The following is a 144,179-nucleotide window of genomic DNA, read 5'->3' as shown; positions in this document are numbered from 1 at the left end:
GTCTCTGGACTGGTGCTAGACCATTCCCTCCATGGCTGTAAGCAGGCCTTACAGCATGTTCCCTGCCCACTTCCAAACACAAGCCTGAGGGAAAGGCGTATTTGCTGGCCTGTCAGTCTCTGGCCAACAAACAGGTTGCTCCTAATGAGAAAGTCACTAAAATATTCTGTTTGGTTGCTGTATCTTATGATTTGGATACTGTTTTGAAGCAACTGATTTTTCAGAAGGTTAATTTAGAAGTTCTGATACAGGGATTGTTTTAAGTCTTTTTCTTCAATTGGAATAGGAAACTGGAAGCTTGCTGTAGCATACAGTTTATCAAAATTACTCTGTTTGATCCACTAACATTTTCATTTCAATCATGTCAGAACTTCACACCTCTATGGATTTTAAATAGCCACCTTATCAAATCTGTTTGATAACAACAACCAGCATGACTAATTCCTAATATTCAACCAAAAATATGTTTAATATTTCAATACAAGGGAAAATGGGTTCATGTAGACTCCACTTGTGCTAGATTGCAGCTATAGTTCCTCCAGAATTCTGGAAGCAGTCATCCCCTTTTCCTATTCTTGGTATCCTCCCTGTCTGCAGCCTCACCTCCTTCTCTTCAGAGCAGCTCTTTGCCAGCTTCCTCATGGGGCAGAGAAGGAGGGCATTCAGGTTTTTATTTCCTGATGAGGGGAAAATAACAGTAGAAACAGCTGCCATACAAAGGCCAAGTGTTTAAGATCTGGTACTTGTCTCATCCATCCTCCAAACACCTCTACTCAGGAACCAGAGATATTTTCCAAGTATTGAGTAATTTAAACTCTATTTGATGCCCTCTACTTCTCATACTGCAAATAAAAGTGAACAATCACTCCCTCTTCAGCTTCTTCACTCCAGTAACTCCTAGTGTGTCATTGTCCAGTGATGTTTTTTTCCATGCTAAAGGACTTTGGACAATTAATTTTGGTCAAAGACTATCACAGTCACATTTCTTTGTCTGCCACTGGTGCAACCCATCCAAACTTTCTCACATTCATCTGAGGAAGAAAGAGTAACCAAACAAATCCACATGCACTAAAGAGACCTGAAGATGCTGGCCCCCATGAACTCAACCATTCCTACATCAACAGGTATCAGAGACAGAAAGTTTAGTAAAAACACAATCATCACCTGTCCCTCAGACTGATCCTGGGCTGATCTTTGAATATTTCCTCACTGCTGTAATTCTCTGTGGTTTTCTGATAACCTAAGGCAGATGCATGTGGTGACAGAAGAAACACTTTGAACCTGATACAGTGCTGGGTTATGGTTTTGTGCAGTCCTCTTGCTGTGACTGCGAAGCAGGCAGAGAGTTCTTACTGTAGTATCTGCTAAGAACCAGAGGCATTCACAGTCCCACCCGGCTCTGGCTGAAGACCCAACTCCTTTCTTCTACACAGAGCAATCCTCCTGGGTCAGATTCTTTAACACTTAGCTGCCAGTGCAAGGGCAATAAATACTCAGTGTTTTTGAGGCAAAGAAAATCTAGTCACATCTAGATGTTCCTGCACCCAGGGGCAGGAACTGGCACACAGAGGAAATGTATCTCCCAAGAGGAAAAGATGGATTTATGGAATGGGATGTTTTCAAAGGGGCTCCCACAGTCCAAAGGGACACCTACTAGCAGACCTGGCAATGACTCTTGGTGTATTTGTCTCCTCTTTGCTCTCACACCAGGGCTGTGTCTGCAGGCACAGTCCCTGTGAGCATTACAGATCCACAACAGCAGAGCTCTTGCAACAGAGGTCCAACATTTGCCAGCTGAAAGAGATTTTATGTCATTGTAGTTACACCAGGCTCTAAACCCAACAGGATAAACTGGCAGCAGCCTTTTCCTGGCAGCACAGCTGTGTCCACACCAGGAACTTTTCTGGCTGAGCTCCACTGGGCAGGTGGGATTTATTTCATTTTCAGAACCAGGCTAACATCAGCATGTGAGGAGAAGTTTCTAATGTAGGCCTGTAAGAAACAACTCTGATCTAAAAGCTCCATTACCTCTGCACATAGCAATGAGCTGTCTTGTCCCTCAACTCCAACTACAAAAAAACTTCATTTGTGTCCTCCAAAAAAGGAGGTGGGAAAACTGATGCTGATGGATCACAGGAATGTCAGAAATGTTTCTGAGTTTTCCTGTGAAAGAAGCATTTGATTTCTGCACTAACAAGGCAATTGGTGAATCTTCTTGTTACTGCTAGTATGTGAGAGACATGGCATTGGGATACACATTAGAGCAGAATCAACTTCAGCTTTGGAAAACAGAAGTAGGACCACAGCCATGCAAAGTTGTTTTCATTTTTTTTTTAAATAAAGGTTTAATTACTGGGCTTACAGATGTCATAGTTTCAATTCCAGTACAGGGATGGGAAGTTTGCACAAATTAATACACATTTAAAAAGGAATCAAGACATCAAGCATTTATGCCAGATTAGCTGTTTACTTGTTAATATTGTGTATGTTGTTGCTATAGGACCTCATTAGCCTTGCTAAAGAAAAAAAACCTCTGTATGAAGATCCAGTGCAAGATGAAGGTCTTACTGCATATGAACTGTTGTCAGCCAGTGCATCTTCCACTATCCTTAAGAACCTTTTAGCCTTTTACAGGTAAGTTTTTTCTCATTCACTTGATTTAAAACAAAGCATCTTTATGGAGAGACATTCTGTCCCTCATATTACAGATAGCTTGAATCAAGATCAGTCCAATATCCTCAGTCTTGTGTCAAACATAAAAACTCCCAATACAATGTTAAGAATATGCCAGTGCAATATGAACACTGGGCATTTTATAAATGTGTAGAATGCAAAAGATCTTGAAACATAAAATGAGATTCTGTATTCAGATGGTGTAATAGATATCTTTGATTACTAGATACTTGCATTGACCTGATTTGTATTTTAAATGGAATGTAATGAACTGTACAGGATATGTAGAGCATAAAGTCACACGCCTGTAAAAAGCCTGTTGCATTTCCTGACTTAAAAAACCTCCAACATTTGAAAACTTGATTACTTCATAAAAGCTGCAATAGGATACAATAATAACAACTCAGTGTTATGTAAAGCTAAAATCTGCTGCCAAACCATGAAGGTTGCCAAGTTAACATTGACTTGCAGATAACTGTTATCACGATGGAGGGCTTTTCCTGAATAAGAAGATATTCACCAAAAATGCAGTTTTCACAAATCAAAGCAGCCCTTAACTCATGTAAAATCTGGCAAACACATCTGAACATTTTTTTTCAGTGATGAAAATCCTTTGGCTTTATTAATCAAATAGATGAAGAGCATTCAAGAGCATGACCCCACAGGCCAAAGGTTAAGTCATAAGTTGGGATATCTATTTTGCAGTTTCTGTTCCAAATTCTCTTAAGAGGAGTTTTTGTCTTTTAGTTCTCCCTCACTGAGATGCTAGTAAAAGCAAGGAAAAGGAAGAATGATGAAAATTACCATCTGCTCCTATTTATCCAGATATATCAGTGTCTTTTTACTTTCATGAAAAGTAGCCAGAAATATTTTGCCAAAGACAGTTATGTTAATGTGCCATTATTAAAATGTTTGGGTTTAATTCTACCTGAACCAATATGCAAAACCTTATCTTGGCTGCCAAAACCAAAACACCATTTATTCACCTGTTTTTTTAGATCAGTACCTTTAGAAATATATTTTCCAGGACTCTCTTCCTTTAGGAAAACCTATGTTGCAGAACCCTGCCACATTCAGAAAAACAGAAAGGGATGAAATACAGCAGGATGTAAAAATCTCCCTGCTGTACAGGGACAGGAAAAAGAAACTATATTAATGATCAGTAACTAAGAGAAATATAACAGATCCTTGCTTTTACCAAAAAGAACAGGCTGAAGGTGCTGAAGTCAACATAATCATTGCATAAAAATGCAGATTTTTATCCCTTAGAAGGTTCACTTCCATGTGTAATACCAAAAACCACAGTCAGCATCTGAACCACCTGCACCAGGCGATAGAATGGACCTTGAGCAGCCACTTTTGCCACAATCAGCATCCCTCAGTGCTGATTCCTCAACTGCATTTAGCATTAATCCCACCTGATCCAGATTAAAGGGAGCTGAAACCCAGAGTGGATACCACTCCCACTTAAAATATAAACCAAAGCAAATGATATTCACATATTTCAGAGACTTAAATGAACTCCAAATTCATTTAACTAAATGTTCATCGAGAAATCACAACAAGTAACAAAGAAGGGACCTAGATGGAAACCAGTTTTTCCAGAGCTATAGATACCTTATTCATTTCACTATTTTCTTTTCTTTCACGAGTTTCCTGTTTCAGACTTCTTAAGAAAAAGCTGTATTTAGGATGTCAAAAAGTCTTCTTAAGAACCAGCAATACTCTCTCTAGGGATTGTTTTAGGCAATTATAGTTTTACAGTTTCCTCTTCACATTGGATAAGGATCTTGGATACTGTCATATATTTGGTATGTGGACATGATCTTGGCCCCTGGATATGAAGTTGTCATAGCTACTCTGAATGGTTTCTAAACATGACCAAATCCTCCACAGGATCCTTCCCAAGTTTTATGGTCTGCAAAGAGCTTCCCTTCAAAAAACAACAGTGTGCAAGCCTGTGTGTGTAATACAGTTTTTCAGGTAGAGTTTGGCATTTTCTTTTGAAAAGAAACATTTTTTTAAATTATAAAATAGGTAAAGGGTGAGAAAGAGATACTATAGACCAAGTAAGAGAAAGCTCATCATCTAAGATCACAGAAAGAAAGTCCAATTCTTTCATGCAAACTATACAATAAATTCTGGTTTGGTCACAGCAGTGTAGAACTGGAATAAATTCATCAACACTGGAGAAGCTGAGTTCAAATTACACCAGAACAGCTGAGAGTAAAGCCAAGCCTTTAGGTTTCATATTTTGTTCAGCTCTCCTATAACTTAAGAAGAATCATAAATCAGCAGCTCATCATCTCTGGAAATATATAGAAAACAATTTTCTTTTGGGCCTAAAAATTTAAGAATGGTTTAATTACCTTTAGATTCATGGAATCAACCTTGAAGTATGGTCATATTTCAGAATATGGTTTTATAATCTTTTTAACATGGAAGAAGGAACATTTCCAAACTGTATTTCACCCTAGATACTCAGATTAGTCTATGTTCTTTTCCAGTGCAAGAGGCAAGAGCAGAATAAGCCATGAACAGGGACTGCTGATTCCAAAGGTAACTACAGGGTATGTTCATAGCAGAGCAGACAAAAAGGGAAATTTAGTAAATGGAAAGTGGTTTAGAACAAGCTCTTCAGCAAGAACTACTGCCACAAAATAATACCACTGAAGTTATTACCAAAAAAAAAAAAAAAAAAAAAAGGAAGGAAGAAAGAAAACCAACTCATCTTAATAGGTTAGGTATGCTTTGAGTAGGAGGTTGGACCAGATGACCTCCAAAGCCCCTTGCAATCTAAATCATTGCATGATTCTAAACAAACTGGACTTTTCTTGTAAACATATTTGTTCAAGAGACTAAAAGAGATTAAAAAAATCAAGATTGATTGGATAGGTACTTATTACAGCAAAAATTACAAACAGTCACTTACAAGTAGCAAAAATATTACTTCCTCATAAATACAAAAAATAATGACCCTATCATTTGAGCATTCAAGTAATGTCTGGTCAGAAAAAAATATAATGTAAAACACTTTTTTTCATTTTCCCTAAGCTTTTCCTCTGATGGAACACAACCTTTTGGTCATGTATATCACTGCTTCTCTCTCAACCACAGCCCTCTTATTGGATTCTAAAAAACTCAAGGAAATGATGCTGTTGAATACAAAATTTTATGAATGTCCTAATGGAAAATGTTTTACTGTATAACTTCTAGGAAATTTAGCCTTACTATGGGATCACTTATAAACTGGGCACTTAATTTTTATTGCCTTGTTGGTTAAGTTAATTACATTATGACTGCTAGCAATTTTTCATCAAAACAAGAGGCTGTTTTACCATATCTTTTACGTTTTGCTTCTCTAGAGTGCACTGGAAAGTATCACAAATGTAGACAGAGGACCATTGTTAAGTGGTGGCATTTGTGCTTGTCAGTTTAATCCAAAATAAATTTGCCATAAACCAACAATAAAATGAAATATAAGACTGACATTAAATAAGTGGGCTTTGCCATGGTGAACTAGTGAAAAGAGGAATCTTAGAGGTATATTGGGTGAAAAACAGGTAATATGTAAAGTTTATTGTATTGAGTTTCCTATTGCATGTGCTACTTGACAGTGCTTTGGGGTTCTTGCAAACACAAACATGGTCAGACAGGCAAATAAACAAAAGTAACAACAAAATAGGCACAGAGACTCTGCTGATGCCAGGGTGTGTGTACAGACCTCCCTACCCAAAAATCCCACTGAGGTCTCTACTTTCATCCTACTCACTCTAACCACAGAGAGAATCCCTTGTTATTTCAAGGAAGATATTAGAGTCAAAACAGGGCATATTGCACTAATTTGAAGAATAACTACAAGAATTCTTCCTAGTGCAGTTAGAATATGCCCAGTGAGCTCTGCTGCTTTATGTGTCGGCACTTTCATGCTTGCATTTCTGTGCAGAGCTGTAACCCTGGGAGCTGTTCTGGTATTCACCATGCCCATCTCTGTGTTTTCCCAGTGTTTTGATGTGAAGCTGTTTTTAGATCTGCTTGCAAGTCTCTGAATCAGCAGCACAAGGGAATGAACTGCTTTCAGTGATTAAAGGTAAATATCACTAAACACTTTCAGGACATAATTACAGAGCATTTTCACTCCTCTGCTGCTATTGGCTTAAAGGAGTTTGAGTTTCTGCTGATAGTTATCCTATCAGCACTATGTCTTCTCATTCAGGAATACAACTTCCATGGATTAGTTATTTGTTTTCCCTCAGCATTAGCTTGGCTGGGTAAGTACAACTGAGCAGCATTCATGTAGTCATACACACCTTAGCAGTGACCTCCTATCAGGGGGGTATTGTCCAAGTGAAAATTTACCTGATTTTTTTTGCCAAATACCACTACCACTAAAGTCTCAGTTTTCTTTCTTTTTCTGAGTGTGTTGTGTCCAACTGTGATGTCTTACAGTAAGCTTTTCAAGGGAAGAACTGTCCTTGTAACTTGTGTCTTTATAGCATCTTGTGTAGTGGCCCAGGCTTACAATTACTGAGTGATAAGATGCCCTCATCTAAAGAAAGACAGACTGATCTTTTAAATTCATGTTTTGAAGTAGATGATGATTAACAGAGAGAAAAAAAAAAAAAAAAGAAGGGTGAGGATGCATATACACTGTGGTGAGAAGGGAGATTTTTGTTGTCTCTGCACTTTCCTTATCTCAGGAAATACCTGTGGCTCCTTGTAAGATGCACACAGCATAAAAATATTTTAATGTTTAAAGATGTACTACAAGGGGAATAAAAGCCAAAAATGTCAAGGTATAAACACATTGGAAGGAAATATATCTTTGAGGGAGAACTATAAACTGTGGTCTTTTCAGAGGGGGAGAAATTAGAAATACTACCAACAAAGTCATATAAAAGTAGAGAGAACAGAAAACAGTTCTACAATGAAGAACTTGTACATTTCATAACGGTTGAGTGACCTTTCCTTCATGCTTTGGGCCTGAGCTTGAAGAACACCTTAACCAAACATCTCTGAGGAGCATGGTGGTACCACATAGATCAGATCCGTGTGTTTGGGTCAAAAGTGGCCCCAGCTTTGTGTTATGCACCCAAAGAGTTAAAATTATTGTCAGAAATACCATAATGTATAAAAGCTGCAAACACCCAACTGTAATGTCAGACTGCCAAATCGTACAAAAGGATTTGCCTCTCTTATTTGTAAATGTTATTTGAACAGAAATGGCACATTGTGACCACCTAACAAGAAGCAGTCTTTCTGATGACGTTTGAGACTTCTTTGCTCCACTGTATGGAAATATTTAAGACTTAAAAGATTTATATAACAAAATAGCATTTTAAATGGCTCAGCCCCATTCCCAGTAAAGTCAAAGAGGGGGTTACTGTCAGCTTCAATGAAAGTGGCATAAGGGCCAAGATGAATTTAACATGATTTTTTTTCTGTTTTGTTCCAAAAGTCAAGAAGTCTCTCCAAGAAGTCCACTCCTTAAAAAAAAGAAGGAAAAAAAAAAAATCAAGCATGTTATCAAGCATCCATCAGTGCCATGGCTAGACATGAACATCGAGACCTCTGAATGTCAGAGTTCCCCCACACACATGGTAAGTTGGGCACAGAGAAACACCATGTATTTCCAAGTTTAGGATTGGAAGGCATCTCTTGCCTTTTAAAATATTTTCTCACAGTATCCAGCTCACCTCCCATTTGTTCTGAGATAAAGATTCTCACCTTATGCACACACTTCAAAGATAAAAATCAACACTAACAAGTAAGCAATACAGTCTGATCCTATAAAGGGATTAGAGTTTGAGTAAAGTCAGCAACCTTTGATTCGTTTTCTTTTTTTATGATTGACAGATGCTAAATTAAATTATATAAATGAACAAACAGGCCCATAAATTTTTATATCAATATTTCAATTTAAATAGCACAAGGACAAACATTTATCTTCAACTGAGATTTCCCACCAGCCTCCAGAATGAAAATGTTTTTCTTTGTTGGTTTTTATGTTTTATGCTCAGATTTATTTTTTTTTATAATTATTTGGATCATGCATTTTGCATTTCTGCTGATCCTCAAATGTGAACAGCAAAATCATATCTAGCTTCTTGATAAAAGTTTACATGAAACGTGGAAATGACATATCCTAATATTTAGATTATTCTTTCTTCTTCTCTTATTATTTCACTTCCTTTTTAGTAATTTATTTAGAATTATAAGCTCTGTTGGAGACCTTATACTATGCATATGTAGGCTGGGACATCCTTCACTAGTCCAGGCTGCTCTAAGTTCTGCCCCACAGGGCTTTGAACACTTCCAGGGATGGGGCAGCCACAACTTCTCTGGGCAACCTGTGCCAGGGCCTCACCACGCTGTTTCCCCTCCGGTGCCACGCTTTGCTTGAAGAGCCCTAAGTGACCCTTTAAGCTCAAACATAGCCAAACAAGTTTCATCCCAGAAGTTTATGAGTGACAGCATGGTAATGTCACACAAAGGTATAATTAGGATCACAGTATAATTAGTCACACAGTAACTAATTAGGATCAAGTTAGCAGAGACAGAGTAAAGCTGTACATCTCATGAGAGTCCTGGGTGACTGCTGCAGTGAAGGCCTGCAAGAGCTGGGAAAGGGTACTACAAGGATGGGGGAAAAAACCTTACAAACCCAAACCAGAACAAACCAACACGCATTTTATAAGGAAAAAAAGAAAAAAAAGTTGGAATCCAGCTGTATATTTTAAAAGGGAAAGGTTAGAAAAACATTCAGGGAGAGCGCCCAAAAAGTTAATTTCCAGCAGCACTTGAGGCAGCAAAGCCTGGGAAGGCTCCTGGCGCCCTCTGATGTGAGGCAGCAGCAGGAGTGGAAATTTCCTCTGGAAAATACCTTTGTCCTAAAGTTCAGGCAGATAAAATGACTCTTAAGCGTCCCGATGGGAAGAGGGGTAATTTGATCCCCGAAGCGAAGCATGGCTTAGGGCGCAGCTTAGTTTTGGGGTGACGGGGAGGAAAGGAGAGAAGTTGCTTTCTATTTTTATTCTTATTAATTTTTACTCGGTTTTCATTTCTTCTCCGGAGTCTCAAATTGGGCCGGCTGCAATATGAAGAAAGGAGTCCTGAAAGCCGGTGAATAAAAAGCTCGCAGGATGCTCGGAATAACGGCTGCAGCAGGACAAACATTTTTAAAAAACAGCAAAACCTCCCAAATCATGCACGACTGTTTCCCTCCCGTCTGGAGTTTCCAAGGGAGGGATAGCCAAAACGAGCACGGAGGAGAGATGTCTTCTTCAACAAGATTTAAATACTAAAAGGGAAAAGCCTTCGGGGAAGAAAAAAAAAAAAAAAAAAAAAAAAAAAAGCAAACAAACAACAACAAAACCGAAAAGGCATTGACTTCAAGCACTTCTCCCTTAAAATTGAAGGATGCTCCCTAACCCAAATCAACACCCTTAATTTAACTGCCAGGAGAGTGAGGAGCACTCTCTGCTAGCAGGCTATGAATTCGCATTTTTTAACATCTTTTTTTTACATTTTTACAATCATTAACAGCGATAATAACTTCTTGTGAGAAACAAATGCACAAAAGCCCACTTCTAAATGCAAAGGGACCGACGGAGCAAAGCGGCAGAGCAAACATCAGGGTTCTTCCTTTAGGTACCTGCTGAGGAAATACACTCTGGTTTTAACCCCTAAAATTAAAGGGGGGGTGAGGCGCAGTGTTTATGCTGATTGGAGACAAATACACAGAGCTTTCCAGCTTATCTTCACCAGCTGTTCTTCCTTGATTCCTAGCATCTTCCAGCAAATGTATCTTCCAGCCCCTCCCAGGAGACGGGATTCTTGGCAGGAGCCGCTTTTTGAGAGGGGGTGGTCCTGCAGTCCGGCCGCGGTGCGGGGCCTCTGCCGCAGGTCCGGCCCCCGGGGTGCCCAGGTGGAAGAAGGTCCCTGTCGCGGGATGGTGGCAGGGTTTCAGCTGGCCTTGCACTGCAGCTCTTCCTCTCGGCACCCTTTCCATGCGGGCAGCAGCTGCTGGGCTTCTCCCTCAGCTGAGGACAAATTTACCTTAAAAATAAATCATAGGTTTGTTTTATTACTTTTTTTCCTTAATTACATTTTTTAAAAAAATTATTTTGTTCGTTTGTTTTGGCCCGTTTATTTGGTGGGGTTTTTTTCTCTTTTAAAAAGGAAGCTTTTTATGCAAGCGCTTTCATGTCCTGATCTGACAACCCTTGACAAAGTTCGGGGCTATTAGCGGCAAGTCCCTGACTGCCGCTCTGCTTCTTGCATAGCAACCAAAACACTCTTCCTTGGGATAAAAAATGCTAAACTAAACATAATTTATTTAGTAAAAGCCAGCAGATATCTGTCAAGGCAAGGCTCGGCACCTATCTTGGTTTGTAGGTATATACGCGTGGTGCTCTTCCACTCCAAGCTCCCCATCGAAGTGCTGTGGAAGACAAAAGATATTAGTTTTGTTTTGGTTTTTTTTTTCTTAATTAAAGGACACATTTTACAGGCAGCGATAAGTCAAACCAAACTGTAGCCGAATTCTTGTAGGAAGGGTCATGCGCGGGCGGATTTGTCCTATTAATAGGACACAGGAAGAGCCGGGAGAGCAAACGCCTGCCCTGAACACAGCGTGGGATGTTATTTGAGGTAATAGATTGAGAGCAGACACGAAATCAGTGCTTTGTGGACGTTCACACGCGTCGTTATTTCGCGTTAAATAACATCTTAGAAGACGCTCCCCCGGTTTTTCTGCTGGAAGGATGCGGGATTATTTGGAAGCAATTAAAATGGAGAATAAAAAAAAACCTGTATCCAGACGACAGCTCCCCGTGGGAAGCTAATCAACATTATAGACAGTAAACATTCCACTATTAAGGGCTACTCTGCCGCAATTGGTTTTAAATCATAAACATATAAATACGGGAAATAATTCTGAGACCACATCGGAGTTTACGTGGAAATGACGGGAAAGTAACAGAGTATTCCCGAAACTGTCGGTACCTTTCTGGGAAGCCTGTTGATGCTGAAGGACTGATGGTGAGCAGAAAAAAACCAACCAAACAAAACCTCGAAACAAACAAACTTACAAAAAACCCACACACAACAAACAAACAAAATCTAGTACACCCCCCGAGCCCCAGGGTCGCCGCACTTAGGAGAAAACGTACAATACGCTTCTAAAAATCCCGCTCCCTTAATTGTTACTATTGTAGTTAAAATATTGGCTGACACCGCATTAAAGATCTCAGTAAATTACAGAAGATCTCAGCGGTTACAGCCGTACGGAACATTTAAAACATGACCCTGCCAGTTTAAGAACTAAGCATTTTAGGTAAAAAAGACTCTGATAGCTATTCATTTTCCCTAATTAGGAATTAATGGGTTTTAAAAAGGAATTTTTTTTACAACAGAGACTTCACAAAAGATTTCAGTATTTTTGCTTGTATTGACCTTCCTCTTCACAAGCAGTAAAAAATGTAGAGTTCAGGAGGTGCCGGATTTTTGGCTGGTTGTATCTTATTTTATTACTTTATTTTTATGTTGAGATGTTATTTTTGGTTGGTTGGTTGTCTTTCAGTATCCACTTTGTATCCATGCTTATTACATTAGTCCATTACTAAAAATTTCCAGAAGAAAAAAAAAAAAAAAAAAAAAAAAAAAAAAAAAAAAAAAACCAAAAAAAAACCAAAAAAAACCACCCCGAACTATGGATGCGACAAGGAGGGCCTTACTGTACTTTTTTTAATTAACGGAAAGACAAAATTTCTATTGATTTAGGGTGGAAGGGAACGGGGCCCTATGAGAATCACTAAAGGAGTCAGGTGTATTTTCCTTTCTCTCCTCAGCCTTGAGAGACGAGGGGACAATGCCGCACACCGGCCCCGGCGGCTGCACCATCCCGGGGCCGGACTGCTCCGGCCCAAGTGGCACGGAGCCGCTCCCAAAACTCTCCGGGATCGCTCCCCACGTCCCCACCGATCCCTTCCTTTGCGGAGGGAGGGCACACGAGTGGCCCGCGGCTGCTGCCCTGCTCGAGCAGCGGCACCGAAGGATCGGCGAGGCAGCGGGAGCCAGAACCAAGCCAGGAGCTTTGCAACTATTCCCTTTCAAAGCACAGCGAAAAGGGATTACACTGAATTATCAAGTACAGTATTTTGCTTCTATTCACACTTCAAAAAAATTACTTTTCTAATAATCCATTAACTGCTTTAATGACCAGTGTTACTTATTCATCACTGCTCTGTGAAAGTTATTATTTATTTGAAAACTCTTCGCGATTTCCAGTTGTTCTCCACATAACATGCACTACTCGAAGAAAGCAAGAAGGCTCTCAAACAGGAAAATGCAGAGTTAGTCCCTCATTTTGCAAGACGGAGATGCCACTGGGGCTCCTAGATTCATTTTTAATACAAAGAAAATTATTTTCCTCCTTGCTAAGCACTTACTATTCCCGTAGATCTCCCTGGCAGGCGCTGGGTGCTGAAGCCTTAGGAGAAAACGGGCTACCTTTTGACAAAGGCCTAATTATGGACTTTAACAGTTTCACTTGAAGCGTCCACATTAACAAGCAATAAACCCTACGATGTCGTTTCAATCCCAAATTCACTGTACCACGCTCAAAGGATGCCGTAAACAATGCGAGCAGTAAAGAAACATTGTGCGAAACGGGAATTAAAAAAAAAAAAAAAAAAAGGGAATTATTTTTTTTTTTTTTAAAAGGGCTCTCATAACCGAAAAATACTTTTAGGATATGTGGAGTCTGGAGCAGGACCTGCAGACTCGTCCGCTCCCTGAGAAAGCACAGCCAGCGCGCTCCGACCGCCGTCCCACGGACACCGCAGCGTTACGGGGGCTGTACACGCCGCTGCCCCGGCACCCACCCGCGGGGGATGCTCAGCTCAAGGGCCGCCGGCTGAGAACCAAAACCGCCGGGGAGGAGAGCCGAGCGTGCCCCCGACTCCCACCAGTTATTTTTATCCGCGTCCGGCCTTTCCAACCCATCAGATATTCGCTGCGAGGCGGGGCGATAGAAAAGCACCCTTAGAACTCAGCCGAGCTCGCAGGGACACACAGAGCCCGCCGCCGAAAGAGAGCAGCCCGCGGCAGGGCTGTGACATCGGGCCGCACGCTGCCTTCCCTGACCGTAAATTAGCAACAGAAAGAGTTAGCTACCTAAACCCAAAATATTGCAGAGATCTCAGTAAAGCAAAGAGAGAAAATTTAAAAGTAACAAAAATACACCCCCAAATACCAGTTTAGGACAGGCTGGCAGCAGCACAGCACTGCTGGCTCCCGGAGATCGATCTGCTGCTCGGATTCTCCTCCACGACATTCCAACCACGGAGGGAAGGAACCTTCCATTTTTTGCTGTTGGATTGGTTGACGTTTGTTTGTGTTGGTTTGGTTTTTTAGTTTGTTGTTTATTTGATTGTTTTCCTCCCTTCAATGTCTCTTTTCTGAATGAAGCAGCAACCCCGTCCCTGTGCACTAGGCCTTGCAGAATCTCCCAAAACAGTTTAATAAACGGTAAACTCGGGATTGAGATATTCTGACTGGCATTTATATATAAAATATATAAAGTACATATTATGTATTTATATGCACATGTATAAATATATATCTAAGCTCCCCCTGGTCTTTTTCAATACATGGGGAAAAACTCAGACTCGAGGTAATGCAAAACGAGCAGCTTTTCTCCGGCTCTGTCTGACAGGCTTTGTCTCTATGTCTGCGTCAGACAGCGCTCAGTCGAAACCAACCGGATTAATCAGGACGATCCCCGGGTGATCCTGAGCAGCGTGACAAACCGCAGTGCTAAAATATGCCCGTGCCACCCTCTGCAGACACCTCGGGATTGTTTTACAGCGGCACATCCCCGGTTATCCCTCTGCTGGTGACTGCCGGCCGCGGCGCTGGGCTGCGGGAATTAAAATCCACCATCGCACCCGGAGAAAGTTTTAAATCCCAGGATTCACTGTCCTCTTCACGAATAGTTTAAAAAAAAAAAAAAAATCAGGTGTAGTGATACGCTCTCATGTTAAAATCGTGACACGGGGGCAACGCTTTTTTTTTTTTTAAGTTATTTTAAAATAATGATATTTTTTAATAAAAAACGTAGTGCTCAGGAGTAGCGATAAACTCATGTGTAATCGTGACACGGGTGTTATGGGTTTCTTAAAGGGGCTAGTATGATTTCAGCAACCTTGTCTTTGGAATACACTCCGGGGGCCCGGACTATTACGTACTCGCTTACTCGGGAGGGAAAGGACAGACCGGGACGCTGTGGATGTTCTATTTAGGGGAATTTTTGTTAGATCCAAGGACAGGAGCCCCGGGGGGAGGGAGCAGGCGGTCCCTGCACACAGCACCACGCAGACACTCTCGCCATTTTACACAGCCACCGCTCCTGCGCATTAAACGAGACAGCGGAGGACGGGCTGGGATCACATCCAGGAGCGGCACAAGCGTTAATCCGGGGCCGCGGAGGAGCCAAGAAACCCCCAGAGGGGCATGCGAGCAGACGGAGCTCTGCGCCCACTGCGCCCCTTCAGCGCTGCTTCCAGAGAGCCCAAGATTTAAAATAATACTGGTGGTAACAAGGGAGGAGAGCCGCGAACTCTTCCAGTTTGTGTTTCCACGCACGGCCCTCCAAGCGAACACGAAGGGGCGATCGAAATGAAGATGTCTGAGGGTCCTGCCCCTCACGGCGAAGAGAGCTCTGCGCCTCGCCAGCAGGGGTCCCGCTGCCCGGCACACATCCCGCGCCCTCCCAACCGTGCCAGCCCGATCGGCCCGCAGGGAAGGGCGGGCTGAGGGCGGCGGGGGCGGTGGCTGAGGACGGCTGCCTGCGGGGAGAGCCAAGAGAAAATGGAGGCAGGCGGGATCGTAGCGCTGAGTGGTTGCATGGCGGCAGGGGGGCGGTACGAGCTTCATGCTGAGGGGGGAGCGAGTGATCTTCCCCCCGTCCTGGGCTTGGCCGGAACATGGCAGTGACACGCCGCCCGATCCTCCCCGGGCTCCGGACACGGCTCGGCCCCTCACGGCTCGGCCCCTCCAAGCGGCCCTGGGGCCTTTCCAGAACGTTCCCCGCGCGCAGGCTCTGCCAGCCCGGCATGGCGGGCGGAGGCCGCCCCCTGCTGCCCTCACGCTGCGGTCGTGGCCCTCAGGGGCGCCGGGACAGTTAAACATGTAAAAATTAGTAATTCTGTGGGGAAGACGTCATCTTTTAACGCTGGCTGGGCATCCTGCAGCATATACGCCTCCCCCCGCCTCCTCCCCCTCCCGCCCACCTGCTGAGTGTATAATTTGTATCAGGATTTTGTCAATTTTTTAATTTAGCAGTGTAAATTGAAAGTGAGGAGTTGCCAAGTATAATGAATGTAGAGTTAAACTCAGCTGACCAGTGCAATGTAGTTTCTTTTCCAATTTTTTTTCCCTTTAAAGGCACGTGCACATTTTATCACCCCTTTATGGGGGTTTATGGTTCCTTTAAATGGCCCTGAATATCAGATCGCAAATACTGAAAATGTAAATCCGGTTTGTCTAATCTGGAGTTTAAAATATTCTTGTGATGTCAGAAAGTGATGGCTTATAAAATATTTTCATTTAATTAGGAAGTGCTAAGAGGATTTCTGCAAGGGAAAAAAATAAAGGCAAGGAAGCTCAGTTTGAATTATTTATGTGCTATGAACTATCATGATTGCTGCTGCAGCTTTTCAAGTACAAAAATGCAGGATTTGCTCGCTTTTCATTTTTAGAACATAATTCTTTAATTATTCAGGCATGCAAATTACTGTGAACAGGGATTAATTATGCAGGTAATCAAGGTTTTGTTCTACATTTACTTTTGAAAAGCAGATTGGCTGGTACTATGTACAGTGTTGCTGACAGTGGGCTTGTGCACTGAAATACTCCTGTAAAGTATGATAGCAGTTTGGGATTTCATAGAAGTAAAAGGGGTAGGGATGAATTTGTGCCTTGCATAGGCTGGGTAACACAATTCTTGCCATATGTCTTGCTATCCTGTGAGAGAGAATGATATTCTTCCTCAGGACCAAGTGTTCATCATCCCCTTTCTTCTCACAGAAACACAGAATATCCTCAGTTAGAAGGGACCCACAAGGATTATTGAGTCTAACCTCTGGCCCTGCACAGACACCCCAACAATCCCTGTACAGACACCCCAACAATCCCACCCTGTGCACCCCTGAGAGCGGTGTCCAAATGCTCCTGGAGCTCTGACAGCCCTGGGGCCGTGACCATTCCCTGGGGAGCCTGGGCAGTGCCCGGCACCCTCTGGGGGAAGAACCTTTCCCTGCCATCCAGTCTGACCCTCCCCTGACCCAGCTCCAGCCGTTCCCTCGGCTCCTGTCCCTGGTCCCAGAGAGCAGAGCTCAGAGCTGTTCCTCTGTTGCCCCTTGGGAGGAAGCTGCAGACCGTGGTGAGGTCTGGCCTCAGTCCCCTCCAGCTAAAGAACAAGAACTCTTCCCCCAGTGGTGTGTACAAAAAGACATTCTGCAGAGCATGCCATGAAGCGAGGAGGTCACAGGATGTTTCAGATTGGAAAGAAGTGTAAGTAAGAGCAAAAGGGAAGACCATTAATGCCACCATTTTGTCAAGCCCCCTGGCCTCTGTCAGGGGTGGGATTTGGTGCCCTCAGGGGTCTGCCTCCTCCAAGAAGGTGCTGCATCCACAGCATCATGGCCGTTTAGTTCACCTGTGCTCAGACTCTTGGCATTGGCTATCTTGGTTTGCCTGCCATAACACAGAAATCCAACATTTGCAGACCATAAGATGGAGAAGTTAAACTTCTGTGGGTGAACACTGCTCTGCATCATTTAATAAATGTTGCTGTCAAAAGTAAATGTAAAAGTGAGCAATCAGTGAGGACTAGTTACACTTCTAAATGTTTTTGTACCTGTAATCACCCTTAGATGCTTCAATTATCAATCCCTTATTTTAAGCTGATGGGTAAACTTGTATACTTTCCAGATATACTGTATCTTCACTAGGACTGATTTCAGTGGGATTATAATTTGTTATGAAAGACCTTCTCCCCGCTCTTCAGACTCATATATTCCATTGTGAAACTGAGCATAAATCCCTGGATATAGTGAGGCTTAGGGTAGGGAGTGATGGGAGGGGGCCACTACCTGTTTCAAGGGTTTCTTACAAGCTGTCGATCACTTCAGTGCTTCTGGCTTTAGGGCATGTCAAGTTAGAAAGGCAAGATTTGAGGATTGGCCTGCTTTGGATGCTGCTTAATTACGAGTCCCTTTTGATCAGTTATGGAAATAAAGCCATACCCTACACAAGGCTTTTTTGGTGTTGGAGAAAGGAGGATGCTGTATACCTCTGTCAAAACAGCTGGATCTGTAGAAGTAAGGAGTAATATTATCTTATTCATTGCCCAAGGAGAATTATCTTATTCAGAAAATGAGATGGTTTTTTTTACATCGGAGGAATATTTTAAAATGTTAGGACAAGAGTTAAAGGTCTGTGGAATGGGGCAGCCTGAGTCTTTTGGAGGCCTCATGACTCATTTCATCTTCCTCCCTCCCCATTCCATTGCAGTTGTTTGAGGCACCTTTTGGGCAGCAGGGAGGAGGCCACACCATTAAAAAGGCTATTTTATTTCAGACTGACAAAAATACGCTACAGTGTACACCTCATGCACACACAGCAACTAACAAAACCTTTTAGCTACTCCCTGCAAAGTAGTTTCCTCTAGCTTTCAATAGCCACTCCTTAAAGCAACAGGAAAAAAAACCTCAAACACTAAGCCTCACCAACTACACTTCTGGCAGATAGCCAAAAGGAGAAATGGATGTCTTACTTGCTTTGAAGTTTTACTTTTTTGACTCACTGATGAGAGTGGTAGCTAAGCAGCAGCAGTGTAGTGGCTGTGACAATGTCAGGAGAAGATGGGGTGGGGGATGCTGATACCGCAGAGGAAAAGTCTGTATGCTTGATAACCACTGACATCCAGTTAGATGAATATCACAATGCAATTAATTACATGGAAAATGCTACAGAAGATATTTATAGCAAATATAAATTTACTCCTTGCAAATATGAGTAACCTTCTCAAAGAATGGAAATAGTAGTGCTCATTCTGATCACTATTGGCATTAGCATTGGGATAGTGGGGTTTAGCCAGCTTGAAGGAAGACATCCTGTTATGAACAAAACATACAAGTCCAAGCTCCTTCTTTGTTCTGAAGATAAGTTCTGCAATGTAAGGAAAAAAATGCTGAGCAAAGGAACATGAATAAAAGAAGTTATGACTGTAGAATGTGCAAACTTGCATGTTCTGGTGACATGTAGTTAAGGAAGAAAAAGGTGGGCAGAGAGAAAGAGACAAACTCACAAAAAAAAGTCTGATTCACTCCCTGATTTTGTCCCATGATTAAATGTGAACATGGAGAAAAAGCTGATGCACACAAAGGACACAAGCATCAGCACTTAATAATTGGATTACAATGCTCAATTTACTTCTCTGTAACAGTAAGGTGTCATATAATGTCCAGCTTTCAGGGCAGTTTATGGGTGGTTTACAGAGTGCTCACCCTCAGGACACACCAGCCATGGGGTTGGATGCTTCACTCTACTGACATAGATGGACCCATCATAGTGCAAACCCTCTGTAGGTACCATAGTGTTGGTGGGACTGCTGCAGAAACTTCCTGCCTAGGAACAGGAGTGGGTGGGGGGATCAGATATCTCATCATTGCCCTTAGTTCAGTTTCTCAAAGCATTGTTTGCCACTTCCAGCTTTGGGTGGATGGAAGAAGAAAGGGCAAGGAGCTGATCCTCAATTGTATAGAGTGAACAGCAACAGATGGAAAAGTAGGAGGCAAATTAATTTTCCCTTCCCTTTCTGGATATCTGTCTGTATTTAATTATCCTGGGATTTTATAGCTGTCAACTGATGGATGCGCAGCCTACCAGTGCCTGCTGGCTAATCCACTTTGGGGCTATATTAGATTGGTTGAAAATGACTGGATTAGAATAATATTCTGCTGTAACATTAAACAATAATGGGATAATGAGGAAGTTTACGGCAAAAGTATTATTGGTGTCAAGAGAAGAAACAGTCTCAATTTCTAAGAGGTAGATCTGAGTTTCGGTAACATTAGTGCAAGAACAGAGGGAGTTGGGCTTGATCATATGAGACTGAGAATTACATTAAAGGGGAAAAAAACCCCTGAAAAATGAGAAAATAAATAGGATATATGGTCTGGTGGTTTGTTAGGAAACCAAAGACAGGATATTAAATTATGTGTGGTCAGTAGCATTTTGTAAACCCAGATACAGGACATAAAGAGTGGTAAAACAATAAGAATTGGAAGAAGAGAAATAGAAATTTGTAGACCTGTCAAAAGAAATACAAGGGAGCTCCTTTAAAGGAGTCCATGAGGTTTGCATAGGTGAAGATATGCCTTAAGCCATGAGAATTCTTACTGTGTATGAAGTTATTTAATGATTCATGTTCAAACAACCCACCACCAAAACCCAGAATGGTCCATAAAACTGAGTGTGTTTTGACACTGTGTGTCTAGTTCCTTTCTGTTACTTGTCAATAAAGGTTTACTCTTAAAGCACTGATTTGGAATGGAGTAAAATACAAGATTCTCTGTGTATGTTAAGGTTTAAGGAAGTTTTTATATGTATGATTTTTTACTTTTTTGTGCTTAGTGCAACAAACATACAGTGGGTCTTTTGGCAGAAATGTGAAAATTGTTTCTGCACCAACACTATGCTTTTATCATCCTGAATTCTTTCCTTCAATATATGTCTACAGGCCAGTATCACCATTATCTTCTTTGAATTGAGCATGATGCATTTTCTCTGAGTATTTGGGAAAGAAAAGTGTTTTTTTATCCAAACTGTTTGCAAACTGAGAAATAGAATAGAATAGAATAGAATAGAATAGAATAGAATAGAATAGAATATTTTTATTTGGAAAGGAGCCACAACAATCATCTGGTCTAACTACCTGACCACCTCAGGGCTGGCTGAAAGTTAAAACATGTTATCATTGTCCAAATGTCTTAAGGTCTGACTTTGATCATCTCTCTAGGAAGGGTTTTCCAGTGTCTTTGGAAACTTCAATGCTTTCAGGAATGATAGGTAAATATTTTTTTTAGTATCTTAAGGGAGCAGAAGTAGCCACAGAAATCAGAGTCCTTGTACTTCCAAAAAGCTCCCTGAACAAACCAAGAGTGAGCCAGGGAGTATCAGGAGATGTCATAAAATACATGTGATGTAAGGTAAGCCTGATCTCCTGACTGGTTTCTCCCCGTGCGAGGAAGTGGTAATTTTCCCTTGTTTCATCCATATTAGTAATTAAACAGATAATTTATGGAAGACCTCTTAGGTGAGAATATCAACAGCTTAATTGCCTGTAAGGAGCAACAACTGATGCAGTCACTGGCATTCACAGATGCTTTCTGTAGCAGTGCCTTCGTTACAAATTGTGCTAAAGTGACCAATACCCTGCCCTTTATGTAGAAAAATGTTAACAATTTCCTCAGTAATAGCATCAAAACATTGATGCTGGTTTTTGCAAGACATGAATGCAAAGGCCTAGGTCACTGTTTTGATGTTTGGCAAAACTAGCTCACACATCCAAAGACTGGAATATTTATATCCTCTGTCTAATTTATCACTTCTTTCATATCAGCCAAACCTACTGTCTACGTGTTTAGCTTTCCCCCACTATTGATACCCCTGCTGCCTTTTCTAGCTCTGATTCTGGGTAGATGGTAAAGCCTGTAGAGAGGGAACTGGCAGGAAAGTCCCTGTCTCCTTGCTGAGGCAGGAGGCACAGTGCTGGAAGTGACTTGCAGTCATTTAGTAAGGCAGTGATTCAGTGCAGACTGTGACTCAGGCATGTCAAATTCAGCATCCTCAGACTTCCTGCAGTCATGACAAACCAGAGGAACAATGATGAGCTGAAGTAATCTGTGACAAAGAATCAAAAGGCAGAAGGCACCCGCTTGCCTGTTGTTTGATTTCTATGATTGTATTATTTTACTGCATAATCAGCAGTATGACTTGACAGACTAACAATGTAATACACATAAAATGGCTGAGCTGGAGCTGAAATGCACTGGTCTGTCAATATCTAAAAGGAAGACCAGAAAAGCCAGTTGAAGGAGAGATAGCATTCTAATTTCAAAAAGGGAGCTCTAGCCATGGAAATTGTAAAAGAAACAGCTTCTTCTGGATTCTAGAAATACTACATTTTCTGTCAGATTACACTCTTGAACCCAAATTTCATTTTTATTTTCAAAATATAGTTGTTGATTTACAACAAATTCTTAGAAATGCCGAAGAAATGCTGTATTTCCTGTATGATTTTAATACACCAATTCATTTTATCAAAGTGCTTGATTTTTTTTTTGTTCCAGAATCTTTTTTTCCTTTACTCCTATTTCAGTTAACTCCTGTTTCCTTCAGTCCTCTTTACTTTATTTGCTGATTCTCTTCTGCACACCATTTTTCTCTTATATCACCATTCTTCAATTCTACATTCCATTTTCTGTTTTCTTGCGGACTCTGTTTTTTGGTCAATATGTAAGCAGAAATAATCTCTACCCTTAAAGCCCTCTAAATATTTATTGTCCTAAATTGGATTCTTCCAAAACATATATTTATGCTACATATTGAAAATAGATTGCTCTGTGTACAGGAATAAAAGTAAGATTTTTTTAAAAGGGCAAGCTTTGCAAGACTTGACACTGTGCAGTTCTAAAAAAGACAAGTTTTGATTTTCACATTACAAAGGAAAAGTACCCATACAGCAATATGGTAATCAAAAGGAAACTTCTAGGAAATTGCTTTTCTTTCTTCTTAATTGCCAAAAGTCAGGGGATGGCTTAAGCCAAAAGAGAAGTTTTTATCCCTACATTTGTGCCTCATGATTATGGAAGATGCTGCCCATGGGCCATTGCCTTTAGAATCAATCCAAGTCAAGACTTTAAAAGAAGAAGAAATGTAGTGAAAAGATATGATAAAAAGACAGCCAAGAGGCTGTATTCAATCAAGGCAATAAATATGTTCTTACTTTATGGCTCATGGAGGCTCAGTAGACAATTCATAACAATCAACTGGAGTTTGAAAAGTCCCAAATAGCAAAGAGCAAAAGACTGTATTAGCTGTGGCATGCACATGAGCAAGTCCAGAATGATTCCATGAATAAAGCTTTTGGTTACTTTAGAGGGAATAATTAACTCAGTATAAAATAATTTGTTCAGTATAAAGTTCCCCCACATCCAGAGACTCTATGGATGATGTGAGGAACATTCCCAAGAGCGATACTGGGTTGGAGCGATGCTCTGGATTTGGAAGGATGTTGGGGATTAATCATTTACATTCAGTAATCAGAAATTTTGTGTTCAGTTATATGAAGGTCACAAAGCTAGTTGTTAACCCTCATACGAACTTGTAGCAAAAAGTCATTGTCTGCACACAAAGAATGAAAGAATTTAATTAATACCCTGGGGTGAAAGATGTTCATCCTACAGGAACTGTTTGTACTTCCTCAAAGATTCTTCAATTCTTCCCTTTTCTGAAAGCACAGGTAGGGGTGTGCAAGTACAAGCTATTCTCAGTTCCCCCCTTTTAAAAAAGCAGAAAGATAAATTGATTCTAGAAGCCATAGAGAACTGAAGACTTGCTATGGCAAGGCCGTGGCTGAAGACACTGAATAACTGGTTTCAGCTCTGTGATTGACTTGTTTTGCTCTCAGGAGTGGTGGGCATGGCAGGAGCCAGCACCTGCCAGCCCAGTGTCTCACAGGGTTGGTTTGGGATGCTTCCTGAGGTGACTGTCCACATCCTGGCAGCTCTCAGGGAGATACTCAGTGGGGGGAGAGGCAGGCACAATGGTGGCACAGTGATTTCAGATAAACATGGGATTGTGGAATAGTTTGGATTAGAAAGAACCTTTAAAGGTGACTTAGCCCAACCTCAGAGCAGGAGTGCAGGTTTCATGCCAGAAAGGCTTAATGGGGAATCTCATACTCTTTTGGACCCTTGCTCAGGGAGCCTATGTGTGAAATCCCACCTGTGCTTGGTTTGGAAAGAATTTTTAAATGATTTTTATAATGCATGTGAGGCATGTTAGGGCTGCATCCAAACAATCTGCAGAGAACCTCCCGCTTCAAAAGAGGTGATGAAAGAGTAGAGGCTGTCAACACCACGTGAGGTTTAAACCCTGGTCTCTACAGATGTCTTGTACTGAGTGTAAGGAGACACTGGAGTCAAGCAAAGAGTTAAATCTGTAAAGTGAAGTGTGCCCTTTAAAACATTTCATAAATGGCTTGCAACTGCACAAAATACCGCAGGGTGCATGTGAGCACCCCCACATGAAGCTGAGTTGCAGCCAGATAAAATATCCTGCAGCTTTTGCTGATAATCCTGATGAAAGAGAGGCTTATTGTGATAGAAAGAAAATGTAGGAAAGATTTGTAGATAAGTGACCATTCTAAGTCAATGACCTGGGGGAGGACATGATGCGAACAACATTATTTGATGAGTCATTGAAAGCTGTAAAGGGAAGAGTGGCAACCTTTTTAGATAATTTGCAAAGTCTGGCCATTGCATATATATAAATATATATAAATAAAGTTAATATCTGATTCTGCTTTGTCATAGAACTGCATCATGACAACACAGCTAGGTGAGCCAAACCCTGATACACAGAGGCAATGATTAAAATATCCATGTAAAAGTGGCAAATGTTCTAGAAGACAAATGAAGGATGAATGAAGAGAAAACTTCATTGGGTACATCCTTATAAAACTACTCACTAGAAGTCATCTTCACCTGAAAACCTCTTTAATGGGGCATTTATTTTTGATTTAATACACTAGAAATATTTCTAACTCCTAAGTAGCCTATGAATGGACATTCATTTCCATTGACTTTACCCTAGCTGTAAATAAATTGCAGACTCTACGCAGTAAGAGCAGTAGATGTTTTTAAATAATGGCTGGTGGAAAAGACAGTAAGCTAAACAAACCAATGTTCTCATGTTTAGGTTGGCAGCATTAATATCATCAATCCTGTGCTTTCAAAAATAATGTCTGGACTCTCCCTCCCCCCACTTCCATTATTAGATTTACTTTAAAAATCAGGATAATTTTAAATATTGCAATTCTAGCTATGCTTGTTTTTCTTAGAAGGCCATAGTTTCTGTGAGCAGGGGAAAAAAAATCACATTTAGGAGTTTTTCTTGGCATCTGGCATGTATGGAATAAAATAATCCAGAGGTTTTCGTTTGTCATTTTAAAACATCAAGCATTGGAAGGCATGTGATTAGCTTTTGAAATCTAGAAATAATGTACTGTCAAATGTATATAAATACAGATCATCAGAGTAATTTTTAAGAACAACCATGAACAAAATTGAGAGATGGTATTTTTATTCCAAACAGGAGGGTTCATAGTCACACAGATTTATCTCAAAATAGTCAGCAGTATACAATAAAACAAATTAATAATTTCAATATGAATAAAGCCCATAAAGTCCTGTATTTTTATGAAGAGATGGTTATCAAGTCTGTTAATGAGTTATTCTTAGGAGAAAAATGAATGTTTAAAGGCTCAATTACAAGATAACGAATATGACCTAAACATAGGTCTGCAATTACGGAGTTTCTTACTGGTTGCTGAAATAAATTGAATATTTTCTTTATATGAGAGGGAAAAAAAATACACTCTTACATCTGCACTATTTGCCTTTCAGGATGTTTCCTTGACAGGAGACTGCACCGGGTAGCAAGACACAAATAGGCGCTTTGACTCTAGACCTGAGATTTCTGGGAAGTGTAGCTTAGAATTCAGAAAAAAAAAAAAGGGGGGGGGGAACCCAAAAAAACCCAACCAAACAAAAAATCAAAACAAAAAAACAAGCGTTTTTTTTTTTCTCTTTTATAGATGGTTATTTGCAATTATTGGAATGACAAGGGTTTTGGTTTTGCAATTAATGAAGCTACAAGATTTTGTATTTGCATTTAGTGAAAATGCAAGATTTTTCTGTGGTTACATGCAGTGATGCTGTTCTGGTCTGGGGGCAATCACATTTCTTCTGATGACAGAAATGCATTTCAGCATTTATCTGAGAGATTATAAGCAATACCTATGAAAGCAGTAAGATGAGTTGCTAAAGGAGATTCACATGATGAAGCTGTCTCACCAGTGATGTAATGACAAATGAAAAAAGAGGTAAGCTCATCCATGTTGTGGTCAAGCCAGTGGGAAGTGAGTAATTTCCACACTGCTCAAATTAGAAACAAGTACAATTTCTCTCAGTGTGTGGCAATGAAGCCAGCACATGGATGGATGGAGGCAGGGTATATGGAAACTTCATGATACCTTAGAGCTCCAAATGTTGTGTCTGGCTCAATTGGAAGAGAGAACCATTGTCACATTTTATTTGTCAGTTAATGCTCTTCCCCCTTATATTTCTCTTGCTTACTCTTCCTGAGGCACCCTATCTTACAATGAAAAGTACATCTCTGGAGGCTTACCTGAGGAAGGACTCCAAAGGACCCTGCAACTCTAGACTCACAATCTCTCCAAATACAATAGGGATAAAACCAATATCTGGTAAGAGACAGCTTGACAGCTGCAGTGGTGAAAAACCTACAGCAGGACCTGGTAGACTTTTCTCTTTGGCAATTAAAGAGTAGGAAGGTTTCTGTCATAATTCTGCTAGGAAGCAATCTTCCCTTGATAGAAACATTGATAGAAGAGTGCCATGCTCCCTATCTGCAAGCTCATCTCCAAATTTGACACTGGCCACTTTGGCCTTACACTGGGATGCTGCCCTGGTGACAAACACTCTGTGGGTCTCACTGTGTCTGAGCCATGGGGAATATGTTGCTTGCCTCAATGAGATTTCAAGGTCTAAATAGGAATAAAGGAATAAAAGAATAAACATGCCTGTTTATTCATAGTATTTATCTTTTTTTGCAGCAATATGTTATTGCTCACATTCCTTTTTAACTGCCCAGCCTTCTTCTGCAGAGAATTTTTCAAAGTAATACAGTCAACAAAGATCCCTGTGATGCAAACTGTAGTTCTTAGATATGTTTGAAATCCTCAGTGATGCAATTTCACTGGGACAGAACATCAGGCCAAACACATAGAAGAGGTGGAGCTTTAGTCTTCTCAGGCTGAGTATAATGCTTATTGGTTTGCAACTCAGAAGGTAAAAGGCATTTTGCACTAGGGGGAGTAAGGTTACAATAGAGAAGATCAGTTAGGAAGAAAAAACTGTTTAACAATGCAGCTTCCCTTGTAATATTTACAAAAATTGCAGCACTCAATAAGCAGGCAAAACAATATTGGTGTATCACATAAAACTATTCAGTCCCTTAGCTTTTGAAAGATGATTTTAAAGGTTAAGCGTAATCTAACCCCACTGTGGTATCTTTTGTAGTCATCTTTCAAAACCACAGATAACTAAAAATGTGTTTGCCAACCTAGACATGTCTGAGAATATAATAAGAAAATAGGAATGAGCATGTAAATCTCAGCAAAAATCACTTCTGAGTCCTGATTTTTCCTTTTGTTGCATCATATGTAGTTGTAGGGCTTAGAGACTTGCTGATTATAGATTAAATCACTAATCTAAAATTATTTTATTGTGATTCCAGTAGAAATCTTGCTAAACTCAGTATTTAGTTTGCATTCATTTGGTATAGTGCTTCTTTAGTAGGGCTACCTCAGACAAACCATTGGGTTCAATGATGATGTCTCACTGTATTATCTAAAGCATGGAATTAAAGTTGTTCACAGAACTTCAGAATCTAGAGTCTCAAACCTTAATTCTCTGAATTGCTCCACTGATTAGAAATGTGCAAAGGCTCCTTTCTTTAGACATTTGCTTCATGAGGACTGGGGAGAACGTTTGTTTCTGCAAGATAGGATGAAAGGACTTGCTTCATGAAATACAGCCTAGAGATAACTGCTCTGGGTGCTCCTCTAAACTCCTGGATGCAAACTCCATCTCCTCTGGTCAAGCTAGATGCTTTCTGAAATACTTTCAGAAGAAGTCAGGAAGCCTCTCACCATGCTTTTTGAAGGTGAAAGGAATTTTGACAGCACAGTGATTGAAAGCAGAGTCACAGAATCAAAGGCCTCATGTCTAAAAGGAACCTGGATGTTTGTAGCCTGTGGTAGGGTCCTGTGCTACTAAATTTCTGTAGATGATTATTTAACTTGATCTTAAATCTTGGCAATATTTGCCATTGAACTTATTTTGTCTAAATGCTGCTCAAGTCCATTTATCACAAAGACAACAATTCCTTACCTTGCTGTCTTTGCAACGTATTTTTGCACATTTGAGGACTATTACACTCTCCCTGCTCAGTTTGTGTTTCTGTAAAATAAAGCAACACAACTTTTCCTCATGGATTATGTATTTCATTGTGGTAGTGGATCATCTTCCTATTGTTTACCTCTGGGTCATCTCTAGCTGGTCTATGTACTTACTGAAGTTCACTGGCCAGGAGACAATTTTATACATGAGTCTGGACTTCCTACTGCTGCAGAGTAATAGAACATGTCATGTTCATTCCCATGCAACATGCCTGTTTATACATAGTATTTCTCTTTTTTTGCAAATGTATGTTATTGCTGACTCACATTCCTTTTTAACTGCCCAAACTTCTTCTGCAGAGTATTTTTAAAAGTAATAGAGTCAGCAAAGTAAGAAATCAGTTCATGAAGGACAAAAGAAACACTTTAAAAGTATATTAAGTCCAGTGCAACAAAGTCAGAAAAGCTTCAGTTATCAAGGGAGGAGTTTGTGAGAAAGTCTGTAAATTCCCTTTCATGCTGCTATTAAGACATGTACTGTACCTCTGCTTGAACACTGATTCTCAGCTTGAATGAGACAAGTAAACAGAAATTTTCAAGCCAACATTTACCTGTAAATATGAAACACCTGAAACTGAGCATGGACAACTCTGTTACTTATTAATCACATTAGCTGTCTGCTAAACTGGTGGAGCCTTAACAGGCTCAGGAAGACTGATAGCTTGAGAAAGTGAGACATATACCAGGTAATGAGATGTAAAAGAGAGGAAAGAAAAAGAGGGAGAGAAACAGGGAAGGAGCTGAGACAAAAGGCAGTGGTGATCAAAGATGTGACCAGATGCTGTTTTGCATAATAACAAGTGAGAGAAGAACTAAGAGAGCAGTGAACAGGTCAGTTACTATGTAAGACCAGATTCAAACCTCGACTATGGTGCAGGTTTTATTGCCATTAAATCATGCTATTGCCATTAAGTCATTACCATGCCAGATGCACATGCCAAAGGCATAGTCTCTTACCAGTTTGGTACCCTTCTTCTGAATCAAAGCTCAAAGACCAGATGATTGAGAACACGTCTCAGCATCAGAAGCTCACTGAAGGACATCCCAAGCCTGAAAAAAACTCTGGCATCCAAGAGTGGGTTTGGTAGTCTTTTAGAAAGAAGGGACATCTTAGACATAGGAAGCAGGTGGGTAAATGCAGTAGTGTGATTTAAGAAAAGACTTCATGTACAAAAGCATGGTAACACAAGAACAAAATATTAAAGGCTACTAGTATGTGCATATGCTTAACGTGTACATTTGTTAAGAACATGCAAAAAATTGTGTGTAAGATCCTGATCAGATGCAAGATACCTATCTTTGTGTGCTTCTTTTTGTTCATTTTTCTTCTCTTAGTTCTTCTCCTCTCTTTCCTTTTTAGCTCCATATGCTCCGGGTGTTTCCCTTAAGGAATGTTTTTGTGCAATTGTTTTGTTAGTGATAGATGGGGCCTTAATCTACAACTGCAACAGTGGAGCAACAGTGCCAGAGAGTGGCTGGCTGGGATAAATGCAGCTGGATTTGCCTTGTAGTTAAGCCTTTGGGGCTTACAAGGAGCCCACACAGAATCACAGGATATGCTGAAGGGAAGGGAAGGGAACCACAAGGATCATTGAAGTCCAGCTCCTGATCCAGTGGTTGATCTGAGCAGTACAGAAAGAAGAGAAAAGCATGTAAGGTGGCCTGTCACAGAATAATTATCTCTGTTGTTTGCATTCCCTAGAAATTTCATGTGATTTACTCTGATTTTGAACACTATTCTTGGGAAAATGCTAGGGAAGATTATGTGAATTCTGACCAACAGCTCCTTTCCCCTTTGGTTCTGCTTGTTCATACTTCCGTTTACAGAGCTGTACAGGCTGAAAGCTGTTCCCATACTGTGGAGATTGCTCCTCCTGCTTGGGCAGAGTTCCCTGTTCATGAAACCCTATTAAGCCCCAGGTCAGACAAACAGCACTGTGTCTCTTGTGGCATCCTGGAATAAATGGGACCTGTGCCTGGGCCAGTGACTCTGCTTCCCATCATCTTCATTTTCTAAAGAGATGCACACCTAAGTTGCCCTTGAGTGCCTGCAGCCAATAGTTACCTCCTGTTGATTAAGCTTTCACAGCCTGACAGGAGGCTTCTGAAGGTCACTTGTAATTCTCCTCCCAAGGTAAAGGAAAAGGCTCTTCAGTTGGAGTGGGAGTAAATGCATTTGTGATGGATTGGGAAAGCTGAAGCTCAATACAGCTTTGAAATATTTTACCACAGGAGCCACTTTATCAGAAGGCTGTGGGGTGGTGTGGGAGAGATGTAGGGACCAGCAGCAGTGTGTGTAGGTGACCTTTCCTTTGGCAGGTTTTGGAGGTGTGAATGTTGAACTTTGTCAGCAGAAAGTCAGTGCAGGAGAAACTAAATTAGTGATTTTTTTTTTATTGACTATATTCCCTGCTATGCCAGTTGTTTTGGATGAGTAATGAATAAGAATTGTGTACTAGAAGACCATTCAGCAAATTATTTCAACCCACATCTACCAATGCTTTTCTATTTAGGAATATTACCTTGCATCCAGAAAGTCTTTTAGCATTATTAAGGTGGTATTTGTTTAAAGTAGATAAACGGGCTTTATATATTTTGCATATAAAGTAATCAGATGTAACTCTGAATACTAATGTGAGAATTAAGCATTTTAATATTCTACCGAGTTTTCTTTCTTAAATCACAGAATTATTAAGCTTCAATAAATCTTCTTAACCTCAGCCTAAGTTTTCAGGAATAGTCAAACTGATATTTGAAGGCAAGAAAATATATAATTTTCCCCCAGTTCAGGATCTTCAAATCAATTAGCTGAAGATAACAGCAGAGTAAGGGTTAAAAATACAGAATTTTTTTGCCCTCTAAACGATGATACAACCTAGGCTAGTTTCTGTAGTTGAAACTTCTTGGGTTTCATGAAGAATACTCACTAGTTTGCAGAAGTGAGTGGGATGTGCTAGCCTGACAGTCGATGAGGAGATGGAGACAAAGTGAGTTGTATTCCCATATCCATGGGGTTTGTGACAAAACAGGCACGAGGGGTCTGTAGAGGAGACCAGTGACAACAAATAGCTGTGATGCAGAGCCTCTCGCTCCTCCTAATCTCCCTTGCCTGTGAATGCCCAGTTCCTGCTCATGGCCTCACACGCGGGGGAGGCAGCCTGCCCCTCCAGGCCCGTTCCGCACCCACACCCGGGTTTGTGCTCGGGTGCGGCGACAGAAGGAGGTAGCGCACGGGCAGCTCCCAGACACGGCGCTCCTACAGCCAGCGGCCGCGGGGGGACCGCACTACAGGTCTCGGGCAGTGCCGGGGCTCCTGAGCGCATCCCAGCCCCACGGGACGGGGCCGCCGCGCACTCTCCGCCCTCCGAGCCCCGCGGCACCCCGGGCCCGCCGCGCCGCCGCAGGGTGGCGCTGTGACCCCGCGGGACCGGCCCGAGCCGCCCGGTGCCGGGGCCGCGCCGCCTCCACCGGGCCGGGGCAGCGCTCCGCACTGACCGCCGGGGCACATCCCCGGGGCAGCGCTCCGGACAGGGATAGATCTCCGGGGCACATCCCCGGGGCAGCGCTCCGCACTGACCGCCGGGGCACATCCCCGGGGCAGCGCTCCGCACAGATCTCCGGGGCACATCCCCGGGCAGCGCTCCGCACAGATCTCCGGGGCACATCCCCGGGGCAGCGCTCCGGACAGGGATAGATCTCCGGGGCACATCCCCGGGGCCGCGCTCCGGACAGGGATAGATCTCCGGGGCACATCCCCGGGGCAGCGCTCCGCACAGATCTCCGGGGCACATCTCCGGGGCAGCGCTCCGCACAGATCTCCGGGGCACATCCCCGGGACAGTGCTCCGGACAGATCTCCGGGGCACATCTCCGGGGCAGCGCTCCGCACAGATCTTCGGGACACATCCCCGGGGCGCATCCCCGCCCGCTGCCGCGGTTCGGGTCTGCCGCCGCCCTCGGCATCGCCCGGCCCTGCCGCCAGCCTCGTCTTGCCCCGCAGGGAAGATCTTTATGTACCCCGCTCCTCCCGCCACCGCATCCCCGCGACTCTCGTGAGGGACACATGACACTTCTTTTCCAAAAAGTTTCAAAAACCGGAAAAAAGATTCACGGTGGCAGGTGGTGGTGGGACTGTATCGTGAATGACTTTTTGGTGTTGGTCGAAGAGTTTGGGAGGCAGCTGTGGGTAAAGTTGTGAGGCTGTTGGAGACATGGTTCTGCAAAAGCGAAACATAGAGTCAAAATGTCATGGAATATTCTGACTTCGAAGGGCCCCACAAGGTTCCTCAAAGTCCAACCCACGGACCTGCACAGGACAGTCCCAAGAATCGCACCATGTGCCTGGGATTCCTGTGATTCTGTGAAACACGGCCTCATATTACAAAAACAATTGCTTAAAAAATAATGGGGATGAAGAACAAAATAATCCTTACATTGGGTCAGGGGAAAAAAAAGAGAATAAAAATGACACTTAAATACAAGGAAATGAGTGTGAAGGGAAGACTCGGCATTTTTTAAGGACAAATTGTCTGTAGTAGAGTATTGATGACAGTGTAGCCGAGTGGACTGGAAGAGAGCTGGCTGCCTCCGAGAGCCGGAGTGCTGATTAATAAAGAATGAAACTGAGGAATGCGGGGGAAAAGAGCCAAACCCGTCCGCAGCAGAGGAATCGGAGCTGGCGGTGGAGTGGGAAGTCTCGGCCGCCTTGGTCGCTACTGGGGGACTTGCTCTGAGCCCCCCTTCCCCAGCACGGCCCTTCTCTGTCCCTCTTCGCTTCCCCTTCCCCTCACAGGGACTGGCTTGGGATCTCTGCATGATGCCTGGAGAGGACCCTGTTCCTGTGGGCTGAGTGGGTGATGACAAGGTGCGGGCAGCCTTTGCTGTGGGAGTCTGAACATGACCTGCGATTTCACACTGCACCTCTTCAACCACGGCAGCCTGGCTGGCCTTTAAAAAATCCTTTGTTTTCTCCGTCAGGATAGATACTTTACGATGAAGTTCTATGTTCAGCCTCTTTTGCTTGCTTGTCACTGCCTGCTTTCCTTTCAGGCTTTCCTGGTGTGTGTTTAGCCGATTCTCTTTGAGAGATGCCTAGAGCCATCTGTGCTGACTGTTGCTACACGTATATGAATGTATGTGTAGGAGAGGGCAGAGGTGCACGAGTTTTTCCGTATCTGTGTAACTCCCGGCAGCCCACAGACTTGTATCGGAGTGCTATTTAAGCGTGCATATGCATGCAGATCTGTGCCTCCGGACAGGCACACATTGTGTAGTAGACTGGAACAGATAATTCCACAGAATGCAGGAATAAACGGAGCGGCTCAGAAATCAGTGAAGAAGAAAAATAGAAAAAGCAGAGAGAAAGAAATGAAAGGGAAAAACCCACAAAAATCAGAAAAGAAAAGGAAGCTTTGCTTCATTGTTGTGTCTGAACACAAAGTGAGGTTTTGTCCCACCGATTAATCTCTCTAGGAGCAGCAAACTGACTATCCTAAGCTAGTGTTACAAGCTAAGTGTATCTGCTTCTCAAAGGAGGAAGCATATTCTCTTACTGCGGAAAATGATATCAAATTTGGTGTCAGACATTGGTGTCCAGCAGGGTCAAATGGCCGAAGAAGTAGTCTGGACACATGTTGCTTTTTAGGATACAGCTGCCAGCAAGTGGGGATTAACGCCTGCCTCTGTTTGTTTAGAGAGAAAAAAAGAAAGAAAAAAAAAGAAAAAAGAAAAAAGAAGAAAAAAAATAGAAAAGTTTAACAGTTTCTTTTGTGAAGTCCGTACATTGCAAATCCAGCCGCGTTACCATACTAAAGGAAATGAAAAAATGCTTCGGTTTGAGAGGACGAGTCCTTTATTTCCCTTATTGGATACGTTTCATGTGTTTTCCCCAACACTCCGGCTTAAGGACGTGCCTTTTGAAACACAAACACACGCACAGCTCGCACACGCACACACAGATAAGATATGTATTAGATCCTGACACATGCGGGGTGGAGGGAAGAGCGGGAGAGAGAGAGAGAGAGAGGGAGAGAGAGAGAGAGAGAGAGAGAGAGAGAGAGAGAGAGAGAGAAAGAGAAAGAGAGATCCTCCTACCTGGAGCCATAGATTGCAAGATACGTAGTGTTACCTGAGGAAGTCAGAACAAGTAAAAACAGATTGAACTTCAGGGCTCTATGAGGCAGTTGATCAAGATCAGTGCTTGCTCATTCTCTCCCTCAGACTGTCTGTCTTGGGGTTTTGTTTTACTGTTTTGAGCAGCCCTTTCCGTTTTTTCTTCCTCTTTAACTTTAATATCGGAGCCGGTTTCGGTCACCATGGCTCTGGGAAGAGCTGCCTATCTGCGCGGAGTTGACTTTTTACAGCTCGGCCGGCTTTGCTCCTGGGTAGCTTCAGCAATGCTCTTGACTGGGATTTAATCGACAAGATCAGTTCGGCTTTTTGTGCAATTTTTATGGCTCAGTCCATTTTCTAGATCATGCACAGAAACTTTCGGAAGTGGATTTTCTACGTGTTTCTATGCTTTGGAGTCATCTATGTCAAATTAGGGTAAGTCCTTCTGCACGACAAATCTCCTTGGCTTTTGGGTCACGTTAGTGCAGAGTTGGGAGCAAAATACTGCAGAGGAGGGAAAAAAAAAAAAAAAAAAAGAAAAAAGAAAAAGAAAAGATGTGATTATTTCTCTCTCCGCCTCCGGGTGTCCAAGCGCCGGCAGCTCCCCGAAGCCCGAGCCTGCAGGGAGCCGGTCGCGGGTGATGACGGATCCTTTTATTTTGTACTGCTTAAGCGAACTTAAATATTATCTCTGGCTTACAGTACCCTCAGAGGAAAAAAAAAAAAAAAAAAAAGAAAAGAAAAAGAAAAGGCAGCCTGACAGAGTTAACTCAGGCGCTGCTGCTGGGACAATAGAGCAGAGCTGAGGTATTAGGCGAAAGGGGCGGGAGGAGGGGAATCCCTGCTCTGAACCTGCGCTCAGGGATTTGGTTTATGCAGGCCTAGACACAATTTGCGTTTCTATCCATCACACGGACGTGTTGAAATTAACTTGACAACTGGTCCGGCTACCTCTGCTCTGGTGCTCCCGGGAAGCCAGGCGGGCTCAGGCGAAGGGACCGGCCCGGGGCCCTGGAGGGTGCGGCGGGGGCTCCCGGGGAGCCCGCTGTTTGCTCCTCGGTGTTTGATCACCGCAATCGAGTGCACGCGGTTATTTTGGTTGCCAAGTTTCGCCCTCTTTCCCTCTGTCTCTCCCCCCAGTGCCTGTATGCCCTTATTAATATTGCTCGTCGCAGTAGGCTGACTTGAGTTGAATTTCCACATTCCTGAGCCCCAGCCGAGTCCTTACCTGTCGAACTACAAACTCCTTAAAGATCCTGTCTTTGCGGGATTTTTTATGCCTTTTTTTTTTTTTTTAATGATCAAGAATACGTAAGGTGAGTTGCAATCCAAAAACGCTCACTTCCCACCTTGAAATCAATACGTGGAAGAGAACAGGAAAGCCAAAGGGCAGCTCCCAAAGGCAGGAGAACGAGCAAGTTCCCCAGAGCGACGGGCAGGCTGGAGCCCGGCCGGGGCAGCAGAGCGGGAGGGCCGCGGGCAGCGAGGAGCGGCCCGGCCCTGCCCGCCGGGAGCCGCCGCCGCGGGCGCTGCTCCGCGCACGATGCGCGGCGAGAGCAGCCACGTCCCCGCTGTCAGCAGCCCAGGCAGCGCTGGGAGGAGGGGGAGAAGAGAGAGAGGGAATCTGCAAGAGGGAGCGCGCCAGAGCCGAGGATTAAGGTTAAACAGCGGGGGGAAGGAATTAAACTGGGCTCATCGGGAATGAGAAAGGGAGCGGCAGGCTCTGTATAGCCCACCAGGAGCTCCCGCAGCTGCGGGCAGCAGGGGCAGAGCTGTCCCGTTTTCGGGGTGTCGGCCACACCCTGTAAAGAAGCCGGCTGCTTCCCGGAGGGTTCCCAGCGAGTTGCTCGGCGGGCACCAGGCGGATCGCATCCCTTTGTGTTTGCTCATTTAGGTATTTTTGGCACGGCTCTCGGCCCGCCCCTGCAGCCGCAGGTGCCGCCGCGGTGGCCGGCGGAGCAGGGCGCTGCCCCGCAGGCGACCCGCGGAGGATGCGCGGGTGCGGAAGGGGCACGGCCTGCCCGCTGTCCCCTGCCCCGTGCCGGTGGGGAGCCCTCGTCCGCCCCTGTCCCGGCTGAGCCACATGCCCGGGGGTAGCTCCAAATCCTGCCTGCTGCAGACAGGTCCTTTCAGTGCTCTGACCTTTGCGGGGCCGAGAACCTGCGCCGCCCTTTGTCGTTGCCGGGGTCGGCAGCGATGGGCTCTGTCCCCCTCTAGGCTCGGATTGCCGGGAGTTTAGGTGTGTAGTGAATTTGTTGACGCTGTGTATCCATAAATGAAGTGATGACAGGGTACCCAATCTACTTCAATAGTGTGAGGACTTTGTAGAGCACACCCCTCACAGAGAGACAGGCGAGCTCAAGGAAAACGCTTTGCAAAATGAGGGCAGTGGTACAGCTATTGCTTTCTCTGCTGCCGAAGGGAACAGAGGGTTGGGCACATGTTGCAGCCTGAAAGGCAGACCTCTCTTCGAAATTGGTTTTGGCTGTTTTAGAAGGGGATTCAGAGCAAAAATCACAAGAATGCTGTCGGACTGAGCCTGGAAGTGAAACTGAGCAGACATCAGGAACAGTAAAAACCTTTGCGGAAACCCTATCAGATCCATCACCATGCCTGTAAGGCGATGAGGATACTTCACTTTCTCTGAACAATAGGAGAGAAATTTGTTCTGAGATCCAGGGCTACTTCTAGGCTAGGCATGTGGGATGCAATTATTTCCTCTTTCATCAGCCACTGGAACTACCATTTTGTTGAAACCATATCCTTTGGGTGTAATGATGCCTTTTCTGGTGAGCTCTTTGCTTTGAAAAGGGGGAGGTGAAGGTGGATAAAATGTCTTCCAGGACATTCGGTTGATTTTCAGAGGGAAGGAGAGAGCCGTCGTGTCAACCCCGGCAAGGAGGGGAGTCTTGGCAGGTTTCTTGGGGGTTTTTTTGTTTGCTTTTTTTTTTTTTTTTTTTTTCTGCTGAGCACATCTTCGCGTCTTAATAAAAGGTGCTAAAGGCTCCATTTTCGGTGGCAAACATGACGCCGAGGGGAGAGAAAGTAACGCAATACATAAGGTGTTGGACGGGCCGGGGTGTTGCATGGGGTGACATGGCGTGATCCCATAAAGAAGCCCCTGCCTCCTCCAGTTAGGAGAAGAGAGCAGGTCCCACTCAAGTAGTCCTTCCTCTAGGGCATCTTCCGTCGTTCCCGTTTCTATTTCCGGTCCCCCAGATTGCTGGAGAAAGAGGGGTGAGGCGAAACATCCCTTAATATTTCTGTCGATGACGTTTCCAGGCACCGAAGCATTAAGAATCTGCAGCCTTGCTGACTTCATGATAGCAGGTCACATCAAATATTGACCTCAGGCAGGATTGAAACAGAAATATTTCCTGACAAGATCACAGAGCATTCGGATACCGTTTAATTCGGATACCGTTTTAATTATTAAATACGTCAGAAATTAAGAATTACAGCAGTAAAAATTTACAGTACTACAGATGCAAATGACAGCGGAAGCTCTGGGGATGAGTCGTGTGTGTTTTGGAAGGATGAAGTCGTGGACAATACCCAGATCAGAGATCTGGGGGCAAACCCCACCCTTTTTCTCTTTATTCTGGAGGAAAAGAAAGGTAACAGCCGGGCAACTCCAAAGGGAGCGGGGAAGACCCCCCTTGTCTCGCGGAGAGAGGGTCTCTATGACGTTAGAGGGATGCTGGCGGCGGGAGCTGGCGCTGCCCAAGGGAGCAACGAAATGTGTCGGCACCCCTTTGAGGGGCGGTAGGGACGCTTCTTTCGTGCCCATCCGAGTTGAGGGTGCACAGGGCTACGGACATCGGGGACCCCGGCCCGTTCTGGGAAGGCCGGAGCACTCCGCTTCCCGGGACTTCCAGGGATGCTGCGGCGGGGAACGTGAGAGCCGGTCCCGCTCGCCTCCCCTACGGCGAAGTTCGCCTTGGCTTTGCGACGTCTGTGGTAAAGGCCAACGAAATCCTGCTGCCCTCGCCATCCCCGGGTCTGTCCGGCCGCGGGGAGCCCGCCCGGGCCGGCCCTGTCCCCCCAGCCCTCGGCAGGCATTGACGGGAGCTCAGCCTCGACGGCGGCAGCACGTGGAGCGCCGGGAGCCGCGGCGAGGCCCCGGGAGGAGACCCGCGCGATTCCCGCCGGGAGCGCCACTGCCTGGCGCCGTCCGGCCGGCGGGACCATCGCTCCCCGGCCCCTCCACGGGCACCTGCCGTTGTGCTGCCGCCACCCCCTTCCCTGCTGTCCCATCGGCCAGACACCGCTCATTCTGAGACTCATTGTTGCCTTCTTCCCCCTGCACTGGATTTGCAGCTCGATGAGGTACAACAAACGCCCGGTTCCGCCCAGAAAGGACACGGTGTGTTGTCCGCCTGGCTCATCTTCCCGGCTTCCGACGTGCCCTTCTGCCGGACTCTCCCCACGCTTGGGGTAAAAAAGGATCCGCGGCTGGGAATAGATATATAATAGGGGAGTAATAAAAAGCAAATAGTTTATTAGTGCCCGCCCGACTATAGTGTCGGCAACTATTTCAGTGTAATTCTGCCCCATTTTGTCCAAAACACAGCTGTTTGTGGAAAAAGAAGCGACAGATGCTGAAGTGCCCATATTAGACGTTACCGACAATACCTCCTTTCCAGTGTGACGTTTTATTGAAGGGAATGTTACCGTCATCAATCAACAAAATAAGTGTGGTTCTCACTGCCCCAGCTGATATATGTATAAAAACCATTTGGATGGTATGTGCAAGGTTATTCTCAACATCTTCGTAATAATCTTCATCCTCCTCATCATTATTATTCATCATCAATAATTTTTTCCTATAATAACCGGCCCGTGGTTTTACAATAAAAATTAACTCCTCAAAAAAACCCTGCATGGTTTGATTTCTTTATACGACTTTTCTTCCCCTACACAACACATCTGTGGATAAAGTCAGTTTCGACCTGAAAATTATGGAAATTGGCAAACCGTCTTCGTTTCGGGTGGAGTGGCTCAAACTTTGCCAGCACAAGTCCGAAGTTTTCCAGTGCCAACTTTTATTTGCATTATTACAGTTCGCTGTCCCCCTCCTTCCCCCCCCACCCCCCAAGACACATGTTTAAAAGCAGACGCACATTTCAAGCATCTATCTGAAGCGGAACAAATGCTAGAAATACAACGTTCTAAGTGGCTTCTCGTTCTCCTGGTTTCACGCTCAGCAGAGTTGCCCCAGCCACATGTCTGGCAGGGAAAAGGGACTAAGGAGATATACATCTCTAACTCTTTCCCTATATATAGACTTGCATACACACTTACAGAAGTATAAATACGTCCATTTAAGAATCTTAAATAATTATAAAATAGACGGTTTTGGGATATAAATAATCGTTGAAAGGCTTCAGCTTCCGTCTCTTGTTAATCGAGATCAGCGTTTCTCGAAAGGACCTTGACTGCCCCAACGTCTGTGCTGAACTTGCAGATTAAAGTGGTTAAAGCAACCAAACCCCGAGAAGATTTTTATCTCATATTGAGCGGCATACAACGTTTTTGCACCAGTTCTGCAATTCCCAGTCCATCTGAGGGCATATTTCGTTGTGTCGCTGAGACAGCTGCACCCATGTTCTGGGACTGGTTAACTGGAGGAGGTGTTACCAGGGCGTTCGGTAGAGCTCTTAGCCAAGACATCTTCTTCGGTCAATAGCCAATTAACCTGAGACGAGCATTTACAGACCGAGGACACTTCGGAGCCTGGTTCTTGTTCGTTTCAGCTGCATTTCGGTTCAAGTGTCTTCGGTGGCCGTTTATTTTTCGGGGTTCGTTTTCAACCCCCAGCCCCGGTATCCGCAGCGCCCGTATTTCACCATCGCTCTCAGCACTTCCGAAGTCAAGGACAGACGCCCAACAATGCAGAGGAAGAGCGATGGTCTCCTGCACGTCTGGGGTGCGAAGGGCGGAGGGCTCGGGCCCGCCGGAGCGGGAAGGGTCGAGCATCTCTTTGCCGCGGGGCGCGGCTGTGCCAAGGGGCAGGAGTCGCTCGGCTCAGGGGGAAGGCGAGGGAGAGGCAAACCTGCCGGGAAACGCCTCTTCGGACTTGCATCTTCTCGGAAACGAGAGAAGCAGAGGGAAGAGCGGAGACGAAAGCTCTTCCTGCGGGGGTGGCGAGAGGTGTGGGGAGCTCGGAGCCGCCGGCAGCCGCCCCCTGCTCGCTCCCTACAGCTGCTGTTCCACACTAGTCCTTTCCCTTCGGTGCTCTCACGCGAAATCCAATCTCGCCAGGAAGCTACGTGTGTGCATGCCTTTATTTCTCACTCAATAAGGCTATGACTATATATGTGTTCCTTTTTTCTTGACGTTGCTCCTGAAATCGAAGCCTAATTTTTAACATCGGGGGGACAACAACAGCCAAACCCCCGCCGAGGCTGGAGGGAAGGCGGAACCCTTCGGTGGAACCGGGACAGCTCGCCACAATAAAGAAATTAGCCGGAGTGGGGTTGGAAGCCGCCAGCTCGTTCAGCCTCTCCCAAGGAGAGCTAAGGGTGCCACGGCAGAAGCAGGGAGCTCTCAGCCCACCGAGCGCTGGTGGGGGGGAGTTAAAAATGCCCCACGGAGCGCGAAATGAGCCCTTGCCGGGCGAGGCGTAGGAGAGGGCTCAGCCAGGGAGCACGGATTCATTGCAGCCCGGGCTAGATCAGTGTCTTTCCATTGTCATCCTCCCCCTAGGAAAAAAAAAAAAAAAAAAAAAAAAAAAAAAAAAAAAAAAAAAAAAAAAAAAAAAAAAAAAGGGAGAGGGAGAGAAAAAGTAGGCGGATTGCAGTGACTGACTGCCCAATGGCAGCCCCGGGCCTCAGGAGAGTTACAGAGAGAGAGGGAGAGAGAGAGAGAGAGGCACTTTCTGCCATCCAAATCCCTTAAACCATCCTCATTCCGACACGAGAACCCACTGTAACAACTTCCAACCACTGAGACATGACAGGCAGGAGCCCAGAGGCAGCAGCAGCGAGAGCAGCAACAGCAGCAGCACACACTCTGCACAGGGAGCAGCATTAGCACCAGGGGAATACTGCACACAACAATACAAACAAACAAACAAACAAACAAACAGACAAAGCCCCCCCAAGCCCAAGGGACTGGATTCCAACTCAGATTCAAGCCACAGCTGACACCAAAAAGGGTGGGGAATTACGACCAGGGGGGGCCAGAAAGGAATAACCAAGGAAGCGAACTCAAGAGTGTAAACGGGATTCAGCCATGATCCTTTTTTCATCTCGCAGTGTGTTACTCTCAGTGTATTACCCTCAGATTTTCCTCATCCTTACCAGTGGGAGTTACCTGTAAGTGATCCAGATTTTTTTTTTTTTTTCCAAATACTGTTTGCAATGCCCCCGCTCGCAGCTACCTAGGGGCAATGCGCAGAGCGAGCAGAGGGAGCCGGGAGAAGCCAGCACGGGCGGCAGCTCCGTGCGGTGCGTGGTGGTGAGGATGGTGGTGGTGGTGGCGGCGGAGGAGGAGGAGATGCTGTGCTGGTGGCGGTGCTGGCGCTGCTGGTCGGACCCCGCCGGGGGAAGGGACGCACCGCCAGGTAACTCCCGGGGCTGCCCCGCCGGCGAGGCCGGGGCCCGGCGTGCCCGCAGCGGGGGCGGCGCACCTGGGAGGGCGGCGGGGCAACGGGACGCGGAGCGGCCGGCGTCTCCCCTGGGGACTCCGACCCCGACTCCTCCTCCTGCCAAACCGGAGATGGGCATCGCTTCGCGCCCGTCGGGGGAAGGCTGTTTGTGTGCCGAGGTCCAGGGGAGCTCGGGGCTGCCGCAGCCGGCGGCGAGCGCCCAGCCCGGGCCGCCCGCGGAGAGTCCCCGCCGCCGAGGCGCTCGCCGGCCGGCTGCTTTCGCTCCGGAGGGATCTCCAGTCCCGCAGTTAGAGCTGGCTCCAGGACTTTTTCCTTGTGAGGAAGGGGGTGGAGGTAGGGGTGGGGGAAATGAGAGTCGGTGGGTGGGACTGCGAGGAATTTCGGTCTCTTTTTTTAATATCTATATCTGTATCTATCGTTGTGGTGGATAAGAAGCGGCTGGGCTAGTCCGTGAGGGCTGCGGAGAGAGTGTCCGCCGTGCGTTCTCCTGCAGGTCCCCGGGCAGGTCTCTGTGCCCGCCGGCCGCCGCGTTAGGGTGGCGGGGGTGGTGGGCCGGGGTCCCCGCGCCGGCCGTGGCGGTGCCGGGCCCGTCCGCGACCGCAGCCGGAGTCCGGAGGGGCTGCCGGGGACCTGCCAAGGGCTTCTGTTCTCCTGCGCTCCGGAGGAGAGCTGACCGCGCCGCGGGGCAGCCGTGCGGAGAGGAGGGCGCTGCGGCGGCAGGTACCCGGCGGAGGGAGCCGCTTTAAAATCGGGGAGCCTTCTCCCTCCCTTGAGCATCCCCCCAGCCCCGGGACAAGAGTTTCCGTGCCGGAACGCGGGGGTCGGGCCCGGGGGAGCTGTGGGGCGGTTCGGATCCTGCCCAGGCTGCCGGGGCTGCGGCAGAGGGGTTCACTCCTCTCGGTGATGGGGAACCCCGTCTCGGCATCCCCGGCCCCGCATTTATCTCGGCTGCCGGGGCCGGACGGATTTCCCTACTCTCCTACCCCGAAGCCGACCTCAGTCTTTTGTGCCCCGACGGATGCGAATTTGAGGTCCTGTCCCTGAACTGTGCGTTGGTTTATATCTATTTGGGGTTTTTTTCCTCTGTATGCGCACACAGGAGCACATGCACATGAACAAGCACGTGTGCGTGTGTTCCTCCGTGTGTGTGTCCGTCTGTTTTCTGTGGGCTATGGAAAAAACATATCCCACTGTTAGGGAAGAAAAGTAGGAATAAACACGTCCATAAAAAGAAACTAAAAGCCTATTTCTGCATTCTTAATTCTTAATGAAATGCACATGTCTTGGCCACCGATTTTTAAAAGCGCTTAGATTTATGGAAGCACGTTAGATTAATTCAACCAGAGCTGCCTGTTTCTGTTCACAGGAGGGAAATGTCTGCTGCGTAGGTGACCGATAGCTTGTAAAAAAGCTTGCCGTGCTATCTTTGGTTGGTTGGGGTTTTTTTGTGGTTATTATTTTTTTTATACAGGAGGAAGGAGTCGTAATAAATAAATAAGTACACCCTTTTAATATAAGCGTAGCCATATTTTTCTCAAAACCGTAGGAAATTACTATCCTACAAAGTTTTCCTTCTATAAATAGTTCAAATCTTAAAACAAAAGTTTGCAACCGCACACCAGATGCTGGGATGCTGGCGGTTTCCCTTGCTGTGTGACATAATTATAAGGTCCGAAAGCAAAAGCTATAGAAGTATAATAATAATACTAAGGCGACTGCTGAGGGGAAATACAAGGGAAGCAATGCCTGCTTTATTTAAAGCCAACTGCTTGTGGATCTTTTGAGCACGGCCCCGCGACAATGAGAAGTTGTGGTGGATAAATAATGCTCTCTCGCCTTTCCCTGGGCCGTCCCCAGTTCATCCCCTCCGCGGCAGGTCACTCGGAGCTGGACCCGCGGAGCTGGAGCCGAGGTGGCTATTGCAGCCCAGCAGAGCAGAAGCGAAAGGGATCAGGAGGTGAAACCCAACAAAGCGGAGCCCCAAAGCGACGCCCACCTCCCTCCATCCATCACTCCGGTGGGACGGAGCCGGCTGCTTTCCCGGGGAGAAAGCAGCACGCATGGGGCCGCTGGGGAGAGGGTGCCCGGGACCCGACCCCCCCCACTTCTCCCCCGTGCCACCCCCGGCACCAGTCCCCGGTCACATTTGCTCCTTTTCCAGTGTGTCCCCCCCATCCCTCCCAGAGAGCGGGGGCAGCGGCGGGCGAGCTGCGGTGCTTTGCCTCACTCTCCGTAGGAAGTGAAAAGAAAGAGGAGTTATTTCAGTGCTCAATGGAGAGTAGCCTACTGAACTTGTGGTGTTTGTCTGGTGGGTAAATATACTTCTCTAGCTTACTAATGGTAGCTTTTGAAGATTAAAGCAAAGTAGAGTCTGTTGGAGCATTATCTGCCGGTGTCTGTTTCTGCTACCCTCGCTCTCCGGAGGGGAGGATGCTTCCCAAGCTGCTATTTAGTGAGGTCTCAGGGACTGTCAATGGTTATGTTAATTTTCCCCGAGATCTCTATCATCTTTTAGCTAGGGGAACGACTCCTTGGCTTCTGCATTGCTGCTCCTTCAGAGACGGAGGGGGTGAGTTTCAGCGGGCAAGCAAAAGGAGTGTGGGGTGTCTGTGCTCAGTCTCTCTTGGTGCAGGGAATGCAGGCTGGAGGAGATGGGATGCTGCCCTCTTATTCTGTGGGAAAACCTGTCAAGCAAAAATCCCATCAGATTTTTCTGAATGGAAAAGGCAATGGTGAATTGAAATGGACACCACACCTCAGTGGTTTTTGTGCAATAGCTGTGAAGAAAGTTAAATTATGGTCAACTACATCCAAAATTAATTTAAAACCTGACTCCTTTATAAAATTGATTTCTATATTGCAAGTGTGCTATCTGATAAAGTCATCTTCAGTGTGCTTGCCTGGTAACCTTTGGCCTGCTGAGGCACTGTGAACATTTTTACAACCAGAAGAAATTAGTGTCTGCCTCTCTGAAAAAGAAAACTGACTATGGCTCCAATATCTGATGCATTTTAATGGTGGACATATTTTGATAATCCAATTAAATATTTAAAGTATAAAGCTCCCATTAAATAATATCAGTGTAATTAGCATAAATGTCTAAACACCAGTATTATGCAGAACACTGGCACTGTTTCTTGCAGTGCATGTGAGAGTGTGCATGTGGTTGTACAATGCACATATTCAGCTGCTTCTAAAGAAGATGGTGCTCCTCAGTTTTCCATTGGTGCACCCCTTTCACTGTTCATCTTATTTAGTGCAGGATGCATTCACCAGCAACATGAGAGCTGGTTCTGAAGAAGCTTATTTGGGGATTATCTGCTGGCACATAGATACAGTTAATTCAGTTATTTGCTATAAAGTGATTTGGAATAACTCTTAAGAGAGTGTGTGCATATGTAGTAATAGCAGCACAAATGTTCAAAGCAGATACATTTTCTAACACCACAGCACAGCAAATAATTTATATTGGTGAGTAGATATCACTGCTTGGTTAGGAAATGTAGAGGAAGAGAAATCCTCTGCATGTTTTGCATTTGTTCTGCTGGTGCTTTCACATTTTCCACATCCTTACAATTCTGTATCCTTAATAACAGGGCTTCTCAACACTTGTGGAAAGCAGATTAGAAGGAATGCAGATTGTTCATATGCCTACAGGAAAGTGGTCATGCCTAATCCCTAAAGATTAGAACTGCTGAAGAGAGTCCCTGGAGTTTGCTTCTTAATCCATCAGTGCTGGAGGGAGCTGCACAGGCAGAGAACAGCACGGCTGCTCTATGAGGCAGAGCCTTCAAGGGGATAGTGGGCACAGCTTCACCAGCAATGCCAACCAGCCTGAGTGATGCTCCCACTTTAGCTGGTGCAGTCAGAGTTACACAGGCTGGCCCACTCTTCCCATCCTGGTTAGATCAGGGCAGGATCCACCTCTGTGATTAAGCTGGCTGTTATGGGGCTGGGATTGCCTCTGACTCAGTCACTGAGCTGCAGTGAAAATCCATAATTTCCCTGCTTTTACACCTTGTTCATTTTATAACTGTGACTTTAAGGGAAGCTTGCTCTCTCAGCCTCTAGTTATGCAGTGTACAATGCCCAAGGAGAGCTCTGCTGTTATAGTCTCCTTTTATGTGATACTGTAATAATGATTGTCTATAAGAGGATTTGTAGTAGGACTTCCTTCCACTTTGCCATCACTCAAAGATGTGTTCGCTTATAGACAGAACAGGTCAATCTTCAAAGAGTATCAAATATTTTCAGGCTCATCTAAAGCTAATGCTTTTGCTCAGCTGAAAAGAGAAAGATAAAATATATTTTTATGCTGGACTGCCATAAACTTGGCTTATGTGCCTGGCACAGGAAATTTCCATGTATTGAAGCAGCTACACAAAGATAGGAGAATGATTGTGATATGATTTCGTGGTAGCTCTAGGAGGTAAAGTCCAGCATTTCACTGTGAGACCCAGAATAAAATTCCCTGTCTAAAATCAAAGAGCTCTGGTAAATCTGGCATTGTCCACTCCTCTCCCACCAAGGTCTAGATCAAGCACTGAAGTCCTGAATATCCTTGAATCCAAATGCATTTGTATGAAGGAAACTCTCTCAGTCCTTTGCAACCATCAGGTTCCAGGAATCGGATGTTGAGTACACCTTGAAATTGCAAAAAAAAAAAAAAAATTACTTTAGAAATTATAAGGAAAGGTGGCAGCCTCCAGAATGTGTAGGATGACAGCATGGAATTACTACATATGTTGTATTACTAACATAAAATAAAAAGTGGGTAAAAAGCAATATGAAATATTCAGATGAATAGGTAAGGATGAGTACAGATGTGTTTGCATATGAAACACCCAACAAGGCTAATCCCTCAGGAGGGAGTCTTTCAAAGAAGATGTTAAAGAGCTAAACAAAATGACCAGCAGTGATACAGTCAGACTGACAAACCCTTTTTATTCAATGGGAAAAGCACCATGTGTACCTGGCAATGTAGCATGCTGAGGGTAGAATGGTGGCATCGGCTCTGTCAGTGCATGAGACTGTGCAATCGGGGCTGAAATGCAGTGAGAGATCCTCCTGACCCCAAAATATAGTTTAACCCTCTAGTCCTCCCAAGTTACCCCAAGCAACAAAAAACTAGGACCAGCTGTAGATCAAAGGAGTACTACAGATGTGCTGACACTATGAGCTACCAGAATGAGTTAACTATGAGTTAATCAGAATTTGTTAATGTTGCAAGCCCAGTTTTTTCAGCCCACAACTTTTGCATGTTGCTCTACCCTCAGTGGACTCTCACCAGTGCCTTTCATGGCTGCTGGCAAAGCATGTCTACCTGTTAATTACTTGACAGATGAAGTTTTGCAATACTGGTTCACCTGTCTGTTTGGTTCTTCTCATGATTTTTGCTCTTTCCCCCTTGATGCTCCACTGTCCTTCTGTAGAGCATCTCTCCAACCTCCCAAGTATGTAACTTGCATAGTGGTACAGTAAAACTCTACATGGAAGGGCTCTATGAGAACCAGACAGGCCTCTCTCTGTGAGAACCATGACAGAAAAGCAAAACCTTCATGACTTTTTTGTTCTGGAATTGTGTCATGTACATGTGAACACCCCACCAATGAGCTGAAGAAACTTGTCACCGAAAGCTTCAGGTTTACAAGCCCAGAATTATGTAGAGGGATAAGAAGGCCCAGGAGTGTAGGCACAGGAGTACTCTGGAAGAAAAGCCAAGGAAGTTGTGTTTCTGAAGAATGTCTTTCAGTCTTGTAAGGGTTGTTAGAACCCTCTCCTCCTTTTCTGTCCCTTCAATCCTCCCCCAAATGTAGATCTGTTTTCTCTCCATTGTGGATAGCTGCTCACGACTTGCTGTAAACTTCTTGCTAAGACAATTCCATTTGCTACAACACATGCCTAAGGAACATTGCAAATTCTGCATTAGCAGAAATGGAAAGAAATTCTAGAGACAGAGACTTAAATATTTGACCAGTATGTTTTTCTGTCTGTATGCATTTCTATGACTTCTTCCTTCCATTACTGCCAAAATGTTTTTAGGACAAACCTTTAAATAACATGCTGAGTTTTTTGTTTTTGTTTTTTTTTCTATGCTTACCTCTTGGGCTATCTTTCTAAAAGTCAGTTTTCTGGATATAGCTGAAAGTTTGCTGCCTTATTCAGTTCTAATAGAGTATGGGCAGTTTTACTGAAGTTAAGATAGTTATGGCCAAATAGTTGCTCTCATCATAAAAACATCTTTCTGCCACTAGGATCTGATAATAAGATGATTATCACCTACTAATTATTTTTCAGCAAATCATACATTCTCTGGAAAAATCTCAAGACAGAGTAAATCAGAGAGTTATTGTATCTTTCTTTTCTGGAAATAATTTTAATGGCACATGTAGTTTGTACCCATATCACTGTTACAGTTTTGATCATTTATTTTTGTTTCAGCCTATGCTTTTGGGTCAGATTTCCCTTGAAAAAGGAAAAACTTCATGTTTATGCAAAAAATCCTACTTAATCATCATGGTGACAGTCTTTGTTCCAGCTCTTTGTCCAAGGTCAGATTTCACCCTGAGTTCCTAATAAGGAGAAAAAAGACATCCAGTGGTATAGCAAGTGTGCAAGTGAGGGAAGAAGTGAGGGCTAGGAGTTTGATGGGTGGCAGAAGAATTTCCCCTGTGTGGTGGCACCAAGTCCACTGGTCCTTGCACATCCCAAATGTTTTACCTGAAGTAGAGCCACACTGTTACAGGCAGTGGCATCACTTTCAAAGCTGATGGAACTCTATGGACTTTACTGGCAGATTTGTGATGCAAAAAGTAATGCTGGTGAGCTGGGTCTCCACCAGCATGTACTTGGAATGCACAACAGAGGCATTCAAAATAATTTCCTTCTGCATGGCCATCGCTGTATAGAATTTTGGGAAGATCTTACCTTTTGTCTTTGAAGCTTTATGGGCCAAAGGCTTCCCTCCCCTGAAGCCATATCCACAGCTCAGCAAGCTAATAAAGCAGGAGTAACTCTGCTGCAGTCAAAGGAGTGACTCCAGTGCAATCAAAAAGAGTACCAAACAGAAAGTCAGCATCAGCCTTATCCTTACAGTATCCATTTAAATGCAGCCTTGACATGGGCTGCTGTTTTATGCAATTATAGGGAATCTGGCCATAGTTTGCAAGAACATACAGTGAAGACAATATTAGTCTGGCCATGCCAGACAAACCCCAAAATCTGTTCCATGGGCTACTGAAAGAATTATGGCCTTTGGAATCAGCAAGACCAGACATAAATCCAAAACCTTATTTAATTTTTTGATGGGAGAAATAAATTAAAAGCCTTGAAGCATTTGCTGTTGCATGTGAAGTATTGCAGAGAAGCCCAAAGCTGGAAGTAAGCATAAGGCAGAAAGATATAAACCACTGTCTGCATGCAGGCAGGACCTGGGAAATGTTTTGACTTGTATCCAATTAAAAATTTTGAAGTGCTGCAATACTGGGACTGGATGTAATATGCACCTTACTAGTCTGGTTGAAGTGAGACATAATTATCAAATGTGACTACTATTTAATAATAATTTCTTTCATCAGGGATTGTAAGTGAATTAATCCTACCAGTATTCAAGTGAATTGGGCAAGGATCATTTCCCTCACTGCTGGGGTGGAGTGCAGCAGTTGCTGTGCAGCACCCAGCCAAGCTGTATGGACGTGCAGGACCAGCACTAGTCCTGATATTCCTGGCAGCTAGGCAGGAAAGCATCTGTAAAAGCCCAAGCACATCTCTGATTGATCTGGACCCTGGCCAGGGCCAGTCCCTCAAATACTGCACTTTCCCATGGTGGGTTTCACTCTGTGGTGAAGATAGGAGCGGTCTGAGAGTGGCCAAGGTCTGAGATGCTGAATAGCAGTATCGTGACTTCTGCCTGCCTCAGTTTCCCACAGTTTTAATAGGGCAATAACAGCACTGGCAAGGCTTGAAAGTAGGGGAGGGGCAGGAGAGCAAGAGCTGCCACAGCACTTTGGAAAGAGAAAACGCAGCGTAAGTGCTGCGTCATTACTTTCAGTGACTCTCTCTCTGACCACAAGCACAAAGGCGATGCGATTGCGCTCATCTAGAGCACAGCGTCACCATCGCCCTCTTCACCACCGTGCCCAGCGTGGCCTTGGGGAGAGCTCAGGGGAAAGGGCTGCTCACCCAGGTCATGAGCATCACTTCTGACAGGGCTTTCTCCTCCTGTGGGAGCCAGAGGGCCACTGTGGGCGGTGTGGAGCAAGCCCTGGCCTCGGAGAGCTGCTGGCCTCGGGGTACCAGGCGGCCGCTGGAGTGCTGGGCACAGACAGGACATGGTTAAGGGAGTGCTGAGGGGAATGGCTGCATCTCTCATGACTCCTTTGGCTGCTCGCCAAGGAGCCATGTGACTCCTTGGTCAAAAGAGTCCTCTCAACCATGAGAGGACTCTTTTTCCCCCTCTGGTTGTACCTTTTCTTTTCTGAAGTTAAAAGAAAACAAAACGTACCCACAAAACTTTCCACATTAAAGTTATATTGTAGTCCGATGACTCAGGGTGAGAAATTCAAGGGGAATGAAGAGGAAGGGAAACATTCCTGAATCAGATCTGTTGTGCTGGACCTTAAAGAAGAAGATGATTTTGCTGGATGGAGAACAGCTCTGCTGCAGCACAGTGAGCAAGAAGTAAAGGATGAGACTTAAATCCCTTCCCTGCTGCTGTGGACTACTGCTAAATCTCTCAGGGTAGCTTCAAACCCAGTGGACTTTGACGCTATCAAGAGGGCAGAGGGTGGAAGCACAAATAAATATGGCTTCTGATTCACAGTGAATTCCTTTTTCTCCACTCCCATGGCCTAAAGGGTATATCAACTAGCGCTACAGTTTTTGGTTAGCTTTTTTTCATTGGCACTGCCCACAATAATTAGATTGGCACATCCCTAGTAGACTCCCTGGAGTCTTTTGTTCCTCTGCCTGCTCTGTCTCTGGGGAGTTCTGCCCAGGGTAGGTGCTTCTGAGGGGAGAGATGGGGTCAGGTTACTGTTGTTAATGTCACTCTGGTTATGTTGTAAAAGACATATCAAAGAGGAAGTTCTTGCACTATGACCTAAAGGTCACCAGACTCTGGCTTAGGCTAATCTCTAAAAATTTGTCCCCTAGACAGATCCTTTCGACCGAGAGTAACTTACCTCTAGGCACAGAGCTTTGTAATGTGTTTTGCGATCTCCATTGTTCCAGAGAAGCTCTGCAGCTGAGGCAGAGGTTTGTTCTGCCTTCTCTTGCTGGGCCATGATCCACTAATTGTTGTGTAGAGGTCAGACTTCACACCTTGAACTAAGGATGAAAGAGAGCAGGGGAGATGAGAGGGCCCTGCATGCAGAGGTGACGTGTGTGGCACCGCCTCACCTGGACACTGACTTTGAAGTCAGTATGCTGTGTTCATGGTCAGAACACTTTGGAGGTCATAAAGTCTGCATCTCACTGTGGCTTTGTGCTCACTTTGGAGAAAAAGGGCAAAACATTTTGAAAATTGCCAGCCAATGAGTTTTCCAGGCTTGCCTGTCTCTTTGGGACTCTTGTAGGCTGAACTGAGTGGTTGGAAAAGCTGTGGATGGAGAGTTGCAAGTTCAGGGATGTCCATTAACCAGTAACACAGAATGTAAGCTGTGCCAAGGGTGTGGAGGTGCAGGACAGGATTCAGAAACAACAGCTTGCTCCTTTGTTTGTAACCCCCAAATGCAGACATGCTTCTGAGCAGAGCCAAGGTCTCCCCTTGGTGTAAATACTCACTTTTAAGGAATGCACTTAAAACAAGCATGTGTGCCTGGCCCTGTATGCTCTTCTCCTTTCCCCACCCCAGTTATGCAGTGTGCCAAAGCCAGTTCCTCAGCAACAAGACTTGGCAGGTGGCACCTGATGAGATAATTGTGCCCCTGGGCCATTAGGAGTCATGAGGTGCAGCCAGGTGCTCCTGATCCTTCCATGGGTGTGATTTTCTGTCATAACCACACCCTCAAGTGTTGTCCTACTGCAATTAGGAAATTTGTTCAGTTTGGGTCTAGTACTTCTCTTAGGGTGATCTTCACATCTAACATGAGTTGGCATGGAGAAACGTGGATGTCCAGGGCCAGGAGACGCACTAGGCTGAGGGGTGTTCTTCCAAAGAACAGGCAAGAGATCCTACTTCTCACCACTTTGATCTCTGCTTATTTCCAAATCTGAAGAGCCACTAATCTGAGCGTTGATTCAGGTGCAAATAGTGAAATGGCTCCCTTGGACAAGATGCTGCTCCATTTTGTGTGCAACAGATGAGGAACCTTTAAACAGTTTGTCACTTTTGCTTCCTGGGATTTCCATTTTGCAAGAAGGTCTTTTAAATCTTAGACATATGAGGGCCATGCAGCAGGAGAGATCAAATGACAGTTCCTTTTTGTAATGTTTGAAAATGCCTTGCTATCCCAGGCTGGCTTGCCTTGATGTCTTACTCCTGGTGTGGAAGCTAGAGGTTGAATCAGTCACACCTTCTTATTAAGGATTTGGTGTAGCAAAATCCAACAGAAAAGGAAGTGCTCTGGCTGTCATGGAGGTGAATAGGAAAGGGGTGTCTCCAGTGAATTGCAGTGTTCCTTCTCTGGGTCTTTCCTCAGGCAGAGCTGTCACTGCTTGCCATGTTTGCTGCAGTACTGTAGGAGGCAAGAAATGAGACAGCCAAGAAGTGGCTTGAAGTGCTGCCAAGTCTTGCTCCAGCTTTGGGGAAGCCTTTCCTGACAGTGCACAGAAAAGTTCTCCCAGCATCGCCTGCTTGACCTGCAAGCAGGGAGGATGGCTCTGTGCCTTCATGCAGGGAAGCACATGCAAGGCTTCTGCAGTTTGTCCTTCTCACAGCCATCTGGGTACTGCCTAAAGTTGAAGTTTAAACTTTGGTTCCACACAAACATTGCCTGGATAACTTCAGGATTTAGGTCACAGTAGTTTGTTGGGAGAGTGCTGTTTTTTGGAAAGAGAGACTGCTGCATTTTACCTCTCTAAAATTGAAAACCTCTTTCAGCACTAATCAAAGCCCTGCTTTTCTTTGTTATGCCCAGATAGGATTATTTGAGGTGTATCAGATCTTTTTTTACATGATAGTTGCCATTGTATACCTAATTAGAAATCAGCTTTAGCTTTCTGACAATAGCTGGCACAGATTATGTACACTCTAAGACATCTTGTGAGATAATTAAAGCGTTGACTGAAAACAGAGCACAGCAAAAGGAATGTTTCTTGAAGTGGAGCCACTTTACAGGTTGGTTGTGTGTGTTTTGTTAAATGCAGCCCAGGCATAACTCCCCTGACTTGGATGAATTCCCCAGAATTCAGCACCTTATTTTTTGAGAAAAAAAAAATATCTTGAAAGTCTCTCAGTTTCTGGCTCCTTTTAAAATTAAACAGATGTATATGAACATAGTGCTTGTGAAGGGTGCCTGAATCACAGTCCTGGAAAATGAATTCCTCTTCTTACCCACAAAACCAGGACAGCACAAGCAGAGGGTGTGTGAACTTCCCCACTCCACCCCATCCTCATGTCTCATCCATGACCTAGAGGGGCAACCTCTAGCTAGGCATAAGCGGGTGGCTCAGTCTCTGTACTTATTTAATCCTTGGCCAACCTGCCAAGGCTGCTGAAGAGGGTGCCAATTGTGGTGGTGGTTTCTGTGATGTGGAGAGTCATCCACTGGGAACTGGATTAAGACCATCAACTCATTTCAAATACTCTAGGCCACAAAGCTTCTGCCAAACAGTACCCATTTTTTTGGTCACTACTGACTTGGGTCATGTTTGGATCAGCGATGAAAGGCTCCATATCCCAGTACCAAGCCCCTGAGCCATACAGTTTCCCGAAATAATTTTTTTAAAGAAGGAAAACATTATTTTTTGTCCTAGATTCTACTTTGATCTGCTGATTTTTAATGTGCATATTGGCACTTTAAGATACATAATTTTCATTACTTGATTGTAGAGGGCTCAGATGATGGGAAGTATTTTGGAAGATGGCAGGTGGCAGACCCATGTGGTGTGATCCGAAAAAAGCTCTCAGAGATAGTGGTTACACACTGCACCCCAGCTTACATTATATTTTGATTTAAGAGTGATTTTACACCTTGAAATTTATCTCACAATCCCTCAGGAGAAAAATTGCCATTAAAATTGACGATCAGATTCTCTGTTGCTCTTGTTCTTTCAGAGCTACCCCTAGTTGTGTGTCAGATCTGGTAGCATTTCCAGCTGCTGTTCATACTGTCAGTGGCCCCTGCTGGTCTCTGTGCGTGCCCTCTAGCACTCTGAGCTGTTGGGAGGTGATTTATTTCTCAGAGATAGAGACTAAATCTTTTTGCTGAATGCTACAAAATCCAAGGTTTCTATTGGATTGCATGGCCCAGCAGGGCACAGAAATGGAGTAGAGTTCCAGCTTAACCCCCAGACCATAAGTTCTTCTCTTCAGCACACCTGAGAGAGGAATTAGGGCCAGCTGAAATAGTTTTGTTGGCAATAAATTATATTGCTTCCTGGGGCTGCAGCTCCTGCCCAGAAGAGACCCAGCCCCTGAGAGCTCTGAAGGTGAGCAGCATATTTTCAGCATGCCAAATGAAATATTCTGGCCTTTCTCAGGTAATATATAACCATGCAGTGCTGCCACCATCTCTCCCTTGAGCTGAAGCATTTCCTGAGGGGTAACTGGTTTTGTTTTTCTGGGGCTAATTTACATTGAAGCTGCCATGAGGGCACTCCTTTAGTTCCTTGGAACAGTGAGTCACCTGTCTCCCCTGTTACACATGGAAGTGATGCTGCTGGGATAACAAAGGAGTGGCTGTAAAGATGACAGAAAATTCTGAGCAGAATCCATTTGCAGCTTTGGATATTCAGAGGCAACAAATAGAGGAAGAAATGGTTTTTATTGCTGGGGTTGTGGGGCTGTGGTAGAACCTGCTTTCTTGCACACAGGTGAAGTGTCAGAGGCACTTACCTGTGCTTTATTAGTCTTGGAGTGTGAAGCATATATCTTGGATTTCCTTTTATTTTGTTAAAAAGAAAATGAAAATATTTTATTTTATGTATCCATCTGCTGTGAAAAGTTATCCCTGTTAAGAGTAATAGAGGAAGATGAAGAGTATTGAAGAAACTGTGCTTGAAAGATTATATGTAGCCATATAGATACATATAGAAATAATAATTCTTTAATTTTTTCTTTAAAATAAGTGTGTCTCTTCTCTTTTAGAAGTTTCTCTGCTTATTTGGAGCCCTTTATTTATAATTTGTCTTTCCAGAGTAGAAGCTTCCCTTTTAGTGACAACTGAGGCGTAAGTTCCTGGAGAGCTGGAAGCATACAGGCTTTGGAGAGTTTGTAGTTACAGCACATATTTAAACAGACCATGTCACACATGTAGGATATGCACAGTGCCCAGCACCCTTGTATGTCCCCTGAGTACAAAGGGATTCTAAGACATGCTTAACTCTTTCCTCAAACAAGCTCTAAATTTGAGTGGCATCTCAATTTTACTTTTTCCCTTCCAAACCCATGAAAAGAGAACTGAAAATTTACTTTGTCAGAGAAATCTCCGTTTGGGACACACAAGTTTATATAAGTAAGTCAGATTTTTCCTTTCATCTTGTTGGCTATGAGTGAAGACCAAGCTCACCATCCTAGAAGTTTTGACATGAGAGGTGATGAGGAGTGATGGTAGCATGGGAGGGACAGCCAGGGAAGGACCTGCATGTTCCCCAGGGAGAAGGGAATGGAGAGAAGGGTGGGGTAGAAAAACCCAACTGAAAGGAAGAAAGTAAGAAGTCCAAGAAGCCTGGAAAAGGTGGACCTGGAGGATGAAAGAGGCTTTAGGAGACCTGCCAGAGAGGGAGCCACTTCTTGGCAGGTTCAGCATTTGGCTAAATCATTGCCCAACCTGTCCTGTGGGTCCAAGTCATGACCCCATCAGCTGGTCTGAAATTTAACCACATCACAGCAGCTTTTTTGCCCCTCAGCATGAGGATCATATCCTGGAACCAGAATGCAAGTGAGGCATTGGGAAGTGTGCTCAGGAGGTGTGAGCAGAGTGGCTCAGGAAACCAAGCTCAGCCCAGAGACACCCACTGTGCTGCTGTGGCTTGTTTATCCCCAGACAGGATGTGAGTGACCATTGCTGGCCAGGGAAAGAGCACAGGACAGAGTGCAGGTCACAGCTGGGGAGAAGTACAGGAGAGGGAATGTAAAAGAGAGAAGAGACAAAGCACAGTTTACATCAATAAGAGGATCTGGTATTTGAAGAAGACTTTCTGCATGGCTGCTCCACATAAATTGTGCTCAGCTCTACAGCTGCAGGATTTTGGGATCTCTATGAGGCTCTTGAATTGTCCAAAGGACAGTTTTGCAATTTAACATTTGAGAAACATAAGGCTTTTACATGGGTGCACTTTTAAACTTAGAGATTCAGAAATGCTCTAATTCTAATGGTCAAAAGAGATGTGGAATAAGGGCTGTCCTTACAGGTTTTAGTTTGTGGGCATGGGGTAAAAATACTGTTTGGCCTGAGAGTCTGCAACTGCAGTGTGTACTGGGAACACATAATATTGCAAATCTTTGGTGTGACACTGGTGTGTGAGGTGGAACTCACACAGTCACTGCTGAGTGGATGCTCAGCTTTGCCTTCCTCTAGAGCATGCATTAATTTCAAAAGCCAGCTTTTAGGGAGTATAGCATTGCTTGTGAGCAGCCAAACCATAAAGGATTTTTTTTCCCCCCAAATTAAATTCAGCTCTTTCCTTGCCATCTTTAGAACTATTTTCAATATTTCAGCTGACTGGGATCCAGTTTTTAAAACATACATATAGGAGCCTTTGCTTGGCACAGAATAGAGACCTTGGATTTTATAGCATTCATGCACTACAAGGGTCTAGTTTATTACTTTGTAAAGTGTTTTTGGGATATATCTTTTTTATATAAAACTAAGTTCAGAACAATTAATATTTCACATGTCTCTTCTCTGTTGTTTTCTTCATGGATACAAATATTTATAAAATATTTAGAAGGTATAGAAAGACTCCAGAGAAGGTCTGAGTGGTTCTGAGATATTATTTTTAGCTTTTCTTAGATTCCTCTTTTCAAAGTTACACACCATTTAAGTTGAAATTAGTGCCTCATGCATACATGTATGATTTTGGTGTGTGTCCAAGCCTGATCCTCAGGGTTTCACTCAGCAGTTTTCATCAAGGGCATGTATGTGTATACCTGAGACCAGGCTGATGTCAACATAAGGTGGCTCTTGTATCTCATCCTTCTCAGTAACTCAAACTCCTTGAGATGAAGATTGGTATCTGAAGTAAGTTATCAAGGCTTGTCTCAGTGTAGCTATGCCATTTCAGTCTTGCCATACAGTTGGAGAGCTGTATTTTCTTTTTCTCCCCCTCCTCTCTTCCCTCTATTGCTGTTGCTAAAATAAAATGCTAAAGGAAGGAGATAACTGATAGAGAAGCACATGAAACTCAAAGGAGGCTCAGAAACCACCTATGATTCCCTTTGGTGTATTCTCCTATTTGGAATAAACCTCAAGTCACTCACTTTCTTGAAGATGTGAACCCCAAAATAGACTTCCCAGGGACCAGGAAGCACCTGACAAATACCTGGAGAGAGACTTGCTCCCATGTTCAGCAGCACATGCAGGCACACACGTGCAGTTGCCCAGGCAGAAGAGTAAATGCTGGCTCCAGTGTTTCCAAGTTGAGAACACATATCTGGGCAAGCATAGGTTATTATAACTCTGGACAGCAAACCACAAAGGCATTCAAAGAATCACCACCACAACATTTTGCAGAATATTATTACAACTGTCACTAGGAGTTCTCTCAGAAATCTGGAAGTTGCAAAGGACAAAAATTTAACCACTGAGGAGCAGGGAATTCTCAAAAATTGTCTGGCAGTATGTTGGCGTGTTTGACCAGACAGAAAGGTGCTGGACTTTGCTGCTAATGATCCTAGAGTGTAAAGAGGGAAAGTAATGTCAAAATGATACTCATATGCCCCTCTTCCTTCAAGATCCTAATGCATTATCCTTAGTGTTTTCATATCTGCTTGCTCTCCTCCTCTATATTGCACCACCTCAAGCTGGACTGGCTCCAAGGACTAACTTAAATACTCTTCAAAATCTCCCATCTCATTAGAGCTGAGCTTTTGGAAACAAGTTTGAGTTTTAAGAGAGAGAAAGGGAACAGAGCTGTTCTCATACAACCTACGCCAGCAGAATATGTCACATCAGGATTGCATTTAAATGATATCTGGGTGGGCATGACCTCTTGCCTGTTAAAAGCCTTATTTTGTGCTTTTCTATATTCTGATAAGATGCATGGCATTTTGTGTTGCTCCAAATTTTAATTTTACAATGTGAATCCTTTCCCTTGGTTTCCTTGATGCAAGAGGCTATCAGAAGAGAAGTGGGGATTTGGACACAAGGATCTGAAAGCTGGCACCTTTGAAACCTGGGAAGTTTGCACACGAAGGGGTTTTGGTAGTTTTGAGTCCTTGGGATATCTTTTAGACAGGAGGTGGAGCAGGGCTGTGTGCAAAGGTGCAGAGCTTGAATACCTTCATTAAATCCCACATCAGCAATGACTGAGGAATCTTCTTCATGCTGCATCCTTTTTAGATGCCACTTCAACCCAAAGTGATCCATGAGCACATTGCCTAAAAGCTTTTGGTTGCATTACTAGGAGTGAAATGATTAAGCACACTAATCGCCATTTCTGCCAGATTTCAGGAAAAGCAGATTTGTGGCATGAACAAGCCAGCTGATGTTTCACTTGGACTTAAGGTTTCAGGCTCCTTGAAGAAACACTCGTGACCAAAAAGGGGCTGCAGCTCCAGCAGTGAGTGAGGACGTGTTCATGTAGCTGGCCCTGGTTCCTGCCTAGGAGAGCCTGCCAGCATGTGTGCACAGTGCTGCTCGGGGTGTGTAGCTGCTGGCAGCAAAGCCTTGCAGTCTCTGTCATCATGTGTCCCAGGGATGGCTTTCTTGGACCCCACACGTGGCACAAGGAGACCCTGAGGGTGCTCCTGTTTGCTGGGATGGGATTGCTGCACCTGGAGCAATTCTGTACCTGCCTTCTGTGTTCTTCTGTGATGCTCTGTGCAGAAAAAAGGTTTATCCTGGAAATACGTGGGAGAGCTGTGAAACATTATTTTTACTGCTGGTCATGCTCACCTCCCTCCAAAGCCAGGTGTCTCTAATACTGACAGTTCAGGTTCTTCTCTGTAACACAGTACTGGCACTGTGGAGGTGAGAAAGTGCCCAGTTGTGCAAAATCCTTTTGGCTGGCACTGCTCTGATGACTTGGCCTTTGGTGAAGATCTGGAAATTGAAGTTCAACTTCAGTTTGACAGGACAAGAGGGCATCAGCTTAAGCTGTGCCAGGGGAGGTTCAGGTTGGAAGTCAGAAAGAACTTTTTCATGGAAAGAGTTGTAGGCATTTACTGCCTAGAGAGGTGGTAGAGTCCCCATCCCTGAAGGCGTCCAAGGAACATGTTGGTAGATATGGTAGGAATTTGTAACAGGCTGGACTTGATGATCTGGGAGGTTTTTTACAACCTTAATGGTTCAATTATTATATCAATTATTATATCCTCTCACTTCATCCCATTCAACTCTGGGACCATTTTGTTGTCTAGTGTAGCAATTTGCAACCAGGAGAAAACACAATTGTATTTTTGAAAGTATAAAAAAACCTCATAAGCTGTAGACCACAGGGTGAATGAGAATGTGTCGGACCAGGGGTGCTTTTTAGGCAACCTGAGTCCATGAGCTATGTAAAATTGTGGATTGCCTTGGAGTCATATGATCCTGTAAGGCCTAGAAATGGACAGAAGACAATTCCTAGCTCCTCAGGGGTCCAGCATGCTCATTTCCAGGCAGAATGACTTATGGGATATTACACATGAAGCCTGTCGGTCACCCAAGGCTGACCATTGTGCCTGACGTAGGAAATACTGATTCTGGGGAGAAATATGTTTACGTATGTGCTGGTGGTTTTATAACTGCTGCTTAGGTTTGGGGCTTCTGAAGTGGCTCCAGGGAGCCTGGATTAATGGGTACAAGAGGTGCAGGGTAAGTACTGTAGGAGGATTTCCACAGCTTAGCAGCTGATATCACCACAATGTAAGTGATATCAGTGTCTTGCTGAACAAAGCAATCTGCTGTACTGGGTTCCCGTCTAGGGTCACTTCTGGCATTTTGTGGCCTAATTTCACCAAAACAACTGAAGTTGGGGAGTATCCCACTGGCTCTGGTTTGAGCTCAGTGGGAGCATATGTTAGTTTAAAACTTTCCACACACACTTCAGAGTGTGTCAAAAGCCCATGCCTGGTGTGCTCCATGGGGCCAGCACCAAGAGGCTGAGTGTCATCAGCAGCCGCCAGTGACGTGTGTGCTTCAGTCACAGCCTGGTCCCCCGGGTGGGTGGTTGCTTTACCAGACTGTTTTCAGTCACATTTTTTTCCCTGACCAGGAATGTTTTGTTTGTCCCTTTCCTCTTTGCTTTCACAGTTGTGTTGCTCTTTTTAAGAGCTGCCTTGAGCACAGGAGCTCAGATCTCTAGGGAATCTGCCTGCAATCAGCAGGATCGGAAGTGACAAATCTGCATACGGAATGTGCTGAACGTGTAACGTCATGCACTGTCCAAAGGAGATATGAGCTCTTCAGGAAATCAGGCTGCTCCTGTGCTGGAGATGTGGCTTTCAACTCCCTGGAAAATTTGGCTGCTATGCAGATTGCCTTTTAATTATCGCTCTCTGAAGCCATTCCTAGCACTGCTAAAAGCTTTGTGAAGGTAGTCACCTTCTCCGAAGGCCTGAAGAACGTGCATTCCCTTGCATGCCTGTGCTATTGCCAGTACTCTCAGCCAAAGATGCACATATTCCCTGGCTCTGGCTATAGCCTGGATCCCGTCCCAGTGCCTCTTTTCACAGGGGTGCCCTCAGGGCTGCCTCACCACCCCATCCATACACAAAGATGGGGTGTGACCCTTTATTCCTGGTCTTCTCCATCTCTGCTCTAGGGGTGGTGACCCCATCATTGTCCTTTCCCATTCTCTGCCATTCTAATTTTTGCTATTTATTTTAAGTTGGGCTCTACAGCTGCCCAAACTCCTATCTTCTAGCAGGTTCAATCATCAGCACCCATGGGGTCATCATCCACCCCATGTTCCCTGGTCTAGCAGGGAAGGAAAGGGAGAACATGCACTGGCAAGGTCCTGCACAAGACAGGAATGCTAAGGCAACAATCATGAGCATGGATACTAATCCTGGCTTCCTAGTATACTCCTTGCCAGTGAGAACAGTAATTTCTTTGAAATCCCCAGAGACTTGTAAACTTAAATGGACTTTGGCTCAGGTTACCTTTTTTGATACAATAATTTGCTTTAATGATGAGAGTGAAATTACTCCAGTTCCCTTCCAGTTTGAGACCCAGGTGATTGAAGGGGAGAGTGTGGAGTTGCAGTAAGAAGGAGGAAGAGAGAATAGTCTCCTTTGAAAGCAGCTAAATGTTACCACTTCTTCTAATTGCATAAAAATGAAAAGCTAAGCCATAAACTGGAGTGCAAGTCTGAGATTACTTGACACCCTGTTATTCAAATGCAGAATGCTGGATGGAGCAGATAGAGAGGAGCTTAGTGTAGGAAAAGGCACTTATCTTCACTTGTAAACCCCCTGTGTGTATGAGAAGTCATCCCCAGCCTGGCAAAGGAAGATTAGTGCACACCCATCAGGATTAAAAGGCATGGACACAAGAGACTGTGACACCAGACCCACATGGCCCCTGATCTATGGGGAGCTGACACCTCAATCTGGCCATAGCTCAGGCCCCTGTATCATGAAAAATTCAAAACCTACCCATCTGTTATGTACTGATGAATGTGTGAAGGAATCATTTTGCTATGAGAACTGACTTCCCAGTCCAATTAACCCAGTGAAAGGACTCCTGCTGTTTTCAATGAGCTTTAGATCAGGCCCAGGAGTGGCTGATAACACACACTGTGTGCTCCTGCGTGGCCCAGAAGGACAGCAGATATTGCTGCCTATGTTTGGCAGCTCCTGTTAAAGCCAAAGTGTACCAGAGTGGCTCCTCAGAGATGACTCACTATGGAGTGACAGAAAATTGGCCTCAAAATTAAAATCCAGAGTTGTTTTCAAAGTCAACATATTTGTGTGTCGGATTTTTACTTTGAAAAATTCAATCTGCGGAAACCACAATTGCTCTGTGATAAGAGAGGGGTAAACAAAGAGGAGAACAAAGGGAGCTGTGAAAGGCAGTGGCATGTTGCAATCTATTTGAATGTTTGTCTGCAGCAACATGCAGAGGTGGATTCATACAGCCAAATTTAGGCAATGAGGAGAGGTTCTCAAGTTAGGAGTCCAGTCTCTCTGGTGTCTTCTGCAGTTAATGGAGGGGCAGGCAGGTCCATGGGGTAATTCAATCCACCTCTGCTCTGAATCATCCTGGGAGGTGTCTGGCTCTTTCCTTGATGGCAGAGGGAACCTGGTGCACCTGGTTACTTCCCTCAGGTGCATCTAGTGGTACTGGGAATGGACAGAAAACATGACCCAGTGAAAAAGTCTACCAAAACTCAGGATGTTTTACAATTCTGTAAAAAAATCTCTTTTTAATTACCATTAAAATTAATTAGACCTAGCCTGGTTGCCTGAATGCTGAGTTGAAAGAGAATTAAAAGGGAATGAATGGGATGCTAAAGAGGCAGAGGACCAAACTCTGCTCTGTGCCTGTGATGTACCACATCCAAGGAACCCAAGCAGTGTTGGGGGAAATTCAGCAATGGCAGTCTTTGTGCTGCATGGATTTTTAGGCTGCTAAACTGGAGCTGTAATGGCCCCTCAGAAATTGAAATAGTCCTGAGGTGCTACTCCAGTGGCATCCTTCTTTGGGCTGCTGGACTGAGGAGGGTGACAACATTGACAGATGGCTACAGTTCTTTGAAAGTGGCATAGTGAATCATCCTGAGCTGGAAGGAACAGACAAAGATCATTGAGTCCAACCCCTGGCCCTGCACAGACACCCCAACAATCCCTGCACAGACACCCCAACAATCCCACCCTGTGCACCCCTGAGAGTGGTGTCCAAACGCTCCCGGAGCTCTGGCAGCCCTGGGGCCGTGACCATTCCCTGGGGAGCCTGGGCAGTGCCCGACACCCTCTGGGGGAAGAACCTTTCCCTGCTATCCAGCCTGAACCTCCCCTGATACAGCTTCCACTCATACCAACCCACTCCTGTTCCTGAGGCAAAACAGCTTCTCCAGCTTTGTTTTGGTTTATCAGTGTCCAAGTGAGAAGGAAGCAGAGCAAAGGTTTCTCAAACAGGTTAGGAGCTCGGCAGCCCTTTGGGCAGAGGGAACACAATCTCTAGAGCTGCCAGCATGTGCTTGGGACTTCCAGGCAGTGAGGGTGAGTCACAGGGAGGGACAGAGAGAGAAAGAAAGAGAAGGGAGCTCAGATCTGGGAAGGTAGAGAGTGTGGGTGGAAGGCAATTACCATGAAAGAGCAAAGGGCTGCTGTGTGCGTCAATTGAACCCTATAGATACTAATAGTTATCATAAATACCAAAGAGGTTTTAGCAGCCACAATTTTCAGAAAGTAATAAAAGCAAACTGTTTCCTGTGGTTAGAAGGACCAGAGAAGATGATGTGAGTGGAGGAAGAGGAGATCCTGAAAAATCAGGACTGTGAAGGCAAGGGAAGGAGCATTGCGGGGGATGACATAATGGAGCACGGATTAGCAGCAATTATGTGGCATGGGCACAAGATTGGATGATTAGCTTTTCCAGAAAGATGTTGTGCTGTTTTTCCCAGTAATCTCTTATTAAATGGGTGCTAGAATGCATGAACAATATGAGAAAACCCCCTTTTATTCTAGTGGTTTTCTTTCCATAACTAAGTTTTGCCCATACAGCATTGCAGGACAGTATTTTTTTCCTAGTGCTGCTTCATTTCAGTGCTATGTGTCTTTCTTGCTTTGGTTTTCAGGTGGCACTAAATGTGAGGCAGTCTGCAGAAACATTTTTAACTCTTGAAGTTTCTTCTTGGGAGTTCTGTCAATGCAGAGATCACTGTTTACTGCTGGCAACACTATCCCTTACAAAGGCCTGCACTGTGGAGTGCAATAGCCTATCAGTGATTCATTTATCTTCTTTCTTTAGAAAATGCACTGAGAGGTGAATAAGCATTATAACAATATTTTTACTCAGGTTTTAGATTTTAATAACAAAACAGACATTGTGAAATAAAAAAGATAAAAGTGCATCTTTGAAGCTAAGACAGCAAAACAATGTCTAGGACAATGCAGAGTTTTCTCTAACCCTTTTACAATTTTATAAAGCCTAAATTTTGGGCACTTCCAAAATGAAGAAGTGAATTTTTCCCCATTTTCTGAAGGATAGAATGCAGTGATTTTCAAATTAAATTGTCAATAATGCACCTAAGCCATTTCAACTGTATCAATTTGCAGGTGAAGTAAACCACTACTCAGAATGGATATAAGCTTGGGAAACTTGGCCACAGATGTAAGTGAGGGCTATGCATGCAAACCAGAGCAGGGAGAGAGAATTTTCATCTGAAATAATAGGGGGGATTGTTATGCATTTGATATGGTATCAAGACTTTTCCTGTTCTGTGGCATGAAATTTCTGCCTCAGTGATTTCAGATGAGATGGTGCAGAGGATGCTTAAAAAAGAGGCTACAGAGAGTGAGGCTACCCTGACCTTCATGTTTCTGTCATAATGTGCTTTTGAACAGAGATGTGCAGATGGTATACAAGTTGTGTCCAGGTTTGGTATTTGAAAGTTTCCATTTGGGTTAAAATTTCACTCTAGCAGTTTTTTGGGTTTTTTTTTTCTGGCAACTGCCAATGGATCCGGAATGTGGCTCCCACCTATGAGTGTGTTAGTGTCTAATCTCTAGTTCAGTCACATATTTCTACAGCATTTCTGCCTCAGAGCATTTACTTCAAGTTGCTTTGGGCTGTAGGCTTTCCTCCAGGGGCTGTGCAGGGGGAGCAGAAGTCTCCTCTGAGTCAAATATTTGAGTGTTGCTATATGAATGTTTTTTGTTTCTTTAAGTGAGAAGCAGCTATTAGTTGTATTTGGTTGCTTGGTTCCCAGAATGTGACTTGATGAAACGGGGAATGATCCCAGCTGCAGAAGTAGTCAGAAGGATAAAGCAACAAAAAATGTTTTAAAGGCTGAAGCCCTAAGAGTTGTCAAACTCAACTCCTTGGACCAGTGAATACTTCATAGCTGAATCTGACTGAATTTCTAAGGTGGGAGGATCCATGTCTCCTGTCCTCAAAGAGGTATTATGGGATAATTTTTCTGTCATGCTCTCACACATTGTATTGATCATCACCATACGGAAGGTAAGGTCAAGCTCAGACTCTTTCAATAAAATGGAGTTTGAAATGCTTTTAAAGCCTGGGCCTGCACAGTGAACAAGGAGGAAGCAAGACAACACAATTCCTCATCAAGAGACTGCATCCACCCTGTGCACCAAGTGGATGAGAGGCTCCTGTGGAAAAAAAAATTGTGTTGCTGTAGAACTGCAGGCTGCATTCCTGTGCATGCACAGGAGACAGGTGAATTCAAGCTTCACTGTCAATCCTTGTCCTGGCATTTTCTGACTTGCAAGTGCTTGACCTCATGACCTGAAAATGTTAGTGTAGAGTCGCTTTCTATCACTTGGAATTATGTATGCTTAGAGAGGTTTGAATGGAAAGACTGGCAGAATGAGCTAGGACATAAAACCCTGATGTAAACTTTATTTTTCATTTTAAGTAACAGTTCTTTTCATATTTAATTTTCTGAGGCTTTAGCTATATCGTAATACATTGGCTCACTCGTTTTTAAATTACCAAGTTAATTGAAGCCTGTTAAATCCTAGAGTTTAACAGTTTGGCATCATAGAGGCATTGCTCAAATTCATCCATCATATTGCTCTAATGATATTGGTATTTGGCTTGTTGCACTCCTTTCATTTTGGAAGGCTGATCCTGCTAGTCCTACTCACAGTGAAGGGATGCATCGACTTGGCCTATTACACTGGACTCCTTTGTGTCAACAACTCAGTAAACAAAGAGACATATCTGGATGCTTTTGTAGGGAACAGAAGCATCAAAAAAAAAAAAAAAGAACTATTTTGTGTATTGTCAAAGAAACAGAAGCATTCACAGGGCAAAAGAAAACTTCGCTATATGGGTGATGGAAAACCGCTAAGTGATAATTTCAGTAAGTTTGCTAATGGTTGCACCCTTCATACAAACTCTTTATTAAATCCATCCTAGCTTCTAAACTCTTGATCTAATTAAAACAAGATGTATTTTTAGATAAAGATGTTGGAACACTCTGTGATTTCTATGGCTGATTGCACCCTGCAGGAGCAGGGGAGGCAGGTGAATGGCTGGGTGTGTATGAGCACAGGTACGTGTGTACGTGTGTCCCAGTGTCTGAAACAAGGTGGAGCTGAGTCTTAGTTGAAAGAAGAAAATCAACCTCAGCAATTTGTGGATTTGCTTTGAATTTTTTTTTTTTCTTTGGGAAAAAAACCCTTGTAAAAGGTACAGCCTGCAAAGCAGCTTGGCTGTGTTTCCCAGGGTAAGTGAAGACAGGTGGTAGGTAGCAGAAGCTGGATATTGAGGCACGCATCTGGATAGAAGAGTGGTTGACCAAAGTCCACTGAACAGAGATCTCCCAGCTGCACAATGAACTGCCCAAATTCTGTCTAGAGCAGTATTAGTTGGGAGACAACACCACACCACAGCTGCTGGGTGGCTGAGGAGAAAATAGATGTTGTGGCTTCTCAGCAGCTCCCCCATGGGACCCACCAGGCCACTTCTGCAACCAGTAGTAATTAACACCCCTATTTCCAGTGTTAGCTCCATGGCCATGAGGCAGGCCTGGAAAGGTGAGAGCTTTCCCTCTGAGAGGCCCCTGGGCTGTGGCTAAACTTGTAGAGTGAGCACTGTAGTATCCTTTGAGCACACAAAGGGAGCCGGCAGCTGGGAAGAACCTAAGATGGGCAAAGAGATGGGTTAAACTTGCTCTCTTGCTATTTAACTAGCCCAGGGAAAAGCAGTGAGATTGGTTAGTGAAGAATGAGAAAGCATCTATATTTTAGGATGCCATTGTCAGAGTCACAGAGCAGAACTGAATTTTGTACTGCAGATGTTTCAGTTTTGGTTTTGGCTGTCTTTTGCTCTTCTGTGGCAAATATATGTGTCTGAATCAATGACTGGAGGCAGAAAACAAAAATTCATAATTTTATGTTTCATTTGGAATTGCTAGAGCAAACTGCTATGGGAAGTGATGGGCTGTTCATCTTGGCAAGCGCTCATGAAAAATCAAAATCCATTCCAGCATGTGCTTTAAAGCTGGGTTTCTCAGATGAGTGGTTTGTGACCTCTTTAGGGGCAAAAAGAGGATTTGGGTGATGCTACAAAGTGTTATATGGCACTGTGCAGCCCCTTGGCTCCTGAGAGAGAGGCAGTGCAAATATGGGTGTCCTGTAGTTGCACCAGCCAAGGCACAGCACCATGGCTTCAGTGTGCTGTAGGAACTCAGCTCCTCCAGACCTGTGGAATGTGCAGTAGGCAAGGACAGTGGAGCAGAGGAGGTGTGTTATTGCCAAGCGTGGAGTCAGGACATAAAATTCACAAAACTTGTGCTCGGTTTATCCTTGGTTCATCTGTGTTAAGAATTTGAGATTTAATATATTCAGGATGTCCTCCTTGTCCTTAGTGGGAGCTATTTGATCCACAAACTAATATTAGTATCCTAGGTATGTAACTAGCATGCTAGTTAGTGTTTGTCTGTTTAACATGGCTGAATTTGAAAATTGTCCTTTAGATGGTACTCCTGAGCAGCCTGAAGGAGATATTTCAGATTTGCTGTGCCCACACTCATGTACCTTCTCTGGAGCTGGAAAGCACAGACACATGCTTGGCAGGAGTGAGGAGGATGGTTTGTTTTAGAATTACTACTTTGGCAACAACACCAGCTCAGCTAGGCAAAACCTATGGGCGGCTGGAGAGGTAAGACCAGATTCCAACCCAATGTCTTTCTTCTATGCAAATGAATAACAGCAGCTGCAGCAAAATAGATCATTTAATAGAGTTTGAAAAGGATAGTTTGGATGGCAGAGGGAAGCACTAAAACTGATGGTACGCTAATTTTTTAATGCCTCTCCTTTTTGTTGTAAGTCTGCTTGTTACTGGTGGTACCTATGTGAGAGTCAGTCTATATATATATGTATATATATAAATATATATATATATATATATATATATTCTAATTAATTTTTCCAAATAAATTAATGCTTAGCACTCAGTCTGTAGAGTGGAAGAGATTGCAAGTATGGGCAAGTCACTCTCCTGGCTCACACTCTGTCTACAAGGTAAAACTGCAAAGAAGCAGGAAAGCAGCACACTACAAGGAGGTGGCTCACTCAAACCAACACAGCAAATCAGAACCAGGAATAGCACCAGATCTTGCTACTTTGATCCACTATTGGAGCTCCTGGAGAAGTGGCTCTCCACTTCTCATCTGTGGATCTTCTGGAAGAATATGTGAACAAGGAGAGCAAGTTTAGGCTGCTCTTCAGGACCAGAAGACTCTCAATATCCGGCACCTACTGGATTCATCCTTCCCACAACCTGCCTTAGCTTGCAAACGTGGGAAGTGAGCTGATGTTCTAGGTATGAACAGAGCAGTGTAAGACCTGAGTCAGGTTGCCTGATTTTTCTGAGTCTGTGATTCAAGAGGACAATCTCAGATTTTCATTTCCAATTCTAACCTATGGGATGAACTGGCCTATCATTCCCATGATCTGACATTATAGTCCTAAGGTTGACATTATAGTCCTTTCATTTAGAAAGACAAGAGGAATGTAAATGTTGTGAAATACTGCCCTCAATGTGTGCCATGGAGACCTCCCATGCCATTTAGAAGCAGCAAGCCTCTGAAATGTGGGAAATACTGGTGCAGACAACTAAAAGCATCAATCCCATGTCCAGTAACTGCTTGGGTTTGATCCTGTAAAGATGTACATCTGCTGGAAACTCTAACTAACAATTTTCTACAAGCTCCTGTGTGGGTTTTCAATCCCTTCCTTTTATATTGTGCTATAATGGTTGCAATTGTCTCCAAAACTGGATGGTTGATTCTTTAAGTTTCAGTAATCACCAAGGAGCTGAGCAAAAGGTTGGTTGACAAAGATATTGCATGTGGAAGATGTCACTAATTTAAGATGGTAGGGAGCCAATTAAGATACTTTTTGCCAGCTTTTTCATTAAAATTCAGTAAAAAACTTTGTGAACCAGAAGATGTTTTGGATTAACTGCCACGTTCAAATTCCTAAAACCAGCTTTTTGCATAGTTTTGTGTTTCAGTATTCACATCTTAGGGTGCCACTTATTGCTATTGCTGGGAATTTCAGTCTGATTTTTTAAGACTCCAGGCTTTTCTTTCACACAAGATAGGTTTGAAGATTATTTTGTTTGCCTGTACAGCGTCTCACCATGCTCAAAGGAAGTTTGGAATGTTTTGGATCCCACCATCAGCTGATGCCAATTAAGAAGAAATGATGGAAACTAACACATTGTAGCCAGGATAGGAGTTCCTGCAGCACCCCTTAATTCCTTGCCGTACACAAATTGTGGAGCCCAGCTTTGATTCCTGGCTTCAGTAACTCAAAAGATCTTCTCAGGGACCTATTTCTCCATGTTTTCTTTTTAGTCAGTGTCAGGTTTCAATTTGGCAGCTTTCTACACAGCTTTCCTTATAACTATATCCAGGCCAGGACAGCTGTAAGCTTGCAAGTCAACAGCTTGCAATCAAACCCAAGGATCTCAGCCACCAGGAGCACAGTCTGTCAATAAGACAAAAATAAAAGCTGCCCACCAGTTTACCATGCGTATTCAGGGATATTTAATTCCACCCCCTCTAGCTTGGAGTAACAGCAGTTTGAAAGTATTAGCTTACTTCTGTGTGAGTTCACCAAATTTAGCGAAGCTTGTGGAATGTGGGTGGAATTTTGGTATTTTGTGCAGAATTTGAAACTCATGAAGGTGCAAAGAATTGGTGGCCGCTGAGATAAGTTATTATAGGCAAATATAACACAGCTTTTTATTTTCACATTTTTGATTCAGGTCATGATGAAACTAGTAGTTTGGAATGATGTGAGTTTGGCCAGCTTTGGGATAATTTCCAGAACCCAGAACACCACAGCTGTTACCTGCCATTGCCTCATTGGTAGTCTCTACATAGAATTCAAGGATTTATTGGTTGTAGAACAGGAACTCTCTCTTCATCCTCAGAGAAGATGGTTCCAGTTCAGCAGTGAATCCAGCAATCATTGCATGTGGGTAGGGAAATAAGGCAGGGAGAATATCAGTTTCTAGAAACTTACCAGAAGAAGTGTGCCAGAATTTTTTTTCTCTCCCTTCATTCTTGCATAAAAAAGAATACTTCAGCTATATCTAGTAAAAGCTGAACAAGAAGCTTTTTATAACTGGAAAAAAAGCCATCAAGCAAACACTGAATTATCACTTTTTTTTTTTAATGTTGGCTATGCAGAGTTTTATTTTTCTCTGCAAGCCCTGTATTTGTCACATGGAGTCATCTGAGGTCAAGCAGCTCAATCCCTTCTGCCATAGTGCCCAACTTTTCTGGGATCAGTCTTGGCATGCTGGCACAGGGCAGCTGTTGGCATTCCCAGGCCCAGCTTGGCTTGGGTGCCCCTGGCAGTGCAGTCAGTGGTGCCTGGCATGGACCAGCAGCTCCTTCAGGCCACACCACGTCACCATCCCCCTTCTTGTGCAGAGATTCTCCTGGTGCTGTCACAGCTGGGACCACATCATGGACAAAGTGACACTGACACTGGGGAGCAGAAGGTTCACTCTATGAGACTTCTTTCTTCCAGTATTTCCAGTTCTATCTGGTCTGTCCTGTTTTATTCCTGGAATCCATTGCCATTTCAGCCTTGCTGCAGACTTCAGTCAGTAAAAGTGACTTTAGGTGGCTGTAGTCTGTTAGGACCTCATACTACAAGCTATTTGATCTCTCTTTTGGGTTTACATTTTCCTTCTGAGTGAGTGATTTTTTGGCATGGGAAACATTTTTATGAATTATGAACTTTTCTTTGTGTTAGAGTTTCATGCAGTGATGTCTTTTGGACACGCATGATGATACACTGCTGAATATTTGGCAGAACTGAGATCCCTTCACCTAGAAACTGGCTGTCAATGTTTGTCTTTCACTGAAATAGCACAATAGTGGTTTTGAGCAAAATAACCAAACTGGATAGGGAACTTACCATGACAGTTATGATTCAAAAATAGTCCACAGTATAAAAATCATTATAAGGTCAAGTTTCCCATTTGAAGTCTCTAGATCTGTGAATCATATTTTCCTCTATTAGTAGAACAAGGAGGATAATCTCTTCTGTGCAGTGTGGATTCATTCATTACCATTTCTAGAAAGCCCTGAGCGAGCCTATTTCATAAGTCTGGCTTTTTGCCACCCAAAATTCTTCTTTGGTAGGTTATGGCCAAAATCTATCCTGGCATCACTTGACCTCTCCAGCCAGAAAGAGCCCTAAGAAACACATAAAATGTTATGTCTTTTCTTTTTGAGTTAAAGCCACATTCACCTATACTTTGTATGCATTTCATACAGATAAGTCATAACTATACAATATTTATGTCTCCAAATGAGTCCCAAAACAGTTGTAGGCCTCTGACACGTGTACTCAATTTTACATTCATGGGATTTTCCTCTTGGGCTGTAGAGTTAAATATCATGTCTGAACTTCTAGGTTGAATCATTTGAATGTGAACTGGAAAATATCAGCTCTTTACTAAGCCCTTTTACTTGACTAATCAGGTCAAGGCCCCCAAAATGAAAAAGCTAGGATGATTTTTTATACAGAAAGAATACAGAAAAACTGTTTAAACAGAGCAGAAAAATACAACATATAGTTAATACTTACAGGAATTCTAAGCAGGCAATTTTAATTATCTGATTTTCCATCAGTTCTTTGATTCCAAAAATGCCAGAGGATTTTTAGCACCACAAGAGATCAAGCCCTCTGTTTCATCTGTGGGAGTCAACAACAAACTGCAGGACATGCATCATCATCTGTGACATCTATTTTCCTTGTGAATTAGGCATTTGGTATCTCCAGAGGAACTGGATTTTGGGTTAGCATGAAGTCTCATTGTTTTGTTCGACAACAAAGAGGCTGATTCTTGTTAGCTTTTGGGAGTTGGTTTGTGATGTTTGGATTGTATTATCAGGATCATGCACCATATGGGTTAGTTATCAGATCCTTCATGAAGTTATAGTTTTCCCAACACCAACTAAAAATCCCCAAAGGGGTGATTTTCTTACTCTCATCTTTCTGTAAGAGAGAAGGAATGCTGTTGATTTTTTTTTTCCTTTCTGGTGACAGAAAGTTTTGAAGCATAACAAACAAGATGCTTAGGAGAGTTCTGAAGCATACTTTAAGACATGGCATTAAGGTATTATTTATAATTCTTTTTTTCTTGAAGGCATGCAAAACATTCTCTTCGTTAAAGTAGCTGAACAAATACATATGTTGTTCCATTAGTGAAATTAGTTTTTCCTTTAAAATAAAGATTTTTAGCATTCTGTAAGTATTTTTTAGAACACACTGGAAGAGAAAAAAGAATAAAAGCACTCAACTTGGAAAACACTGGTCAGCTCAGGAAGAGCCTTAGAGAAGATGGATTTTGAACAGCATGAACTGTGATTTTTTTTCCCCCCGTCTGTGGGGTGGGCTTTCCCACACAGAAAGGTATATTGTGTCTCATGGTCAAATTTTCAAAATAAGTGAGAATTCTGTTTACCCTCCAAATGGGTGGCCAACTCATCACAAAGAATTGTCTGTCAACTGAGTAGATTTGTGAGAGGGGTGAGTGGTCCTACTTACAGACTGAACCCATGACCTCCTAATCCTATCTCATGTGTAGTGCCTGCCAGACTGTTCAATGGTCATTAGACCTGGGTGAACAATTTGGACAAAAAAAAAATTGGAGCCATTCTGGGGATTAAAGATCCAAAGGAACCAAAACCGAGCTCTCAAAGTTACTCTGGACTTTCAGCTTCCACTCAGTTTTATTTTATAGTAATGTCTTTCCCATGCTGCATGTTTGTTCTGCCATGGCAAAAAACTTTCATCCTGGATCATATAGGCTGTGCTAGGAAAACTTGAGGATATGGCACAAATGCTTTATGTGTGAGGTAGAGAAACTGGAGTTTAATGATTCATGGTAATGGCATAATGCAATGGTAATCCAATAAAATCAGGCACTTTGATTTTTACTAGGGATGAAATGCTCACAAGTTGGATGAAAACACTGGCTTAATTCTAGAAGTGTTACGGGATAGAAACTTTTGTATCATCCATACTCTATAGAAAATCCATGAATTACAGAAAATTCAGAAGCACTGAATGATTTGCACTGTAAATCTTATCTCCTAGGGTCCCTTGAATGTACAGACTGGCCTAGAAATTAAACAAAGGGTGTCAGTATTTAAGCCTGCAACTGAAAGACACTTTTCCACCAACACATGTAGCTCCTTACAAGAAAAACTTCTCTGGCTTTGTTTGGAGACAGAAGAGAATGGCTTAGTAAGGCTGGAGGTGATGCCACCTCACCTTCTCAGTTCCAGCTGGAGCAATTCTCATTCTCCTGAGCAGTTGCTCTGACTCTCAGAAGTGCAATGAAACCAAAACACATCAAACCTACGCTGGCTACTGTTTATTGGGAAAATTGGTTCCTATGCCATAATTCCACTCAATACTGCACCAACACTTGGTGTAGATTTGTTCAGGCTGTGTATCAGTGGGAGGCAACATATGCAGTATTTTTAAGACTCTTAAAATAGGTGCTTTTAAAACACAAGCTTTGTGTATTTTAGGTACTTAGTGAAGATACTTTTAATTGACCTGTCTCTCTAATGTAAACATGAAGCACAATCTAAGCAAATTGTTTTTCTATACTTTTAGGCATACTTCCCTTCCATCTGCCCCATTTCTCAAAGTCAGATGCTGCAAATAAAAGGAGGGCTCATAACTGGACTCTAATTGCTGAACAGCTGCTGTTCCACTAATGAGGGGGTGAGGAACAAGGAGGCAAAATATTTTGGGCCTGTTTTACACAGCTGCAATGCAGTCCATGCAGGAACTGAAGAATTCAGAAGCAATAGTAATTCACTGTAGAATGAGGAATGAAGAGCCTCTTTATGTCTCAACTCTTATTTTACTAAGTGGAGATAGAGACATGGAATGGCAAAAGCAGTTATCTTGTTTTTGTTTCCCCGAGAGGAGAAGAGGGGAGTGTAATCCCAGTCATGAAGTGTAATTTATCTTGTGCAGAAAAGCTTGGACCAGTGGTAGAGAACATTGAAAAGGGGGATAGAAATGATCAGAGGTCTCATGCATGAGAAGAAAATTTGATTGAGGGCTGTTTTGTTCTGCAGAAGATTTATAAACAACTTAAAGGGCAGTGCAAGGACTCTGGAGAAAAAAATATTCTGTTCCCATTTGGTATAGGAGAAGAAACCTTGATATTTATTTGCAGAAATTTCCTAGAATCATAGAAGAGAAACATTGGAATATTCTGAGTTGGGAGGGACCCACAGGGATCATCAAGTCCAACTCCTGGCCCTGCACAGGAGAATCTCAAGAATCTTACCCTGTGCCTGAGTGTTGTTCAAATGCTCATTGAGTTTTGTCAGCCTTGGAGCCATGACCATTCCCTGGGGAATGCTGGTTCAGTGCCCAACCACCCTTTTAGGGAAAATTAAGGTGGGGTGATTTATAAATGGTTTGAAGTGTCTGTCAGGAGTGGGAAAGGTGCAGCTGATCCTGCCCAGGGAAGGTGGATGGACCACTGTCTCCTCAAAGTCACTTACTGTCCAGTTTGCTCCCTCCTGTGGAACCTGTGCCTTCCCATCCCCACTCAGATTTTCTCACCCAGCTCTCCCAGGGGAATGCAGCTCATTCAGTCTCCAGCATTCCTGGTCTCATACTCTCCCAACAGGAGCCTTTCCATGTGAGCCCAGGGGCCAGTTCTGCATGCACAGCTGCCAGTCTGACATGCCTTGGCACGTGCTTTCAGATCCCCTGGTGCAGGAGTTCTCCTGCAGTGCCTGGGCTCCCTAACACCATGCACAAAGGCAGATCACATCATCAGGGGAACCACTGGGGGAAAGTCTGCAGGTTCCAGACTTCACATCTTAGAGAATGCCCATGGCTGTCCTTGTCTATGACCACAACCCTTTTAAAACCATCTCATCTTCTGAGCATGTTATAGTACTTAAAAGATATTTAAGTTGTGGAGTTTTAGGAAAATTTGATAGTTTCTGAGCTTCCTAATAGTCTGTGATGCTGCTGTTAGCTTAAGTTTTTCTTCTATGGAACAGATAAATTTAATTCAGACAGAAATCTAGCTTCTCTATCAATTTCTGTTTTACCTAGGGGTAAAAAATTGAAAAGATCAGTGCCAAAAGAATGGTAGCATCAGGGAGAAAATTGAGAGTAAGTATTTATTGGCAGTGAAAGGAGGTTTCTGTGGGAGTGTGGGGCTGACTGATGATGAAGACTGGACTGTGGCTCAGATGTAGCTGTTAAGCCAGGCTTAACCTGCTCTGGGTGCTCACTGGCTGACACTGTGTGTGCCATCAGCTGCCTATAGCCCCTACAGATTGCACATGACTCACTTTGGTAGAGCAGTTTTAGAACCACCTCTGCAGGCTCAGCTGTGAACCCCAGACAGTCCTTATCACTTACCTCTTTAAACCTCTTCATTCTTTGGATTGCATGGCCATAAAGGGATTTTTTTCAAATTGTCAAATTCAGAAAGATAACTGGAGGAAAAAGAAATCCAAGATTCCCATAGTCAGCAGCATCTTCAGTTTGAAGGCAAGAAGCAGCTAAATTGGGGTCCATATGCCACCTTAGGAAAAGGCAGGTAAATGCCTGTGTGTGTATGGCTGACAGTGTGTGTGGGATCTTCTGAGAGTGGATTTGAGAAGTATTCCATCCAGCTGCTTTCACAAGCTTACAGTGATTTTCAAAACACCAGGGGCACACCCAGCATGGGCCACTGGGATAATACCACAGATGCAAGATTTTTATGGCTGCACACCAAATTTAGAAACTCCCTCTAGAAAAACAACTCAAAATGACTTTTGCTAATCCTTCTGAACACCTGGAATAGGCTCAATAAGCCAGGGACCTAGAAAAGTTACTGTGTGGTTTACCAGGCCTCTTGTATCACTGAGAATTAAAATTTTGAAATCAGTAGCTGAAAGAAACCTTAGACATTCATAGATAGCCCTGTTTGGTGTCACAATATTTTGTGCCAGTGTTGACAGTTCAGATTATAAAACAGAGAGTTGTTGTTCACCCAAAGCCCACATGCAGCATACAATAATGTTTTAAATGCTTGGAAATCTGCATAGGAAATAAACCTTTATATTCTGCAGTTTCTGAGGGGTTCTCCCCTATTTCTCCACACTTGATACTTTCTCAGACTGAAGCTATTTTATAGTGATATCCAACTTTTAGGTACAGATTTGAAGGTCTGATCAGACCCTATTTCCATGTCTAACCAAGATGTATAATCTCAAATATAAGGGTCTCATAACTTCAGTAGGGTAATTCCTGTAAGGAGCTAACCAGAAATTATCTATCTGATGGATCAGAATTTCTCTTTGCATGATCACCAATAGCCAGTGGGGAGTTTTGCTGGGTTCAGGGAATGCAGGCCTGCTCCATGGAAGTGCCAAGCAGTTTTGCTTATAGCTAGTGTGGTGGTACAAGAAAGGCTGCAAATAATTTTCTCATTAGGCAACAGACTCAGAAAATGAGAGGCAAAATTAGTTAACCCACTAAGAGGCTATTAAAAAAAATATTTCCAAGTGTCATTTGCTATTTGCTTAAAAACCTGTTGCATTTTTTTCTTTTTGTTTTCAATAACTATTAATTAAAAGAATAGAAAACCTACCAAGTGTAGCATTTCTGCACTCTGCATTTCTTATGCAACTTCCTAAGTGTAACTCCTCTGCCTTAATTTATTTTGGGATCTGGTGGCTAGCATGAGGTCTTTGTACAGGGACATATTCTGGTACATTGACTTGGGCTGACATGCAGTTAACAACAAATTTTCCATGGAAGCAAATAGAACTGCATGACCAGGAAAGCACAAAGGGTGTCAGCCATACATCTAGCACCTTGAAATCTGTGATAGATCTCTTGTATTTGGTGGTCCTAAAGCATTTTCCTTCCTCAATCAAGGCTTTGCAAGAGCTTAGCTGAGCTGTGCAGGCTGAAAGGGACTTTCAGGGCACTTTTGTTTGAAGTTGCAGCCAGCCCAGGGAGCTCATTTAAAGCTGGCTGTCCAGCCCTAGCACAAACCTGCCCTGGGAGCAGAACCTGTACCCAGGCAATCAGCCTGTGCCAACCTGAGCAACCTGCTCCAGTGCAAAGGGAGGCCCTGGCTCAGGGTGCCCAGAGAAGCTGTGGCTGCCCCAACCCTGGTGGTGTTCAAGGCCAGGTTGGACAAGGCTTGGAGCAACCTGGGATAGTGGAAGGTGTCCCTGCCCAAGGCAGGGGGTGAGACTGGATGAACTTTAAGGTCCCTTCCAACCCAAACTCTTCCATGATTCTGAGAGCAGAATCTGTTTCTTTTTGAGGTGATGTGGAAGGTGCATCCTCCCTCCTGTCCTTGGTGCTGGAGATGGAGAGTAGCTGTACATTCATCCCATGTCTCTGACAGAGGTACCTCTGCACCACCACCCAGCCTCATGCAGACACACCACCCATCTCTGCTGGGATATTGCAGCTCTCTTGGGAAGGAATAAACTCTGACAGGAAATATAAAAAAAAAAAAAATTAAAGCCCCACAGTTTTCCTCATTCTTACCTGTTCATGCTAAACCTGGACAGGTCCACAGTTCCTGCTTCTGGGACTTTGTGTTTCTTATCCAGTTTTTCCCACATCTTGAGAACAGCACAAATGTGTTCACTGTGAATGAGTGTGCCCCAACTACTGTTGTTTGAGGGAAAGGTGAAGGTGGGTAAGTGAGGAGGGAAAATAACAAGGGCTCAAGGCTGCACAACAAACTGGGACTATTGTTGGGGCACCAGTGATCTGCATGGTCCCACCTGGGTGGTGCCAAGGATGTGCCCAGTCCCCACATTCACTTCCTCCCCTGCTGCACACTGGAGCAGGAGGAGCTGCCCTTCTGTCTGTCACCCCAAAGCTTCAGCTGTTGTAGAGAAACATGAAAAGAACTCCTCCTCCTCCTTGTACTCCCTGACAATGGTCTTGTCTGAAGTGAGGCATTTAGAGCAGATGAGAGCAGCACACGCTGCTGCTGGTTTGAGCAATGCTCCCATTCCAGATGTAGGAGCCAGTAAGTAAACCTGACAGCACCAAGTCCATGGGTTTTTTGCTTTAATTTTGTTTGTGCATGTTACTTAATTCCATATCCGGACTTTTTATGGCCTTAGGAAAGATTTACCACCATGAAAACTGTGGTGAGGGAAGGAATAAAAGAATTAAATCATGGCTCACCATTGTGGTGTATTCAGTGGATAAAAATTCAATGTCACTGACAAAGAGAATTTAACTTTTTTTTCTCTTAAGAGAATTTAACTTTTTTTTCCTCTGCTGCTAATTCAAGACCAGTAAGTCTTGTTTTGTGCTCATATATCTGTGTCCAAATAGCAGCCCTCAGTGGTCATTTAGTCTGGAGTGCATTATGGGAAGGGTCAATGTGGCCCCTCCACCTTAATAATAAAAGAACGTCTGAGACAACTTTATATGGCTTTTCAGGTGTACCTCAGAGCTGCATACAGATTTTGATCCTCATGGTTAATAGACACTGCAATGGAGTCTCAACATTTTAATACAATATACTAAATTCTCCAACATGATGGCTCAGTAGACTTTCAGAATTTATTCTCATTGTTTGCTCAGATCTTGATGAGCTCCTGCCTAAACCACTACAGCAGTAAAGCCAGCTGACTTAATTTTGAGAAGGAAGAGTCTTCCTCTCCTATAGACCCATTAGTAAATGCTTTCCTCAATTTTAATTTTTGTATCACATCCATGAAAGCCCTATGCAAACAAAGCAAAAAATTTAAGATCTTTCAAAAATGTTTGATGAAAAATATCACAAAGCATTTATTTTAAGATAGATTCCAGTAACAGTTCACCTTAAAAATTTTAAAGCCACGAGGCATACCTGGCATGTCAGAATGAGCTAACCAAGAGATAACTGCTTCTGTATAGGACATCTGTGGTAGGACTGTGACAGGATTTCATCAGATCTCACAAATTAAGCAGAGTATGGTCTTGATAGATCTTGGACTTTGCCTGAAGACTACTTATTTCTTTCTTCCTCTTAATCCATTCCCCAAACAGAACAGACTGCTAAACTTTGGTCAGAGACAAAATATGCACTTCACAGAAGTTTAATTAAGGCTTGGAAAAGGCCATACCTATAAATATGTTGTGTGTGATAGGAGAAAGCTTATTTTTTCTTATTTACTGTATGAAAAACATGACAAAACCGTGGACTTTACATAAAGAAATTTTCATTTTTCTATGATACTGAACTGTCTCTGCATAGACACAGAGAATCTGTGACTTATCTCTTCCAGCCACTTTGGTATCTCAAGGTTGCATTCCCTGCCAGGAGAACTGCAATACCCCACCCTGGTTATTCTGCAGGGTAACTTTGCTTCCCACAGTGGTGGGCTGCTGCTCAGCAAACAGCTCTGTGCCTCCCTGTCAGATATTAGTGTGGCTCTTTTTAGTACTAAAGGGAGCCAGAAATGGGGTGGAAGGCAAATTATTTAAGCTGTGAGTGCTTAAAGGGGCATCTTGGCACTGGGGAATGGACTTGGGAGCTGCTTGGTACTCTGCAAGGTAAGGCATGTGCATGTTTGCAGAACGGGGCTGGTAGGTCCTGCTAACCCTGTTTATAGAGACAAAAGAAAAAAAACTGTGTGAAACAAAAGCGTTTCAGTTTGATTTCTAAATCTGATAAAGCTCTGTTTGTAAAAGGAATCAAATAATTTTATATCAACACCATTTTTCATTAAGCTTATTCAGATAAGTTCAATTGCACCACGTATGTCACCACCTTCATCCCTGACAAGACCAAAGCAGGAATATTCCAGCTTTCCATGAATTACCCAGGAGAATGCTAGAATTGCTACCTTCCTGCAGCTTTCAAACACTGGCCTATCAGTTTTCTCTGGTTTAGCAAACCAAGCACTTACTGAAACACAAATTCCTTTGGAATAATTATTTGCCGCACTTCAGATATTTTAACACCCAATTTTATTTTTATAAATTTTTATATCCACAGGATGTGTTTTCCATCATATAACTCGATGCCCCCAGAGTAAAGTGATTTGAGACAAGAAAGAAAACCCTCATTATGCAGTAGTTTGCCATAAAATTCTGGAGGACAGTGAATATGCAATGAAAATGGAAATGTAAATTTGCTAGTGCAGCCTTTACAATAGGACACATGAGGCCTGTGAGGCATTTCTGTTCTCCATGAGCCTTTTGTTGGTGTAAAAAAGTTGAATACAGGTAAACTACAGATGTAAAAGTCTTCAAGATATCCTGCTGTTACATATCAAGTGTTGCCTCACTGAGAGATTATTAAAAATTATTGCAGTGGACCAGTCATACAGCAAATAAGATATGTGTCAAAGTCAGATTTCTCTTGCTCAGTGAACAGCAGGAATGTGCAGGAGGCCAGTGCTGGTTGCTGGTGCTGATCTGTGAATGGTATCCCAGGCACTGTCTCCCCTCCTTCTGCTGAAGCCCAGTGGTTTACTGCTGGCTCCACAGCAACCATCCCTGCTGGCAGGTAGGGGAGGGTGTGATCCAAGGGTTTGCTGGTGTTCCCTGATCACTGTGGCACAGAGGGATGGGGGGCATGCCCCCACTCCTCTCTCCAGCAGGCGTTTACCCAAGGCAGGCTCTGCCCTTGTGTGAGTCACCCCTCAACTCACCCATTCCACTGCTTTCATTCCTGGCCATGCCAGCAAGCACACTGCGTGGGATATCAGGCACTTTTTTGGGTGAGCTCCTCAAAGACATCTCTGCCTTTCATTTGGTGGAGTGAGCAGGTCTGTGTGCAGCCCCCAGGTCTGGAGCCCCAGCAGAGGGGAGAGCAGCACAGGGCTGAGCCACGCAGCCTCACTGGATTCCCACTTCAGTCACACACATCGATTTCCCAAAGCCAGGGTGCAAAACAAAACTGAAAGCCTAAACAAATGCATATGGCATTCAGAGCTCAGGACACCCCTGCCAATTTCTGCAACTGATATGCACTCAAAATATTTACTTAGGAATTCTTAATTAAGTCAACCATTTGGTAGTGGTGTAGGGTTTCAGATGTGTCGCAATGTCACCACAAAATACCTCGGTGGCTCCTGCTAACAAAGAACCCACTGTGTGGATTTTTTTTTTTGTCAGAGATGGTGGGGTAAGTTTTCTGTACAGTGTGCCAAAAAGCTGCACAACTCCTCTGCTGTTAATGGGGTTCGTGTGGCTAAATGCCTTCATTCCTTGCTGAAAACCAACCCCCTGCCCAAGAGCAGTTTCAGGTGAATGTCAAAAAGCAGAGCTGGGCTGGGATCCCAGTGACCCCACAGCTGCCTGTCCAAGGGCTTGCAGCAGGGCTGGCTCGGTGGGAGGTGTGTGCTGTGCTGTTGTACAGTCAGGAATGCAAATGAGGGAGGGTGCTGGAGGAGAAGAAGTTCTTGACACCAGTCCTGGGCTCCAATAAAATGAAATTTGCTCAGGGAGCACAGGTTGGCAGAGAATTTTTAAAGCAACTTTTTAGTTTTTTAACCAAAAGGTTAAAATCAACTTGAGTAAGTGTTTCACGTGTATGCAATGTGTTGTTGGTTTGATCTCTTATTTTACATCTTTTTTCATGTATTTGTCAGAATGGTATATTAAGGTCCTAGGAGAAATCTCAGTACACATCTGTGCCTGTGCAGGAGCTTGGGGACAACTCCAAAGATTGGTCAGTTACTGCTCATCATCTATAAGTAGGCAGCTCTGTTTCATAATTTTATCAAAATTCAGATTCTTTTAACAAGAATAAAATTTAATTTTTTCTTTTCATGTGCTTGTACAGCTGTCCATTATAAGGATTTACTTTATATATTTTCCACTCATGCAAAGAATCTGTAAACTGCAGTTCACATGATGACCTTCTTATATGTAAAATTAATCAGAAGTTGCAAGGACAGGATAACATTTGAAATCAATGAAATGACTCGTGCTCAAGTTAAGTGAATGCTTGCTTTTGTAAATATAAAATGGAGACTCCAGCAAGCCAACCAGGAATGAGGAGTACATTTCTCTTCCAACAAGCAGTTCTTAAAACTCAAGTGACCTTAGTGCTTAATTTCTGAAGCATTTCAAAGACCTTAACTTTTACGACTCTCTTAGAATATCTAATAATTTTCATTTCACTTTGTGAAAAGGGAAGCTGGAGTTGCTTAGGTGCTACAGAGGAGCTACAACTGTGACAGGAAATAGATTTGGAAGGAGAATTTCTTCTTTTTGTGACAGGATTCATCTGTCTTTGCATAAGTAAGCAAGCATTATTTCAGAAAATAAGCTGAAACTTGTGTCCCACCACCATGATTTTCTGCTGGCTGTGACACAGTCCTAGTTATTTTTTCAAATGATAAAAACCCTGATGTTTCAGAATTCTTATGCAGAAACCAAGCCTTCCAAAGTCTTGTTCATCAGGTGTAATTTGATAGAAGCTTGAGCTGCAAGGTCCTATCCAAGCCCAGATCTGATGGGTTTTTTTTTTGTTTGTTTGTTTTTGTTGGGTTGTTTGGGTTTTTCCTGTGGGTTTGGGTTTTTTTTTTGGGGGGTGGGGGGTTGTTGTTGTTTTTTAAATTTGGGCATAACTCTGTTTATAAATATTGCTCAATTTCAGGGCTGGTGTTTCCCTTGCATTAATGGCATAGACATGAAGAAATGTCAAAGCTCTCCATATGCCAGGCATTAGTGCCAGTTCCTTAGGATATGTGCCATTATTCCACTCACTCTCTTTATCTGGATAAGCCAAGTGGATGATGTTTAATTGGATAGCACATGTGGATGACCCAGCAGAGCACTCTGAGCTGTGTGGAGACTGTTGTGGTGCAGGATGGTTGCAATTACTGTAAACTGCCTCAGAAATCTTAACAAAATGCCACACTCAGGAGTTTCTGGTGATAAGAATCAAGGCAATTTGCACCACAAAGAAAGATTAGATGAAAGAAGATGCCAAAATGTGGCATGGAGGGATCTGCCTTTTGACAGCTATAAATTGAAACAATCTCCATCTTTGAGAAAAAATAGTTTAGCCTTCAACCTGCCAAGGGGCAGGAGCACATCACAACCCTCCCAAATGTGTGATGGATGCACAAACTGAGGGACGCCACAAGAAACAGAGGAGAGGAAGCTTGAAATGCTGTTGGGTGCATTTCTTTAATAAAAATAAAGCTTTCCAAAACCTCAGTTTCATGATTCAGCATTTCTTTTGGCAGTGTAACAATTTAAAAGTAGGCTAAACAAGTCAGAGGCAATATGCTGGTAAGTTCAGACCAGAGAGGGGGAAGTTTCTGGAAGTAATAGAAAAACCAAGACCCCTTCCACCCCCAATAATTGCAGTTTAATTGTTATAATTCATTTTGCAAGCACACAATAATTATAATTATAAAAACACTACACCCTCACAATACCTTCTGAAGCAGGTATGATTGTGCTTATTTTCTGGATGAATAAACCAACCCACTGTGTTAAAATACTTTAACCAAGGCCTGCTCCAAAAAAACAATGGGAGCCCAAAGAATATATTCTTTAACCTAATTATGAGACAGCAGGGACATGTATGAAGGAAGAAACTTAACTGAAAATTATATGTTTAGATGCTGTGGCCAATTCTTGCTTTCCTTTGTTTTGAAAGTCGTAAGGTTTTTGCTGCTCAACTTGAGAATAGTTAGTGGAAACTGTGGATGCCCAGCAGTTTAAAAAAAAAAATGATGTCAGGAACTTATTGCACAGTTTTTATCAATGATTTAATTTTTAAAAAAATATTTATATAACATACAAGTAATTTTTAGGTATAAGTTTTGCTAGTAAGTTGGTTTCCTAGTGACTGGATGACCATCAGGCAGCTACAAGAGCAGAACTGTGTGTCTTGTGCAGGTGCCAAGCGTCAGATGGAATTTTGAATGCCTTGTGCACGTCTCTTTCTTAGGAGCCAACCACAGATTTGTTCAGGGCTAGGTTTTCCTGGAAGGGTCAGTGTCTGGAGCAGCAGAGGAATGGGTTACCAGGTGGGAAAGTCTTGCAGGAAGCCTGGGCACCTGGTCTGTCCCAGGGAACTGGGCAAAGCCAGGTGGAGGGGATGGGGCAAGAATGGGGCACAGCATGTGAGTATCATCAAAGAGTGTATGTGTCTGAATTTGACACGTTATCTATTAAGGAAAAATGCTTTCCTTTGTATTTTACTGCAATGTTTTCAGAATGTCCATCCTACTTTGTGTGGAAAGTGGATGAAGTCAGAGAGAGAAAAGCTCCATGACCTTTCAAAGAAAATAGAACTTTTACTTTTCAATATTGAAAAGTGTGTGATTAAAAAAAAAAAAAAAAGGAAAAGAAGTACTGATACTTTCCTCTGTGATTTTTATTAGCTTTTGAAGCCATAGCATAAAGGTCATAAGCCACTATAAAGAGAATCTTGTCCCTGTATCAAACATAATACTACATAATACTTTTTAAAGATTATCACATCTCTTGGAAAGTCCTAATTTAAAGACATCACTATTTAAATTTAGTATTTTTTTAATTTTAAAGAGGAGAAATACTTTTTGCCAGAAAAAAGCCCTTAGCTCAAAACCTGCATGAATCTCAGGGACTCTCTGGTGCTCCAGCTTTGTTGCTCTCCATCCAGAGGAACACAAATTAAAGCTGCAGGTCTGAGCACTCCTGCTCCAACACTGGGAGTGGTCAGACTGCAACTACCTTTTGTTCTTACTCCTGTTTAATAGGCAGAACAACAGGGCAGGCACGTGCTGGGTGATCCCTTCTTTCTGTATCCATACCCACCCTGCGCCGCCATAAATAAAAACCCACCAGTGGTGAGTTTCTCATGGATTGTTAACTTTGAAAAAGATGCAAAAATACCTACTAAAGGCAGAGTGGTTCATCATGGGATTTCCATTCCACAGGAGGAGCAGCATTTCATTTTGGCCTGGGAAGGGCTCTCAATTTCACCCTCCTTGCTCTGGCTTTACTGTATCCTATTGAAATGACAAAATTAAACACTCTGATTTCAATGAAATGCAGCATTTATGTAGTTTTGCAGTTACCTTGTGATGAAGTTGACAAGTTCTTACATAATTCTTTAATTTCGTTTAGTCAGCATTTCCCCAAGGGAGCATTTCCAGTGGGAAGTTTTTGACACTAAGATGAAAGGCCTAGGCTGGTGTTCAAGGTGGGAAGTTGGATCATGGGCAGTGAGTCTGCTTGTCCAGAGCCAGCTGAAGCATCTCCATGGGCCTGGAGGTCATGGAGATGCTTCATGAGATCAGTAGATGTGACCAGAGGCATCACTGAACATGTACCCATGTTGTCCTTGTTGGTAATATTTTTTCAAAATATTACCATTTAACATGTAGGCTGTAAAGATGTTGAAAAATGAGCCTGTGAAGATGTTGAAAAGTGAGCTGAAAAATGAAAAAATAAATGTACTCAAGTGAAAACATACGGCAGGTGCGAGTTATATGCAAACTTCATAATGAATTCTGAAAATATACTTGAGGAATGAGAACTGCAAATGTTTCTAGCCTGGATGGCACATATTAAGGATAACTCCTATGTGCTCCACAACGTTTGCCAGATCTAAAAGCACAGTCATGCTGGTGAACTTCATTAATCATTCAATACCCTAAGCATAATAATGGGCAAGAGAGTTGGTGGTGTCAAGTCATTTTCTAAATTGTGCTTAACAGTTTCAAATGAGGGGTGAATGAACTGGCTGCAGTAACTAAAACACAAATTCTGAACCTGCATTCAAAGTAGTTTTAGAGATTTGTGGATGATCGCATATCGCTATATTTCGATTTTAAATAAGTCTTTCTTTCCACATCTCACAAGCTGATGTCTCTGTGTAGGACTGGAATCAAAAGTGCTAAAATTCAATTTCTTTGTTTCTTCTGGCACAAACCAGACCAGGAATTACTGTAAGATTTCCAGGCTGCTATATCAGACCAGAGACACTGTGCCAAGCCAGCATAATTACAGGAACTCAACCTCCGACCCTTCCCCTTTTGCACAGCACCCTGCCAGCCACAGAGCAGCACCTGGTCACCTCAATTTGGTTATAACGTGTCTTTCTGCTTTTTTCTTCAGAGCTTTGTCATCCGTGGTGGCTTTAGGAGCTAATATAATCTGCAACAAAATCCCAGGCCTGGCCCCTCGGCAGCGCGCGATCTGCCAGAGCCGCCCTGATGCCATCATCGTGATCGGGGAAGGGGCGCAGATGGGAATCAATGAGTGCCAGTACCAGTTCCGGTACGGGAGGTGGAACTGCTCTGCTCTGGGAGAGAAAACAGTCTTTGGACAAGAGCTTCGAGTAGGTAAGGGTGTCTCTGTCCCTACAGTGCTGTAGGGATCTGTTTGGGATGGCTTTCTCTCACCTTTCCTGCGAAGGTTTATAACCCCTGGAGCTCAGCGGCTTCCAGAACAGTTGTGTGTTTCCACTTGGTGAAAAGTCACTGGCAAGAGACATGGAGTCTCCAGTGATCTGCAGATGAAGTCTCTCATATCTGTGCAGCTTCAGACCCTGCAATGGCCTCAGTGCCTGCACTGCCATCCAAGGTCACAGCCCATGAAAAGAGAATTCCAACTGTTGTCTTGTTGCATATTGTCATGATAACTGTGGTGAATATTATGGCCAATCAAAAATTAACTGAAAGCAGCTCAGGAAAATCCCTCTGGATGGATAATTCCAAACAGAAGACTGGGAAAGGGAGGGGGACAACTTCTGAAGGAGAGATACTCATAAACAGCAGAGATTCTTGCTCTCTTTGTCCTGGAAACAGGTAACATTGTCAGTCCCCTCTTGATCTCATGCTTCAGCTGCAGGCCTGAAAAGACAGGGGAATTGGGCATGGAAGATATCTAAGTCATGGAGGAGCAGTTGGCATCTTATCATACATGCTGAGGGGGTGTCAGCCACTAATTATTCTTTGTTCAGACTTCCCAGAAGCTTAAGTAATGGGAGAGTCCCAAATAATTGATGAAGTACTGTGCATAAAACACTGGCCTTCCAGTATGTGGCAATGATACATTTTAGTGTTGCTATCATACTGCAAAGAAAATACTGCAAGTGATTTGAGGCAGGAAACATATTCAAAGAAAATAATACATGGCCTTGGCCTGACAAGCTGCTAGCTGGCAGAAGTTAAACCAATACCTTTTAACTTACCCTGTGTCTGGTATTATTTCACAGGGGAGATTCTGTAAATTTTTTTCCAGCACTGAGGTCACTATTTTCCTCATCACCCAGCCGGGTATCCTTAAATTATTCCTGACCTTTTCTCACTCCCCCAAGGGCTGCCCACTCTCCTGTCTGCTGCTCTGGGCTGCTGTTGAGCTGTGTGGCTCTCTCAAGGGCACTCAAAGTGATACCATCCAGCTTCTCAGCGGAGCTGTAGCCTGTTCTTCTTATATCCCATTTTTCTTTGGGTGATACCTTTTACATTCAATGATTTGGGTGAGTCTTGTGCTTCCAATACAGCTGAGTGTGGTTGGACATAAGATCTCATTTAAACTGTATGAAAAAAGGCATAACATTTAATTTCATCTGTGCAAAAAGGTGTTGACTCACATGGTGCTTTGGTTGTTAGTGGTGGTCAAGGTGTCAGGGGTTTTTTCTGACACCCTTGTGAAATGAATGCCAAAAACTGAAGCATGTTTGGGTCAACAAGGGAATGGAATATTTTTTGAAAGAACATCCAAATCTGAGAAACTGGCTGAGGTCTGGGTGCTTTAAGGTCACAGTGGTTCAGCTGTAAAGTGTTGAAAGGGAATAAATCCAGTGGCATTGGGCAATTGACTTACATTTGCAGAGGGTCTGTCATATTCTGTGAGCTTTACATTACATTCTCAAGGCATCATATTCAGGAATTAACCTAACTTTTGACTTCTGCCTTCAAATTTAAATGTGCCAGAAAAAAATCTAGTCACTTGTCTTGACTGTTAGAAGCATGGTCTGGTCCTCCTTAGCTGGTATTATGTTTGTTTGCTCTCAGTTGGTAACCAGAATTATGTTGCTGTCAGAAAATAAACATCTGCTAAGCATCCTGTGCTTTTTCATGCTCTGTTTTCATCTGCCAAAGCTTGCAGGCATGCCCTGACCTTAGATAAGTGAGCTGTCTTACCTTCTGTGAGACCCCTTATGGCCTGAGAAGAGCTACTCTGGAGGGTTGTACCAGCCTGGGTGTCATCACAAAGCTTTCCAGTGAAAAGGCTTTCACTGCTTTCACCACTTCACAATTTCTGCTCTCCTCTTCAAGCTGAGGATCTTGTGCTGCCTCGCCATCTTCACCACTGTGCTTGTGGGTAGCAATTCTCTTCACCAGAGGCTCCTTTCATCCTCCAAAGCTTTGCAAGTGAGGGCAGTTCAAATGCATAAAGAGGGCAGTGCTTTCAGTCTCCATGTTTCAATGCAAGGTAAGAGCTAGAAGGAACAGAAATTATTTGTCATTAGGATGCACCAGCTATCAGGCTGGTCAGACTATACAAAGCTGGAAAAAACCAGGGTTTCCTTGAGCCACTCTTCAAGCCATATGTGCCAAAATGTTTACCAGATTCTTGACCTCTTCACTGAAGCTGGGTGGTTTCTTGCAAGTCTGAAATGACTGATGTGGAATTTGGTGGGTTCTTTTATGGGTTAACCCAAACACAGATGAAACTTGGCTGTTGCAGCTGAGTTCTGCTTTGACATTTGTTGGGTGTGAAACCACACAGACTCTAACAGTTGCAGAAGGTTTACATGACCCCTTCCAGCCGAGCCAGATGAGTTCCATGCAGGTCTGTAAAGGACCCCATAATCCACAAGTCTTCATTTCTTTTATTACTGGGGTAGCACCCAGAGATGATGAGGTCAGTACCTAGGAAAAGGATAGGGTTTAGGAAGTAGTGCTATTACACTAGCAAGGGGGAAAAAGGTAAAAGATGGACAAAGATTTAAAAACCCAACTACTTAAAAGTACAAATATTCACACGTGTAACAAAACACACCCGTGTCTGACACAGAAACACTAAACCAGCCATTCAGTTCTTCCTGAACACACTGGAGAAAGGACTAAAACTAAAATAAGTCAGGCATGTTTTTCACTTTAACCCAAAGGAAAGCTTTGTCCCAGAACCCCTTTGGGGAGATGAACACTGAAGGTGAGTTATTCAGGTCTCAGGTAGGGAGGGAAAGTAAGCAGTGATAACAAATTGATCACTCTCTTGCTGCATGGGAAGGACTGACCAAGCCTCTACCACCACACTGACAAGTACAGATTTATGGTTATTCTAACTTGTATTTTGATGCAAGACTCCCCTTTCAAAACTCCAAGCAAACACAGACTCACCCAACATGAGGTTTCTCCAAGACATGTACATCTGTTTCTTCCATCACCTCTTGGGTGCCTTTATGTTCTAACCATGCATGTCTTCCACCCACCACCAAGCCAGAAGACATGACACAGGGACACATGTCCCCCCTTGTGATTTCTAGGGATCCAACTGTGCCAGGAGAAGTCCTCAGTTTATTAGCTAAGCTCTAAGATGGATCAGTGAGGAGTTACTTATTCACAGAGGTACTCCAGTGAATGAGGGCTGCATCACCAATACAGCACATGGAATCTATATTAAAAACAATTGAAATAGTCCAGGGGATGGAATAACAGTTGTAGAAATCATGGGGCTTTCGTGTTGGTGTGAAAGATTTATAGCAACCAGACATAAAAGTGACAGAGAAATCTAAATTACTAGCATGAACAAAGGCATGGGATAAATTTGCCAAGCATTGTGTATGCATAACTTATTTTGATTTATTTATAGCTGGGAACTCTTCCATAGTCATGCCATCCCCAAAGAAAGTCAGTCCTGATCTTAGTTTACTCATGCTATCCTTGTACATTTTTGTATTTGTCACCTTCCTGTGTTCATCCCCAGTTTTCAGGCCAGCTTCTCATATACTCTTCTGCACTCTCCACTCATTCTTCTTGCTTCTAGCCTCTTTAAAGATTGCCTCTTAAACAATTGAATTCAAAAATTAAAAATTAAATATTTTTAAACAAATTAAAAATAATTATACATCAAATGTTATTAGTGGTAATCACTGTTGAAACATAATTGCCATTCTAACATTTTGAAAGTGAGGACCCTGATCTGGAAGAGGAAAGCCTCTGGTCCTGTCAGGTTATTGATACAAAAGAGCTCCAGCACTAGGTCTCTATTCTCCCAAATGATGGGCAGAGCAATTTGTCACCTACATGCCTCTGAAAGCTGCAGATCATTAATAGCATTGAAAGCAAAGAACTCCCCCCAGAAAAGCCAGCAGTGCAGCAGCAGTATGAAGGCTGAATCAATAACAGACATGAAACCTACTGTTGTTCTTTGACAGTGGATTATTCTGGCTAATTATTTGTGCATTGACCCTTTCCACTGGAATCCTTTAAACTGAAGTGCTTATGAACAGGCAGCTCTTACCAGTGCTAAATCCAGGGCAAAACTGAGCTGTTCTGGCATTTTGAAAAATAGATCTGTCAAGATATCCAAAGTGATCTGAACCTGTCTCCTTTCTCAAACACATGATGTGGAAAATGAGCGTGATTTAGCAATATTTGGCTGTGTCACTGGTGCAGTGATTTGGAAAATCATTAAATTGGACACCTGACAGGGAAATATTAATAAGCAGACCAAACCAAAGAGAGTTCTGAAGTTGATTTTGTTGTTTGAGGTTTTTTTTTTTTGTTTTGTTTTTAATTTTTTTTAATTTAATGTCTTACCCTTTGTTTTGATCTGTAGTTTTCTGGTGTGTTGAAAGGATGCACCTGAAAGGAAGTTACAGCTCTGCTTGTCAGGGGAGGTTTAGGAGAAGAACATCTTGAGAAATTTCTTGCCTCTTCCCATTCGTTTAACTTTTGATCCACTCTCCAGGCAGAAAGGGGGGGGGGGGATAGGAGAAAGAAAAACCCTACAGTTTAAGCAACAAACAAAATCTGTGCATGGATTTTATTAACTCCCAGGTGAAGGAGACTTTTGGCAAACACAATCAGAACACAATGTCACAGCTCTCTACAAGCATGCACTTGGACATATGCACACATAAACTGGGAAGAGGATGGATAATTCCAAACAGAAGACTGGGAAAGGGAGGGGGACAACTTCTGAAGGAGAGATACTCATAAACGACAGGGATTCTTGCTCTCTTTGTACTGGAAACAGGTAACATTGTCAGTCCCCTCTTGATCCCATGTTTCAGCTGCAGGCCTGAAAAGACATGGGGATTGGGCATGGAAGATATCTAAGAGATGGCGTCATGGAGGAGCAGTTGGCATCTTACCATACATGCTGAGGGGGTGTAAGCCAGTAAATTATTCTTTGTTCAGGCCATATATAGGCTAAATTAAATTTGGATTCCACATATGAATCCAGTAATTTTTACTCTGGGCTACGATGCTTAACCGAGATGCCAAATGTTCATAAAAACTTCCTACCAAAAATGGGAGGAGTAGAGAGGCTCATTATTCTCCAAAAATGGATATTTGGGTCCAAGCAGATGGACTAATCTAGCACAGTAGTGTCTGGTGTGGTATGAGCTGGCCAACTTGGGAAGCTTGGCTTTCAGTGTGAGCAGAAAACTTGGGATGCATGAAGACAGGCGGCATTCTTAGGAATGCTTTACAACCAGAGCTGTGCTTTAATGCTATCAGCAAGTCAATAAAGGGAACCATAAATGAATCCAGACAGTTTGCTAAAGTAAGTACATTTCTAGCTCACTTTTTGCCTTTATTTCCTCCTGCCATTTCTTTCTCTGCTACTTAATGTTCTCATTTTCAATTTTTTAAAATCAATTTATGTTGTTTGTTATATGTTTGTTAAGGCTTAGTAATATTCATATATCAGGTTGACTGTATGTTTATTATTCTAACATCTGTGTATTTATTATGGGAAAATCTATCTTTACGAACTTGCACTATATCCAATAAAAACAATATGGGGGAAAAAGAGGAATTGTACAGCTGGAAACAATTTAGAGGGGGAAAATGAGTTGGAATTAGATTATTTTAAATATGATACAGAGCAGGGTACACACTTCACCAACGGAAAGGCAGTAATTATCTTTGTCATAGCAGTAGGTGCTATGATTGGTTTAGGCATTTGTCAGCTATGGGAACCTCAATTGCACAGTGGCTTTTGGACCTAATGTGGAAAAATTTGGGGTTTTTTGTTGTTGTATAGAATGGGCCCAGACAACAATGTTCTTTGAGCATTCAAGCAACAGAGCAGAAATCAATCTGTTTTCAGTAATTTGAACTAGATTTCTCCATTGGTGATAGGATACAGTAAAAATCTCCCTGTGTGAGGGGTGGCTTCTCAGGGCATGGCATCAGCTTTCAGCTCTTACTACATCAGGCTGTCTGGGATTCCAGGAGAGAGGTGCACAGGATGCATTCAATAGGCTGCCATCTGTACTGAGGATGTGTGCAGCTCCAGAAGATGATGCAGGACCAATACAAACTGTGTCTTTATTGCTCATGTAGCCAACTTGGAGTGACTGCTGGTGTCCATTTCCCAAGATACCACGTGGAGTCATTGCATTTGCCCATTTGATTTAGTTAAACTATGAATACCATGGCAAATTTAATGATCTGTGGTTTAAGCAAGCATAACTCTTAATAGAAGCACAGAGGTGCATAAAAAGTTGTATATTTCTTGGTTATTTGGAGAGGGAGAGTTTTTTCATTATTAGCCTGAATGAAAAAAAAAAAAAAAAAAAAGACATGTGGATGTCTTCACCTCTAGCAGCCAGGTAAGTGGCTGGCAGGTAGAGGCAGACAGTAAAGAGATAAAACCCCCAAAATCTGTGGAATTCCTCCACATGTTCACTTGGCAGGAAAGATTTACCACCCTGCAAAAAGTCACTGCAAAACCTCCTCTTGAAATGTCTGAAACAGCACCTTTATTTTCACAAGTGGCATGTTGTTGCTGGAAGAAGAAGCCAAAATATCTCTAACCTTTAGGATGTCCAATCTATTTGTTGTCACCTATTAGCCCTATATTACTGCAGGAGGATTCTGGTGTGTCAGTGGCTGTCCCACAAGTTGCCTTACAGAGGTAGAAATGCTGGGGCAAAGCTGAGCTGCTCCACCCAAAGCCCTGTGTGCTGCTCTGAGTTAGGCTACAGGCAGTGAGCAAAGTGCTCAAAGGCAGCTGCCTTAGCAGAGCAGTTTCCTCAGTGCTCTTCATCTCAGCTGAAAGCCCAGCACTGGGGAAAAGGTGTGAAAATGCAGCAATAACAAGGCAGAGTATGTGAGAGGGCATTTCAGTTTGCATTATCCTCTTTGGGGGAAGTTGAGGGGTTGGTTCAAACTGTTCATACTTCCTTACTGTTAAATGTTGGATAAGCTTTTCACTATCACAAGTAACAAGGTAAGACAGTAACCCAAACCAGAATAAGAAAATAAACCCTCCCAGCTGGTGGTAGCTGAGGTTGTGAAGGAGCAGTAAAAAAGTTATGAAACCCTTAAGGTGCTAAGAATTTGTACTTTTTTAACTGAGGAGAAAGGTTATTGTGGGAGTGGTAGGTTCAGACTCTAAATGTCTGTCACTTGGATGTTTTTAGAAAGAGAAAAATATCTTTTTATTCTAAAAAAGCATTGTTGTTTTAAAGAAACATCCTTTTTTGACAGGATGGAGGATTCCCAGCTTGGTGAATCAATTTGAACATTTGTGGGTGATAATTTCTCTGTGCTTTAAAAATTTCTTAGATGTCAGAACCTCAAAATGATTCAGGGAGGCCTTAGTAGTGTTTCCAAAATACATTGTAAGCTCTAGAGAAAGAGACAAACATAAATGGACAGTACCATTTGTAAATTATGAGTTGACTGAAATAAATTTTGTTTTACTTTACTAGAAAAACTGTCAGTTTGGCTCATTAATTTTATAATCTTTATTTCTTTGTCTATCTATAAAAGAAATAAAAGCATATATAGTCTATAGCATATAATAATTTCCAGCCATGAACAGACAGATGTTTATATATCTCAATTTATCTCCTCCACTTCCTTGTCTTTTCATAAGGTTTTACTGCTCAGTTCAAGTATAGCTCAATTGTATTTTCTCTTCCCTCAAGGGTCCTGTGTGTGAAGAATAGCATAAATTCCCTTAAATTAAAATGTTCTTGTTGCCATTTAAATATTTACCTATTTGGCAGCAGTCTTTCTTTAAAAGGCAGATATCCTTATTCCAAACACAGTACTAATATGGTAATACAATTACTTGGTGAACTGTGTGTGGCTTGCAGCTGGATGGGGAATGGTGGTTACTGATCTGAATGAAATCTGGAATTTCCATTCTAGGGAAAGGGCTTTTGTTCCATTCTGTTTCATATAAAAGTGAAGATTTTCTTGGAACAGGTGCTTTTCTGCAGACATTTTCAAGTTTAAATACACTGACATACCTGACTGTGAGCAATTCCATTTTTGTTTTCAGAGCACTTAATTCTAAATTTGTTCCATGCATTGATGTAAATTAATGCCCAGAACTGTAACTTGGGAGACTCAAGTCTCTGGATCTCTGCTCTCACATGCTTCCATGGGTATTCTGGGATGTAAGGGCCCATTACACTGCGCAGCTTGGTAGGATACATCAGATAGCACAACAAACTCTCTTCCTGTGACCCTAAACCTCAGACCTCCTGGAAAACCAATGGACTGACATGGGGATGGGGTTTAACACATTGTTTCCATGGTTCAAAGCTAAATGGACCTTTTTATTGTATGGAGTTGATCCATCTAAGTGTCAGTATGGAAAAGAAACATTTTTTGGGGAAGAGAGGTGGGTACTCATAAGTTTTGTCATTTGATCATCCTACTTGTGTGCTTAGGTGTAGTGGAAAGGGGGCAGGAACCTGTGATGGGACCTTGGGTCTGTGTTGACCATTTCCTGCTCAGCACTGGCCAGAACAGAAATCCTCCTTTTCTCTTTCAGCTTTGTCTGTAGCTATTCAGGGTAACATTTTCCATATTGCTTTTCTGGTTTCCCCTGGGATGAGTCAGTCAGAGGTCCCGTGGAAAAGATAGTGTACAAATTCTAGGCTATGGTTTAGTTGAATTCTGTACCAAAATTTGGACACAGGGATAACTTTGCATAACAGCTTTAAGGTTGGCATTTCCTTACTTCCAAGTGCCTCCAAGGAACATTAATGCTCATTTAGTGTCATTTTTTAATATCAATTTTTAATAAAATTGCTGGGTACAAATGTTCCATAGCATGCTGACTCTTTAGTTACTTCAGCATCCCAGTCCTATTGGTCAATGACTTAGAACGTAACGCATGCTTAAGCCAGGAAGGAAAATGACATTAGAGTCAAATAAAGTGGGGCTGGGCTTCATCCAAAAGGACAGGGGCCAAGTTCTTGTCCTATTGCTGTCAGTAGAAATTTTGCCACTGGTTTTACCAGAACCACTAAAAAGTCTCCTGACCTTTGGTTATGAGCAGAAGTTGAAAGTGAAGCTGAATTTCATAGAGGGACACAGCTAAACCCCAATTAGTTAAATGACAATCAACCATACAACATTTGACTTTTTAAGTACAGAGCAACTTTGCAAACAGGCAGGTGCTGCCAAACCTCGCCAGTGCAGGGGAAGTTCTTTATGGAGGGTGACAGGGAATGCAGGACAGCACCTGCTGGTGCGTGATGCCTTAATAACTTAGGGTTCTAATGACTCTGGAGATTCCCTGAGCTTTACTACTGTGGTTAAGTGTGTTGTCAAAATCTCTTCCCTAGAATTACAGATGATAGGTTTGGTCATCTAGTCCAACCTCTACACCAAGCAGGACAGGCTAAACATAACATTAGACTTCAGAGTTACATGTGTAGCAGCATCCCTCCCTTTCCTCCTCTGTTCTTAGGGATAGGTTCTGTTTGGTAAACTATCTGTTTCTAAATTGAAAACTTGAAATGCAGAGAGAGGCATGTACAAACATTGCAAAAAACACAGCATTTGTTATCTGCACATTTTGGTTTGCAAACAAATATTTTAGCATTCAGGATTAGACCACTGATCCATGCAGTTTGCCATCGTGCCTCCAGTCACGAGCAATTTCTTTTCCTAACAAAGTGGCTGGTGTATTGCAAAATATTACATCTGACAAATACCTCATTTTCTAATTGACAAAATTTCCTTCGTGCGTATCATGCCTGACCTTTTAGCATTGGATTAAATTGTGCATGACTGTAGTTTATTTCTTACTGATGTTCATATTGTGAAGAATAATATTTTTGTTACTGATAGAAGAGGAAAATTAAAAAAAGAAATAAAGCAAGCAAGCAAGAGGACTCTATAATCTATTATCTGGAGACTTGAAAAAGTGAATCCATCATTCTAAGGTAATCATTCTCTCAGTATTCAAATTGGGAACTGACTCCAGCCATGCTTTTTTTACCCAATACATGCTTAACTTTAAACCCTCTGCTGTAAGTGCTATTAGAGAGGCTTTGAAAGCCTCTTTATAAAGGCAGAACCAAGTGGTTTGCAGAATGCAGAAGTCATAGTGAAAGCCAGCATGCAGGAACAAGCCAAGGATGGGTCCTTCTGCCCATCCCAGATCCACTTGGAGTAGATCTAGGAGACTGCTTTTAGCCACAAGTGTAATGTGTTGCTATCTACAATGCTCTCTCCACTGCAGAGGTTCAAGCTCCTATTCTGGGATTGTGTGAGAAGGATGATACCTAAGGCTTAGCTGGTGTTAGTTAAATGGGCTTGAATTACTGAGGTGTCTTTTTGGTTTGCTCTCGCCCCAGACATCCCTCCCTGGTGCACTGGGAGGAGGCTCTGCTCTCTCTGGATGGGAGCTCAACAGACATGCATGGAACTGCTGTAGACTTTTCAGCTTTATTCACATTGATAAAATGAAAAAAAAATCACTCATGGATCATGACTTATTTTTACCTGTTCACTCATTTCTTCACCAAAATGTGGAACCTCATATTCTGTCTGATTCAGCCTCCAGCCATCTTGTTCAGGAGAGATCTCCATTTAATCCCATCAGACATGGTCAGTGCAACCTTGCAGTTCCTGAGGGGAATGGCACAAGAGGCAGAAGTTATTTCTCTCTGCTGCTGAATGAAAGGGTTTCAGACAACCCAAAGGCAGAAAAATGAGGAGCCCCTTCCTCACTTCTTTTCTTTGGCCCAGTTTCACATCACACAGCTCCAGGCATTTGCTTGAGATGTCTGAGATAGGAACCTAGTCAGGCTGTTTTCCTTGTATGGTCAAAGAACAGGGAGAAACGCTTCCAGAGGGTGATTTGCATCTTAATTTGACTGCACAGTGGTCCCTGTAGCCTATCCTCGGAGTTTAGACTCCCTTAATACCTAAATTCTCTTTGTGTTTGAAATTTTGCCATCTCTATGTACATAGTTCCTCAGGGAAGCATTTGGCCCTCTCATAAAGCCAAACCTGCTTCCCCACATGGCAGACATGGAAACTTGATCCCTGTTTTAAAGTCCTACCAATTCCTAGTACTCATTCACCAGTAGTACCTGCAAAAGTTGTCTTAGCTGAGGACTTTTAGACAGATAGTGGCAAAACCCAAAATAAATGCTGCAACCACAGGCGTAGCTCCACTGCTGCTCTCTGGAAATTTAAGAATTGGGAGTCCAAAATTACCACCAGATGGTGCACCTATTTAGCAAGTGACAGAGACATGTTCCACAAAAAAATGGAAGCCACAGCCTCCAGCAACCCACCAAGTAGCTTCCCCTGCTCTTTATTCTCAGCTGTGATATAAATTGAATGTGTTTGAAACATGGACCTGCTGGTCATACTATCCTGTTACATTTAATATGGAGTGTGTTTTCAATCTTTGTAATGGAAGCCTTTCAACTCTCTGGCTAGGGACATGAGGAAGTGGGAAAGAGTGAAGCAGACCTATAAATGGATGAGAAGGGAGAGAGAAAGAAAAAGAGATGGGCCAGAAGCAGGAAAAATCAGTACTGGTGAAGGGCAATGGCAGGATCCAAAATCCAAAGTGGCTTCCTGCTTTAAGCTGAGGCAGTGCTGGCTATCAATGGTGGGCACCTGACAGTGCATTTTTGAAGGATAATCTTGATGTCTACATTTTGGAAACTTGCTAATGTCAGTGCCCCAGGCAGAATCAGACTGGGTATTTCATTAAGGGCATAGTAAAGGTGGTGAACTTTCCTAAACAGTCAGGTGGGTTTTATTCTCTGGCTGCTTCTCATTCCCAAACATTTGGGTCCTCCGTACTCAGAACAGGATTAGCACAAATTGACAAGCATATATTTCCTGCCATATTTGTCACAATGACAAAACACCATGTGATGCTTTCAACCATCAATGCATTATCATGTGTAATGATAATTACACATTATAATGTATGGATGAGTTAGTATCTATTTCCATTCTACTCTACCTCTTGCTTTAAAGAAAATTCCAAAGTAATAACTAGGTTCTGGAAATCCTATTTCATGAACCTCACAAAATTTATGCAGGAAAAAAATATTGTGTCTCATTCCTTTGCTTAGGTGGGTCTTTAACTGCTTCCTGTTGTTATGGTGTCTTTAAAATTGTGCTGTAAATAGAATTTAGTATACTGCTAAGAATGATTAATTAGATTGTTCTTTTAGTTACAACTTCACCAGTGAAAATGAACTGAAAATTTCTTGAGTGACAACATTTGGATATTCTTTAACTTGAGAAGTATTCATGCAGAATGGATAAAATAATTTTTTATTCTTTTTATCTAAGCTGAGGAAGGAATCACATTGAGAAACTCAATACCATTTCCTTCCTATCCTTTTTCACATACCTGTGTCTCCTCATTCAATGTAAGAACAATCATTTTATGGTGAAAGTGTGGACCAGGAGATAATGGACTTGTTCTCTGCTCCCAGCTGTGCTTTTTTGTGTGACCTTGAGCAAGTCACTTCATATCTCCCTCTCTGGAAACTAACAATGACTAATTTCACTGGGGAATTGGAATGAATGGGGTCTAACCTCCACTTAAACTTTTGGGATATATCCTCAAACAAAAATAGTTACTGTTCAAGTCTTCTTACTCAAAGAGGAAAGAAAAAGGAAAAGAAAGAAAGATCATGGAGGAATTTGGTCTTCTAAAAAGTGAGTCCAGGCCTGAAAAAAAACCCAGAGGGAAAAATCCCAGTAGAAGAGTCCTAGTAGGATTATTAGCTTAGTTTGCAGAAGAAGGAAGTTTGAAAACCTTAGGTAATTGTCCACTCAAATTTCACAAAGAGAAAACACTGCACTGAGGTTCAGTACTTACATGTAACATGAAAGGGACAGAATAAAGCCCACAGGGAGAGTAAATTCTGGTTACTTATTATATGTGCGCTGTGATTCTTTGAGAAAATCTTCCTGTCTGTGTTCCCTCTTTTTCTAGCTGCTGGTGCACATCCTGACACCAGAGATGGGGCATTAACACTTTTTCCCTTTCTCTTTCTCCTTGCTGTCTCCCATTTTCTTTCACTTCAGCAGTTCAGAAATGCTGAAACCAAGCTCCTTTCCCTTTTGTTTGCTTTCCCCTTGTCCACTGATCAACCATCTTGATTATTACACTGCAGTATTAACTATAGTATAAACAGAAGCACTGAGCAGGAGATTTAGCTGGGTTTTCCCTGCCCTCTTATGCAACCAAAGGTTCTGCAGCACCCCCTTCTTGTTTGTTTTCAGGGATTAGTGGCAATAATCCACATACTGGTGACATAATGAGGCATAAGCTTCACTCAGAGAAGGCAGGACACCGTGTTTTGAGACACCCTGGGCTAGAAGGGATGGGCATGGAAAGTTTGCAAGGTGGCAGCCTACCCTCAGAGCTGAGTGGCAGGAAGATTGCTGATGGGGTTTTGCACATCATGAAAGCATCTCCATGAATACTGTCTTCTTCTTGAAGTTGGATTCAAAGTGTCTGCATGGAACATCTCACACAGCAGCCTGTGCATGCTGTCAGTTTGTGCTAACCAGAAGAACATGACATCATGTGATAGACAAAAACACTACTTGGTACCATATAGCCCAATCCAGAACTTTTCACGTGAAACATTTGTTTTGGTTTGGTTTTAAGACATTTGCCTTTCTAACTGGTCCATTTTAATTAGAGCTGAACCTGAACCACAAACGATAGATTTGAACTTTCCCAGAGTTCAGCGGTGTTCAGATCTGGCTTTTGGTTTGGCCCATCACAAGGACAGGGGTCAGCTCCAAAGTTCAGATCTGGAAAGGAGCTGCTGGAAAGATTATTTAGTGAGACCCATTTCTCATTTTAATGGGGGATTTGCAGTAGAGACACTTGCTCGTGGGTTTTAGGAGCAGTTTTACACCAGCAGCATCTCGAAGACTGGTATTAATACCAATCTATCTATGGAAATACTCATGTACAGCAGAAAGGGCCTTGTTCTTCCTTTTCTGGCCATAAAGCCTGGATCGTGGTCTGAAGCTGGAGTACCTTAAAAACCTAGAAATTTTTCTTCTTGTCTTTGTTTAAAACTCATCATTCCTTTCTAGGGTATACTGCTTCAAAACTATTGACTGTGGGCTAGAAATTTGATCATTTTATTCTTATAAAATTTAGTTTTTTCAGCGGGTAGCTTGCAGGGTTGTTCTGGCATCTGCCATTTGTCAATCTCTTGCAGGTTTGGATCCCCATTTTAGGGTGAGCTTGCTCAGTCCATGGCAAGACACAAACTTAACACAACACAAATAATAAACAGCAACCACTTGTCTGCTAGATCAGAAAACCTGACCCAGTGGGGTTAGCTGGACAGGCTCAGATGAAACATTGATTCAGTATCTGTTATAGGTCCTGAGAAGATTCAGATAAACCTTCCTTGTTTATGTGAATCTTGTCACTTCCCAGCTCTTGTCAGGACCAGAAACTCCAGAGCTGAAAAAACAGACTTTGCTCTTGTGATGCTTCCAAACTCATTTTGCAAACCAGAGAGGTTTGGATCAGAATCTAAACTTGGTGTATTTATCCAAACTTCTCTGAGCTCTTTACTCTTTTAAATCTCTTTCATATGTGTGATCTGTGCTGTGTCTTGCTCCCTGGCATTACAAATGTGACTACCAGGCAAGGACCCTTTAAACACCAAGTAGGGTGGACATCATTTCTTGACCCTGTCTCTCCTCCCAGCAAGATGTAAAGGCAAGCCAGATGTATCAGAAAGGTGAATGCAGCCACACAAGCAGTGTGAAAGAGCATTAAGCAAATTCAAAAGCAAGTCTCAACCCAGCCCTTCCACCAGAACTTTGTCATTTGCTTTCCACAACCTCTGAGCTCAGAGAGAGGACTGCAGTGACTTGCAGGCTTACTGCCCAGCCTGTCTGCTGCAGCCCAGGAGATGTGACCTCTGAGCAGAAATTGCAGAGCACAGACACATGCTGGGGGGCTGCCAGCCCAGCCCCTCTGCTGGAAGGGCTGGGTGGAGTGGGCTAAAGCCAGTGAGGAACATCCAGGGAGTGAGAACATCCCAAACAGCCAGATAACACTCACTGTTGTCTCCCCTTCCAAACTCTGCCCTGCCAAGAATGCACCAAACACATGAAAGCCCTCACACCTACAGGATGGGTCACCTGTGACAGTGCAAGTGACTTGCTTGTGGAATTTGACTTGCTGAGTTGGTCCTCTAAGGTCTCCTGCCATGCATTAGAAACCATGCCAGGAATTAATGCGAGCTACAGATTTGTAGGACATCCTCCAGGAGATAATCCAACAGCAGCTCCCAGCAAATGCAGCAAGAACCTCTCTGCTGTGTTCCTGTGCAGAATTTTTACAGAAGAAGACAACATTCTGGTCTACTATTTGACACAAATTATTTTTCATTTTTTTGGTCAAACGTAAGTCTTTTGTCTATGCCTAAGCACTTCTTAAGAAGAAGGCCACCTTGAAGAGCAGAGTCACCAGGCAAGAAAGCACAACCATCTCTGTGCCTGGAAAGTGCCGTCCTGGGCACACAGGAGCTGTTTCTCCATGACCTGAAATGCTTTTCAGACCTCCCAGTCTGGCTGTCACCATTTCTCAGTTGGAGCAGGATGTCCTCCATACTCACTGCTCTTACCATGAAGTGTTGTGTAGAGCAAGGTATTTCATTATTTCAGTTATTTGACATAATGCTCATCTTGTGTTGCTGTTGCAGTGAGAACTAAAAGGACAGTGGTTATTCCATTTCATGATATTTGTCTGGATTTAGATTGAAAGTCTGAAAGAGAATTTAAATTTTTTTTTTTTTTTTATTAGACCCTTCCTAGGTCACATAGATGCCAAGTATATGCGATTCAGTTTAATAGAAGATACTGCTACTCTTCAAAAATCTTACTTTAGAAATGTCATGACAAAGTAGAATTAGTACTTTATATAAACTCATCCTAATTCTGTACTTGACAGAACCAAGTTAAATGATACTGGAAAAAAAAAACCCCTAGAAAAATACACTAGAAGAAGTTATGTTCAGAAGAATGCTCTTTTTTTCTAATCAGTGAAAGCAAGAAAGTCATCTCCTGGTTTTTCATGTAAAGAAATCTTTTTTTTCCCCAGTCAGAATATTTTAAGGGTGGGCTCTCCTTTTCAAAAACCACTATGTCCCTCCAGCAATTACACTAAGATGATTGCTGCCAGCAAAGCTGGAAAGACTCACAGTGCAGGGAAATCTGGCTTAACTCTGATGGGATAAGTTTAGACTCTCCCTTTCCTTGCATTTTCTACTGCCAGTTTCGGGGCTTCCCCATGCAGCTTGATACCTTCTGGGAGCCTTGCTTTTTTGGTTTCTAATTCTCTCAGTTCTTGGCGAGGTTGGATTTTTGTGCCAGCCACATGGAAAATGCTATATGGAAGAACATCTAAAAGACAGGCTTTTAGAGCCAACACCCTGCTGCAGATTTAGCCCTAGGTGATTAGCTCTTGCCCTATAGGTGTAAATTATTTGGTATCCCATACACATTAGTCTGAAAGCAGTGTCTCATACTTGATAAATGTTCTGAGCTATCCTTGCTTTGTATGTGCTCCCAAAAGGAGGTTTCTGTTATATGTATGTATGTATGTATGTATGTATGTATGTATGTATGTATGTATGTATCTATCTATCTATCTATCTATCTATCTATCTATCTATCTATCTATCTATCTATTTATCTATCTATCTATCTATCTATCTCAAACATTTGTGTGGGCTAACATAAAAAGTGAGTACAAGTCCCCGCTGACAAACAAAATATCCACCTTGAAGTTGCACCTATCTCACTAGTAGTCAAGAAATGTCAATTCCACATTGGGATGTGGAATCACTTGGTATCTCTCTGAAACAGAACAAATAGAACCTCAGCAATTCTTCTGGGAAGACATGTTAGTTATTTTTTAGTCAGTGATTTTTTTCCAAACTAAAAGTAAAGGAAGGGTGTGGATCCATGCTAAGCAGGTATGGCATGTGAGGATGCATGTGAGTGGGAGTGTAAGGAGTGGACTCCTGCAGCCATGGCTTTCTCTGGCAGGCACTGGGGTGCTGAGCATTGCTGTGTCACATCCCCCTGTGTCTCTGGCAGGCACTGGGATGCTGAGCATTGCTGTGTCACATCCCCCTGTGTCTCTGGCAGTAGATGTGCAGGTCAATACTGTGTTGAACAGTGGAAGAGCAGAGCAGAGGATTCCCAGTCCCACGACTACTGCTCCTCCTGGGAGGGCTCCTGTCCCACCATGCAGCTCCATGGATTTTCTCCCTGGCTTGAATTTGTATTTCACTTGTTGCTTGAGAAGATTCCAACTGAATTACTGTTATCTCCTCACAAAAAGAATCCAGTCAGAGGACAGCTTGTCCTCTTGCAGGTCCTTCTGTCCTCTGGACACATACCTTAACCTCCTCATGCCTCTGTGAAAGAGAGGTAGTTATCTCTCTTTTCTCTTGCCCTCTCCAGCTGAATGATGTGTCTCCTCAAAGCAAGGACTGCCTCTTGCAGAAACAGATTTGTGTCTAACACCAATTTCATCCAGGTATCACTCAGATATTTGTAATTCAATAATTCTGGCAAAGTGGCATTGGCCTATTCATAGGCTCTGTACAGAACATTCAGGTAATATTTAACTAAACTATCTTAGGAAGCAAAATCAGAAATTTTATCTGCAGAATACACAGAAAACCATCCACAGAAAATCTGGCATGCCCAGGTATAGGAGTTTGGTGCTTACTACAACCCATAATTGAGTGGACCCTCTAGAGGATTATTTAATATGTTCCTACAGCAAAGGACAGGTATGCACAGTGATTTAAAAAAGAATAAGGACATGCCCACTGCCCCTGGGGATTTGTTATCTGGGCTAGAAATGACATAAGGTAATAGAGGAAAAGATGATTTGATGCAAGTGGCAATGCAGATTTATTTTATAGAGCTGCTCTTCAACACAGTACAATTATGTCAGACCACTGAGATGATTTAAGTGAATTAAAATACTGACCCAGCAAAATGTCCACAGAGAAGGTCTGATGCTGCATGGCAGTGGATTTTTGATACTCATGAGTATAATAGGAGGAATGACAGAGTATTTGTGAAATGGGGTCCACAGCAAAATCAAATACAGTCACAAAATTACAGAATAACTAGATTGGGAGGATCCTACCTAGAGTGCATCCATTCTGAACTGATTCACTCATGAAAGCCTCAAGCCTCTAAAATCTGTGCACATGAAAATCTCAGTGGTTATAGTAGCCACCTCCTCTGCTCTTGTATCTCCTCAAACAGAGCATGAAGCTGACTTGAAAGCAAATGTACTTTAAAAATGTGATTGGTACTACTGTCCTGTTTTCTTCTCAGGTTCAGACTGGAGGTTTCTTTTCTGCTTGTTTTTTCCTTCTGTTTTTTATTATGTGGCAAGAATCTTTTCTACTTCTTAAATCCAAGAGGACAGTGTTTCCCTTGCTGAGCCCCACACAGGTACCTCAGAAACCTTTAACAGGCCATATTATAGTGCAAGAATACTATGAAGAGCAAACCTAAAAAAAAAAGATAAAATATGTACCCATGCCGTTATAGATTCCCTTCCCTTTTTTCTAAATATTGCACTTATTTTTCTCTATGAAATGCCCTTTAAAAGAGAGACTGTAATGCATTGTGAAATCTTACACAAGAGCTGTTGTTAACAGGTTGAGGCACTCGAATTATTAGATTAGAATAGAATAGATTAGATGAGAATGGAATGGAATGGAATGGAATGGAATGGAATGGAATAGAATAGAATAGAGTAGAATAGAGTAGAATAGAATAGAATAGAATAGAATAGAATAGAATAGAATAGAATAGAATAGAATAGAATAGAATAGAATAGAATGTATAACACATCTGGTTCCTCACAGACTCATTTAATTTAAGGACATTGGTATACTTCAGAACACAGCTCCTCTGGGATGCCTTCAGGATTCCATGATTTCTGGCAAGGGGTGCAAAGAACTTTTTTAAACCTCAGTGCAAGATGTCTCCAGCTGAGCTTTCACATACCATGACATATCAAACCTCTTGTCATCACAGAAAAGGCACCAAACATTCATCAGGGAACCATTGAGTGCCACAGTGGGACACCAGCAGGTCCAGAAGAGAACACAAGCAGGAGACAATCTCTCTGCTCCAGCTCTTGTTTCCCACATGCTACTTTGATAGTGTTAGCAGCAGCATTGTGAAAGCACAGCCGTGTGTGACACACACAGGCTCCTCTGAAAGGCACAGTGCATCTGGGAGCTCCCCCCTCGTGCTCCTCAGGCCATGCTCTTCTGCACTCTTTAAATGTGTGCTCAGCACCATGTTCTCATTTAGCTTAGACAAAAATAAGCCGTGGTGCTTTGGGACCAAAACTCAATTTCACCATTTTCTCTGAGAGTGCTTCTTAGGGCTGAGCTGGTAAGAAATATTTGTTATGGCAAATATAGTTTTACAGCGGAAAGCCCAAAAATTTCATATTTCTCTGGGCACTGCTAAAGATCTTTTCAAAGATTATAGCAAACTCACTAACCTCACAGAAACTGTCCCAGAAAACTTCACCAAGGAACATGTTGCCAAAAGACAGTCAAAAACATAATAGAATTATGCTCACTGGAACAGAAATGCTGACTATTGTTTAAGGTTGCCAGGACTTAACTGAATAAATTAGGGGGTTAATTAACTTTAAAATCCCTGTAAATCCTTGAAAGACACATTACACAAGTCACTGTGGAAAGTAACACCAAGCCTTTAGAAAATACCCATGACATTCAAAAACTGTTTGAAAATATGTGAAAAGGAGAGGCAGACTAAGTATCTCTTTTTAATAGACATGCTTTCAAAAGTGTATAAAGAGTGACAGCAAGAAGCTGCAATAAGACCACTGTGAAATAATTCTGGCTCATGTACAGCCCATTCTAAAATAAGATTTGACAAACCCACATGAGCAACAGAAAACAATCCAGTTGACAGAGCAATTCTAAACTGATGGCCAAGATCCTGGCACCTCCAGCCATAAGAACTTAGTGGGAGCCTGGAGATAAAAAATGCTGAGTAAGAGAAGAATCTGTAAATAAACCATTATGTCATATCCCTACACATGCTCAGCTTTGAGATCTGCAATTTTCTCTGTCCTGGCCATCTGTAATTGAAAATAGATACCACAGAGAGCCTAGGAAGAAGCTGCTGTAATCACCCCTGCTCTAGCTCTAGTTCAACTACACATACCTGTATGGATGAAACAAAATTAAACAAGATTATTTTAATTAGACTGCAGTAGAAAATAAGGGGTTTAAGGATCAAAAGTGAAATGAATGAACACTGTAAAGAGAATATTACTGAATATGACCATCAGCAGGCTCCATCCCTGAAAGTGCTGCCAGTAACAGAGATTCAGCCAGCACCACATTCATTGTTCAGGAACACTTCTGGGCACAGGTGCTTCAAAGGAACCTCACAACCATGGATGGCTGTATCTATTTTTTTTTTTACAGGAGGCTACACAGAACCAATGAGTTAGCAGTGATTTGTCAGTGAGTAGGAGATGTAGAACAAAGGCTGATCCACTGCTCCGTGGAGTGGATTCCAGAGGAGAGTAAAAACCAAGGATAATATCAAGAAGGCCAAGCACTTCTTGCCTCATACTTCCCTAAGCAGGTGAATGGTGAGCAGTTGGTTATAAACTTACACCATCAACAGAGGAACCCTCTGAGCTTTAGAGAGCAGAATTTGTCCATGTTGATTGCTCTCCAGTTAGCTGTCCCTCATCTCAGAACATTTAATGGAGAGAGTGGTTGTCCTTACAGCCACTAGTGCTGAAAACTAGTGGAGAACTCTAATTAAGAAGAATTGAAAAGACAAATGTGTTGCCTTTGTAAAAAAAAAAAAACAAAAAAAAACCCAAAAACCTAAAAGAAAGGAATCGTAGGACCAATTGTAGGTTAACTTCAGTAAATGAAAAAATATGGGAACAAACTCCCATTTGTAAGCTTGTAACTGAGGACAAGGACATGAGTAAGAGTCAACCAGGAACTGTCAAGAACAAATCACATTAAACCAAACTAATTTCCTTCCTTCTTGGGCCGCCCAGGGCCTCAGAGGCAGAGCAGAAGCAGTTTGTACCATACATCCTGGACTTAAAGGGAGCCTTTGACCCTGCTTTATATGGCATTCACATAAGAAAAATAAGAACTTGCCAGATGGTTACAGACCATCTGGAAATCGTACTTGGAGGGTAGTTATCAAAATGGAAAGGTGTCCTGACTAGGTTTCTGTGATCTGTGCTGGAGCTGGTACCAGTCAGCATTATACTTTTGACTTGACCAAGAGAATAAGCTGTGCACATTGCATTTGTGAATTATGTCATGTTGGGAAGGACTACCAGGAAGCTGGAGGAAGTTTGGGTCAAACTTGAACATGATCATGGATAAGTGGTCCAAAAAAAAGAAAAAATGTCTTAAAGCAAAGTAAGAGGAGGCAAATCAGGAAGGGAAAGATCTGTACATGGGAATGATCATCTGCACAAATGCAAGATGAGAAACATCTGGTGGGAGAGCAGCTGCACAGAAGACAGCTGCAAATTGAGTAAGAGTCAAAAATGTCCTGCTGCTGTGAAATGAGGAATGCTGGCAGGAACAAAAGGACTACAGCATACAAGGCACGTGAAGGGCTCCTTCTGCTCTGGCCCCAAGGAGGCAAGACCTCAGCTGGAGCACCCTGTCACATCTCCAGCACTGCAACTCCAACCAGCCAGCTGGGAGAGCAGGGGCAGGGAGCAGAGCCCTTGGGGGTGCTGGGCAAGAACTGATGAGGCAGCACATCTGGGAAGGGGTGGAAGTCTTATATTCCAAGGCTAGAAGGAGGGAGTAATCTGGTCTTGGCAGCTCTAGAGGAAGAAGCAGTGGGTTTGCACTCAGAAAGACAGTTTCAGGTTAGTATTTGTGAAATACATACCAGTAGGGGTCCTAAGGTACTGGGCTGGACCCTGAAACCACTTCTACTGAAGATCCTTAAGAACAGGAACAATAAAGCTGTTGTGAGGAACATCTGTCTTATTAGCCTATGTCAGGGTTGACAGAGTAGAGACCCTCCTGAGTTTTCTGCTCTTCTGCCTTAATTTTTCTGCCTGTACAAAGTGGTTTCAGTAGACTTTAGTTCTTACATGTAGCACTGGGTACAGAAAGTTAGAGGGACAGAGAAATTAAATTAAATTAAATTAGTCCCTGCTTTATAGACCAAGAAGCTCAAAGTTAATTACACTGAAATGGCAAATAAAGGATCTGCTCCAGACAATGAGAAAACTCCCTCTGACTGGTACTGCCCCAGGACCAAACCCAAAATGAAGAGCCTGCACTATTTTCCTGGAGAATTGTTAATATGTGTGTTGAATAAAATGCAAAATTACAAAGGAAATAAACCTGTCTGTAAAAGTCTTCATCCAACAGTACTTAGGGTGCTGTTGTCTGAGTTTTAGTTTATTCATCTAAATATATCTATTGTCTTTTGCCACAAAAAATTACTCAATCTGTCATCAGCTTACCAGACTTGTTGAAAAGGGTAGGTTTGCCTAAAAAATTATTTCTGCTGTGGTTCATTTCTTTTTCCCATTGACCTATGTTGTATTGTGTCATATATTCAATCTGGTGTATTGTGTAAGTGCATGAAGAATTTGTTTTGTTTAATAACAGCGTGTAGTACTTTTTTCTATCATTGCTGATACAAGATCTAGGAAATTACTGGCCAAACACTGCATGTTCTGCAGTTAAATATTTCAAGTTAAATTACAGTTCTAATAGCTGACATTCAGTGGCAGCCTGATTCATCTAGCTGCTGACATGAGGAATTTCAGGATGGTGTGTGCAATAGCAGAATTCTCATCTAATTATTCTGACAAAATAGATGTCTTGCAAATAGCTATGGAACAGTTACATCTTTAACCCTGTGCTCACAGCTGGATAATTGAATATGCATTTAGCCTCTGTGATTCTCAGCTGATTGTGGCTCCAGGCTGGAAATACTCTGCAGAATCTGTGCAAGTTTGAGCCTGGTAAACTACAGCAATTGTGGAACTTGCAAGAATTTCCTCATCAAACCATGCTAAGTGCTCAGTTAGAAGTCTAAAACTCAGCCAGAAATGGCATCTAAATGGGAGATAAAACACAGGCTACTCCATGACTCCAAGGACGGATAAAGGCTCCTCTCTGCCAGCCTGCCAGAAGACACACACTAAGGAATCAGTGGTCCAAAATCTGTCTGAGCAGCAGCTGCTTGCATTGCTGGCTGTTAGCACCCTTTTAAAGTTCTGTTAGAAGGCAAATAAACTCAAGAAAATGGCAGTAACTCAGACTGGCAAATGACAGACTCCTCTGATAGCCTGGCAGCTTGCTAGAAGTGGCCTTGAGCACCTTCACCAAAGAAAAAAGGCTTAATTTTAATTAATACTGGCAGTCATCTCCTTTTGGAGTTATTAGATTAGACAGTTATCAGATCAGATAGTTATTAGTTCATGTTATACTCATGAAAACATCCCTTCTATGTTTTGGGAATAAAGTCAGAACTGTCATCTTTGACTCCAAGGCAGGCATTTCTTAGAGAGAAATGGACAAATCCAAGGGTTGCAGTAAAGCCAAAGCAGTGTCTTTTCCACCAAAATAAAAATCTCAACAGAATTTTTCTGGTCTATGTGACAGAAAACTTTGGAAGTCAGACAAGATTTTTTTTTCTGAGACTGAGAAACTGAGTGTGTACTGTGCCAAATAACTAGATAATCAGGATATTCACTGGAAAAAGAAATATCTAGCCCCAAATTTGGGTCAAACCCCAAATCTGCCGCTACTTATATCTTTATTTCATGAAAATTTCTGGAAAGACCTGTCTCCTTTTTGTTGCAGACCAAGAATATTTTTGAAATCTCAGAAAATTTTGTAAAATGAGATTATTGTTCTCCATTAAGGTATCACAGCAATCATTACTTAAATATTTTTAGCTGCCTAACAAAGACTTGCTCAGAACTGATTCCAAGTGATGACATGCTAATGAAAACTTGGTGTACAGCAGACATTATTTGAGCACAGAGGTTCCCTCCCCTCCTCCATCAGCAGTTTCTGATAGGCTCCACTGATCCTGGGACCTTAGTGAACTGTTCTGGAACACTAGTGAAGTTTTAGAACATATTTTAGTTAAAAAATACCCCCAAAACCTTAATTCTTTGCAGGATAACTCAACTTGCTAATTTCTGAGACCTTCTTATTTTAGAGCTGCATTGAAACAGGAGAGTAATCTCTTGAGAGAGTCAGTGTGGGTTCCATTGGATATTATCCCATGACTTGAGAAAATTCCATCACTGCAGTTAGCTCTCCAATGGATAAAGGAAAGATATTTTCCTTTATTGTTGATGGTAGTCAGGGATATAATGGGAGTGAGGGAGAGAGAAGGGAAGATAAAGACATGATTTTCTTTCATTTTATAAAATTGATCAAGGGAAGCAAGGTGTGAAAATTTACAGAGAAGGCACAGGCACCGTGGCTGGAATAAAATGTCTTACCATGTTCTCTGGAGACAAGGGGAATATATTGAGCTTAAACACAAAATATGAGCAACTGTCACTAAACCTCTGAGTAAATCTACTGAACTGCAGGTCTCAGCTGCTATGTTCCCTCACAGGAATAAGTTTCTTCTAGTTAATAACCTTTTCTACATATACTTCAAAGGTATCTGACCAAAAATTTCCCTGGGTCTGGTTTTGTGTTGTTGTTTACCCTCATCCTGAAGAAAAGCAATCTATAAATGTAGCTTCTATTACATCTCATACTTCCACTATTTCAATTTATAGATTAGAAATAGAATTTTATTTTAAAGAAGAGGAAAGAAATACTGCAAGTCAACAGAACACATTTTAAAACAAGAGTCCCAGATTTGACTTTAGCTGGCAAGCAAAGAGGAGAGGAGTGAATATCAACATGTGAAGATCACACTAGGAACTAGAACAGTGGTTCCATAGCAGTTTTGGATTGCTATAAACCCTCAGAATTTCTTACAGACCACCAGGTATCTTTATCATCAAACTTTTAATTGGAAACACTATTTAAAATAGTGTTTAATATGGCTCTGTGGGTTAGCTGTGAACCCTTCACTGTGGCCTCCTGGACCACCAGGGTTCTGCAGAGCGCTGAACCAGACTGCACACATCGAACACCCCAACAAAACACTGCTGGGTCTGAAACAGAGGCACTCCTGCAACTGCACCATCTTCTCAGATAATGCACATGTCAGTTCTACCTTCTTGGTAGCTGAAGAACACAAAACCCTTTTGTTTTTTTCCCTACCCAAAGTTTATTTTTTATTTCTTTGGAGAAACAAGGAAATGGTGCCGAACCTCCATTTCTGATTTTTTCTTGTAGGATCTTCCTCTTCTCTGGCAATGGTGCAATCTTTCAGGAAGCTGACTATGAAAATAAGAAATATAAATCCCCCCACACTGTGAAGTTATCATTCCTGAATAATTATGAAATCTATGAATCCAAAATTTAAAAAATTAAAACTAGCTTCTAAGTTTTTTTTGGGTTTTTTTTTCCTCCTCTGGAAAATTTGTTCCTTTTTTCCCCTTCCCAAATTCACTAATGATGCTAGAACTCTGTGTGTGGTCATTAAAGCATTTCAGCAACTTTCTGCAAACTCTTTACAGTTATTCTTTGGCTGCAGCACTACAGGACTGTCTCTGTTACCAGAGAAACACACAGAGGAAAGCCATGAGAAGGGAACTTATGGGGAAAGCATTGAGAAGGGAACTTTTGTGGAACTGTCATAAATAACAGCAGCAAAACACCACAAACCAGCCCTGTGTGGAGTCAGTGACAGAGTGTGGTCTCACACAAGAGCAGGGATGGGCTGTAGCTTCCCCTCCCATCATTCTGCCTCCTTGCACCTCACAGGCACCTCAGCCAACCAGTGTAGAAAGGGCCTTATTCACTTCTCATATTCACCTTATTCACTTCTCATATTCACCTTATTCACCTCTCCTCATACACTCATTATCAGCAGCTATTGCATGGAATTGGCAATCAGGAACCTTTGCAAGTAGCAGCATCACAGACCAAAAAAAAAAAAAAACAAAAAAAGAACTCATTTTCTAAACCAGCTATTTTAAAAAATAAGTCTGTGCTTCCATGACAGTTTCTCACTTAACTTGGAGAGAAAATAGTGCTGTCACAGCACTTCTGAGCCCTTTTTATGCTCAATAGCCATGGTAATACAGAGGTTTGGGTCAGAGTGGGAGTGGAAAAGGTCACTTCAGCAAAACTAATGCACAGGAGAAGTCTGCAAGGGAAAGGGGTAACCTCTGCCTTTAAAGAAAATGAATCCTACCCAGGTCTTGTCTCTATAGGTCTCTCTTGCAGTACTTTACACTCAGTATCACTAATAGATGCTACTGGAGCATTTATAAAGTTAGATTAATAATCAGCCCCATTTCTGTCCTAGGGTTTTTTTTGGTTGTTGTTGTCAGAACAGTTCTCTTTTCCCATGCAGTGCCAATGCTCAGAGGTAGCTGTTAACTCACTTTTTATTCATCTGAACCTTCAAGCTTGCAAACCTGACTAGACAGTGTGAAAACAAATCCTGTGGCCTCACCTCAGCACTGTCCAGATCCACTGCCAAGTTCCCTCTGGTGAAGGGCTTTGCTGGGACTATCCCATGCCTGCATCCCTGGGGTAATTTGCCCGAGCTGAGCCAAGCATCTTAAACTCGCGTGGAATTCCGTGAGATGAGAAACCCATGCTGAGGAATGATGCCCTCCTCACGCTGCTGCCTGACCCCCTTGCTGTAGATGATGTGTGTGCTTTAGTGAGTACGTGCTGCCTTTCTGCCAACCCATCAGCTTTTGGCTTCTCTCCACAGGAAGCAGGGAGGCCGCGTTCACCTATGCCATTACTGCTGCCGGGGTTGCGCACGCTGTCACGGCCGCCTGCAGCCAGGGCAACCTCAGCAATTGTGGCTGTGACCGAGAGAAACAGGGCTACTACAACCAGGAGGAGGGCTGGAAGTGGGGAGGCTGCTCTGCGGATATCAGATACGGCATTGAGTTCTCCCGGAGGTTTGTTGATGCCCGAGAAATCAAAAAGAATGCACGGAGGCTGATGAACTTGCACAACAATGAGGCTGGAAGAAAGGTATTCCAGAAAGGATGAGGGATGGGAATGTGTGCTGGAGGACGGGGGGAGGCTGGCTTGGTGGCAGGAGGCATTTCCCGAGAGCTCACCCCTCTCTCTGAGAGCTCACCCCTCTCTCCGATGTTATCCCGCACCCACATCAAGTCATCTGTTCACCTTTTTTATCCTGTTTCTTTTTATTCAGAGCTGGCCATGTATATATGGTACCTATAGTACCACCTATTATAGGTACTCCCATAAAAATTTCTGCTTCCTAAGCCTTCTTTCCAGCCCTGATAACAGAGAGGACATTGCTGGATCTGTTTAGCACAATGACAAATCCCTGCTTTTGGTCCAATTTGCAAAAAAATCTAGCAAGGGATGTTGGGGCTTGTGATGGGACAGAACTGAGGTGTCTGCATTGCTCAGCTTCCACAGCACTTCCAGATATTTATTCCAGTGAAACCCCTAATCACTTATTTGACCCCAGCTCTAGTGAAATACACATAGTAGTACACAATGCACTTAGCAGATGCACAGCTGTCTCTAGTGAAATACACATAGTAGTACACAATGCTCTTCTTAGCAGATGCACAACTGTCTCTTTGTAACTACAAAGCTGCAAAGAGCTGCAGAAGAAGAAGAAGAAGAAGAAGAAGCAGTTTCATGTCTACAACCATGACTGAATTGCTTCTCATGGTGACAGTAAACATCATGGGGCTATGCTGATTTGTGTTCACCAATCCTCACAGCTGTCAAAGCCTGTCCTTTAAAGAGTGTAGCAAATCTTTCTGCATCATATATACCTAGCTCAGGAGAGATTATAGCCTTCAAAGTGTTTTCCCCTAGGAAAAACCCTCCACTCCAGTGTTGCAGAAAAATCCAACATACCAATGTAGCAATCCAATAAAATCTGCCTCCTTCTCTAGTTCCCAAAGTAAGACTGAATTTTCCTCTTCTAAAACCAAGTGTGCTTTCAGTCCTGTACTGAGCACTGGGCAGAGAGAGTAGAATTGGTGGTGACAGAAACAATGCACTTGTTTTTCTGCCTGGATCTTGCTTACTAGCACAGCTGCACTGGCCATGCACTGCAACAGAAGGTTTTGTAAGGGCAGGAGTTCACTGGGATGGAAATTCAGTGTGGTGAGAGAGGCAGAATCTCAAATGTAGAGACAGGATGCCTACTTCAGTGATAGCTCTTACATACTCCACATGGTCCTTATTCCCACTCAAGTCAGGGATCACAGAATCTCAGAAGCAACCACAGAATGACAGAATCACAGAATGGGTAAGGTTGGAAGGGTCAAAACCCTCTGCTCAAGCAGGATCCCCTAGACAATGTTCCTCAGGATTGTGTTCAGATGCTTTTTGAGTATGTCAAGAGAAGGAGACTCCACACCCTCTCTGGACAATCTGTTCAGTGCTCAGGCACTGCCCAGGAAGAAGTTCTGCCTCCTGTCCAGGTGGAACCTCCTGGCATCAGTTCCTGCCCGTGGCTCTGGTGCCACTGCTGGGCCCCCAGAGCAGAGCCTGGGCCCTGCTCTGCCCCTCCCTGCACACAGGGACACCCAGGGCTGAGGGCCCCTCTCAGCTGGGGCTCCTCTCCAGGCTGCTGCAGATCCCTTGCTCCACATGGGATACTGAACTCCATGATCCTGTGGTCACTACAGCCACAGCTGTCCCCAGCCTTCCCATCCCCAGCAAGACCTTCCTTGTTTATTAGAGCAAGGTCCAGCCTCACACCTTCCCTTGCTGGCTCCTCCCTTTGCCTGGGCACAACACTGAACTTCCATCTTTCTCCCTTTCCCTTCCAAAACTCTCACAAGGCAACAGGGAAATGCTTCTATTGCTCTGAGAAAATCTGTAAGTGCCATCCTGCTGATCTGTATGTGGCTGGTCTTAAAATTTGGAAACACTTTGAAGCCAAGTTTCTGGTTCATTACTGCTATTAGAAAGAACCAAAGTGCAGACATTTTATCCATGGTATGAATAGGAAGAAAAGGTCAGAAAGAAAACGCAGGCAACAGGAATTTTTAAATTTCTTCATTGCTTTAGAAGTTCTCAAATATTTTCAAATAAGGTATTTTCAACCTTACAGTGGTAATGGAAAGTAGAGGCAGTAAAGGAAGTAAGTATATGCTTTTGTAGCTTCCTACAGATATTTCACAGCACTTTCACCATTTAAAATACCCTGCAACCACACCTGTAATGGGAAAGCTTGCAGTTCTTTTTTAGTCATTCCAAATTGGTTTTTTGAGTTAGCTAAGAACAACTTCTAGCCAACAAATATGCTACCTTCCTTTGAGTCTTTTTGAATCTCAGAGCCTTCCAAGACAGAAACATGAGGAAAAAAGGACACAAAAAGCTCCCAACCCCACATACAATTGTTTCCAGCTTGCTCTGAAGTCAGTGGTAGGCCCTTGATGACCTCACTAAGCATCTACCAGGTGGCCAGAGGTTCATTGCTAGGATCATTAGTCAAGACTCTGGCCACCAGTTTTGCCCCTCCAGCAATAATATGAGTGTTCTTTTATACCCCCACAAGGACTTTCTCATGTTCTCTCAGAAATCTTGCCCATTCTCCATCTCTTCCAGCTCTTGTCCCACACATGCCTGGGTGTCAGAGGGGTTTGTAAGTACAGCAGTATGGCTTGAGTAATTATTCTGCATTGGGATGCTCTCAAAAGCTGGCCTGCTGGTACTTCACTGCTGCTAAAAAGAGAGCCCAGAGGAATTTTTCTTTGAGGAACAAGCAGCATGCTGTAAAAATAATTGCACAAACTTTGCAAAGAGATGAGGGGAAAAACAGTCTTGGGGAGTTCTTTTACTTCTGTCTAGGGTTGAGATGTTCAATACAATCCTCTAATAAATTATCTCATTGGGAAAAAAAAGTCATTTAGGCTTCTCAGGGAATTTCTGATGACTGTGGAATGAATGAATACCCTAATTGCCCCACACTGCATCCCATATGGCTCTGCATTGCATTTCTAAGAACTGCTTCAGCTAATGGCAGGTTTGCAAAGTTTCAGCTAAATTTGCAAGAGGAAGCACCAGTGACAAAATCATAATCTTGTCATTGGTGCAGTTTGGAATGAATAAATGTCCAGGGATTCCTGGTGGCCCAAGACTCTCCTGATGGAAGATTTATGCTTGGTGGCAAAGCAGCACCTCACACTTTGGTGTGAAAGAGCAGAGGAACAAACTTCCCCATCAGTTTCTAAACATCTGCTGTGATTTGGGATGGAAAGAACAAGTGTGGTAAAGGAAAACAAGCCCCCAAAGGAGGACTAGTATAAGTCTAACACAAATGTTACTGAAAGAACGTTTTGTTGCAAATCTGAAAGATTAGAGAGAGATCTGTGGGCAAATCTTTGACAGAGTAATGAAAAATTAAATACCAACAAACCAAGTCAGCTTTGATGCTGTTTTATGAGACAGCCTTCTACCATGTATTTTTAGAAATAAGTGTCTTTATTCTTGGATAAATGAACTTAGAGTAACATCTGGGAACACACATCATTAAGTTTAACTTTTTGTTGAAAGTTTCAAAACAATGACTGTCTCTCATGGGAAATCTCATTTATAAAAATGGAGGTTTCTGTTTGTTTTTATGGGGTGAGTTAAAAGAACAAACTGACAAATTGGTAACAGATTGCAGCTTTTACCAAAAAAGTAGAAATGTTTCTAACAGTTTATCAATCAATTAGGCTCTTCCAACAGACAGTGACTGTGGTTATGTGGAGGGAAAACTGGCCCTTCCAGAAACACACCCATCACACTGACTGCCAGCAGCTCTGCTGACACCATCCCAAGATTTACTCCTTTGTAACAGCAATGGGTTTTTCCTGCTGTTTTTTTGGAATGCCTGGAAGATGACAACAGCTTTTTTTACACATGAAACAATAAGAGTGTGGGGAAAAAACAAATAATTCAGGCTCTCTTCAGAAGAGATTTTTCAACTACTTGGGACAACATTTGCACCTAAGACATGGCTTTTTCTCATAGTTTCTGGTGCAATAGGCCTGTAGTACTGGGAAGGGGTACTTTTGCTCACTTCCTTTGGCTGTAGAACAGCTAATGAGGTGATTTGTTAATTACCATTCATTACATATGTACACATATAAAGATACAAAATATATTATATTATATTATATTATATTATATTATATTATATTATATTACATTACATTACATTACATTATATTTACGTAAACAGACATAAATATATATAGTATGTGTGCACATCATTATGAGTATTTATACATATTTATGTCTATGTTCTGTGCATATTTTATGTAAGGCAGTGTTAGCTCCCTTCACTTCATGTGAAGCATTGCAATTAGTCAGCTCATTCCTGCAAGATGCACAGTGCCTAATTTGCTGCAGGCTGCCCACACTGTCACCTGACAGGATGTAAAGATAAGAAGCAATGCCCAGAAAAAGTCTCTGAATAAAATGATCTGGAGTCACAGTGGAGGCTGAATCCCAGTTTCAAATGTGAAAGCCAACTAATTTATGCTCTTATAAGCCTAAAGTATTCTTTAAAATGTGACTTTGTTTCCTAAGTCATTTCAGGGATGCAAAGAATGTTACTTTCCAGGTTTTACAGCCTCGAGTCCATAATTTGCTGAAAGTTTCTTTCTCTAAAAGTGACAAATTATTTCACTACACATCCCTTGTGAGACCACTCACAAAAGTTTTTGAGAGCTGTGCTTCATGCCATACTTCCATACTTTCCATCTTCCCACTTAAAGTGATTTGCAGTTACATAAATCCAATTAAAGACAGTTACATAAATCCAATTTCAAAAATTTTGGTGTTACAGCTTGGGTGGGTTAGATGGGTAACTAAAGACTTATCCATATGTCCTGAATATGCAAGCTTTGGCTCAAAATCTCATGAGGATAGATCTCCTGCTTCCAGTTGGGCTGGATTTGTTAGCTTATTTTTTTCTTCCAGAAACACACCCTTAGCACAGACTGCCAGCAGCTACATCTGGTACTACCCTACTTTTTTGAACAATTTGCTTTAAAATTAGAGGGGGGAATAGCCAAATATTTTAGGACTTGCTAAATGGTTTTATTCAAGAAATGTGCATGCCCATGCATACCATGTAATGCATGCAAGGCATGTATCAAACATCTAGTGAAATATCACTGTACGACCTCAAACCTGACACATCTGTTCTGCCTGGCAGAATAAAACTACCAGTGAAATATTTTTAACCGTTTCAGGTGATATTTTACCTTTAAGGTTTACAACAAATTCCATAGAAAACATGCAGAGTAGAACACTGCAAGCACACTTGCTTTGGGGATGATGGGGAGGATGCTTCTGAAGGAAATTGCTTTGCAACATTTCACTGTAAAAATAATATTCAGGATGTTTTAACCAACTGCAGCAGTTTGTTGATCAAAAATTTATTTTCTCTTCTCCTAGAAAGTAGAGAAGAAGCACTGATGGATTAGGCTATTGTTCACCCTCATAACAGTAGGGACATCCATCAAATGGGCAGCAGGTCCCAAAATGCTGAGATAATTTTCCTGGTAGCCAAGAGGAGAACTTGTGTAAAGAGTGCAGTGGGCCTTCCTTAGCTTTTTCAACTCATTAAATGGGGACACTATCTATGGAAGAGGATATCTAGGGAGGTAAGTGGAGGGCAGGAGGAGGAGAATTGATACCTCCAGGCACCCCTGATGGTCCCCAGCCCTGCTCAGCTCTGGCCAGTGGCAGGGAAAAACCAGCTGGTGCTGTGTGTGGACACTGACCTGCTGCAAAGCAGAGGCTCCCTGCTCCCATCAAACTAAGCAATAAGGAAAGCAAGGATGTGACAGGATGAACAAGCACAGTAACTCAGTTCCCCATGCCACATCCCACAGAATATAAATACTGTTGTGATGCTTGATGGAACAGCTTCACAGAGGAGCAGAAAGAAAGCCATGCAGCTGAAGTGCCCTTATTCCTGTCCTGCTGGCTCCGTGCTCCCTCTTCACAGGGCTGGGCACAACCCAAGGAGACACACCATGAACTGCTCAGTTTTGGGCTCTGTGATCTGCTATTAACAAAGGGTAATTTCAGGACATTTGTATTAGAAGAGTAGTATTACACCCTACTAATCTTAGTTACACTCCTGCTATCCAAGACAAAAAACCAAACCCAAACAAACTGGGCTTGGATTCCCAGAGGGGTCCAGGAGATCAGCATTTTGTCAGCAGGGCTGGGCCCCAGGCTGCCCTGAGACTGGGGTGAGCCTGTGCCCACACATCATCAGCAAGCCATCAGCACTCCTGGCTGCAGCTGCAGCAGCACCAAAGAAGTGGTGACATCTTGTGACCAGAATCTGTCTTTTTTGGTAGTTATTACCCAAAACAAAAGTTGATCACTTGCATATTTGATGAGGCAAAACTCCTCAAGTCTTTTATTTCTTTTTGACACTTCAGTAAAAAAGTTATATGGATTTTGTTACATTCAACACTTGGTCCCACAACGTGCATTTCCATTGAGGAAAACAAAAGCCAACAGGACTAAGCCAAAACACATACACACACAAAATGTAACTATTTTTTTTACATATATATATGTAAAACTACTGTGTATATATATATATATATATATATATGTTGTTTTTATCCAAATAGTATTTTTACTACATACAGAAACTGTATCTGACGTTATGTAGTTGGGTCTAGATATGGAATTGAAAAAATTAATTTCTTTTAATGCATATAATTTTGTTTTATTTTGGTCTTCACAAGTCTTTTTCTACTTAACTGGAGCAGACAGGCTTCAAATTGCATTTTAAATGTATGATTTATATAGGTATAAGAAGATGTGGGATTAAGAAAGGTTTAAACTTGTATTTCACAATTCATTTAACAAAGTAGCAGTGTTAGAAAATTTTACTTGGCAAGATCATGCTGGGGTGGGAGTGGGCCTATATGTGGAAAAGGGACCTGAGAAATGCTCCTGTGATTAATCTGAGGCAGCACAGCCCAGCGATGGGAATTTGCTCTGGGAGGTAGATCTTGCTGTAAACCATTCAAGATTAGATACCAGGCGCTGACATGTGACAAATGGAACTGCTGAGAGAGTGGCTCATAGGAGCTAATGATTTTCAATCTTTAATTAAGCACCTAGCTTGGCATAGTGTCTTAGGTTTGAGTGAATGAGTACCTTTAAGGTTCAGGGTCAGAGCTTTGATGGGAATTTTGCTGAGGAAAGCTGAGCTGGAGAGACTTTCAGGAAGCAAAATGTGAGTTACTCTTCATTCAGAGCTTTGAGCAAACAGGGTCAGATCCAGCCACCTTTGCCAGGTCCCTTGGCACCTCCCTGCCAAGAGGGAAGCTGCTCAAGGTACCCCACAGAGAGACTTTCCTCTGGAGGGCCAGAACATGCTGGGCTGTCAGCAAGGAAGGGCACTGTAGCATTGGGGTGGAAAGAGGGGGGAAAAATGCTGCTCAGAATCTGCTTAGTTTGGGCCTCGTATTCCCTGACCTCCAAGTCTTTGGGCACAATTTTATACCCACAGCTGGCTGTGGGCACACAAATTATAGCATTCAGGAATTTAACTACCTGATGATTGGGCCTCTGCTCAGTGTTGTAACCCCAAGCATTCCACGTTCATGAGAGAACCCTCCAAAAAAATTAAAAAAACCTGCAAGATTGGCTTCAGGAGCATGAATTAATACTTTTTGAAACTTTTGATTTTTTGAGCCTGCATGGCTTGCATTTGCAAGTCCTCCCACCATCAAAAATAATGGGAATCTTTGAAAAAATGCAGCAGTGAAATCAGGTTTCTGCTCACCAAAATGAATCACAAAACTGGACCTTCAGAAAGACAATGGCAAAAACCAAAAAAATATCAAGACTTAGGATAAAGTTGCTGGAGATTGTAGAATAGAGGCTACCAGTTAGTGTCTATAAATAATATATATATAGCATATGTAATAATATATACAAACATCAGCATCTCAACCAAATGCACACAGGCAAACAATTATTATATAGACAGACAGGCATCCATATGTAAATACACATTTCCAAAGATGTCACCCAGGACACCAAAATGGGTGATGTCTGTCTTTCAGGAGCAATGACACTTTCTAATGTATCAGGAAGCACATCAGAGGCTCCTCGGGGCAGTACCCTCAGTGTTGGACCCACAGAAGAATAAGGAGCCTCGTGAACTTCACCTCCTCCCATTCTCTTAGCAAGTTACTGACTTGGCCTTTTCAACCAAAATGTAGACAACAGAAACACATGTAGGGCATGACAAAATATGTACCCTTCAGCAAGATTTACTGCTCAGGGAGGAGTACCACTCAGGGATGACAGATCCCACTGTCAGTTCTTTCCTGGAAATCCTCAGATCCTCGTGCTCTTTGGTAGAGGTGTAAAAGTTGAATCCATCCACCTCCTGTGGATTTTGCTGCAGTTCTTAGAGCTGCATGTTGAGAAAGCTGTAGGAATGGGTTAGTTTCAACAAAACCAAACATTTTTCAGCACAACTTCATATCAAGCACAACTTCTTAACTTCCAAGCATGTTTGAATATATATATATATATATATACATATAAATATCAACAGACTATTTGTACCCAGATTCGTGGAACAGGATTGAAATCTTATTTCAGGGTCTTTGGAGAAAGACCTTCTCCATAGGCCAGAAGTGGATACAGAGGAGACCCTGGAGACCCCTAAAAGATCCCAGAGTGTGTCACAGTGCATCCATCTCCTCACTGCCACTGAAATGCTGCTGCTGCAGCAGAAGGTGAAAAATTTTCTCTTCTGTCAGTATGGGAGACAGGAAGGTGATACAGTGCATTCCAGTGCCCACAAAAAACCCAGCTCATCACAGCCCTGCTGATTTTCTTCTTTTAGAGCAGTTGCAGCTATAGGAATTTCTTCCCCAACTCAACCTTCAACCTTGCTGAGAAACACCTTTTCTGCCTCTGATAGGGTAACTTGAGCTTGACCCTGGTGAAGCCTGTGGTTACAGAAGGTCTAAGGTATGACCAGACTGAAGTCAGACCTCAGCAGGGGCTGTAGCTCCTCCAGAGGGGAAGAGGAGGGGCAGGCCCTGAGCTCTGCTCTCTGGGACCAGGGACAGGAGCCGAGGGAACGGCTGGAGCTGGGGCAGGGGAGGGTCAGACTGGATGGCAGGGAAAGGTTCCTCCCCCAGAGGGTGTCAGGCACTGCCCAGGCTCCCCAGGGAATGGTCACGGCCCCAAGGCTACCAGAGCTCCGGGAGCCTTTGGACACCACTCTCAGGGATGCACAGGGTGGGATTTTGGAGTAGTCCTGAGCTGGACTTGAAGGGCCCCTTTCAGCTCAGGATATTTTATGATTCTTGCATAGGTTGCTCAGCTATCTTATACTTGCTACCGTCTGTTGGTAAGGGAGAATCAAATCCAAATATTCTCTTTAATATTGAAACCCCAGAAATTTGGGAAAAAACAAACCATACAATTTAAGTGAAACTCAAACAACTCAGGAGGGTGCCCTCTATTTGCAGGGATAACCAGATCTGTACAGCTTTTATTTTAAGGCCAGTTTCTGAAGCAGTAAGCATTTTTTACTCCCTCCTACTTCATTATGCCATTGTACTCAGATTTCGGCCCTTTTATCCTTTGCCCATTTCAGTCATGTTCTGGGATCTGCAGCGAAACCGCTACAGGAGATGGTCTGCAGCATCAGTAATGCTTTCAGACAAGCTCGGTAGCTCATGTTTCTTTGTTAGCATCCCGTTGCGAGGGGGAAAGATCAGCTCGCTTTGTTCTTAGGCCTTGATTTTCATAAGCTAATGATGACTGTGGGTGCAATTATGGTCAGGCTTAAGTGGTAACGCGAGGGCAGGAAAACAGAGAGGCGCTTCCGTGGGGCTGGCTTCCCCCTGCTGCACACACGGGGCGGGAGGACACGGCTGCCTTCCCCCGGCACAACCTGGCCCGGGGAAGGAGGGATGTGCCGGGCGGGGCACGGCTGGGCTGCGGCAGGAACGGCAGCCTGACAGTGGAGCATCATCTGACAACCCACCCCCAAGTCTGTGTCTCCTCTGACTCTGAATTAAACCCCTCTGGCTGAACCTCCTCTACAACAGCAATACATTTCTCTTCGGCTCACTGTTGAGCAGCACCCTTCAGGGTTGTTTTTTCCCCTCTAATGCCGTGTTATCATTGCCCTGGTGGAGAAAAATATATTTGTGGCTGATTGTTTGCTGAATAGCTGGACTAAATACTGCAATGAGTGCTGCTTTTAAAGGGGATGGGACATTCTGTGGGTGGAATAGTCCATAAGTTTACCACTGGTGGTATTGGTATAGGTACATAGGAAAAATCTTTCATTATGCAGTGAATGTAGGATCATCAAATGGTTTGGGTTGGAGGTGAACTTAGAGATCATCTAGTTCCAGCTCCCTGCATGTAGGCTTGTTCAGTCACACAGTAGATACTGTTCTTCTTAAGCATTCTTTGATCATTACTTAAAGCAATTAAGTATTTTGAATCTTATGCCACTTAACCCCCAAATCCATTCTTGTTTTCTGTTTTCAAAATGAAAATTATTTGAGAAAATTTTAAGTCCCCTGTGGCTCTAAAGAAATGTCTCTTAAAACGTAAGTAAATATTCTCCAACATTTGGAAAAAGAATGGAAATGTTTTCCCAAAAAATGACAAGACACTGTATTTCCAGTCAGGTGCCACTTGAAACAAAATGCTATGAGCATTCTGCTGGGAGGTGAGATTTATAAGCATTATAAAGTATATATAAACATTATAAAGCATATTGAGAAGCATTTGAAAAATTTCAACGAGCAGTAATGAATATTCATATGAACTAAACAGACTGAGGTTTAGGCAGGCTTGCAACATTGTTTTCCTGCAGTAACAATATGCAAATGTCTGTACACATAGGTACTCGAAGAGAGAATGAAACTGGAGTGCAAGTGTCACGGAGTTTCAGGCTCCTGTACAACCAAGACCTGCTGGACCACGCTTCCCAAATTCAGAGAGATTGGATATATTTTGAAAGAGAAATACAACGCCGCAGTGCAAGTGGAGGTGGTAAGAGCCAGTAGACTGAGACAGCCAACCTTCCTGAAGATCAAGCAGATTAAGAGCTACCAGAAACCCATGGAAACGGATTTAGTGTACATTGAAAAGTCACCCAACTACTGTGAGGAAGATGCTTCCACAGGGAGCGTCGGTACCCAGGGACGGCTCTGCAACCGCACCTCTCCCAACGCGGACGGGTGCGACATGATGTGCTGCGGAAGAGGGTACAACACACACCAGTACACCAAGGTGTGGCAATGCAATTGCAAATTCCACTGGTGCTGCTTTGTCAAGTGCAACACGTGCAGCGAGCGGACAGAGGTGTTCACCTGCAAATAGCGTCGCCGCGCGAGCGCACCGAGCAACGCGCCGCGAGCGAGGAAAGCGGAGTACAACAAACAACGACAGCATCGTTTTGCACATCTAATCCTCTTGGGGGAAAGAACCCCAGCCAACACCACCACAACCACTCCCTCCCCACAACTACCTATACTTCTAAGGATGGTGCATTTTGGCTGGCTGGCTGTTGTAACTGCTTTGGAAACGAGGGCAACAGGATTAAGGTGATGTTGACAACCACATGAAACTTTCTCTCTGTCTCTCTCTTTTTTTTTTTTTTTTTTTTTTTTTTGAAACTACAATCTGGGTGTTGTAGAGTTCTCTTAGTGTTTTAAATTATACATATCAGAGAAGCTGATTGCATTGCAGCTCCCATGACATTTAAAAGAAAAAGATGTTTTCTCCTATTTTACAGCAACAAAACTGTCTGGCCCTGTGCAAAGAAAGACTTTTTAAAGGAAATGAAATCTTCACTGACTAGAACACAGCATTCTCTCTACAAAAACCAAAATTTTTAAGAAAGCAGATAGAGAGAAAACAACAGGTAGGGAGCAAAAATCTATGGCAGAAATACTCCACTATCAGTTTGGAAAAAAACCCCAACAAGCATTCACTAAATTACATCAGCTGCCAGTGACACTGGAACTCTTTGAATGAACATTAAAAATAATTATTTATGGTTTTAATAGTATCAAAAAATTCTAAGCACTAACGGGTAGCTATGTCTTAATTCTGTACTAAATGTAAACTTATTGGAACTCTGACTGTATGACTTTTGTATTTGGTTCTGCCTAAGTTCTTCAATGCTACTGATCTGTTGTCACTCCACTATTAGAGAGCTCAATTACTGTAGGCCTTCAGCAATTGCCAGAACTGAGCGAAAACATGAAACTTTGGTTAACAATGTTTGATATTGACTTTTACCACTTGCCTCCTGAATAAGAATGACTTTTTCAGACTCAGGCCTGAGGTGTGGAGCACCTGCTCACAGCTCCTCATAGGGAGTTTTAGGATACAAAGATGTGCTTCAACAAGTATCAAAGGTTTTGCTTTGACAATGAATGCACTGGCAGGGTCTTCCAGGCATTGTGTTTTCCCTTTAATGGTTGAAAGTTAATATTTTCAAGACTTTCAAGAAACTTATGCTCAGTATGCACTCAGAAGAGGGTAAAGGTCTGGCAGCTGAGCTCTAGGTTGCTGCAACCTCTGAGCTGTCATGGCTTCACGAGCGTAAGAAAGCAAAAATTTGGGTTAGTCTGTGTCATCATTATTTTAAGGTTGGCAATAGAGTACCTCCTGGTAAGCACATGAATGTTAAAAGAAAGAAGCTCACTTCTTAATAGCACTCAATCCTAATTCCCACACCTTTTCCCTATGAGAGATTTTGAAAACAGCCTCAGATATTTTACTGCTGTAAAATCTAGTGTTTTAACCCCAAGAGCCCAGATATGCCCACTTAGAACTCAGCCCATTTAACCATGTAATTGTTTGCTTGTCCCAAGGGTCCCTGCCTGATTTTCTGAAAACTTGGATTAAAAAATTCCTTACATATGCATATCTGCATTTTTAGCTTTTGTTTAATTTTGTTCCTTATATTGAGGGGCTGCAGAGCCATGAGCCCTCCCCACCTAACATGGAAGCACTTCTCCATTCACATGGTGCTCTTGGGGCAAGGGGCTGGTGGACCTAGAGCTCCACCAGCCCCGTGCTGGATATGTGAATGAGCCAGAATTACCTCTGCAATTTGTGGACCTGTATTATCAAAGGTAACTAATAATTTGGGGACCTTCATTTGAACACTTTCTGACCCCAAGCACTTACCCTCTGAAAATCAGACCCCTTTGAAGACTCCCTCACAGACCAATGTAAAATTGCTTTTTTTTTTTCCTTTTTGATGTTGCTGTTGATTTCTAAATACCAGCCTTGGCATGAATGAGTGCAACTTCACAGAAGTCAACAGGGGCCCCCAAAATACTAGATTCACTCCATGTAATTTAAAGTCCCTTGGACTCATGGGTATTGTTGTTGAATAATAGTGATGATACTGTACTTTCACTACATTCTTGACAGGAAGCAAATAAAGCTCCCAAACACAGTAATGCACAGTCTTATGGTACTAGATACTGTAAATTTATTAGAATAGTATTTGTTAAGTACAATTGAGGAATCCAATTAAGTTATATTATTGTATATCGTTTAAATGTCTATAGAGTATTTTAAATTATTGCGAACTACACTGCGTTAGAAAAAAGAAAAAAAGGAAAAAAGGTTATATATTATAACACCAACCACTCCAAAAAGTGGACCAAAGTGACACTTTCTCTCTTCCACACCCCTGTTTGAAGTGGCTCTGTCTGATACTGTACAACCACTGTAACAGTCCCATGACTGGGTGAGCAGTCTAGAATGTAAAGCTTCAGAGCATCCTACAAAAGCTTTGCTCATGTGGAGGTGCAGCATTCAAAAGGTGCTGTATGGCACAAAGCAGGGGCTGGCAGTGGGAATGCTTGGACTTTGAAATATGTCCCATGGAAAAGCAGTTCTGGTCAGAGAATACCATTACCACTAATGTACAGAAACATTCCCCAAAGTGACGACTTTTAACGAAGGTGTCTGTGAATAGAAGTGGGTTAAACACAGCTTTTATTTTTAAAAATGTAGTTTGGTGTCAAAGACCTGTGACAATAGAGGTTGGAACACGACCAGCAACATGTGGTTTAACCATACCTTAGCCATGACAAAACTCAAAATACTTTATGTTATTAAAGAACTTAAGAGCAAAGATCAATTTGTTTACTATGTTAATGTTTTATGGCAAGCAGAAAACAAAAGATGAAATGTGTTTCCATTAAAACTTAATTTTTCCCCCTTCTAGTTCCTTTTCCTTTTATTTGTTCTTTGTTAAGGGAAAAAATAAAGGCAACAGGGTCTTATGAAAAGACCATTTGTGTACAGGCTTCTCCACATGAGAAATGATAGGTGAATTCCAAGTCCTAAACAGTTTTTGTGTTTCAGGAAAAATAGTAATGACCATGACTATGTGTGGTATCAGCCTTGAGCCATCTACCTACACCAGTGCTACAGAGAAACCAGTACCAACATTGCTGCTACCAGAGACTTTAGCTGGCTACAATAAAAAATCAGTTTTTTGGTGGAAGAAAATAAATGTTTTGTGACAGAAATTTGTCATCTAACTCAAAAATGGTGCTTGACCATGAACCTCACATAACAGATTAGCAAACAGAGGGGAATAAGAGCTGTAGAGGAGAGGGTTGAAGGTCCTGACTTGGGCACTTGTATATGCTCCAACTTATTTAAGCCAGCTATGGACACATCTGAAAATCCTACCTGAATCTGAACCTGAAGGATTTTACAGCATTTACCTTGGCTAGAATAGTTACAACCTCTTTGATATTGAGAATACTGTCTCCCTATACAAAATCTAAAGGAACTGTACGACTTTAGTCATATTTACCCCTCAGGGAAGGTATCCAGATACAGATAGTGCTATAGTGAAACTCCACATGAACTGAGTCCAAAATAACTTCATTAAAATGAACTAAGTTGGCCTGGGTTTTACAGTAGCATAAGTATGCACAGTATTTTATCCACAGATGCCAAAGAAAACACTGCACCTTCTTTCTAATTACATCATGGGAAACTTGTTAATAGAGCTGCAGGAAGTTTTTATAGCACAGGGTAATAATACATTTGTTTCTACAATGACATCTGGAAACTAGGTGAAACTCATCAAAAGCTTTGCAAATTTTTTGACAAATCTAAAGCATGTTGTAAGCAGGTCACCTAAAGTTTTAAGCATATTTCCTTGGGTCTCTTTGTCAGTTGAAGACTATAACCCCAAAGTGATACTGAAGCTAACAAATCAAGACCTTCCCTTATAGTGGCTTTCCCGTGCAAATAACTCAGTGTGGCTTTCATTATTGAAGGCAAAATTGGCATTCAGCAGAAAATGCTTTCTATAAAGCTGATTTGCATGCATAGCAATTTTCATAACTGGACAGAGTGACTGCACGTTTCCTTTCCAGCCCTTCAGAGCTTTTGTTGCAATGACAGTTCCCACAGCGAAGGCCATGGAGTAAATGGTACAGTGAAGACCCAACATTCTTCTCTCCGAGCGATGGCCACAACAAGATGTGGGATATACACAACAGAAACTACGCCTAAGGAAACAAAAACATCAAAGTTGGAAAGGCAGGGGAAGTTGTAAGCAATTTCAGTTTGTGTTACTGATATTGTAAGAAACCTCCTGTGTGCTGAACAAACCGCATTGTAGGCTGAGCTTCACCCACAAACTCATTTCCCCTCAAATCCAAAGTCCCTGTCTGCATGTCTACACATTCAGACTTCAACAAGCCTACCCAAAGCTTGGCAAGTATTTCCTTTTTTGTGTTTTATCTGCTATTAGGAAATGGTAGGGGATCATTTTCTGGCAGGGAACGTATATTCGCAAATTTAAAATTTGCATCTCATTTTTTAAATGAAGATTTAGGGCTTCCCCCCCCTGCACAATCCTGCAGAACGGATATGTTTGCTTTAAAAGATTTATTCAGTGAAGAATGGCAGTTCACATTATACATGGTAATTGTTTGCAATGTGTTCCATAGAGCACAAAGACAGAGGGAATAGTACTACTGTAAACTCAAAATCTTTAGTTGTGCTCTTTTTACTAACAGCAATATATTAATTATTAGCTGTTGGGAGACCCCTGTGTGAGTCTATTTTTATCATCCTATCCAGCAGTTAGTGCTATGAAAGACCAAAAAATTGAAATATTAAAGTTTGCTTTGTTTCCAGGTCCTCTTATTCTTGGTGCAAACAGATCCTCAGATCAATAAAAAAAAAAAAAAAACAACAGCTTAATGAGCCTTAAACTTGCATAGGTCATAAAAATGATTAAGATATTTGTTTCATAGGAATCTCAAACAACTGGCAATCACACCAGACACTGGAAATGTTTGCATCTAAAGCCAGCTGTATGATTAGCCTCTGCCTTCATCTGCCCAGCAATTTAGGGAAAACCCTGCATTTTAGATCCCATACAACTAAAAGGAATTCCCAAGAAGATTACAAGATTTTGATCTTATTGTTTAATTCCTGTGGCTGAGAATGAAAAGGAGCATTCCCTCAATCTTTGGGTAAAGGGAAACCCAAAGGCATTTTGAAGGCTATTCACACCACTCAACTTAAAAGACTAAAAGACAGGCTAAGGGAAGTGACAGCCTCTCCGGAGTCCCTCTACAATGGGGAGAGCAATCTTGCTCCAGGGGGGGCCTTAGTTCAGCTCTGACAGACCTTCTCCCTCTCATCTGGAGAAAAACTCCAGGAAGACAATGCTGGATAATTTAACTGCTGAAATTAAGCACCAAAAATTGTATCACGGGAATGAATTTCTGTTTCCCCTCTACCATTTACCTTAGTTGCTCTTGGGCACCAATTCCATTTTCCCTAGGGTTTTCTTAAGTGCAAGTTTTTTATTTTATATGTTGTGGAATAGATACTCCATCAGTGAAATCTGCTTTGCTTTTGCTTTTTACTGCCACCCTCTCCTCTCTTCCAACCAATCTCCAGCTCCTGGTTTAATGCATGGACTACCTCCCCGCAGAAATTATTTCAAAGAGAATTGTAAAAGCCAGACTAATATCCAGTGATTTGATTGAAGCAGTTTCCGACAAAGCATCTTATTTATGATTTTGAATTCTTCTAAACATATAAGCTGTCCAGAGAACTCTTATTCAAGGGGTGAACATTTAATAGTGCCATGACACTGGTTGTGGACAATCCTAATGGATGTCCATAGAAGTCCTCTCCTGGTTCTTTTGCCATAGGGGATCCAGGCTGCACTGAAAGGCTGTCACAGCAACTGCATCCCAATTATCTGCAGGGATTGCACCCTGCCATTGCACCCAGCTGAGTTCAGCTTCCAGGTTAGGCTTGTTCAAAGGGCAGTGAAATTTAACAGTCATGTATTTTCAGTAGTGCTAGACATAACACAGAATTTTCCATAGTGCTAAAAATCATCTCAGCACTTTGCTGAGGTAAGTATTACATTCTTTTAAGACAGAAATATACACATAACAGGAGGTTTAGGCTGCATATCAGAGAAAGGTTCTTCCTCCTGTTCAGGCACTGCCCAGGCTCCCCAGGGAATGGTCACAGCCCCAGGGCTGCCAGAGCTCCGGGAGCCTTTGGACACTGCTCTCAGGGATGCACAGGGTGGGATTGTTGGGGTGTCAGTGCAGGGATTGTTGGGGTGTCAGTGCAGGCATTGTTGGGGTGTGTGTGCAGGGATTGTTGGGGTCTGTGCAGGAATTGTTGGGGTGTCTGTGCAGGGCCAGGGGTTGGACTCAGTGATATTTTTGGGTTTCCTCTAGCTCAGTATATTCTATAATTCTGTGATACTTGAAGGAATTAGCATAAAGAGGGAGAAAAGGTAATCCTCAAATTGCATCTTATATCCCAAATAAAAAACTAATATGCGTGTACCTTATCCATGTATTTCCATGCACACATACAGATACATGTAAATACATAAAAAAGCATGTATGTGCATATCTGAAAAATACTGCAGATATTCAGAACAATTTCTATAAGCTCCTTCCTCAATTTTCCCTTTACAAGGGGAGTGGATTTTGTGGCCTCCAACTGAAATACAGGGATGCAAATTTCCTGTATTGTCTTCCATATATCTGCGTCATCAGCACCCAGCAACTTCTGTTAAGACCTCCTTCTTTTTTTTTTTTGTAGTTGTTTTTTTTATTAGTAGATCTTGATGGAAAGCAGAAAAGGAATTGGGTCTAGATGATTTTTATGAGCCTTTTCTAACCAAAACTGTTCCGTGATTCTATGCTTGTGCACTTGCTAAAAGGGGATTTGTGTGAAACCACTCTCCCTCCACCTAGTCAGGAAGAGAAGGCAGCCTAATTCCATTCTAAATCCCTTGCCAAAGGCCCCAGCAAAGGCCAAGAGTGAGGGCTGAATTCCCTGGTTTTCGGTGCTATTGCTGGCCCCACCTGCCGTGGCTCCTGCAGCGCACAGGAGCGACAGTGGTGATGAATACACATTTATTGGCAAGCACCTCACAAGCCTTCCTCCTTATCTCTCTCCTTAAAAGATAAGCTACTTAATATTTGCCCCTGGCTGATATCAACAAATGTGTCATGATATGCACTTGATCTGCACCCGTGTTAACCTTTTGAGCAGATGCAGGCGCTTTCAGTCAGAAAACCATCACTGGTATGCTCTGTTAGCACATTTACAGTAATGAGTCAGAGAAATGCTTTCTGTTTTTAAAAGGCCAGAAGCAATGCAGCAGGACAGGTTTGTCCACCCACTGCATTTTGTTCCAGCAATTCTGGCACTGAGCTGCATCTGGGATGAAATAGTCTTAGGAAGCCAACATGCCAAGCTTGAAGAGTAGGGTAAAGTAAATATATAATGGCGTGGGAAAAAGTCTTTTGTTTGTTAATATTAGGTGATATAGAATATCTGTTGTTCAGGACAAGGAACCACAGAGTTGTTGGATTGTGTTCAACAATGCCCAGTTGTCTTTTTTGGTGGGTAAATTGCTTTACTCTCCATGCATGTGCACACATGTAGAGGGACTTGGGAAAGATTTACTGAGTCAATGCATTAATAAACTTTACTTTTCATGAAAGAAACAAAAGAAGAAGGTGTTAGGGATAACCCAAGCGAGAAATACCTGGAGATGGGTCGCAGCAGCGCGGTAAGAAAATACGTGCTTTGGAAATTTCAGCTGACTACCTAATCCAAACCACCCCTGGAGGAAGGAGAAGGAATGAGGAAGTCAGTTTGTGGTTTCCAGCTCCTCTGGCTGTGATATCCAGTACATAATTATTACAGGGCTACAGTTCAGCCAGCTTTTGACAAAAGAACTACCAAGAGTTTTCTCTGCATGTTTTCTATTCAAGTGTGTTTAGTCATAAATACTTGGTTCTAATGACATTTTCTTAGTCAAACAGAGCCACTCCTAAGCATTAATGTTCCTGGTTTAAGCCTTTGGTTTTTTATTCAAGTTGAAGGTCTTTTTACAGAAGTTGAATATCCTGGACTTTTTCAGCCGTACTAATTTTGGCTAATTACACTCCTAGCACTCTACATCTCCAAACCCTTTGCAACAGTTCATAAAGTCTCTCATACAGCTGAGCTGCTTCCATGAAATAGAAATAATCACTGAGATGTTCAATAGAGTTATAAAGTTAATTTTAGAAAAGGAAAAAAATGTAGCAAAAAGGACAATCAGGTCAGAGCATCAAATTTCTTTGTTCCCAAGCACCTTATTCAAATTCAGCTTCTCTAGTCCTCAGGATCATAATCCAGAAACTCCTGGGTTTGTAATGCTCCCATCAACTTATCCAGAGGTATCCCCATTTTAGAGGTATCTGTATATATCAACTTTCAGTCCCAAAGACCTGGAAGAAGAAGCAATGAGCTTTTAACAATCCCTGGTGATGCCACTTTATGCTTTGGCCATATTTACAAATTTAAAATGAAAAGGTAGATGTGGAAAATGTTAATTTTTAATCAGTGCATGTTTTTCAAATCATACTACTTTTTAAAGTGAGAGCTAGAACTCTTTTTGATTATTTGCAATTTTACTAGCAGATAATAAGAGGTCAATACACCCCTTTGGGGATGTTTTTCTGAAGTGGAAGTTAAGATTTAGTGAGTTGAATGCCCTCTACTAGTATTTGAACTTTCTCATTAGAAAGTCATGTATACTTCAAACACATTTAGTTAAAGTACCAGCACTGTCAATTTTTGTTTTAGGTAATTCCTGAAACATTCTCCCTATCCCTAACTACCCACTAGCAAATAAACAGAAACAAAATTCTTCAAAACCCAGCTAAATGAGTGCTTTCCCAAGGACCTGCACTTGCTTTCCTCTAAAAACAGTACCCTCAGTTTTCTGGTTAAAGCCTTTTGCATTCAAGAGCTGCCTCTTTTCCCTAGGTGGGTTCACTTGAGCTTCTTTTTCCACTTCAGCTTTGTAGTTGGCTACACTCCCTCCCAGCCTGATACCTGTTCAAATGTCTCTACTCAAGCTGAGACAGATCCAAAAGGCACTTGCAGAGGGTGTTGGCCCCCATCCTGAAAGCTTTTCTGCTGGCACTTCAAAGCAGTGAAGTGTTTGCCTGCTCCCATCATCTCCAGCTGAAAGAGGAGAGAGCTGAGCTTCCCCTTCCACTGTGCAGGACAAGGTAAGACACATCAGCTTAAGGAGCAATAAATCAAATCAGCTCCTGACCTGAAACCTGCACAAGGTGGTGGTTTTCACCCATCCAGCTCTGACTCTACACTAAGCAAAGCCAGACTGGAGGATGCTATGAACTAAACAAGGAAGTTTTCTAAGTCTGGTGTGCCTCTCAAACTTTCAAAAAAAATTATATGGTGACAGAAGACAGATTAATTTAGACCAAAATAAAATTATGATGCATTTCTCAAATTCAATATAAAACCAGAGGACTTGGAAGTGAGGACATTTTTTAAGACAGGCTTCCTCTGTGTCCAAGTTTTTGCATTATTTTAATTATATATTTTAATATATTTAATCTAAATGTTTGAAAAAAAGGAGAAACAAGATACAGAAAGATTTCACAAATACCAAACTGAAATTAGTTGGCTGGCCCAAACCAGAACTTGTCTTAAATCAAGGGAACTATAAATTTTTGTGCTTCCTTGGAAAGAGAACCGTTTTCAGGATTCTTTTGTGTATGTGTGTGTGTATTTGTGATGGGGAGATCATTGCACTCCTAGTTAAGGAGCATGTTGGCTTTTTGAACATTTCTGTCCCAATGCAGTTGATAATCTTTATTTCTTCCAACTTTTGTAAAAACTTTGACTGGGTCACAGAATGGAGTTTCATGATTCTGTTCCAAAAGACCATAGTTCTCCTAGTATTTTCCTTTCTCTAAGCTTTCTCAGATATATTCTGTTATTGTTATTCTTCCAAATTCAGACATGCAAAGCAAACAAAATTGGAGTATACCACCATCTTAATCTTAGAGAAATATATGAAGCCAAAAGGTGTAAAAAGTACTTTTAAAAGATATTAAGATATAGAGAAAAAAACCCAAAACACAGAAAACAAAATTTAAATAGCCAAAGTCTACCATTAAAACAAAGCCAGGCTACCATATTCTGTTACAGTTTTAAAATAAATACAACTGACTAAATAGGAGCTTACTGGGCTGACCTGGGATGTCATTTGTGAAATATTGCCCAATGCCTGGGGTAGTTTGCCCTTTCCTTCATTCAGCAGACCCAGTGAAATTCAGTACTGAGTTCAGGTGTAGCAGAGGACACGTCAGAGAGACGAAATTGAACATGGAGGTCAAGGAGCACACGGTAGGGGCAGCAAGGCACAGACTCAGCAGGGTATAAAAACCTCACCACAGCTATTTGTGGAACACAGGAACACTCATGGAACTCAGGAACCAGCAGCCTACCACAGGCAATCTATGGTTGGAACTATTTTCAGTCATTTTCAGTCATTTCCAAATGGAAGATATTTGGCCTCTCTGCACTTCTTGGTCAATAATTACTTCTGCATCCTCTGGGGAAGAGGAGGGCAGAAGGCAAGACTTTGAGAGCTGCAGGAAAACTGATGGGAAACTTGATGGGGTTTGTTTCTTCATCTCGTGGCACCAGCTCAGGAGAACACTTGGAGACCAGTGATGGAGAAGTTATTTAACACAGGGAGGGACAGGATGCAGTCAGTGTCCAGGGAGATCTTCCCAAGTGACACTGCAGCCCTGTCACAACGGTAACAGCCCTTTACTGAATCCCACATTATTTAACCTTATTATTTGGCTCATATTTGTTTTCTTGGTGCTTTCCCAAAAGCCAAGTGTTGTTCTTTTCCAGACCAGCAACCAAACAGTGCAAAATAAACATGCTGCCTGTTGCTACACAGCGTCAGCACGGGCTGAGGAGTCACTCTGAGCGTGGGTGACGCAAACAAACAAGTCTTGCCCAGATGACAAAGCAAATATTCCATTTGTGTAATTTTGGCCGTGGCTTGTGTCAGGAAATCAAAGGCAAAGGGGACCTCATCTGCTCAGGGGAATGGGCTGGGATTGCTGCCCCTGGGAGCTGCCCTGCCACCTGCAAAGAGCCATAGTGGAACCAGAGAGGTGAAATCTCAGCCTTCAGCACACCTCCATGCTTCGTGTGCAGCTTGCACTGAGGAGACTGAGTTTGCAAACTCAGGGCATGAGTAAAGGTGAAATTTTCTGAACTATTTTAATGTAAATACAGAGGTATCCACAACTAACCAGCGTGGCAGTTCCACTGGGATGGCTGCCAAGGAACAAATTTAATGCAGTGTGTTTCATTTACTCCTTAACAATGGGCAAATGGCACTCTCTTGCTGTTTCAGAGGTGTACCCACTGCTGTCTACGTGTCTGCCCACAGGTGCTGTGCCCTATGAACACTCACAGCCTGTTAACATAAATCTGTTTGCTTCTGTTTGCTTCCCTCTTCCAGCCTGGCTGCTAAAGCCTATCCCAGGTCCCAAGCCAAACAAGTACAAACACAGCTCCCAGAGTGAGCAGCAGCAATTAGAGCTCGCCCAGGTAGGTGCAGAGCTCCAGCCGGGCTGGCCCCTGGCCAGGGAGCTGCACGAGGGAGCTCTGCTTCCCCAGCCAGGCAGGAGGAGGGAGGAGGAATTCCCTTCCTGCCTCCCAACGTGCTGACAATGACAGAGCTTCACCCTTTCAGAGCTGTGCCTCTGTGCTGGTGTTTCCAGCTGCCAGTGGACAGTCACATGCTCCTTCTTAAAATTTGCCTTCTCTGCAACCTCATTAAATACTTGTAGTAGCCCCTTTTCCTCCCTGACCACTACCTGTGGCTAGCAAATAAACTGCTCTTGCAGTGAATTTATATGTTGTTTGAACAAATACCAGCAGCTCCTTATTGGCTTTGTGAAAAAAAAAGTGGAAATTCATGGCCAAATCTTAAACAGAGAAAATACTTTGCTGTTACATAATAAAAGATGGCAAAAAAAATTAAGAAATTTTAAAATATCAAACTAAGATATTTTATCACTTTACAAGCTTAAAAATAAGCATGCACAGAAGCATTTTGCTGAATTGCAATTTAAATATTTTTTACCTTCTGGGACAAAACCCCCAGTACAGTAATGATGATGGGGAGCAAAACCATCTGCTAATTCTGTAAGTTTTTCTTTCCAGGATTTTTTTCCATTAACGAGGGTATACATTATGAAAGGAAATACATTCAGCTCATGCAGTTTTTCCTTTAGACATAGACATGGGAAAAAATAATAATCACATGGTTCAGTGCAGTGCTCACCAAACTTGCAGCTTTCTATTTGCTCTTCTATTGCTGTGAAACAACCAGAAGTGCATCCCATATATTAGCATACAAATAGTGTCTATAATCCAGTGTAAACTGAATTGTTTATAAACATCAAACATTATTTATAGCGCTCACCCACGTTACCATGGAAACAAAGTAATTGCTATACCATTAGGACCCAATTTCTCTGTGCAGTGGGAGAGAATGGCAATTTATCTGCATCTGGGTGGTTTCACATTGCTGCTTGTGGTCACAGATCTCCCCTCCAAAGCATCTTTTGGATGTGGAACTAGTTTTGATTAAAGGAGAAAGATTAGATCAATATAAGAGACTTGAAACAGAAGTGCAGATGTGAAAAGACTGCAATTATTGCACAGGAGTGATGTGAGCTATTCAGGGATGGGAATTCAAAGGCAAACTGAGGAATTTCAAGCCCAGTCAAAGGTCACTGTAGGCCAGTGTTTCCCATCCTGCCATTGCCAGTGGTCAGTGGTTGCTGCCATCTGTTTGCTGCTCAGCAGCCTCAATGAAGCAGCAGGATTGATGGCAGATCCAAAAGGCAAAAAATTAGCAAGAAGAGACATCCTTGTTTATAATCCTTCTAGTAAGGTCAAGGGTTGAACGGACCAGAGAAATGTTTTTCCTCTTTAAAGAGAATGGAGTATGTGCAGAGTCAATATTTAAAGGTAAACAGAACTTTATCAGACTACTATAGGGGCAGAGTTTGTATGTCTGCATATAGGAAGAGACATTAACTGGGATTTTTGTTAATGTGAGTAAGAATATAAGGCATTAAGAGCACTGCTTTCCTTCTTGCACTTGAATTGGAGGCTATGATAGAAAGAAAGCTGTTTTGGACCTAACAGTGTTAATGGCAAGATTATCACACCTTGGCAATAACAGCTTCCAGCTTGGTCTTTTCTGCCCAACAAGAGCCCTCCGAGAGAGTTAAGAGAAAACAAGTGGTAATTCATCACAGCATCATGCCAGACTGCATCAAACCATGGCTTGAACTGATCATGTATGTTTTAACATGAGAAATGTAATGAAATTCTCAGCTGAAATGATCATTCCCTTCAACCAAGATTTATAAAGATGAGCAGATTTATGAAGATGAGGATCCTTGGATTTTTGATAAAAGATTCACATTAAGGCTAATTTTGCAATATCAGTGCAGGCCCAGCTCCTAGAGATGGTAACTCAGAATCACAAGGTTGCTCCAAACAGACTGCTTGTAGAAAGTCCCATTACTCCACGAATTGAGCTTCTTCCCAGGCTAGATTTCCTATGAAGTGTCCAGCATTTTGTGTCATCAAAAAGTGCACCCACATTCAGAATGGAAGACTCCTTTTTGTCATCTGTGCTAATAACAGTAAAACCAGAATGGCTTCTTTATATCTGACAGAGATTTTTCTCTAAGGGGGAAAAAATGTGTTCTCCCTCCTTGCAGATCTAAATGCTGCAAAGTACTTCAGGAGGCTTTAGGATAAAAATAATGGCTGGAGTAAACACAGGGTATAATTATCATCATCTGTCTTCTCTGAATCCATACATTTTATATTCCATTTAAAACAGAAAAAAAAAAAAAACCCTCAACGGGATGTCTTCCAGTGAACCAATTTAGCTAATGAGAGTGAATATCAATGACTGCTGCTAATCAGAATGGTATTAGCATAAATTTTACTTAATGAGGACATATTTGCCTGGTGCCAGGAGCAAAATGCTGCTGGGATAGATTGTAAAATGCAATGACTGGTAAGTCTCATCTGGAAAAAAACTCCAGCAGATGAAGTAAACAGAACTATAGATGTGGTTCCTGCTAAACTAGATTTTTTTGCAACCCAGGACTTTAACCCCACTTGAGGCTTTTCAAACTTCTCCATTATAATAGAATGCTATCAAGACTTTAAATGTGATGAATTAAACACCCTGGGGAACAGCTTGACAAGAGATTCCATTGAACACTTTTAACCTCATGTGGGTAGGTAGATCACTGAGGGAACTCGCTTTTTTCAATTTAAAGCATGCAATACATGTATTCTGCTGCACAACAAAAGTGTATTTTCCCTCTGTGCATTGTGTAAGGCTCTTTTCTGAAAAATCCTTATTACTCCTCTCAGCTTCAAAAGCAGCAATGGTACATTGCCCTCTGCCTGCCTGTGAGTGATCTTGGGTGGAAAATTCCCTTCAGCCACTATTGTCTTGAAGGAGTTAAGTCCCAGCAGCATCCTGGAGCTGTTCAGCACACTGCATTTCTTCCTCTTTATACAGAATCCCTGTTAGACAGTCTGAGGAGGCTCCATGAACAATATGAAAGATTTTTGTCTGCAGTAACATAAAGGGGTTAGAGTTCAATACTCTCACAAAATATTTAATCTTGTGAAATGCTATTTGTAGTGTCATTCTTGTATATACCTGCTTTGAAATTCCTAACCTCAGATTCTTCTATGTAAAGGAATATAGGGCACAAGTGTTCTTACCTTTGATATACTATAGGATCTAACAATATTTAACTGGTGAAGTCATTTTTGTTTCCAAACCTGTGTCTCAAATATGCTTGGGAACGTGGAAACTCACAATGCCCTTATTCATGACATCAAAATCAGTTCCATGGTAACACATTGTGATGACAAAATACACAGATTGCAAGGTCACAAGTCACACTTAAGAACAGGCAGGGGAGAAATTGTTAGTTTAATGAATAACATTAGCCAGTTCCAATAGGAATCAAAATAAAGAAAAAAATAAAGTGCCTAAAGTAAACACCCTTAAATGCACTTCAGAACCATTTCATCTTAAGTAGTTCTTCAAAGGCAGAAGGCTTCCACAGCTTTCACCTCTGCAGTAAAGAGAAGCCAATGTTTAGAAGAAAAGGTGCTGTACATTAATGATGACCCTATCAGTGCTTTTATATGCACAGAGAGAGTCAGCAACTGCAGGGAAGAAATGCTGGAAGAAAAGGAGTCCTGTTAATTCCAGGCTAAATCCCTGAAAGCAACTAATGATTCTTATGCTCAGCAAGGGCTGCTGAGGGGTTTTGCACCCAGTGAGAAGCCACCTCTGAAACTTGCATGTCCTTGGTTTACAGGCAGGTATTTGGAATATTTCTGTCACAGAACTGCAGTGTGACTCCTTCTGCTGAATTTGAAATGATTCTTTTGTTGTTTGTTTTCTGAACACTGCATCACCAGAGAGCAGTCCAGGTTTATATGGTTTTAATGTCCAAAGGCCACCACTGACATTTAAGCCCTTTTGCTGGCAGGACCCCACTCTCTGCAGGTATGAGAAGTTCCTGTAACCAGCTGAGTAGATAAAGGCTGCAAAAGAGAGAAAGGAAAAACACAAAGGAGGAAATGACCAGCCCAATACCCCAACAAATGCCAGGCACCTCTAACTCTTTGACACCACCACCAGATTTGCTTGTGATTTCCTGGGCAATGACAGGAAAATTTTGGAGTTCTTCAAGCAAATGAACCAGAAAAATCTGTGGTTAAGAGAATGTTCTTGCAAATGGCATGTCTTAGTCATTAGGTGGTTGGTCCATGAAGTCACTGCACAAAAAGTAACAAGAACACATTTGAATGGGTTTTCCCTCCTGACTCTTACATCTGAACCTTCTTTGAAATCACAGCTCAAATATGTCACATACAATCTATTTGATGTGACTGTGTCATAAAATTGGCACTGTGTGTTCTGTGCTTACCACAGTCTGAAAGGTCAACAGAGAGGATAGATTTCCTTTAGCCCCTTGTTTAAATAGCATCTTATTTTTATTAGGAAAGATGGTTTTGTTTTTTTTGCCATATCATGGCAGACAGCCCTATCCCAATACATCCTTACATAAACAGGGACTGAAGAAACAAAAAACAAATTGCAACTTAAACTCTGTAAGGAGAAGCAGGTCAGATTAGCCTTCTGTCCACACATCAGAGCAAAGGCTTTGAAAGGTAGGAGCATTTCAAAACAGATCAGGGAGCAGCTTTGATTTTTATTTAAATGATGTAAAATCACTGGATTATTCAAAAACAACGAAGCATGCTTTGGTAAGGCATTAACATTTTAAACATATTCTTGTACACTGGCAGTGAAGGGAATGGTAAAATTCCCTCTATATTAGATAAAACAGCTTGACAGTTGCATACATACTTAACCACAGGTGGGGGGGGTTCTTCTTAATTTGGTGTCTATCATGTGATGCTTCATAAGCAAAGAATAGCAGGCCATGCTGCTTTATTCAATTGGGTTATGCTTTTACTCTTTCTTCCTGCATGTGAAAAGCATAACAGAGAGCTAGCAGAGCAGAAGTAAGATGTGTTTTGTTAGTTGTCTGAAGCCCTGGGGCCCGGAACCGGATAAGTCCTGATATTATACCCTGGATTGAGCAGAATAAATCCATTTTGTTTCCTCCAAACATTTAGCCATTAAAAAAATATGAGATAGAAAAACAGACTTTGCTGTCTGCATGCCTTCTTGTAAAGCTTGTATTGTGGAAATGTCAGAATCATTAGGTCATTGGCATATATTTTGCAAGCTAATGCTTCTACTTTAATTCTCACTGGGGACTGCATGTCTGCTTTTCAAATAAAACCCAGACTGAAGAAGGTGAAGAGAGCTTAAAATGATGCTGGTAATGCTCTATGATGGCTGATAACATGTCAGGATATGAATAATTAGGAAATATCAGCCAAGGCTGATACAACTACAGCTATTAAAGTACCAAACCCCACAAAAGTAATTGGTAAGTGTTAAAATTGCCTCATAAATATTTGTGGCTCCTTTTAAATGCACCAAGAGGCACATGGCCGAATAAAGTTTTAAAATAAATGCAGCACAAGAAATAAATTTAATATGTGAAATCATGCACATAACAGAAGCACAGCAGGGTTCCTCTGCAGAGGAGACAAGTGGATGAATTTGCTCCTGAATCACCCAAGACAGATGCAAAACAAGTGGTCACAGAAACACAAGCTCCATTCCAAAAAGAGCTGTTTGTCTCTCAAAACACATATTACTGATAAAATCCAGCACGTGTTGAAGAAAGAGGTTAATAGTAGACACAATAACACAAGCAGAAACATTCTCAACTCACATCTGGATCAAAGTCTTGAACCTGCAGCAGTTACTCTTCTGCCTGAGTGCTCACTGCCCAGACCAGCTTTTCAGCCTTTTGCAGACACACACTCACACTTTATTCTGTGGCTGAGCCCATCTCAGAATGCTGGGGGAGAATTGCTGAGGGAGAAAGGGCAGATTCCTCCACTTGAAGTCCTTTATGCAGAAGCAGACCCAGCTGCCCTGCGTGCTCCTGCAGCCCTGCCAAAGGCTCATGGCAGGGAGCAGGACAGGTTTGGCACTTCCAGGTTTTCCATCTTGAGCTTGGGGCTCTACTGAACTCAAAATAGCCACTGAAAACCCAGCCAAAACCACTGGCTGCTACCTCGATTTTATAGCATGGCCAGCCTAAACTGCTCAAAACCACAGGTTCAGTGAGATCTTGATACCAATTTATAAATCAGCCCAGATTTATCTGAAAGAAGATTTCAGAATCAGTAGACAAGTTAGTAAACTTGAATAAAACCTCAGACAAACACAGGTTTTATTCTGAATTTTCAAAGAAATGCTCAAACTAAATAAATCTCATGCAGTTTATGTTTTCGTTGTCTTGCATAGCACAAACTAGCTGTAGATTTCTGTGTCCATTTTTATGTTTCTGATCCATATTTTGTGGTTGCATGCTCCATAACAATCCTTCAGGATATATCCCAACCAACTTTCACAGGAACTTCATGTACTGTGACATACTGGCTTAGAGTTACATTGCTCCTAAGCACAGGAAAATCAGCTGTGAGCACTGGAAAATGCTATTTCACCTGGTGTTTTTCAAGGTATTAGTTTAACTTATGAGTATTTTAATAACCCAAATCTTGACAGTAAACTCCTTTAGAGTGGGAAGGCAAGGCCAAAGAGATTGTGAGCATATGCATAAGCTAGCTCCATAGCCATCAGAACAGATATATATTGCAAAATCTGAATCCTGCTCTGAGTTTCACTGATCTCCTTCTTCAACTTGCTCTCCTTTGTATTTATTTGACTTAAAATCAGTCTGACTCTAACAACCTATGCAAAACCCATTCTGTGTCATTCCTCTGAAACTGGATGACATCTGCATCATCCTACATGAGTAAAAGATGAATTTACAGGCTTTTACCTGAAGCCTCTCCTTTTCTCCACGGCAGAAGTGGTTGAGATAAACAGTAAAGAACTTGTTAGAAATGCTAAATTGAGTTTTACTCAACTATTTTTGTGAGTAATTCTTGTCCTTCAACGAAGTGTATTGGGAAAAGATGAATTCCCAAAAGCTTGAATACTGGAATAAAATAATTTTCAGAATGTATGCCCCAAAAAACATTAAAAATGTGATCTACGCACATAGATCACATATATAAATAAATAAATAATCCTTGTTATTTCTTTGTATTTTCTAATATTTCTTTAGTTTCTTTGAAAAATTGTGGAAGGAAAGTTAGTTTGAAATTTTTTTTTTCCATGAATAAATATT

The 144,179-nt window shown here is 42.7% G+C and overlaps 1 protein-coding gene across 1 annotated transcript; it reads left to right on the top strand.

The window, feature by feature from the left end:
• Window positions 1–34,022: 34,022 nt before the first annotated feature.
• On the top strand, window positions 34,023–128,133 carry WNT7B (Wnt family member 7B). The gene is made up of 4 exons (XM_059845745.1): window positions 34,023–34,617; window positions 86,352–86,578; window positions 113,618–113,889; window positions 124,780–128,133. Exons 1-4 carry the CDS (start codon window positions 34,547–34,549, stop codon window positions 125,257–125,259), a joined length of 1,050 nt encoding a protein of 349 aa, XP_059701728.1. The 5' UTR covers window positions 34,023–34,546; the 3' UTR covers window positions 125,260–128,133.
• The last annotated feature ends 16,046 nt before the right edge of the window (window positions 128,134–144,179 follow it).

Source organism: Haemorhous mexicanus, chromosome 5, assembly GCF_027477595.1.
Source record: "Haemorhous mexicanus isolate bHaeMex1 chromosome 5, bHaeMex1.pri, whole genome shotgun sequence".
Classification (NCBI taxonomy): domain Eukaryota; kingdom Metazoa; phylum Chordata; class Aves; order Passeriformes; family Fringillidae; genus Haemorhous; species Haemorhous mexicanus.
This window is presented reverse-complemented; position numbering and strand designations above follow the sequence as displayed.

Bases quoted from the DNA above. Each gene is read 5' to 3' on its own strand.
- WNT7B (XM_059845745.1), top strand. From the start codon at position 34,547: ATGCACAGAAACTTTCGGAAGTGGATTTTCTACGTGTTTCTATGCTTT. The intron at 34,618-86,351 runs GTAAGTCCTTCT...TTTTTTCTTCAG, and splicing joins GTCATCTATGTCAAATTAGG to AGCTTTGTCATCCGTGGTGG. The intron at 86,579-113,617 runs GTAAGGGTGTCT...TTCTCTCCACAG, and splicing joins TGGACAAGAGCTTCGAGTAG to GAAGCAGGGAGGCCGCGTTC.